The 144179-nt window shown below is 47.2% G+C and overlaps 1 protein-coding gene across 1 annotated transcript; it reads right to left on the bottom strand.

Moving 5' to 3' along the window:
• Positions 1-56609: 56609 nt before the first annotated feature.
• On the bottom strand, positions 56610-113731 carry LOC143766953 (uncharacterized). Its single transcript, XM_077254972.1, has 7 exons — positions 113577-113731; positions 84445-84594; positions 84136-84315; positions 83929-84052; positions 83748-83845; positions 83459-83549; positions 56610-58472 (listed from the first exon to the last, which is right to left on the bottom strand). The coding sequence occupies exons 2-7, from the start codon at positions 84520-84522 to the stop codon at positions 57274-57276; spliced, it is 1770 nt and encodes a 589-aa protein (XP_077111087.1). The 5' UTR covers positions 84523-84594; positions 113577-113731; the 3' UTR covers positions 56610-57273.
• Between the last annotated feature and the right edge of the window lie 30448 nt (positions 113732-144179).

The following is a 144179-nucleotide window of genomic DNA, read 5'->3' as shown; positions in this document are numbered from 1 at the left end:
TGTTTACTCCTTTACACTATATGGGCTGTGCTGTATTCCTGGAATATTCCATAGAGCACTTGCTGCACTTTATATCTCCTATTATTCCAGGAATGTAATGCACTGTTAGCGCTTTATTTTCTTACCATTTATACCCTTTGCTCTGTGTCCTCTCATTATAGAAGCTATACCATTTATACCCTTTGTTCTGTGTCCTCTCATTATAGAAGCTATTCAGTTATAAGTGCACAGTATCTATTGACCTTATAAACTGATATATCTACAATTCATTTACACATATCTATGTATGTATTTATCTTATACTCAAATACAGTTGTGCTCAAAAGTTTACATACCCCTGCGGAATGTTTGCTTTCTTGGCCTTTTGTTTTAGAGAATATAAATGATAACACCAAAACTTTTTCTACACTCCTGGTTAGTGGTTGGATGAAGTCATTTATTGTCACACTACTGTGTTTTCTCTTTTTAAGGCTGCCGTCACACTAGCAGTATTTGGTCAGTATTTTACATCAGTATTTGTAGCCAAAACCATGAGTGGAACAATTAGAGGAAAAGTATAATAAAAACATATGCTCCACTTTTGCATTTATCACCCACTCCTGGTTTTGGCTTACAAATACTGATGTAAAATACTGACCAAATACTATATAAAGAAAATGTATATACTTCCGCATATACAGGTACGCGCTGGGTGATACCAAAGATTAAAGATCACCCAGCGCGTACCTGTATATGTGGAAGTATATACATTTTCTTTATATAGTATTTTCTTACAGACTGTTTGTGGACGTCTGTTGGTGTCGCTGCTGGGAGTCTTACAGCTCAGTGACACTTAGCGCCACCATATTTTGAATTTTAATTTATTACTGACCAAATACTGCTAGTGTGACGGCAGCCTAAATCAAAATAACAACCAAAAACATCAATTGACCCTAATCAAAAGTTCACATACCCTGCTGATTTTGGCCTGATAACATGCACAGAGGTTGACACAAATGGGTTTGAATGGTGACTAAAGGTAACATCCTCACCTGTGACCTGTTTGCTTGTAATCAATGTGTGCATAAAAGCTGAGTATGTTTCTAGGATCCAGACAGACTCTTGCATCTTTCATCCAGCCGCTGACTTTTCTGGATTGTGAACCATGGAGAAAGCAAAAGAATTGTCAAAGGATTAACGGGAAAAGGTAGTTGAATTATATAAAACAGGAAAGGGATACAAAAAGATATCCAAGGAATTGATAATGCCAGTCAGCAGTGTTCACACTGTGATTAACAAATGGAAAATCAGGGGCTCTATAAAAACAAAGCCACAGTCAGGTCGATCAACAAAAATGTCATGCACAACTGCCAGGAAAATTGTTCGGAATGCAAAGACAAACCCACAAATAGCAGCAGCTGAAATACAGGACTCTGAAAACTAGTAGTGTGGCTGTTTCAAGATGCATAATAAGGAGGCACTTGGAGAAAAATGTGCTGCATGGTCGAGTCACCAGAAGAAAGTCATTACTGCCAAAGTATCTCACCTACAATACATGAAACAGCACAGAGATAAGCCTCAAAAATTCTGGAACTAGGCAATTTGGAGTGATGAGACCAAAATTGAACACAACCAAAAATGTTACATTTGGAGAGAGGTCAACAAGGCCTATGATGAAAGGAACATCATTCCTACAGTAAAGCATGGAGGTGGATCGCTAATGTTTTGTGGATGTGTGAGCTACAAAGGCACATGAAACTTGGTCAAAGTTGAAAGAAAGATGAATGCAGCACGTTATCAGCAAATACTGGAGGCAAATTTGCAATCATAAGCCCAGAAGCTGCGCATGGGACGTACTTGGATGCTCCGACACGACAACGATCCAAAACACAAGACCAAGTCGGCCTGTCATTGGCTACAGCAGAACAAAGTAAAGGTTCTGGAGTGGCCATCTCAGTCTCTCGACCTAAATATCATTGATATGTGCAAAAAGAAAAAAAAAGCATGAACCGCACATCCCAAAATCATACGTTGATCTAAAGCCGCTAGGCAAAAATTTCAATACTGAACATGAGGTTTTCAGTTTAACATTCTGATCAGACTGTATGAAGCCCACTGCCCCTTCACGGCAAACCTCGTAGTGGGTCCTAACGCCCTAATGGAGCGGAGCCGTGCGGCGACCACCGCCGCAGCGGCCATGCACCAGCAGGGCGGACGGCCTGTTGCCCCACAGCACCCATGCTGCGAGACTGAGCCCCCAAGACTCCAGACCGCGCCGCCCCACCAGCACAAAGCCACAGCAACAATGGCCGCCACACAGCACCAGGGGGCGTGGCCTAGCAGCATGTGAGGAGGACGTGTGCTTGCAGAGCTCCCACATATCCTAGTGAATTACTGCTGCTAAATCCCCACAGCACAGCCAGTAATTATCTGTGGAGAGGCCCTGGGGACTGGTGGAGGTCGTCGGGCCATCGAGGGAGCATTCCAGGCGTGCAACATGCCGAAAAAAGGTCAAAGGAGGATTACAGGAGAGATGGCCTCTGGCTCCCAAGATGGCGCTGCCGCTTAGGCACATGCTCTGGCAGATGCAGAGACTGATAGTGCAGCCAGAAACAGAGAAGTAGCAGCTCGTCTGCAGCGATTTGCCCGAGTGGAGGAATTGGAGAAGGAATCTCCCCAAGCAGCTGGAAAAGATCCGGACACAGGAGGAGAAGGTACAGAGCGGGGGATGAGTGAAGATGGGGAGGAGGAGACTGAAAGTGCTGGAGGGCAGAGGAACCAGGAGGCTCTGGCTAGCTGGGGAGAGCTGGTGGAACAAAATAAGAAGCAGCTCACAGCGCTGAAGCTGCAGATTCCTGCTGAGCCCACTATAAAGGACGTGCTGGTGGCTGTTATGCAGTGTGGATCAGCCATTACTAATGTGCTCACTCAGTTGGGCTTTTTACAGGAATCAATGCAAAATGTAAAACATGATCTCCACACAGTTAAGGACAGAACTGGGCAATTGGAAAAAAGAGTTGGTGTGGTTGAAAATACAGTTTCTGCGTCTGCGCAGCACAATAAGGAGATCACGAAAGATATTGCTGCGATTTGGAATAAAACGCATGATTTGGAGAACAGGTCCAGGCGCAATAATGTTTGCATTGTTGGTGTGCCAGAACGATGTGAGGGCAAGAATCCTACTACTTTTATTGAGACCTGGATAAAGGAGAAAGTTGGACCGGCCACTCTGACTCACTTGTACGCGGTGGAGCGCGCTCATAGAATTCCGGCCCGTCCCCTGTTGTGATCCTAATGGCAGAGGATCTCAGGGTCTTCAGCGAAGTCTGCAAACATAAAAACTAGCTCTTAGGGAGGTGGTAACTGAGCTGACCACATACCTGATCCTAGCCCACAACTAATAGCAGCCGGGGAACGTACCTACGTTGGTTCTAGACGTCTCGCGCCAGCCGGAGATCTAGCTAACCCTTTCAGAGAAAATACAGACCTCACTTGCCTCAAGAGAAAGGTACCCCAAAGTAGATACAGGCCCCCAACAAATAATAACGGTGAGGTAAGAGGAAAGGACAAACGTAAGTATGAACTAGATTCAGCAAAGAGAGGCCCACTAAATAATAGCAGAAATATAGAAAGCGGACTTATGTGGTCAGCGAAAAACCCTACAAAAATATCCACGCTGAACATCCAAGAACCCCCGCACCGACCAACGGTATGGGGGGAGAACACCAGCCCCCCTAGAGCTTCCAGCAAAATCAGGAATCACATTATGAACAAGCTGGACAAAAAACAGAATAATACAAATAAACAAAAACAAGAAAGCAGGACTTAGCTTATTGTTGCAAAAATCAGGACCAGTAGACAAGAGCAACCAGACAAGGACTGATTACATAGATGCCAGGCAATGGACTAAGACTCCAGGAAGTTTAAATAGGAACACCCAGAGTCTTAACGAACCAGGTGACGACCAACCTGGGGAAAGAGTATCCAAGAGCCATACCGCGAGTGACCACAAGAGGGAGCCAAAAAGTATAGTTCATAACAGTACCCCCCCTTTAAGGAGGGGTCACCGAACCCTCACTACGACCACCAGGGCGATCAGGATGGGCAGCGTGAAAGGCACGAACCAAATCGGCCGCATGAACATCAGAGGCGACCACCCAGGAATTATCCTCCTGACCATAGCCCTTCCATTTGACCAGATACTGAAGCCTCCGTCTAGAGAGACGAGAATCTAAGATCTTCTCCACCACATACTCCAACTCGCCCTCAACCAAGACCGGAGCAGGAGGGTCAACAGCAGGAACCACAGGCACAATGTACCGCCGCAACAAAGACCTATGGAACACATTGTGAATGGCAAACGACACAGGAAGATCCAAACGAAAAGACACCGGATTAAGGACCTCCAAAATTCTATAAGGACCAATAAAGCGAGGCTTAAACTTAGGAGAGGAAACCTTCAGAGGGACAAACCGAGAAGACAACCAAACCAAATCCCCAACACAAAGTCGGGGACCCACACCGCGGCGGCGGTTGGCAAAACGCTGAGCCTTCTCCTGTGACAACTTCAAGTTGTCCACCACATGATTCCAAGTCCGCTGCAACCTATCAACCACAGAATCCACCCCAGGACAGTCAGAAGGCTCAACATGACCCGAGGAGAAACGAGGATGAAAACCAGAGTTGCAGAAAAATGGCGAAACCAAAGTAGCGGAACTAGCCCGATTATTGAGGGCAAACTCAGCCAATGGCAAGAAGGTCACCCAATCATCCTGATCCGCAGAAACAAAACATCTCAAATAAGCCTCCAGCGTCTGATTAGTTCGCTCCGTTTGGCCATTAGTCTGAGGATGAAAGGCAGACGAGAACGACAGATCAATGCCCATCTTAGCACAAAAAGATCGCCAGAATCTGGACACAAACTGGGATCCTCTGTCAGACACGATATTCTCAGGAATGCCGTACAAACGAACCACATTCTGAAAAAACAAAGGAACCAGATCGGAAGAGGAAGGCAACTTAGGCAAGGGCACCAAATGGACCATCTTGGAAAAACGATCACACACCACCCAGATGACAGACATTCCCTGAGACACCGGAAGATCTGAAATGAAATCCATGGAAATGTGTGTCCAAGGCCTCTTCGGGACGGGCAAGGGCAAAAGCAACCCGCTGGCACGAGAACAGCAAGGCTTAGCCCGAGCACAAGTCCCACAGGACTGCACAAAAGAACGCACATCCCGTGACAAGGAAGGCCACCAAAAGGACCTAGCCACCAAATCTCTGGTACCAAAAATCCCAGGATGCCCTGCCAACACCGAGGAATGAACCTCGGAAATAACTCTGCTGGTCCATTTATCAGGAACAAACAGTCTATCAGGTGGACAAGAGTCAGGTCTACCAGCCTGAAATCTCTGCAACACACGTCGCAAATCAGGAGAAATGGCCGACAAAATCACTCCCTCTTTAAGAATACCAGCCGGCTCTGAGACTCCAGGAGAGTCAGGCACAAAGCTCCTAGAGAGAGCATCAGCCTTCACATTTTTCGAACCAGGCAGGTATGAGACCACAAAGTCAAAACGGGAGAAAAACAATGACCAACGAGCCTGTCTAGGATTCAGGCGTTTAGCAGACTCGAGATACATCAGATTTTTGTGATCAGTCAAGACCACCACACGATGCTTAGCTCCCTCGAGCCAATGACGCCACTCCTCAAATGCCCACTTCATGGCCAACAACTCCCGATTACCAACATCATAGTTCCGCTCAGCCGGCGAAAACTTCCTGGAAAAGAAAGCACATGGTTTCATCATAGAGCAACCAGAGCCTCTCTGCGACAAAACAGCTCCTGCACCGATCTCAGAAGCATCCACTTCAACCTGAAAGGGAAGTGAGACATCAGGCTGGCACAAAACAGGCGCCAAAGTAAACCGGCGCTTCAGCTCCCGGAAGGCCTCAATGGCCGCAGGAGCCCAATTAGCGACATCAGAACCTTTCTTGGTCATATCCGTCAGAGGTTTAACAACGCTAGAAAAGTTAGCAATAAAACGACGGTAGAAATTAGCAAAACCCAAAAACTTCTGAAGACTCTTAACAGACGTGGGTTGAGTCCAATCATGAATAGCTCGGACCTTGACTGGGTCCATCTCCACAGCAGAAGGGGAAAAAATAAAACCCAAAAAGGAAACCTTCTGCACTCCAAAGAGACACTTTGAGCCCTTCACAAACAAAGCATTATCACGCAAAACCTGAAACACCATCCTGACCTGCTTTACATGAGAATCCCAATCATCAGAAAAAACTAAAATGTCATCCAGATAAACAATCATAAATTTATCCAGATACTTCCGGAAGATGTCATGCATAAAGGATTGAAACACTGAAGGAGCATTAGAGAGCCCAAAAGGCATCACCAAGTACTCAAAATGACCTTTGGGCGTATTAAATGCAGTTTTCCATTCATCTCCCTGCCTAATGCGCACAAGGTTGTACGCACCACAAAGATCTATCTTGGTGAACCAACAGGCACCCTTAATGAGAGCAAACAAGTCCGACAATAGTGGCAAAGGGTATTGAAATTTAACCGTGATTTTATTCAGAAGCCGATAGTCTATACAAGGTCTCAAAGATCCGTCTTTCTTGGCCACAAAAAAGAATCCCGCACCAAGAGGGGAAGAGGATGGACGAATATGTCCTTTCTCCAAAGACTCCTTTATATAAGAACGCATCGCGGCATGCTCAGGTACCAACAGATTAAATAATCGTCCCTTAGGAAACTTACTACCAGGAATCAAATCTATAGCGCAGTTGGAGCGCCCCCACACCACCGCAGGGCCTAGGGGTACCCGGCACCGGGCCTCTGGGTCTCAGTCCTGGGGTTGTCACGGTGGCTAGACCCGGTCCGTGGCCCTGTCTGTCGGTGGGGGACGTCCGGTAGAATAAGTGGTGGTGTAGCGGTGCAGTTGTGGGGTGCAGGTCGCGGTAAATAACGAGGACACCAGGTTGCAGTCTCTTTACCTCTTTACTGGAGATCTCTGAGTCCTCAGTCCAGAATATGGTTCACCAGGCTGCGTAAGTCCGGCCGGTCCAATGGCACTTCCAAAGTTCACTTCACAGGTGGAAATCAGTGCCTTCCTTCTTAGCGCTATGTGTTGTAGTCCTTCCCTGCTGCGCTTACGGAAAGTACCCCACAACTGTTGTGTCTGTTTCTTAAGTTCCCTCACAACAACTCGATTAACTGATCTTCTGCTAATCCTCCGTCCCTCCCTGTTGTTACGGTTAGGACGGCACCCGTTTGACGGGTAGGCTCGGAGCTCTTCCGGGACCCTAGAGACGCCCCTCTCCACAAGTTGCCCCCCAAGACTTCATAGGTGATTAAGGTGAGACAGCCCGCCTGTGACTGACTGTCCTGCCGCTGTTTAGAGTATTGCTTGAAGCTGTCTATTGAAATACTCCCTCGGCGTTCCGGCCACCGGTAATGCGCCTCAGTAGGATGTTGCCCCCTTCTCACAGCATCACCCCTACTGGTATTCTCCTTTTGCTTCGATCTCGTTTCTCACTCAGCACAACACTCTTTTCTCTCTTCTAGTCCTTCCTTAGGGCACCGCCGCTTCTCAGTGCAGGCACGGTCCCGTTACTTTCTTTCCTGTAGCCAGGTCTCCATCAGGGTCCCAAACCTGACAGAGGCCCTACCGAATCCTACCCTGCAACACCCTCTGCCACAAGGTGTTGCCTGGTTCCTATCCAGTCAGCTTTCTCTCTAACTTCCTGCCTGACCCCCAGTTTTACCAGTATGTGAGGAGTGGCCTAATGAATAGAACCCTTAGCTCCCCCTGGAGGCCCGACTGTGAAATGTATTGGTGTCTGTGATACCTGGTCAGATGAACTCCTTCAGTGCCATCAGACGTACCATAGCTCCCCTTACCGGCTGAGCCATAGTACTGCAACGACCAGGACTCTGGGGCGCTGCACTCCCCCCTGGTTAAACACAGTACTCCGGGACTGGGAAGAAAACAACAATACAGGTTAGCAAAAAGACATACAATTTTTGTTGAGTGCAAATAACAATAAGTATACTTGAACAGAGCTTCCCTTTATGGGAGGTGAGGACACTTGAACGTTACAAAACATGGTTAAATAACATAGCAACATGCTATAAATAACTTTTCTTACCCAACCGGGTATTCTACTGAGTACAAATTCTGGAACAATAATTTAACTCTGCCTTTAAGGATGCATACTCTAAATCCATTAAAGACCTTCTTATACACATTATAAGGCTTAAGCAACTGTGCTACATTCTCCTTCTTTAAATCTGCAGGACCGCCTGTCCTAACGGCGCCAGTCCTACTGCCTCTCCTTTCTTACAGGACCGCTCCTTTCAGCCCGAGCCTTCTGTCTTTTCCTCAACTATACACAGTATAGAACATAACATTCTTTCAGTTTTAGAAGCACTGAGCCATCTACATATGGCTCCTAAGAGGACTCACTACCTAACCCCTACGGGTTCACTTTCTGTCCTCTACAACACATTATCAACTCTCTTTTACAATGAACTGGTTTTCTACGGAGGACTCAGGGTTTACCTTCTTATCCCCATTTTCTATCAACATTATCAACTGTTTCCGTTAGAACATTAACTTCTTTCTTAACTTTCTTGCTACCGACTATGCAGGACTCTGCGCCTACCCCTACGGGCCTACTGCATCTTCCTTCTAACTCCCATTCTTTCTTCTAAAGGACATCATCAACATTTCTTTGCCTTACATCCAACTAGTTCAATACTAATAACTTCAACATACAAGCATTATCATTTTCTTCTAAGCATTATCATTACATTACTGTTCTGAAACAGTATCACTCATAGATACACAGTTGAGCATCCCCTTTAAGAGAGGATCAAGTCTTTCTGAGGTAGTACGTCTTCTCAGACTACCAGTCCATACTCAGCAAAGGCTCCGGTGCGGTATCTTCGCAAAGAGTCTCTTTTCAAGTAAAACCAGTAGGAAACACCCTTAAGAAGGTGTAAACTATATACAAGGAGTTTGTATCATGCACTGTTCATGATTGCGGCAGTTTTTATAACATCGTAGAAAAAAATAGCAAAAAACAAACAAACAAAAAACAGTAGGGATCCCGGGTCAACAAAGGGATCCGTTGAAGAATTAACCCTGGACGGGTTTAGCAGCAAACAGTCACCAAACCGTTAAACAAAGGGAGAACTATTTACATTGTCAAAGCATTCATGCTTACTCATTTTTCAGTAATCCCCCACGAGGCGCCACCTGGCGGGTGAACCCCTGCAGTCCAGGCAGTTCAGGTTCCAAGTCCACTCCCGCTGCCAGGTACACCCCATGGGTTCGGGTCTGTTGCACAACCAGGTCGTGTGCGGTGATGAGGGTCTGTGTCCCCACCTCTCTCCGTGCTGGCACAGCAGGAACACCGGTTACTTGAGGAAGCGCCTCCTTGGCCACTACAGTGGCGGTGGTGGTGGCCAGACTGCAGGTCACGGTTTCCATTAGCGTACAGGTGGGGGTGACCAGGGTGGTCACAGACCGGTCACACGGTGGCACCTTGGCTACAGGGGCCGGCTTTTCCGGCACCTTGGGCGGGGGTTCCATTGGCCTCTTCTTGCGCACATTCAAAGCGAACCACCCCTTCTCCCCGAAATGCCTGGTGTAGATGACGCTGTCTCCCAGGTAGAGGTCTTGATCGGGGTGGCCCTCTCTGAGGTGCGACTTGACGTCCCGGCGGTTAACAAAGACCTCCGCGTATAGCCCCGGTTCTTTAATAAAGCCCCAGCCTCCTCGGAGCTTAAAGGTGGTGACGATGCCCTGCCTGCGCGGGGCCTGGTGAGCGGTGGGGTCCTTGCGGGCCCGATCCTTTACTGCCAGGTCCTTCTGATGGCTAGCCTCCATCCCAGCCTGGTACGCCTCGTCCTTCTCCTTCCACTGCTGTTCCAGCTGGGCCTGGTATGTCTCCCAGCTCAGGGCCCACACCATCTCCCCTTCCCGTGTCTTCACCCCGGGGAATCCCATGAGGTCAGGTCCGGGGTTCACCCAGCGGTATACCGTGCGCTCCGCACGGGCCTCGCATGACAGGGTGATTGGCGCGATCGGGGCCTTCATACGGTGTTCCATGCCCGTAGCTTCCTCCCAGGGCAACAGACGTTGGAGCTTATGAGTCCCATGGGAAGGGGGTGCTGCAACGGGGCCCACTAACACACCCTCCGCTGGCGGGGCAGGATCGGCGGACTCACCAACCGGTGCGTGTTCACTTTCTGCGACAGGTCCCGCTGGTTCTTCCGGTGAGGACTCCGATGTCCGGGAACTCTCTGCCAGCACCACCGGGTGTGGAGCCTGGACCCTCACATTCAGTTGGAGGAGCTGGTTAAATAAGTCCTCCATCTCGGCTCTCAGGAATCTGGTGTTGTCCACGGAGAACCGGCCGGCACGCTCATCCGGGTAGTCAGGGGAGACGTCCGCTTCCACCCCGCTTTCGGCCTCAGAGCTGTTGGCCATGGCGTCCTCCACGTGGGTCACTTCCTGGTCCTTTTCCCGCTCTCTCCTTCGTGGGCGGTTTCGTTTTCTCTGCCTCCGCCCCCCATTGAGGATGAGGAGGCGGATCTCTGCTGCTGACGGACACGTCCTCACTGCACAGAAATACTTAGACTGGGCGGCCATTGTCCTTCGCGCTCTCCAGCTTGTCTACGCCTACTCCACGCCCCTCTTCTTCTCCTGCTCCTCTCCTCAGCGCTGCAATGGCGGCGGTTTTGGCGGTTAACAGCACAGCACAGTCCATTCAATAAAGTACAGTCCAAGCACAACAAATCACAGTTCCAAGGCACACATGACCTGATTCTTCAGGCATAAGTAGACCCTGTTCGTGACGCCAAGTTGGAGCGCCCCCACACCGCCGCAGGGCCTAGGGGTACCCGGCACCGGGCCTCTGGGTCTCAGTCCTGGGGTTGTCACGGTGGCTAGACCCGGTCCGTGGCCCTGTCTGTCGGTGGGGGACGTCCGGTAGAATAAGTGGTGGTGTAGCGGTGCAGTTGTGGGGTGCAGGTCGCGGTAAATAACGAGGACACCAGGTTGCAGTCTCTTTACCTCTTTACTGGAGTTCTCTGAGTCCTCAGTCCAGAATATGGTTCACCAGGCTGCGTAAGTCCGGCCGGTCCAATGGCACTTCCAAAGTTCACTTCACAGGTGGAAATCAGTGCCTTCCTTCTTAGCGCTATGTGTTGTAGTCCTTCCCTGCTGCGCTTACGGAAAGTACCCCACAACTGTTGTGTCTGTTTCTTAAGTTCCCTCACAACAACTCGATTAACTGATCTTCTGCTAATCCTCCGTCCCTCCCTGTTGTTACGGTTAGGACGGCACCCGTTTGACGGGTAGGCTCGGAGCTCTTCCGGGACCCTAGAGACGCCCCTCTCCACAAGTTGCCCCCCAAGACTTCATAGGTGATTAAGGTGAGACAGCCCGCCTGTGACTGACTGTCCTGCCACTGTTTAGAGTATTGCTTGAAGCTGTCTATTGAAATACTCCCTCGGCGTTCCGGCCACCGGTAATGCGCCTCAGTAGGATGTTGCCCCCTTCTCACAGCATCACCCCTACTGGTATTCTCCTTTTGCTTCGATCTCGTTTCTCAGTCAGCACAACACATCTCTCTTCTGGTCCTTCCTTAGGGCACCGCCGCTTCTCAGTCCCGTTACTTTCTTTCCTGTAGCCAGGTCTCCATCAGGGTCCCAAACCTGACAGAGGCCCTACCGAATCCTCCCCTGCAACACCCTCTGCCACAAGGTGTTGCCTGGTTCCTATCCAGTCAGCTTTCTCTCTAACTTCCTGCCTGACCCCCAGTTTTACCAGTATGTGAGGAGTGGCCTAATGAATAGAACCCTTAGCTCCCCCTGGAGGCCCAACTGTGAAATGTATTGGTGTCTGTGATACCTGGTCAGATGAACTCCTTCAGTGCCAGACGTACCATAGCTCCCCTTAGCGGCTGAGCCATAGTACTGCAACGACCAGGACTCTGGGGCGCTGCACAGTCACAGTCCCTATGAGGAGGAAGAGCACTGGACCTGGACTCACTGAACACATCCTGATAGTCAAGCAAATACTCAGGAACTTCTGAAGGAGTGGAGGAAGCAATAGACACCGACGGGAAATCGCAATGAATTCCCTGACAACCCCAACTTGACACAGACATAGCCCTCCAATCCAGAACAGGATTATGAGCCTGTAACCATGGCAGACCCAAAACGACCAAATCATGCATCTTATGCAGAACAAGAAAACGAATCACCTCCCGATGTTCAGGAGTCATGCACATGGTCACTTGTGTCCAATACTGCGGTTTATTCTCCGCCAATGGCGTAGCATCAATTCCTCTAAGAGGAATAGGATTTTCTAAAGGCTCCAGGACAAAACCACAGCGCCTGGCAAACGACAAGTCCATAAGACTCAGGGCAGCGCCTGAATCCACAAACGCCATAACAGGGTAGGAAGACAATGAGCAAATTAAAGTCACAGACAAAATAAATTTAGGCTGCAAGTTACCAACGGCGACAGGACTAACAAACTTTGTTAGGCGTTTAGAGCATGCTGATATAACATGTGTAGAATCACCACAGTAAAAACACAACCCATTCTGACGTCTATGATTTTGCCTTTCAGTTCTAGTCTGAATTCTATCACATTGCATTAAATCAGGCGTCTGTTCAGACAACACCGCCAAAGGATTAGCGGATTTGCGCTCCCGCAAACGCCGATCAATCTGAATGGCCAGCGTCATAGAATCATTCAGACTTGTAGGAATGGGAAAGCCCACCATCACATTCTTAATGGTTTCAGAAAGGCCATTTCTGAAATTTGCGGCCAGAGCACACTCATTCCACTGAGTAAGCACGGACCATTTCCGAAATTTTTGGCAATACACTTCGGCTTCATCCTGGCCCTGAGAAATAGCCAGCAAAGCCTTCTCTGCCTGAATTTCAAGATTGGGCTCCTCATAAAGCAATCCGAGCGCCAGAAAAAACGCATCAATATTCGCCAATGATGGATCTCCTGGCGCCAATGAGAAAGCCCAATCCTGACGGTCGCCCCGCAAGAAGGAGATAACAATTTTAACTTGCTGAGCTGAGTCTCCAGACGAACGAGGTCTCAAAGATAGAAACAATTTACAATTATTCCTAAAATTCCTAAATTTAAATCGATCTCCAGAGAACAGCTCAGGAATAGGAATCTTAGGCTCTGACATAGGACTGCTAATAACAAAATCCTGAATGCCCTGCACACGAGCAGCAAGCTGATCCACACTAGTAATCAGAGTTTGCACATTCATGTCTGCAGCAGAGTTTCAAGCCATTCAGAGATAAAGGGGAAGGAAGAAAAAAAAAAAAACCTCAGAACTTCTTTTTCTTTTAATCCCACTTCTACAATGCATTAACTATTCAGTGGCCTGGCATACTGTTGTGATCCTAATGGCAGAGGATCTCAGGGTCTTCAGCGAAGTCTGCAAACATAAAAACTAGCTCTTAGGGAGGTGGTAACTGAGCTGACCACATACCTGATCCTAGCCCACAACTAATAGCAGCCGGGGAACGTACCTACGTTGGTTCTAGACGTTTCGCGCCAGCCGGATATCTAGCTAACCCTTTCAGAGAAAATACAGACCTCACTTGCCTCAAGAGAAAGGTACCCCAAAGTAGATACAGGCCCCCAACAAATAATAACGGTGAGGTAAGAGGAAAGGACAAACGTAAGTATGAACTAGATTCAGCAAAGAGAGGCCCACTAAATAATAGCAGAAATATAGAAAGCGGACTTATGTGGTCAGCGAAAAACCCTACAAAAATATCCACGCTGAACATCCAAGAACCCCCGCACCGACCAACGGTATGGGGGGAGAACACCAGCCCCCGTAGAGCTTCCAGCAAAATCAGGAATCACATTATGAACAAGCTGGACAAAAAACAGAATAATACAAATAAACAAAAACAAGAAAGCAGGACTTAGCTTATTGTTGCAAAAATCAGGACCAGTAGACAAGAGCAACCAGACAAGGACTGATTACATAGATGCCAGGCAATGGACTAAGACTCCAGGAAGTTTAAATAGGAACACCCAGAGTCTTAACTGTTATGATTCCCAATGGCAAGGGAACAGGGAAAAAACGGACTAGCTCTAGGAAGATGGTAACTAAGGTAACCGCGATGCTGAACCTACCACGCAACTAATAGTAGCCAGGGGGTGTTCCTACGTTGTTTCTAGACACCTCGCGCCAGCCGGAGATCTAACTACCCCTATCAGAGGAATACACAGACCTGGCTTGCCTCCAGGGAAACCCCAAAAGTCATAGTAGCCCCCCACATATAATGACAGTTAGGTAAGAGGAAAACACAAACGCAGTATGAATATAGATTCAGCACAATGAGGCCCTCTAACTAGATAGCAGAAAAATACAAAAGAGGACTTCACGGTTACCTAAAAACCCTAAGTAGCCATCCTGAAATTACCTTAGCTCCGTTATCAACTCATGACACCGGAGTGGCAATTTCAGCTCACTAGAGCTTCCAGCAGCACAAGAAACATAAATGCATACTGGACAAAAAACAAACGTTCAAATGCCAAAGATTCAACTTAGCTGAATTGCAGACTTGGAGCAGGTAGCAAGCAACAGGGGAGCTCTGGTAACATTGATTGCCGGCACGAGAATAACTGAGAAGCCAGCCTAAGTAGGAAACTCCCAATTGCCTGATGAAAACAGGTGCACTGGGAACCCAGCCACAAGTCAGCCAGTACCACAAGTAGCCACCAGAGGGAGCCCAAAAACAGAATTCACAACAGTACCCCCCCCTTAAGGAGGGGGCACCGAACCCTCATGAGAACCACCAGGGCGATCTGGATGCGCCCTATGAAAGGCGCGGACCAAATCAGAGGCATGAACATCAGAGGCAGTCACCCAAGAATTATCTTCCTGACCGTATCCCTTCCATTTAACCAAATATTGAAGTCTCCGTCTGGAAATGCGAGAGTCCAAAATCTTCTCCACAACATACTCCAACTCACCCTCCACCAGCACAGGAGCAGGAGGCTCAACAGAAGGAACAACCGGCACCTCATACCTCCGCAACAACGACCGATGGAAAACATTATGAATGGTGAAAGATGCTGGTAGGTCCAAACGAAAAGACACAGGATTAAGAATCTCCAAAATCTTATACGGACCTATAAACCGAGGTTTAAACTTAGGAGAAGAGACCTTCATAGGGACAAAACGAGAAGACAACCACACCAGGTCCCCAACACGGAGACGATGACCCTCACGACGATGACGATTAGCAAACTGCTGAGTCTTCTCCTGAGACAACTTCAAATTGTCCACCACATGACTCCAAATCTGGTGCAGTCTATCCACCACAGTGTCCACTCCAGGACAATCCGAAGATTCCACCTGGCCAGATGAAAAACGAGGGTGAAACCCTGAATTGCAAAAGAAAGGAGAAACCAGAGTAGCAGAACTGGCCCGATTATTGAGGGCAAACTCGGCCAACGGCAAAAAGGCGACCCAATCATCCTGATCAGCAGACACAAAACACCTTAGATAAGTCTCCAAGGTCTGATTAGTTCGCTCCGTCTGGCCATTAGTCTGAGGATGGAACGCAGACGAAAAAGACAAATCAATGCCCATCCTGGCACAGAACGCTCGCCAAAACCTAGACACAAATTGAGATCCCCTGTCAGAAACGATGTTTTCCGGGATACCATGTAAACGAACCACATTCTGAAAAAATAAGGGAACCAACTCCGATGAAGAAGGCAATTTGGGCAAGGGTACCAAATGAACCATCTTAGAAAAACGGTCACACACCACCCAAATGACGGACATCTTCTGAGACACCGGGAGATCCGAGATAAAGTCCATAGAGATGTGCGTCCACGGCCTCTTTGGAATAGGCAAGGACAACAACAATCCACTAGCCCGAGAACAGCAAGGCTTGGCCCGAGCACACACATCACAAGACTGCACGAAGGTACGCACATCTCGAGACAGGGAAGGCCACCAGAAGGACCTGGCCACCAAATCTCTGGTACCAAAAATTCCAGGGTGGCCTGCCAACACAGAAGAATGAACCTCTGAGATGACTCTACTGGCCCACTCATCTGGAACAAACAATCTCCCAGACGGACAACGATCAGGCCTATCAGTCTGAAACTCCTGCAACGCACGTCGCAAGTCTGGAGAGACAGCAGACAAAATCACTCCATCCTTAAGGATACCAGTAGGCTCGGAATCACCAGAGGAGTCAGGCTCAAAACTCCTAGAAAGAGCATCTGCCTTCACATTTTTCGAGCCCGGCAAGTACGAAACCACGAAATTAAACCGGGAGAAAAACAACGACCAGCGCGCCTGTCTGGGATTCAGACGCCTGGCAGACTCAAGGTAAATCAGGTTCTTGTGATCAGTCAAGACCACCACCTGATGTCTAGCACCCTCAAGCCAATGACGCCACTCCTCAAATGCCCACTTCATAGCCAAGAGCTCCCGATTACCGACATCATAATTTCGCTCAGCGGGCGAAAACTTTCGAGAGAAAAATGCACATGGTCTCATCACTGAGCAATCGGGACTTTTCTGTGACAAAACCGCCCCTGCTCCAATCTCGGAAGCATCTACCTCAACCTGAAAAGGGAGCGAAACATCAGGCTGGCGCAACACAGGGGCAGAAGCAAAGCGGCGCTTAAGCTCCCGAAAGGCCTCCACAGCCGCAGAGGACCAATTGGCAACATCAGCACCCTTCTTAGTCAAATCAGTCAAAGGTCTAGCAATACTTGAAAACCCAGTTATAAATCGACGATAGAAATTAGCAAAGCCCAAGAACTTCTGAAGACTCTTCAGGGAAGTAGGCTGCGTCCAATCACAAATGGCCCGAACCTTGACAGGATCCATCTCAACAGAAGAAGGGGAAAAAATATACCCCAAAAAGGAGATCTTCTGAACCCCAAAGATACACTTTGAACCCTTTACAAACAAAGAATTGGACCGCAAAACCTGAAAAACCTTCCTAACCTGTTGAACATGCGACTCCCAGTCATCCGAAAAAATCAAAATATCGTCCAGATACACAATCATAAATTTATCCAGGTATTTACGGAAAATATCATGCATAAAGGACTGAAAGACTGAAGGAGCATTAGAAAGGCCAAAAGGCATCACCAAATACTCAAAATGGCCCTCGGGCGTATTAAATGCAGTTTTTCACTCATCTCCCTGCTTAATCCGCACCAAATTATACGCACCCCGAAGATCAACCTTAGAGAACCACTTTGCCCCCTTAATACGAGCAAATAAATCAGTCAATAGTGGCAAAGGATACTGGTATTTGACTGTAATCTTATTCAACAGGCGATAATCAATGCAGGGCCTCAGGGAGCCATCCTTTTTACCCACGAAAAAAAAACCTGCTCCTAAAGGGGATGAGGATGGACGGATATGTCCCTTTTCCAAGGACTCCTTAATATACTCTCGCATAGCAGCATGCTCAGGCACAGATAGATTGAACAAGCGACCCTTGGGAAACTTGCTGCCAGGGATCAAGTCTATTGCACAATTACAATCCCTGTGGGGGGGAAGAGAACTAAATTTAGGCTCCTCAAAAACATCAGAGAAATCAGACAAAAATGCTGGAATTTCAGAAGGAGTAGATGAAGCAATAGAAACCAAAGATGCTCCCCCATGAGCCCCCCGACATCCCCAGCTTAATACAGACATAGTTTTCCAGTCAAGGACTGGATTATGAGTTTGCAACCATGGCAGTCCAAGCACTAAGACATCATGCAAGTTATGTAGCACAAGGAAACGAATCACCTCCCGATGGTCAGGAGTCATACACATAGTCACTTGTGTCCAGAATTGTGGCTTATTCCTAGCCAAAGGGGTGGAATCGATACCCTTCAGAGGGATAGGAACTTCCAATGGCTCTAGGCTAAACCCACATTGTCTGGCAAAGGACCAATCCATAAGACTCAAGGAAGCGCCAGAATCCACATAGGCATCCACAGTGATAGATGATAATGAACAGATCAAAGTTACAGACAAAATAAACTTAGACTGTAAGGTGCCAATTGCAAAAGACTTATCAACCTTTTTTGTGCGTTTAGAGCATGCTGATATAACATGAGCAGAATCACCACAGTAGAAGCACAACCCATTTTTACGCCTATAATTCTGCCGTTCACTTCTGGACAGAATTCTGTCACATTGCATAATCTCCGGTGCCTGCTCAGAAGACACCGCCAAATGGTGCACAGGTTTGCGCTCCCGCAAACGCCGATCAATCTGAATAGCCATAGTCATGGATTCATTCAGACCTGTGGGCGTAGGAAACCCCACCATGACATCTTTAACGGCGTCAGAGAGACCTTCTCTGAAATTCGCCGCCAGGGCGCACTCATTCCACTGAGTAAGCACAGACCATTTTCGAAATTTTTGACAATATATTTCAGCTTCATCATGCCCTTGAGAGAGGGCTATCAAGGCCTTTTCAGCCTGAATCTCCAAATTAGGTTCCTCATAGAGCAACCCCAGTGCCAGAAAAAACGCATCCACATTGAGCAACACAGGATCCCCTGGTGCCAATGCAAATGCCCAATTCTGGGGGTCACCCCGCAACAAGGAAATAACAATTTTAACCTGCTGAGCGGAGTCTCCAGCGGAGCGAGATCTCAGAGAAAGATACAATTTACAATTGTGCTTAAAATTCAAAAAGCAAGATCTATCTCCAGAAAAGAACTCAGGTATAGGGATCTTGGGTTCAGATATAGGAGCATGTATAACATAGTCTTGGATATTTTGCACCCTACAAGCAAGTGTATTCAGGTCCGAAGCCAAACCCTGGATATCCATCTCTCAGCAGCAGCTGAGCTCTGAGCCATTCAGGGGTTAAGAGGAGAGAAAAAAAAACAAAAAAACAGCAAATTGCAATTATGGCTAAGCAGAGTTTCAGAGCAGAAAAAAAAAAAACAGTGTCAGAAACTTCTTTTCCTTTCTCTCTTTCTTCAGCCAATACATTTAGGCCGGCAATACTGTTATGATTCCCAATGGCAAGGGAACAGGGAAAAAACAGACTAGCTCTAGGAAGATGGTAACTAAGGTAACCGCGATGCTGAACCTACCACGCAACTAATAGTAGCCAGGGGGTGTTCCTACGTTGTTTCTAGACACCTCGCGCCAGCCGGAGATCTAACTACCCCTATCAGAGGAATACACAGACCTGGCTTGCCTCCAGGGAAACCCCAAAAGTCATAGTAGCCCCCCACATATAATGACGGTTAGGTAAGAGGAAAACACAAACGCAGTATGAATATAGATTCAGCACAGTGAGGCCCTCTAACTAGATAGCAGAAAAATACAAAAGAGGACTTCACGGTTACCTAAAAACCCTAAGTAGCCATCCTGAAATTACCTTAGCTCCGTTATCAACTCATGACACCGGAGTGGCAATTTCAGCTCACTAGAGCTTCCAGCAGCACAAGAAACATAAATGCATACTGGACAAAAAACAAACGTTCAAATGCCAAAGATTCAACTTAGCTGAATTGCAGACTTGGAGCAGGTAGCAAGCAACAGGGGAGCTCTGGTAACATTGATTGCCGGCACGAGAATAACTGAGAAGCCAGCCTAAGTAGGAAACTCCCAATTGCCTGATGAAAACAGGTGCACTGGGAACCCAGCCACAAGTCAGCCAGTACCACAAGTAGCCACCAGTGGGAGCTCAAAAACAGAATTCACAACACTTAACGAACCAGGTGACGACCAACCTGGGGAAAGAGTATCCAAGAGCCATACCGCGAGTGACCACAAGAGGGAGCCAAAAAGTATAGTTCATAACAGTCCCCCTCCCCCCGGCCATCCACCAAGACCTATTTTGGCCAAAATACTTCACTACAGAGACAGAGACAACATTCTTCGGTTTTCAAGAGATCACCCTGAACTAACTATTGATGGTTCTAGAGTTTCATTTTATCCGGATTTTTCGCCGACAGTGCAGAAAATGAGAGCAAAATTTGTTGATATTAAAAAACGGCTGAGGGCTCTTGGCCTGAAATACTCAATGATGTTCCCGGCTAAATTGCTGTTATGACCCCAATGGCGAGGGTCTCAGAGGAAATGACAAACACAGAAATGAATCAGGTTTAGCACAGAGAGGCCCGCTTACTGATAGCAGAATAAAGAAAGGTAACTTATATGGTCAACAAAAACCCTATCAAAATCCACACTGGAAATTCAAGAACCCCCGAACCGTCTAACGGTCCGGGGGGAGAACACCAGCTCCCTAGAGCGTCCAGCAAAGGTCAGGATATAGATTTGGAACAAGCTGGACAAAAATACAAAACCAAAACAAATAGCAAAAAACAAAAGGCAGACTTAGCTGATATAACTGGAACCAGGATCAGTAGACAAGAGCACAGCAGACTAGCTCTGATAACTACGTTGCCAGGCATTGAACTGAAGGTCCAGGGAGCTTATATAGCAACACCCCTAACTAACGACCCAGGTGCGGATAAAAGGAATGACAGAAAAACCAGAGTCAAAAAACTAGTAACCACTAGAGGGAGCAAAAAGCAAATTCACAACAGTACCCCCCCCCTTAGTGAGGGGTCACCGAACCCTCACCACGACCACCAGGGCGATCAGGATGAGCGGCATGAAAGGCACGAACTAAATCGGCCGCATGAACATCAGAGGCGACCACCCAGGAATTATCCTCCTGACCATAGCCCTTCCACTTGACCAGGTACTGAAGCCTCCGCCTGGAGAGGCGAGAATCCAAGATCTTCTCCACCACGTACTCCAACTCGCCCTCAACCAACACCGGAGCAGGAGGCTCAGCAGAAGGAACTACAGGCACAATGTACCGCCGCAACAAGGACCTATGAAATACATTGTGAATAGCAAACGACACAGGAAGATCCAGACGAAAAGATACAGGATTAAGGATTTCCAATATCTTGTAAGGCCCAATAAAACGAGGTTTAAATTTGGGAGAGGAGACCTTCATAGGAACAAAGCGGGAAGAAAGCCATACCAAATCCCCAACGCGTAGTCGGGGACCCACACCGCGGCGGCGGTTGGCAAAGCGCTGAGCCTTCTCCTGTGACAACTTCAAGTTGTCCACCACATGATTCCAGATCTGCTGCAACCTATCCACCACAGAATCCACCCCAGGACAGTCAGAAGGCTCCACATGACCCGAAGAAAAGCGAGGATGGAAACCAGAGTTGCAGAAAAAAGGCGAAACCAAGGTGGCGGAACTAGCCCGATTATTAAGGGCAAACTCAGCCAACGGCAAGAATGTCACCCAATCGTCCTGATCAGCAGAGACAAAACACCTCAAATAAGCCTCCAAAGTCTGATTGGTTCGCTCCGTCTGTCCATTAGTCTGAGGATGGAAAGCAGACGAAAACGACAAATCAATGCCCATCCTACTACAAAAGGATCGCCAGAACCTGGAAACGAACTGGGATCCTCTGTCTGACACAATATTCTCAGGGATGCCGTGCAAACGAACCACGTTCTGGAAAAACACAGGAACCAGATCGGAAGAGGAAGGCAGCTTAGGCAAAGGAACCAAATGGACCATCTTGGAGAAGCGATCACATATCACCCAGATAACGGACATGCCCTGAGATAGCGGAAGATCAGAAATGAAATCCATGGAGATATGTGTCCAAGGTCTCTTCGGGACAGGCAAGGGCAAGAGCAAACCGCTGGCACGAGAACAGCAAGGCTTAGCTCGAGCACAAGTCCCACAGGACTGCACAAATGACCGCACATCTCTTGACAAGGAAGGCCACCAAAAGGACCTGGCCACCAGATCTCTGGTGCCAAAAATTCCCGGGTGACCTGCCAACACCGAGGAATGAACCTCGGAAATGACTCTGCTGGTCCACTTATCCGGGACAAACAGTCTGTCAGGTGGACAAGACTCAGGCCTATCAGCCTGAAATCTCTGCAACACACGTCGCAGATCCGGAGAAATAGCTGACAAGATAACTCCATCTTTAAGAATACCAACAGGATCAGCGACTCCAGGAGCATCAGGCACAAAGCTCCTAGAAAGAGCATCGGCCTTCACATTCTTTGAACCTGGTAAATACGAGACAACAAAATCAAAGCGGGAGAAAAACAATGACCAGCGGGCCTGTCTCGGATTAAGGCGTTTAGCAGACTCGAGATACATCAGATTTTTGTGATCAGTCAAGACCACCACACGATGCTTAGCACCCTCGAGCCAATGACGCCACTCCTCAAATGCCCATTTCATGGCCAACAACTCCCGATTGCCCACATCATAATTTCGCTCGGCAGGCGAAAACTTCCTAGAGAAAAAGGCACAAGGTTTCATAACAGAGCAACCAGGGCCTCTCTGCGACAAAACGGCCCCTGCCCCAATCTCCGAAGCATCCACCTCAACCTGAAAGGGAAGTGAGACGTCAGGCTGGCACAAAACAGGCGCCGAAGTAAACCGGCGTTTCAACTCCTGGAAAGCCTCCACGGCAGCAGGAGCCCAGTTAGCTACATCGGAGCCCTTCTTGGTCATATCCGTCAAAGGTTTCACAATGCTAGAAAAATTAGCAATAAAACGACGGTAGAAGTTAGCGAAGCCCAAGAACTTCTGAAGACTCTTAACTGACGAGGGCTGAGTCCAATCAAGAATAGCTCGGACCTTGACTGGGTCCATCTCCACAGCAGAAGGAGAAAAAATGAACCCCAAAAAGGGAACCTTCTGTACACCAAAGAGACACTTTGAGCCCTTGACAAACAAAGAATTTTCACGCAAAATTTTAAAGACCAACCTGACCTGCTCCACATGCGAATCCCAATTATCAGAAAAAACCAAAATATCATCCAGATAAACAATCAAAAATTTATCCAGATACTTCCGGAAAATGTCATGCATAAAGGACTGAAAAACTGAAGGCGCATTGGAGAGCCCAAAAGGCATCACCAAGTACTCAAAATGACCTTCGGGCGTATTGAATGCGGTTTTCCATTCATCACCTTGCTTAATGCGCACAAGGTTGTACGCACCACGAAGGTCTATCTTGGTGAACCACTTGGCACCCTTAATCCGGGCAAACAAGTCAGACAACAGCGGTAAAGGATACTGAAATTTGACAGTGATCTTATTTAAAAGCCGATAATCAATACAAGGTCTCAAAGATCCGTCCTTTTTTGCCACAAAAAAGAATCCCGCACCAAGAGGGGAAGAAGACGGACGAATATGTCCTTTCTCCAGAGACTCCTTGATATATGAACGCATAGCGGTATGTTCAGGTACCGACAGATTAAACAGTCTTCCCTTAGGAAATTTACTGCCTGGGATCAAATCTATCGCACAGTCACAGTCCCTATGAGGAGGCAGTGCACTGGACTCAGACTCACTGAAGACGTCCTGATAATCAGACAAATACTCCGGAACTTCCGAAGGCGTAGAAGAAGCAATAGACACCGGCAGGGAATCCCCATGAATACCACGACAGCCCCAACTTGAGACTGACATAGCCTTCCAGTCCAGGACTGGATTATGGGTCTGTAACCATGGCAGCCCTAAAACAACCAAATCATGCATTTTATGTAAAACCAGGAAACGTATCACCTCGCGGTGTTCAGGAGTCATGCACATGGTAACCTGTGTCCAATACTGCGGTTTATTTGCTGCCAATGGTGTAGCATCAATACCCCTAAGAGGAATAGGATTTTCTAATGGTTCAAGAGTAAAACCACAGCGCTTAGCAAATGAGAGATCCATGAGACTCAGGGCAGCACCTGAATCTACAAACGCCATGACAGGATAAGATGACAGTGAGCAAATCAAAGTTACAGACAGAATAAATTTAGGTTGCAAATTACCAACGGTGACAGGACTAACAACCTTAGCTATACGTTTAGAGCATGCTGAGATAACATGTGTAGAATCACCACAGTAGTAGCACAAGCCATTCCGGCGTCTATGAATTTTCCGCTCATTTCTAGTCAGGATTCTATCACATTGCACCGAATTAGGTGTCTGTTCAGACAACACCATGAGGGAATTTGCGGTTTTGCGCTCCCGCAACCGCCGGTCAATTTGAATAGCCAGTGCCATAGTATCATTCAGACCTGTGGGAATGGGAAAACCCACCATAACATTCTTAATGGCTTCAGAAAGGCCATTTCTAAAATTAGCGGCCAGTGCACACTCGTTCCAATGTGTCAGCACGGACCATTTCCGAAATTTTTGGCAATACACCTCTGCCTCGTCCTGGCCCTGAGACATAGCCAGCAAGGCCTTTTCTGCCTGAATCTCAAGATTGGGTTCCTCATAAAGTAAACCGAGCGCCAGAAAAAACGCATCAAGATCAGCCAATGCCGGATCTCCTGGCGCCAGCGAAAAAGCCCAATCCTGAGGGTCGCCCCGTAAGAACGAAATAACAATTTTTACTTGCTGAGCAGAATCTCCAGATGAACAGGGTCTCAGGGACAAAAACAATTTACAATTATTCACGAAATTCCTAAACTTAAACCTGTCTCCGGAAAACAGTTCAGGAATCGGTATTTTAGGTTCTAACCTAGGATTTCTGATAACATAGTCTTGTATGCCCTGCACACGAGTAGCCAGCTGGTCCACACTTGTAATCAAGGTCTGGACATTCATGTCTGCAGCAAGCATAGCCACTCTGAGGTAAAGGGGAAGAAGAAAAAAAAAAAAAAAAAAAAAACTCAGAATCTTCTTTCTTATAATCCCTCTTCTGCAATGCATTAAACATTTAATACTGGCCTGGCAAACTGTTATGACCCCAATGGCGAGGGTCTCAGAGGAAATGACAAACACAGAAATGAATCAGGTTTAGCACAGAGAGGCCCGCTTACTGATAGCAGAATAAAGAAAGGTAAGTTATATGGTCAACAAAAACCCTATCAAAATCCACACTGGAAATTCAAGAACCCCCGAACCGTCTAACGGTCCGGGGGGAGAACACCAGCTCCCTAGAGCGTCCAGCAAAGGTCAGGATATAGATTTGGAACAAGCTGGACAAAAATACAAAACCAAAACAAATAGCAAAAAACAAAAGGCAGACTTAGCTGATATAACTGGAACCAGGATCAGTAGACAAGAGCACAGCAGACTAGCTCTGATAACTACGTTGCCAGGCATTGAACTGAAGGTCCAGGGAGCTTATATAGCAACACCCCTAACTAACGACCCAGGTGCGGATAAAAGGAATGACAGAAAAACCAGAGTCAAAAAACTAGTAACCACTAGAGGGAGCAAAAAGCAAATTCACAACAATTGCGGGTCGAGGCTGGGAATAAATCTCATTTTTTTCTGGACGCTATGGAGGCAGCTGATTGGTTGGATCTGAATGAACAACATTTAAGAAGAGAGATGGAAGACCGCAGTGGGGAAAAGTGAACTTTTAGACATTTTAAGTTGTCTCTGTGCTCAGATGGCCGCATTGTGCTGTGGGGTGTTATCCTGTAAAATGTGGGGGGCGAGATGGGAACTAAAACGCCTGGTGTTGAGGGTTTTATCTATACCAGAGGGGAGAGTACGCTTCTTCTGTGGGATGAATCCAACACAATTTAAAGTTATGTTGGGATGGGTTGTTAGGAGGGTGGGAGGGAATGGGGGGGGGGGGTGTTAGGTCCTTTGATATGTGCACATATGTTAAAATAGGTTTGGCTAAGATTAACTGGATATTGTTTTGTATGACTGAAACTACTAGTTATGGGGGAAGTTAGGATTCTTAGTTGGAATGTTAGAGGGATGAAATCCCCAGTAAAAAGACAGGCGATTTTTTCTTTTATTGCGGATGATAAGCCAACGGTAATCTGTCTGCAGGAGACGCATCTTACCCGAGAGACACTCAATATTCTAGATAAGAGATGGATATTGGCGGGATATCACTCCACTTATTCCCAGTATTCCAGAGGGGTTAGTATACTAATTGGACGGGGTGCTCAGTTTTCATGTAATCAGGTGGTGGTGGACGAGGAGGGGCGGTTTGTTATTTTATGTTGTACCTTGTCTGCAGTTACAATGACACTCATATCTTTATATATTCCTCCGCCATATAGTAGTAAGATCATATATCAAATTCTTACTATTTTGAAAGGTTTTCCAGGGGTCCCATATTTAGTGGTGGGTGATTTCAATAACATTTTAGATGCCCATTGGGATAGAGGTAATCACGCACCTATAAAACCGGGAGGTAATTGCACACCATTTGGGGCGCTCCTGAGAGAACTAGCTTTAACTGATCTGTGGAGATGCAGGAATCCCGAGGTGTATCAGTATTCATGTTTTTCCCCTACTTTTACTTCTCTATCTCGTATCGATCTGGCCTTGGGGAATGGTCTCATGCTGGGGAAAATTAAAAATGTTGAATATTTGCCAAGGACAGTGTCGGACCATTCACCCCTGTCCATTGTGATCAAGGGGGATGACGTGGTGTCACGGGGTAGGCCTTTGGGGGGGCTTAAATCCATTTTGGTTGCAGCTACTGGATAAGACTGATATGTTCACCTCAGAATTACAGGAATTCCTTCAGTTTAATGAGAACTCAGCCTCTAGTCTGGTGGTGTGGGAGACTCTGAAGGCATACTTGCGTGGTATGTTTATTCGCGAGATTTCAAAGATTAAGTCTAGTTCAAGACAAAAATCTAAACTTGTACTTCAGGAGTTGGAGGCTGCAGAGCGGGCTTTCTCAATGCAGGTCACTCCTAACACACAGAGGAGACTTAGGGATGCTCAGTCACGAGTGACCAAAATGACTCTAGAGGTGGCCGCGCAGAAACGTATGTTCCAATCAACCCAATTCTTTGAAAGTGCAGAGAGTGTGGGGCACCTACTCTCGTTTATAACGTCAGCACAAAAAGGGTCCTCGTTCATACCTGGGCTCAGTGGTGGGGATGGGACACTTATTATGGATTCACCGGGAATTCTAAGGATTTTGAGGGCCTTTTACACTAACTTGTATTCGTCTCATTTTGGGGCTTCCACGGAAGAGCTTGCGGACTTTTTAGAAGCCGCCAGGCTCCCGCAACTTTCTGATGCGGATAGAGCTTTGATAGATGAACCTTTGGGTTTAGATGAGCTTGAAGAGGCTCTGAACACTATATCTAATAACAAATCACTGGGGGTGGATGGCATACCAGTGGAGGTCTATAAAAAATATAAGTCGGTTCTACTCCCAATATTATTGACTACACTTAATGATAGCCTCGGGCTTGGGGTCCTTCCGCCTTCTATACAGGAAGCTATTATTACTGTCTTACCAAAAAAAGATAGGGATCCTACCCTCCCGGCCTCGTATAGACCAATCTCCCTTCTGACAGTAGATGTTAAGCTATTAGCAAAGGTGTTGGCCATTCGTCTTTCAAAAGTCGTGGAATCTCTAATACACTCGGATCAGACGGGATTCATGCCTCATAAGTCAACGGCCCTAAATGTTAGAAGACTATATCTCAATATGCAAGTGGGGGCAGACAATGTGGGGAGGAGGGCAGTTCTGTCCCTTGATGCCGCTAAGGCGTTTGACAGCGTGGAATGGAAATACCTGTTTGCTACGCTTCAGTGCATGGGTTTTGGTCCAGGCTTTATTGGTTGGATTAAGCTTTTGTACTCAGAACCGTCAGCAAGAATACGAGCAAATGGACTGCTGTCTGAGTCCTTCAATCTGTATAGGGGTACGAGGCAAGGTTGTCTTCTGTCTCCGCTGCTTTTCGCCCTGGCGGTGGAGCCTTTGGCTTCAAGGATAAGACTTAGCCCAGAAATTGAAGGGTTTAGATACGGGACATTAGAGGAGAAAGTGGCTCTCTACGCCGATGACATTCTCCTGTTTTTGGCTAACTCTGACGAATCGCTCAATGGAGTAATGTCACTTTTTGCTGCGTTTGGGGCTATATCGGGTTTGGCCATAAATTGGGAAAAGTCTGCTATTTTACCATTAGACCCAACTGTGGTTAGAGCTCCACAGGTGCCAGTAGTGTCATGTTTTAAATACCTGGGTATTAATGTATCAAACAACATATTAGATTATGAACGCTTAAATCTTTCCCCACTTGTGGCTAGGATTAAACAGAAGATTAAGGCCTGGACTAAGTTACATTTGTCAATAGTTGGGAGAGTGAACCTGTTGAAAATGGTGATTATGCCTCAGCTTTTATATGTTCTTCATAACTCCCCATTTTGGCTTCCCCAAAATAGGTTCTTTAAAATTAATGCACTGTTTAGGGAACTTATATGGTTGAAAAAGGGTGCGAGAATTAAGTTAGAGCACTTACAAAGGAGTAAGGAAGAAGGAGGGTTGGCATTGCCTAACCCTTGGCTATATTTTTTATCTTCCCAGTGTCAACATCTGGCAAGTAGAGTGGAGGACACATCTGTGGAAATAGGGGGAGGTCGGGGGATTCTTCAGTTTCTCAGGGGTCGGGGTCCCCTATTGTCTAAGTTAGAGGCGAATAAATTTAAACCGTGGGTGTCTAAATTTCCGACGGTAATGCTTATGGTCAAAGTGTGGGGTAAAATTAAAAGTTTAAGGGGAATTACTGGGTTCACAAGGTATACCCCTATATGGGATAATCCATATCTGCCGCAATTGAGGACATTGAAGGGGTTTGCGCAATGGCGACGAGTGGGTATCTGGTGGCTCTCACAGCTGATAGATGGGGGTGTCTTTAAATCATTTGAGGACTTATGAAAGGAGTTCTCACTTCAGCATTCTATATTTTATCAGTATTTACAAGTAAGACACGCTTATACAATGCAGACTCAAATACACCCTATTATTATACATCATGATACGGTTATTAATAGGCTCGGTTTACAGGCATCTACAAGGGGACTAATTTCATTTGTGTACGGGGAGCTCCTCTCGAGGGTGCTATTAGGTCACCCGATGACTGCATTAGCGAAATGGGAACATCAAGTGGGGGGGATTTCGGTAGATCAATGGGAGTCAATAATGCAAATGATCCCTAAGTTGTCCCTCAGTGAGCCTAACCGTCTGTCTCAACTATATATCCTTTATAGGGTTTATAGGACTCCTAAGTGGCTGTTTGATTTAGGTCTAAGGCCAAATTCAAAATGTCCCAAGTGTACGCTCGATAATGCAGATATCCTACATATGTTCTGGACGTGTCCCTGTATACAAATATTCTGGATTATGGTTCTCAACTTAATATATATGGCCACAGAGCAGGATATTCCCAGAGATCCTATTGTCTGTGTGCTTGGACATGTTGAGGAGGCGGGAGGAGATGATCATTCACAAATAGCTGTTGCCAGAATGCTTTTTACTGCTAGAAAATTAATAGCATATCACTGGATCTCAGATAAAGTTCCCACGAGGAAAGAGTATGTAAATAAGCTAAACCTCATACTATGCAGAGAGAAGGCCATTTATCTTAAACGGGGTAGACCGGCAGTGTTCGAGAAAATTTGGGCAGGATGGTTGAATGTTCCAGGCTTACCGTCTGTAAGTTTATTCTCGTGATACCATGTTTATATCACCCTGAAAGTGATTTAGCTGTACTCCATGACTGGTGCCTTGGGATATCTGTCTTATCTATGTCTGTATTGTTCTTGTGATATATTTTATCATTGGACCAGGGTTGGGTAGGGGGGGAGTTGTTGGGAATGGGAAAAGATTGTGGGGTATTTTGGAAAAAATTATGTTATGTTCTGAAAACTTTAATAAAATATATCTGATTAAAAAAAAAAAGACAGCCCAGGAATAAATTTACATGAACTGGAGGCTTTATGCCAAGAAGAGTGGGCAGCTTTACCAACTGAGAAAGTAAAGAACGTCATCCACAACTACCACTAAAGACTTCAAGCTGTCATTGATACCAGAGGGGGCAATACATGGTATTAAGAAATGGGGTAATGTGAACTTTTCACCAGGGTCATTTGGATGTTTTGGGTTGTCATTATGATTAAACCCCTTCACAACCTTTACCGTACTAGTACTGCAGAGGTCGCTTCCCTCCCATTGATGTGGGCTCCGGCGGTGAGCCCACATCTTTCCTGGGACATGTCAGCTGTTTTGAACAGCTTACATGTTGCCGGAATAGAAGCGGGTGGAATCGCCATCCATAGCAAGTAATTCCATAGCATCATAGCAAGTAATTATACGGCGTAGAGGCGATCTGATCATCTCCTCTATATAGCAGAGCTGATCGGGCTATGGCAGCTTCTAGTCTCCCATGGATACTATTGAAGCATGCCAAAAGTAAAAAAAAGTTTTTAAAAGTATTAAAAAAATAGCAGTTTAAATCAAACATACACATATTTGGTATCGCCGAGTTCAGAATCACCCAATAAAAAAAAGGATTAACCTGATCGCCAAACAGCGTAGTGAGAAAAAAGTCAAAACGCCAGAATTACGTTTTTTTGATTGCAGTGACATTGCATTAAAATGCAATAAAATCAAAACATCGTATCTGCACCAAAATGGTATCAATAAAAACATCAGCTCGGCACGCAAAAAATAAGCTCTCAACCAACCTGAGATCATGAAAAATGGAGACACTGGAGGTCTCGGAAAATGGCACAATTTTTATTTTTTTTAGCAAACTTTGGATATTTTTTTTCACTACTTAAATAAAAAAAGAACCTAGACATGTCTGGTATCTATGAACTCGAAATGACGTGGAGAATCATAATGGCAGCTCAGTTTTAGCATTTGCTAAACATGGTAAAAAAAATCCAAAAAAAACATTGTAGAATTGCACTTCTTTTGCAATTTCACTGCACTTGGAATTTTTTCACCATTTTCTAGTTCACAACATGGTAAAACCAATGATGTCATTCAAAAGTACAACTCGTTCTGCAAAAAACAAGCCCTCACATGGCCGTATTAACGGAAAAATATAAAAGTTATGGCTCTGGGAAGAAGGGGAGCAAAAACTGAAACGCAAAAACAAAAAAGGGCAGGGTCTTGTAGGGGTTAAAAAGAGAAAACAATAGTTTATCAATAAATGGCTTCACCCATCCACTAACCATGAGTGGAGAAAAAGGTTTGGCGTTATCAATCATATTCTCTGAAAAAAAGCCAAGAAAGTAACAATTCTGCCGGGGTATGTAAACTTTCGAGCACAGCTGTATGGTGCACTTAATCTCATGTCAACCTTGATCGTGACACTCTCTTAGGATACATTTTACTCTACGATGGCACTTAGTGCGCATAGCCACTAGATGGAGAGACATTTGCCTGAATTTTTATATCTACACATGGTTTACCCAGATTATATTTTATTGCCTTAACTATATATTATTTATCATTATAAGCTGTGTGTTTGTCATTATTTGTATGTATACATAATTGATTACCACTTCGGTCTCTGTAAGAACAATTCCCTGTAATGCCTTTCCCACATAGACTCCCTCCCTTTGATCTGAGCTCCGGCGCTGAGCTCACATCTTTTCTGGCACATGTGCCCCTAACAGCCTCTGACAGCAGCATTTGACGTGCACTAACAGCTAGCGCTCCGGAAATCCTGCCCATCGGTGACCCCGTCACATGATCGTGGGTCACCGATGGGTTGGTATGACAATCAGAGGTCTCCAGCAGACCTTTGTGGCTGTCACTGCCGGATTGCTATGAGCGCCGCCCGGTGGACAGCGCTCATAGCAAGTGATCAAGTCTGCTACATACAGGCGCTCTGATCATCGCCTGTATGTAGCAGAGACAATCGGGTTATGACAGCTTATAGTCTTCCATGGAGACTATTGAAGTATGTCTGTGGAGACACGGGGGGAGGGTCGGCGGGTGTCCCGATCCGCTAGCCTAGCTGAAACTGCATGGACCAGGGATCGTCCCGCCACATGCCTGCTATCCTTTTAATATGGGCAAAACGCTACTCAGACAACACAGGGTGAGGGTAAAACAGTGCAGCAATGCTTTATTGAACCACAAAACAGGCATATAACACATAGAACAGTCCCAACAAAATACCCAAGATGGTGCACATTACAGAGTCTTGCCCTTTCGCTGACTCGCCTGGATAATGGCAGCTGTGACTTCAGATCTTCCAGGGTTGCTACCCCACATGTGGCACGCATACAGAGAGGAGGCAATGACAAGCGTAGGAAGATGCCAGACAATACAAGGCCAGTTGATCTGAAGATCACAACCTGGCTTCTTCAAATGTATCCATGGTTCAGCGATGGCGAATGGAGCAGATATGTATTCTTCCAACCGAGGCTGAAAACCCCTAGGTTGTTTCCTAAAGAATGATAGATCTGTGTCCCTCGTAATGGAGCCATGAAGTAAAATGGCTGCTGTCCTGTCTCTGGTCCTTTTGAGATCTATGGATGTCTTGGCAGAATCTCTCTGGCTGTTTCTCTCTCTGAGTCTCTTTATACAGAGGCATGTAACCTGTCTTTAGACTGAACAAGTGTCCCTCATTCACTTTTTACATAAAGGGTAAGAATAGAGATTAGATCAAGTAGCATTACTTGATTTAAACTATTTGCATAGTTTTTCCCTCTCTGCTTTAGAAGTCAACAAACTGGCTCAATAACACAATGCATAATTAGCATATCAGCAAATATCATTAGTGATCGAGGATAAGCGCACAGTAAAAGTCAATATTACCAACTTACGCAAACAAAAGTATGTTTTACTGACCAACCAGAAATCAACACTTAGGGTACCGTCTCACAGTGGCACTTTGATCGCTACGACGGTACGATCCGTGACGTTGCAGCGATATCCTAACGATATCGCTGTCTGACAGGCTACTGCGATCAGACACCCTGCTGAGAATCGTACGTCGTAGCAGATCGTTTGAAACTTTCTTTCGTCGCTTGATCACCCGCTGACATCGTTGGATCGGTGTGTGTGACACCGATCCAGCGATGTGTTCGCTTGTAACCAGGGTAAACATCGGGTTACTAAGCGCAGGGTCGCGCTTAGTAACCCGATGTTTACCCTGGTTACCAGCGTAAACGTTAAAAAAACAAACAGTACATACTTACATTCCGGTGTCTGTCCCCCGGCGTTCTGCTTCTCTGCACTGTGAGCGCCTGCTGGCCGGAAAGTGAAATTTTTTTCCCCTCATTTATTCATTCATGTATTTCAATAGGGAAATTTTCTCATAGAGTTATAATGGCCTGATTTCTGAGGCAATTTGAAATGTAACTGCCACCTGGGCTGATTAGCTCATTGATATGCGCAGTCAGACCCAGTTACTATGCCAAAGCCTACGAACTCTACATGACCCCACCAGGACAGTTTTGCCAGATAATATCAGCTCTTAAAGTGAAAGTGACAGCACAGCACAATTCCAAAGCACTATCTGTAGTCTTATTATAGCCCCGCCCACCAAAGCGGTCCCCGAGGGGCCCCGCCCACCAAAGCGGTCCCCGAGGGGCCCCGCCATCAAATCGGACCCCCCAGGGGCCCCGCCCACCAAATCGGACCCCCAGGGGTTCCGCCCACCAAATCGGACCCCCAGGGGCCCCGCCAACCAAATCGGACCCAGAGTAACCCCGCCCACCAAATCGGACCCAGAGTGAAGCCGCCCACCAAAACGGACCATGCGGTGCCCCGCCCACCAAATCGGACCATGCGGTGCCCCGCCCACCAAATTGGACCATGCGGTGCCCCGCCCACCAAATCGGACCATGCGGTGCCCCGCCCACCACATCGGTCCCAGAGTGACCCCCGCTCACCAAATCAGTCCCAGAGTTAGCCCCGCCCACCAAATCGGTCCCAGAGTGACCCCCGCCCACCAAATTGGTCCCCCGAGGGGCCACGCCCACTAAATCGGTCCCCCGAGGGGCCTCGACCACCAAATCGGTCCTCTGGGGGTCCGATTTAAATCGGACCCCCAGGGGCCCCGCCCACCAAATCGGACCCCCAGGGGCCCCGCCCACCAAATCAGACCCCCAGTGGCCCCGCCCACCAAATCGGACCCAGAGTAACCCCGCCCACCAAATCGGACCCAGAGTGAAGCCGCCAACCACATCGGTCCCAGAGTGAAGCCGCCCACCACATCGGTCCCAGAGTGACCCCGCCCACCACATCGGTCCCAGAGTGACCCCGCCCGCCACATCGGTCCCAGAGTGACCCCGCCCGCCACATCGGTCCCAGAGTGACCCCGCCCGCCACATCGGACCCCCGCCCACCAAATTGGACCCTGAGGTGCCCAGCCCACCAAATCCTCAACCCTGAGGGGCTACAACTAACAAACCAGCGCCTGAGGGGCACCCAAGTGTGAAAGTCTTGCAGGGGCAGCCCGGGCATCATTCCAAAGCACTATCTGTAGTTCCTTCAGGAAATACCCATCTAGTTATAATTATTGCCCCGCTCACCAAATCGGACCCAGAGTGGCGCCGCCCACCAAATCGGACCCAGAGTGGTGCCGCCCGCCAAATCGGACCCAGAGAGGCGCCGCCCGCCAAATCGGACCGAGTGGCTCCGCCCGCCAAATCGGACCCAGAGTGGCGCCGCCCGCCAAATCGGACCCAGAGTGGCGCCGCCCGCCAAATCGGACCCAGAGTGGCGCCGCCCGCCAAATCGGACCCAGAGTGGCGCCGCCCGCCAAATCGGACCCAGAGTGGCGCCGCCCGCCAAATCGGACCCAGTGTGGCGCCGCCCGCCAAATCGGACCCAGAGTGGCGCCGCCCGCCAAATCGGACCCAGAGTGGCGCCGCCCGCCAAATCGGACCCAGAGTGGCGCCGCCCGCCAAATCGGACCCAGAGTGGCGCCGCCCACCAAATCGGACCCAGAGTGGCGCCGCCCGCCAAATCGGACCCAGAGCGGCACCGCCCGCCAAATCGGACCCAGAGCGGCGCCGCCCGCCAAATCGGACCCAGAGTGGCCTCAACCCTGAGGGGCTACAACTACCAAACCAGCGCCTGAGGGGCACCCAAGTGTGAAAGTCTTGCAGGGGCAGCCCGGGCACCATTCCAAAGCACTATCTATAGTTCATTCAGGAAATACCCATCTATTTCTCTCTGTTATCAGCCATTCCCCTGTCCTGCTGTCAGTCTATTCTCCCTGTTATCAGCCATTCCCCGTCCTGCTGTCAGTCTATTCTCTCTGTTATCAGCCATTCCCCCATCCTGCTGTCAGTCTTTTTCTCTGTTATCAGCCATTCCCCTGTCCTGCTGTCAGTCTATTTCTCTGTTATCAGCCATTCCCCGTCCTGCTGTCAGTCTATTTCTCTCTGTTATCAGCCATTCCCCTGTCGTGCTGTCAGTCTATTCTCTCTGTTATCAGCCATTCCCTTGTCCTGCTGTCAGTCTATTCTCTGTTATCAGCCATTCCCTTATCCTGCTGTCAGTCAGAGTGACCCGGGCCACCAAATCGGACCCAGAGTGACCCGGGCCACCAAATCGGACCCAGAGTGACCCGGGCCACCAAATCGGACCCAGAGTGACCCGGGCCACCAAATCGGACCCAGAGTGACCCGGGCCACCAAATCGGACCCAGAGAGACCCGGGCCACTAAATCGGACCCAGAGTGACCCGGCCCACCAAATCGGACCCAGAGTGACCCGGCCCACCAAATCGGACCCAGAGTGACCCGGCCCACCAAATCGGACCCAGAGTGACCCGGCCCACCAAATCGGACTCAGAGTGACCCGGCCCACCAAATCGGACCCAGAGTGACCCGGCCCACCAAATCGGACCCAGAGTGACCCGGCCCACCAAATCGGACCCAGAGTGACCCGGCCCACCAAATCGGACCCAGAGTGACCCGGCCCACCAAATCGGACCCAGAGTGACCCGGCCCACCAAATCGGACCCAGAGTGACCCGGCCCACCAAATCGGACCCAGAGTGACCCGGCCCACCAAATCGGACCCAGAGTGACCCGGCCCACCAAATCGGACCCAGAGTGACCCGGGCCACCAAATCGGACCCAGAGTGACCCGGGCCACCAAATCTGACCCAGAGTGACCCGGGCCACCAAATCGGACCCAGAGTGACCCGGGCCACCAAATCGGACCCAGAGTGACCCGGGCCACCAAATCGGACCCAGAGTGACCCGGGCCACCAAATCGGACCCAGAGTGACCCGGCCCACCAAATCGGACCCAGAGTGACCCGGGCCACCAAATCGGACCCAGAGTGACCCGGGCCACCAAATCGGACCCAGAGTGACCCGGGCCACCAAATCGGACCCAGAGTGACCCGGGCCACCAAATCGGACCCAGAGTGACCCGGGCCACCAAATCGGACCCAGAGTGACCCGGCCCACCAAATCGGACCCAGAGTGACCCGGCCCACCAAATCGGACCCAGAGTGACCCGGGCCACCAAATCGGACCCAGAGTGACCCGGGCCACCAAATCGGACCCAGAGTGACCCGGGCCACCAAATCGGACCCAGAGTGACCCGGGCCACCAAATCGGACCCAGAGTGACCCGGGCCACCAAATCGGACCCAGAGTGACCCGGGCCACCAAATCGGACCCAGAGTGACCCGGGCCACCAAATCAGACCCAGAGTGACCCGGGCCACCAAATCGGACCCAGAGTGACCCGGCCCACCAAATTGGACCCAGAGTGACCCGGGCCACCAAATCGGACCCAGAGTGACCCGGGCCACTAAATCGGACCCAGAGTGACCCGGGCCACCAAATCGGACCCAGAGTGACCCGGGCCACCAAATCGGGCCCAGAGTGACCAGGGCCACCAAATCAGACCCAGAGTGGCGCCGCCCGCCAAATCGGACCCACAGTGGTGCCGCCCGCCAAATCGGACCCAGAGTGGCGCCGCCCGCCAAATCGGACCCAGAGTGGCGCTGCCCGCCAAATCGGACCCAGAGTGTCGCCGCCCACCAAATCGGACCCAGAGTGGCGCCGCCCGCCAAATCGGACCCAGAGTGGCTACAACTACCAAAACAGCGCCTGAGGGGCACCCAAGTGTGAAAGTCTTGCAGGGGTAGCCCGGGCACCATTCCAAAGCACTATCTGTAGTTCCTTCAGGAAATACCCATCTAGTTCTTATTATTATTCAGTTCGCACGTAATGCGGCCCGAACTGCTTCACTCACAGACTCCAGTGAGGTGTCATTTCGAAGCCAGCGTCCCCAAGAGGTGTGCTAAGTATTTTTCGTGTCGATCGGATTTGTAGTTTTGGCGCAATTTGCGTTTGAAAATGTTTTTTCCCCTCATTGTAATGCATTTCAATAGGGAAATTTTCCCATAGGTTATAATGGCCGGGTTTCTGAGGCAATTTGAAATGTACCTGCCACTTGCCACCTGGCTGATTAGCTCATTGATATGCGCAGTCAGGCCCAGTTACTATGCCAATGCCTGCGAACTGTACATGACCACACCAGCACAGTTTTGCCAGATAATATCAGCTCTTAAAGTGATAGCACAGCACAATTTCAAAGCACTATCTGTAGTCTTATTATAGTGCTTTGGAACAAAGCACTATATTGTAATCCGAACGTGGTTAACTTCTTATTCTTATTATTCAGTCCGCAATTAATGCGGCCCGAACCGTTGCACTCACAGACTCCAGTGAGGCGTCATTTCAAAGCCAGCATCCATGAGAGGTGTGGTAAGTATTTTTCGTGTCGATCGGATTTGTAGTTTTGGCGCTATTTGCGTTTGAAATTTTTTTCCCCTCATTTATTCATTCATGTATTTCAATAGGGAAATTTTCTCATAGAGTTATAATGGCCTGATTTCTGAGGCAATTTGAAATGTAACTGCCACCTGGGCTGATTAGCTCATTGATATGCGCAGTCAGACCCAGTTACTATGCCAAAGCCTACGAACTCTACATGACCCCACCAGGACAGTTTTGCCAGATAATATCAGCTCTTAAAGTGAAAGTGACAGCACAGCACAATTCCAAAGCACTATCTGTAGTCTTATTATGGCCCCGCCCACCAAAGCGGTCCCCGAGGGGCCCCGCCCACCAAAGCGGTCCCCGAGGGGCCCCGCCATCAAATCGGACCCCCCAGGGGCCCCGCCCACCAAATCGGACCCCCAGGGGTTCCGCCCACCAAATCGGACCCCCAGGGGCCCCGCCAACCAAATCGGACCCAGAGTAACCCCGCCCACCAAATCGGACCCAGAGTGAAGCCGCCCACCAAAACGGACCATGCGGTGCCCCGCCCACCAAATCGGACCATGCGGTGCCCCGCCCACCAAATCGGACCATGCGGTGCCCCGCCCACCAAATCGGACCATGCGGTGCCCCGCCCACCACATCGGTCCCAGAGTGACCCCCGCTCACCAAATCAGTCCCAGAGTGACCCCCGCCCACCAAATTGGTCCCCCGAGGGGCCACGCCCACTAAATTGGTCCCCCGAGGGGCCTCGACCACCAAATCGGTCCTCTGGGGGTCCGATTTAAATCGGACCCCCAGGGGCCCCGCCCACCAAATCGGACCCCCAGGGGCCCCGCCCACCAAATCAGACCCCCAGTGGCCCCGCCCACCAAATCGGACCCAGAGTAACCCCGCCCACCAAATCGGACCCAGAGTGAAGCCGCCAACCACATCGGTCCCAGAGTGAAGCCGCCCACCACATCGGTCCCAGAGTGACCCCGCCCGCCACATCGGTCCCAGAGTGACCCCGCCCGCCACATCGGTCCCAGAGTGACCCCGCCCGCCACATCGGTCCCAGAGTGACCCCGCCCGCCACATCGGACCCCCGCCCACCAAATTGGACCCTGAGGTGCCCAGCCCACCAAATCCTCAACCCTGAGGGGCTACAACTAACAAACCAGCGCCTGAGGGGCACCCAAGTGTGAAAGTCTTGCAGGGGCAGCCCGGGCATCATTCCAAAGCACTATCTGTAGTTCCTTCAGGAAATACCCATCTAGTTATAATTATTGCCCCGCTCACCAAATCGGACCCAGAGTGGCGCCGCCCGCCAAATCGGACCCAGAGTGGCGCCGCCCGCCAAATCGGATCCAGAGTGGCGCCACCCGCCAAATCGGACCCAGAGTGGCGCCGCCCGCCAAATCGGACCCAGAGCGGCACCGCCCGCCAAATCGGACCCAGAGCGGCGCCTCCCGCCAAATCGGACCCAGAGTGGCCTCAACCCTGAGGGGCTACAACTACCAAACCAGCACCTGAGGGGCACCCAAGTGTGAAAGTCTTGCAGGGGCAGCCCGGGCACCATTCCAAAGCACTATCTATAGTCCATTCAGGAAATACCCATCTATTTCTCTCTGTTATCAGCCATTCCCCTGTCCTGCTGTCAGTCTATTCTCCCTGTTATCAGCCATTCCCCGTCCTGCTGTCAGTCTATTCTCTCTGTTATCAGCCATTCCCCCATCCTGCTGTCAGTCTTTTTCTCTGTTATCAGCCATTCCCCTGTCCTGCTGTCAGTCTATTTCTCTGTTATCAGCCATTCCCCGTCCTGTCAGTCTATTTCTCTCTGTTATCAGCCATTCCCCTGTCGTGCTGTCAGTCTATTCTCTCTGTTATCAGCCATTCCCTTGTCCTGCTGTCAGTCTATTCTCTGTTATCAGCCATTCCCTTATCCTGCTGTCAGTCAGAGTGACCCGGGCCACCAAATCGGACCCAGAGTGACCCGGGCCACCAAATCGGACCCAGAGTGACCCGGGCCACCAAATCGGACCCAGAGTGACCCGGGCCACCAAATCGGACCCAGAGTGACCCGGGCTACCAAATCGGACCCAGAGAGACCCGGGCCACCAAATCGGACCCAGAGTGACCCGGGCCACTAAATCGGACCCAGAGTGACCCGGCCCACCAAATCGGACCCAGAGTGACCCGGCCCACCAAATCGGACCCAGAGTGACCCGGCCCACCAAATCGGACCCAGAGTGACCCGGCCCACCAAATCGGACTCAGAGTGACCCGGCCCACCAAATCGGACCCAGAGTGACCCGGCCCACCAAATCGGACCCAGAGTGACCCGGCCCACCAAATCGGACCCAGAGTGACCCGACCCACCAAATCGGACCCAGAGTGACCCGGCCCACCAAATCGGACCCAGAGTGACCCGGGCCACCAAATCGTACCCAGAGTGACCCGGGCCACCAAATCGGACCCAGAGTGACCCGGGCCACCAAATCGGACCCAGAGTGACCCGGGCCACCAAATCGGACCCAGAGTGACCCGGGCCACCAAATCGGACCCAGAGTGACCCGGGCCACCAAATCGGACCCAGAGTGACCCGGGCCACCAAATCGGACCCAGAGTGACCCGGGCCACCAAATCGGACCCAGAGTGACCCGGGCCACCAAATCGGACCCAGAGTGACCCGGGCCACCAAATCGGACCCAGAGTGACCCGGGCCACCAAATCGGACCCAGAGTGAGCCGGCCCACCAAATCGGACCCAGAGTGACCCGGGCCACCAAATCGGACCCAGAGTGACCCGGGCCACCAAATCGGACCCAGAGTGACCCGGGCCACCAAATCGGACCCAGAGTGACCCGGGCCACCAAATCGGACCCAGAGTGACCCGGGCCACCAAATCGGACCCAGAGTGACCCGGGCCACCAAATCGGACCCAGAGTGACCCGGCCCACCAAATCGGACCCAGAGTGACCCGGGCCACCAAATCGGACCCAGAGTGACCCGGGCCACCAAATCGGATCCAGAGTGACCCGGGCCACCAAATCGGACCCAGAGTGACCCGGGCCACCAAATCGGGCCCAGAGTGACCCGGGCCACCAAATCGGGCCCAGAGTGACCAGGGCCACCAAATCGGACCCAGAGTGGCGCCGCCCGCCAAATCGGGCCCAGAGTGACCAGGGCCACCAAATCGGACCCAGAGTGGCGCCGCCCGCCAAATCGGACCCAGAGTGGCGCCGCCCGCCAAATCAGACCCAGAGTGGCGCTGCCCACCAAATCGGACCCAGAGTGTCGCCGCCCACCAAATTGGACCCAGAGTGGCGCCGCCCGCCAAATCGGACCCAGAGTGGCTACAACTACCAAAACAGCAAATAATATAAGAAATCCCAAAATCATATTATTGGTCTGGGGCAACACACGTGTGTTGTCTACAACCAGACCCATCAATTAGCTCCAAATAGCATAGGAAAGAATATGAGAAACCGGAGCATGATTATATAGAAAAGATACTTTATTATAACAAAATCATTAATTAAAACTAGCAATAACATTTAGAGGTGTACAGTAAATACCATGATATACACATGGGGGGGCACCCACCTCTCTCAATGCTCCTATAACAGTTTCAAAGGGAAAACCCTTCCATATCATAAAACCAGGGCAAGTGGCTAATAGGTAATCAGATATTGGTTACAGGAATAGAGTATGTAATAAATAAGATCAAGTCCGCTTACCAGGATACTAAAAGAGGAGAGGATAGAGAGGTAGGGTCCCGCCAGAGTACCGGCTCCCGACACGTGTTTCGCGGCTACAGGACGCCGCTTTTTCAAGGAAGTGCAGTAATAAGTGAAAGGACCTGTTCTTATGCCAGATGGTCAGCGTCACATGTCCAGGTTTAACCAATGCCAGCGGCGCCGGCGGCGCATGCGTACGGCGGCGGGCGGGTCCGCCATGGGGGCAGGGCGCAGGGCCAAGCGCGCGCGCGCCGGGAGTGACCCGGAGCGCGCGCACAGGGCCGAAGTGCGCCCGCCCACATGGGGGAGCCGCCCACCAACCGGGCGATGCGCACGGCCACTAGCAAGGAGTAAAAGCTGGAAGTCCGGACAGACGGGTATAATATGTTAACTTGTATATATGGGAATAAGGAGAGCATAGATAGGCCGCAAGGCTGAGGGATCTATATAAAAGTCCGGTGGGAACCGTCCGGACACCGGCAGGGACACAAAAAAGAAAAGGAAAAGTTGTGCCAAAATGCACACAACAAGACATACAGAGGATGCACAAAAGTGCATGGACATAGTGCTCTGGTACAGAGACAACAACTAGATCAAATGTATAGCGTTAGTGCAAATATTAAATCATACTCTCATGATAACCAGATTATATATACATCCTAAAGGAGAGATAGAATAATAATTAGATGTCGTAGAGCCGATAATAAATGTTATACATTGTATATCCATTAGGTAACATAATTATGTCCATATCAAGCATCCAATGGATGGCACATATAATATGATGGTCTTTTGTTCCTATAGGTGTCCACATCCCACCACAGCAAGAAACTTCAAGGCGACGAATCCAGACCAACCAAGGAGACCAGCGGTCAAAGGCAAGGTCCACAGGTAAGAAAAATCATTAGTGCTACAAAAATAGAACAAAAATAAAAACAGTTAAAAAGCAGTTTAAAAACAAAGAACAATGGCGAGATAATGAAAGGACCCAGTTCAATCACATATTGTTAAAGGTATGGGGCAAAGCTCAGGGACTCATTGAGTCCTCTAGGAGTCACACAGTCCAAAAGGACAATCCATTTTGTCTCGACCTGCGCGAGACGTTTCTTATTATCGCCACCTCTCACGCCCAGGTGAAGCGCATCAATCCCCCGAACAGATAGTAATCTTGAATTGCAGTTATGGTGCAGCCAAAAGTGTCGGGGGAGTGTTTTTAATTCTGCCTCTGTGGGCACCGTCCTGGCCGCGTCAATGTCCCGCACATGCTCTCGTACCCGGATCCTAAGTTCCCGTGTGGTGAGACCCACGTATATCTTTGGACATGGACAGGTGGCATAATAGATAACGTTGGTTGACCCACACGAGATCCGATGTCGTATCTGGAAGGTTTTCAAACCATCACTAGATTTAAATTCAGAGCAGCGCAGGACATTGGCGCAGGCAAGACAGTGCCCACACGAGGTACATCCTGGGCGGGGACCAGCAGTGCCAAAGGGGTTGTTGGTTATAGGGACATAATGACTCCTGACTAACATATCACCGAGGTTCATACCCCTTCGTGGCGTCATAAGAGGGAAGTCACCCAGGGAAGCACGCAGGGAAGGCTCAGTCCCAAGCACAGACCAGTGTTTTTTGAGGATTGAACGCATGCTCTCCCACTCATGATTGAAGGTGGAGATGAATCGGATGTGATCACCTCCACCTTCTACGCGACGTCGAGGGGTGGAGTGTAGTAAATCGCTCCTCTGAGTTCTACGGGCACGGTCATAACCTGTTTTAATGGACCTGCGGCTATAGCCGCGATCTCTAAATCTCTGTTTTAGATCGTCCGACCGTGCCTCGAATTTCGTATCAGAGGAGCAAATTCGCCGCATCCTGAGGAACTGTCCGACCGGGACGGCCCTCACCGTGGCCGAATAGTGAGCAGAAGTGGCATGCAGCAAAGAATTAACTGCAGTGGGCTTTCTGAATACGTCCGTCTGGATGCGCCGGTCTAAATCAATCTCCAGGCGGACATCCAGGAAGTCCACGGCGGTCTCACTAGAAGTATATGTGAGCCGTATGTTTTGCCTGTTGTTATTTAGAGTGCCCATGAATTCCTCGAGCTGGTGGGCAGACCCCCCCCACAAAAAAAGAATGTCATCGATATAACGGTACCAGCACAGCACATGGGCAGCGGCGGGCGGGCCCCCGTCGCCAAAAATCTCCCCCTCCCAGGCGCCAAGGAAGAGGTTGGCATACGAGGGCGCGCACGCCGCGCCCATGGCCGTGCCGCGCCTCTGTAAGTAAAATCTGTCTTTGAAGACAAAAAAATTGTGGGTAAGGATGTACTCCACCAGCTCGAGGATCAGCTCACTCAGAGGACCGTCCAGGTCGGAGGCCCCCAGAAAGCGGCGAACAGCATTGAGACCATGAGAATGGTCAATGCACGTATATAACCCCTCGACGTCGGCAGTAACCAGAATTGTGCCATTGTCCACAAGGATGCCGTCGACCCTCGACAGGACGTCCGTAGTGTCTCTAATATACGACGGTAATGTTTCAACGAATGACTTAAGGTAAAAATCAACAAATTTGCATACCGGATCGCAAATCCCGTCAATTCCTGACACAATTGGACGTCCCGGGGGGTCAAGGGCATCCTTGTGGATCTTAGGTAGCAGATAAAATGTGGGGACCCGAGGTGACTTGACAATAAGTCCGTCAAGCACTTGTTTAGTAATGATATTAGCCCCTGCGTGCTTCCCTGGGTGACTTCCCTCTTATGACGCCACGAAGGGGTATGAACCTCGGTGATATGTTAGTCAGGAGTCATTATGTCCCTATAACCAACAACCCCTTTGGCACTGCTGGTCCCCGCCCAGGATGTACCTCGTGTGGGCACTGTCTTGCCTGCGCCAATGTCCTGCGCTGCTCTGAATTTAAATCTAGTGATGGTTTGAAAACCTTCCAGATACGACATCGGATCTCGTGTGGGTCAACCAACGTTATCTATTATGCCACCTGTCCATGTCCAAAGATATACGTGGGTCTCACCACACAGGAACTTAGGATCCGGGTACGAGAGCATGTGCGGGACATTGACGCGGCCAGGACGGTGCCCACAGAGGCAGAATTAAAAACACTCCCCCGACACTTTTGGCTGCACCATAACTGCAATTCAAGATTACTATCTGTTCGGGGGATTGATGCGCTTCACCTGGGCGTGAGAGGTGGCGATAATAAGAAACGTCTCGCGCAGATTGAGACAAAATGGATTGTCCTTTTGGACTGTGTGACTCCTAGAGGACTCAATGAGTCCCTGAGCTTTGCCCCATACCTTTAACAATATGTGATTGAACTGGGTCCTTTCATTATCTCGCCATTGTTCTTTGTTTTTAAACTGCTTTTTAACTGTTTTTATTTTTGTTCTATTTTTGTAGCACTAATGATTTTTCTTACCTGTGGACCTTGCCTTTGACCGCTGGTCTCCTTGGTTGGTCTGGATTCGTCGCCTTGAAGTTTCTTGCTGTGGTGGGATGTGGACACCTATAGGAACAAAAGACCATCATATTATATGTGCCATCCATTGGATGCTTGATATGGACATAATTATGTTACCTAATGGATATACAATGTATAACATTTATTATCGGCTCTACGACATCTAATTATTATTCTATCTCTCCTTTAGGATGTATATATAATCTGGTTATCATGAGAGTATGATTTAATATTTGCACTAACGCTATACATTTGATCTAGTTGTTGTCTCTGTACCAGAGCACTATGTCCATGCACTTTTGTGCATCCTCTGTATGTCTTGTTGTGTGCATTTTGGCACAACTTTTCCTTTTCTTTTTTGTGTCCCTGCCGGTGTCCGGACGGTTCCCACCGGACTTTTATATAGATCCCTCAGCCTTGCGGCCTATCTATGCTCTCCTTATTCCCATATATACAAGTTAACATATTATACCCGTCTGTCCGGACTTCCAGCTTTTACTCCTTGCTAGTGGCCGTGCGCATCGCCCGGTTGGTGGGCGGCTCCCCCATGTGGGCGGGCGCACTTCGGCCCTGTGCGCGCGCTCCGGGTCACTCCCGGCGCGCGCGCGCTTGGCCCTGCCCCCATGGCGGACCCGCCCGCCGCCGTACGCATGCGCCGCTGGCATTGGTTAAACCTGGACATGTGACGCTGACCAGCTGGCATAAGAACAGGTCCTTTCACTTATTACTGCACTTCCTTGAAAAAGCGGCGTCCTGTAGCCGCGAAACACGTGTCGGGAGCCGGTACTCTGGCGGGACCCTACCTCTCTATCCTCCTCTTTTAGTATCCTGGTAAGCGGACTTGATCTTATTTATTACATACTCTATTCCTGTAACCAATATCTGATTACCTATTAGCCACTTGCCCTGGTTTTATGATATGGAAGGGTTTTCCCTTTGAAACTGTTATAGGAGCATTGAGAGAGGTGGGTGCCCCCCCATGTGTATATCATGGTATTTACTGTACACCTCTAAATGTTATTGCTAGTTTTAATTAATGATTTTGTTATAATAAAGTATCTTTTCTATATAATCATGCTCCAACTACCAAAACAGCGCCTGAGGGGCACCCAAGTGTGAAAGTCTTGCAGGGGCAGCCCGGGCACCATTCCAAAGCACTATCTGTAGTTCCTTCAGGAAATACCCATCTAGTTCTTATTATTATTCAGTCCGCACGTAATGCGGCCCGAACCGCTTCACTCACAGACTCCAGTGAGGTGTCATTTCGAAGCCAGCGTCCCCAAGAGGTGTGCTAAGTGTTTTTCGTGTCGATCGGATTTGTAGTTTTGGCGCAATTTGCGTTTGAAAATGTTTTTTCCCCTCATTGTAATGCATTTCAATAGGGAAATTTTCCCATAGGTTATAATGGCCGGGTTTCTGAGGCAATTTGAAATGTACCTGCCACCTGGCTGATTAGCTCATTGATATGCGCAGTCACGCCCAGTTACTATGCCAACGCCTGCGAACTGTATATGACCACACCAGCAGTTTTGCCAGATAATATCAGCTCTTAAAGTGATAGCACAGCACAATTTCAAAGCACTATCTGTAGTGTTATTATAACTATTGCCCCGCTCACCAAATCGGACCCAGAGTGGCGCCGCCCGCCAAATCGGACCCAGAGTGGCGCCGCCCGCCAAATCGGACCCAGAGTGGCGCCACCCGCCAAATCGGACCCAGAGTGGCGCCACCCGCCAAATCGGACCCAGAGTGGCACCGCCCGCCAAATCGGACCCAGAGTGGCGCCGAACGCCAAATCGGACCCAGAGTGGCGCCGCCCGCCAAATCGGACCCAGAGTGGCGCCGCCCGCCAAATCGGACCCAGAGTGGCGCCGCCCGCCAAATCGGACCCAGAGTGGCGCCAAACGCCAAATCGGACCCAGAGTGGCGCCGGCCGCCAAATCGGACCCAGAGTGGCGCCGCCCGCCAAATCGGACCCAGAGTGGCGCCGAACGCCAAATCGGACCCAGAGTGGCGCCGCCCGCCAAATCGGACCCAGAGTGGCGCCGCCCGCCAAATCGGACCCAGAGTGGCGCCGCCCGCCAAATCGGACCCAGAGTGGCGCCGCCCGCCAAATCGGACCCAGAGTGGCGCCGCCCGCCAAATCGGACCCAGAGTGGCGCCGCCCGTCAAATCGGACACAGAGTGGCGCCGCCCGCCAAATCGGACCCAGAGTGGCGCCACCCGCCAAATCGGACCCAGAGTGGCACCGCCCGCCAAATCGGACCCAGAGTGGCGCCGAACGCCAAATCGGACCCAGAGTGGCGCCGCCTGCCAAATCGGACCCAGAGTGGCGCCGCCCGCCAAATCGGACCCAGAGTGGCGCCGCCCGCCAAATCGGACCCAGAGTGGCGCCGGCCGCCAAATCGGACCCAGAGTGGCGCCGGCCGCCAAATCGGACCCAGAGTGGCGCCGCCCGCCAAATCGGACCCAGAGTGGCGCCGAACGCCAAATCGGACCCAGAGTGGCGCCGCCCGCCAAATCGGACCCAGAGTGGCGCCGCCCGCCAAATCGGACCCAGAGTGGCGCCGCCCGCCAAATCGGACCCAGAGTGGCGCCGCCCGCCAAATCGGACCCAGAGTGGCGCCGCCCGCCAAATCGGACCCAGAGTGGCGCCGCCCGCCAAATCGGACCCAGAGTGGCGCCGCCCGCCAAATCGGACCCAGAGTGGCGCCGCCCGCCAAATCGGACCCAGAGTGGCGCCGCCCCCCAAATCGGACCCAGAGTGACCCCGCCCCCCAAATCGGACCCAGAGTGACCCCGCCCCCCAAATCGGACCCAGAGTGACCCCGCCCCCCAAATCGGACCCAGAGTGGCCTCAACCCTGAGGGGCTACAACTACCAAACCAGTGCCTGAGGGGCACCCAAGTGTGAAAGTCTTGCAGGGGCAGCCCGGGCACCATTCCAAAGCACTATCTGTAGTTCCTTCAGGAAATACCCATCTAGTTGATATTGCCGCGTTCAGAATCGCTCGATCGATCAATATAAAAAAAGAAGAAAAAAAAGAAATTACATTTTTTTGGTCGCCGTAACATTGCATTAAAATGCAACAACGGGCGATCGTAAATGGTATCATTAAAAACCTCAGCTCCGCACACAAAAAATAAACCTTCTCTCAACCTGAGATTATGAAAAATGGAGATGCAACAGGTATTGGAAAATGGCGCAATTCTTTTATACCTAATAAAGAGGAGTTATTTTTACTGATAAATGTTTGTTTTGGGTCATTTATTTTCTGTTGGTGTTTGGTTTATCCTATAAACCTCCCATATAATATTCTCACCTTGAACGCACATCGCGCACATCATGTTTTTATACAATTTGTCAATATTATATATAGGTTCTCCCTGTCTGAGTTATTTTTGAAGGTCAACAAAATACGATTTTCCTGTAATTCATTTCTCACCCTCTAGGTATAATAATGGCTTTTCCCTGTGTGGGATTTTGCTGTTTATAAAGGTTGACAACTAGTTGGACAAGCCCTTCTCATTCCTCATGTTTGGTCCTGTTAAAATAAAAGTCCTCATACAAACCTCCCATGGTAGCGCCGTTTCACTGGTGTTGGCGCTTGTGTTCTTGGGTCTTCTGAGGTTTTTACGTCATGTGATCCCTGTGCCCAATCGGCGCTGACGTCACTGTCCACACCTTTGGACAAATCAAGCATCATGAGGCAGAGAGCAGCCGCAGCCCTGGCTTCCTGTTCATGGTCAATACGTCCGAAGGAAGGAACAGTGAAGCTGCCACTGATCGGGTGCAGGGCTCGTGTGATGTAACCACCTCACATAAGCCCCGGGACAGTGAGTCTCCACACCGCTGAAGTGGAGCCGGCACGGTGTTTTTATTTTAATGAGGCCAAACATGAGGAATGAGTTCACTGAGAAAAAAAATAAATAAATAAATAAATAATAATAATAAAATATATATATATATATATATATATATATATATATGTATATATATCGTATTTTGGACTACAAGACGCACCTAGGTTTTAGAGGAGGAAGTTAGGGAAAAAAATGAAGCAAGAAATGTGGTCAACTCTGTTCTTAATATCCCCTATCCTGGTATATATGGTCCCCTCACCCCATCCTGATACACATGGCCCCCTCATCCCTATCCTAGCAGGAATGATCACCCTCATCCCTATTCTGGTTTGATTGGCCCCCACCCCCATCCTGATATGCATGCCTTATCAGAAAACATGTAGAGTAGCTGCAGAGACACCATCACGTGTTTCTCAACGCAAGCAATGAATAGCCAGGCCTTTCCCCGGGAAGGAACAACCACGGGAAGGGCAGCATCCGATAAAGGAAAACATCCAATAAAGGAAAACCACCTATGCCAAGCACGGTATCCATCCACAGACAGCTGTTTCGGGGTTTTTGCCCCTCATCAGTGTGGAGTAGGAAACTGGGTGGTTTTCCTTTATTGGATGTTTTCCTTTATTGGATGCTGCCCTTCCCGTGGTTGTTCCTTCCCGGGGAAAGGCCTGGCTATTCACTGCTTGCGTTGAGAAACACGTGATGCTGTCTCCGCAGCTACTCTACATGCATTTGCATATTGGGGCAGTGTTCTGGATCACTGCGTTGAGAAACACGTGATGGTGTCTCCGCGGTGCTGGATGTTTTGGCCTCCCCGAGGTCAATCATCTGTACCTTCACAGCCTTTTACTAGGCACTGCTCCTAATAGCCAGTTTCCTACTCCACACTGATGAGGGGCAAAAACCCCGAAACAGCTGTCTGTGGATGGATACCATGCTTGGCATAGGTGGTTTTCCTTTATTGGATGTTTTCCTTTATCCGATGCTGCCCTTCCCGTGGTTGTTCCTTCCCGGGGAAAGGCCTGGCTATTTATTGCTTGCGTTGAGAAACACGTGATTGTGTCTCCGCAGCTACTCTTCATGCATTTGCATATTGGGGCAGTGTTCTGGATCACTGCGTTGAGAAACACGTGATGGTGTCTCCGCGGTGTTGGACGTTTTGGTCTCCCCGAGGTCAATCATCTGTACCTTATCAGAAAACATTACACTTACTTACCCGGAGCTCCCTCGCAACGTCCTGCTCCGATGCCAGCAGCTGCTTTATGCTTGTAAGCAGCACATGGCAGGGACGTCACAAGCAGAGCACAGCTGCCAGAGTACTCGTCGGGACTGTGCACAGAGAGCGGTGTGTACTCATTGCTCTTCAGTAGGGCACAGTGTCAGCCTCCGGCTTCCTGCTGCTGCCGGCGGTCACATGTGCCGCTACTTAAGAGAAATGAATTTTCATTGGATTTATTCATCAGGAGACTATTTACTATTAAACTATATTCAAGAGGGATTAGACAAAGATAACTCTAAAATCATGTATCATGTTATCCGAAACAGTCAGAAAACCAGCCACATATTGGCAGACCCCAGACCTCACACTATATACTTTGTAAGTTTATACGCCACTCCAGTGTCAGGAATAGATAGTATGTGACAATACAGTATATACCGCTCAGGGAACACTTAACTTTCAGAGATAATCTCCATATTCATACTAAATAATGCCACAGATCTTCCAGACATTATGATTGCACACATCCCTAGTCTTTGTAACGATATTGCCCTCATTCCTTGACAGACCGCAGCATGGCCATTAGTTAGAAGCTGCTATTGATCTTTGGAGCAGGTAAGTTTTCCCTGAGTGGTACATATTGGGCCGTCTGAAATACGTACGCTACTTACCTGGTAGCAGTGTTTTTTCAGGAGCCCATGACAGCACAAACGAGAAAGGGAATCTGCCCTTCAGGGACAGGAAACCTACAGACATAAAAAGGGCGGTACCTCTCTCCCACGTCAGTTGGTTCCAGAGCATGAGAGGACCACCTTGGTTAGTAACACAGATGCAGTATACAATTATATACATTTTATTATACGAGTGAACACGAGGGAATATAAGGGTGCTGTCATGGGCTCCTGAAAAAACACTGCTACCAGGTAAGTAGCGTACGTATTTATTCAGTCGCCATGACAGCACAAACGAGAGACTTTCAGAGAAAATAGGAAAGATTAGGGGGGGATAACAGCCTCAAGTACCCTTCTCCCAAACGTAAGGTCTGAGGAACTACCCAGATCTAATCTGTAGTGTTTAAGAAAGGTAGATGGAGAAGACCATGTGGCCGCCTTACATATGTCTTCTATCGATACTTCTGATCTCTCCGCCCATGACGATGCTACGGCCCTTGTGGAGTGTGCTTTTATACCGTCTGGAACTTCGTTGCCACCTGCGGTATAAGCGAGAGAGATCGCCTCCCTGATCCATCTGGCTAAGGTGTTTTTAGATACTCTAAGACCCTTCCTCACTCCCTGATAAGCTACAAACAAGGAGTTATCTCTTTTCCAATCATTCGATACAGAAATATATTTAAGGAGGCATCTTCTCACATCTAAAGAATGAAATCTACGTTCCTTATCATTGGTAGGATTAGAGCAAAACGAAGGTAGGACTACCTCTTGTAATCTATGGAATTTCGAAGCCACCTTTGGAAGATAGAGGGGATCAGGCTTCATGATTACTCTATCCTCCCTAAACTGCATGTATGGTGGATGTCTGGAAAGTGCCTGCAGATCACGAACCCTTCTTGCAGATGTGAGTGCGACCAAAAGGGCCGTTTTGATAGAAAGGATTTTTACAGGGATAGTATCGATAGGCTCGAATGGGGCTTGCGTTAAGGCTGAGAGTACCAGATTTAGGTCCCATGGGACTAACTTTTGTTTTATGATTGGTCTGGACCTAGTCACTGCTTTGAAAAACCTAGAAATCCAGTGATTGCTGGCCAAGTTAAAATTGTATAGCGCCCCCAGAGCCGATACTTGAACTCTGAGAGTACTTGTGGCCAGGCCCATCTCTAGACCTTTCTGTAAAAATTCAAGAACCTGATTTATACATGGTTTTTGGTCTATCTGAGCCCCTGTACATGATATGAATTTTCTCCACACTCTAACATAAATGTTTGTTGTAGCGGGTTTTCTACTCTTAAGGAGTGTGTTTATTAGATCCTGAGAGAATCCCTTCCTGCTTAGTAATGACCTCTCAAACTCCACGCCGCTAGATGTAAGTTGGCTATTCGCGGATGGAGGATCGGGCCTTGGGAGAGCAGATCTGGCCATTCTGGAAGAATCCATGGTTGGCCGAGAGACATTTTCCTCAGCCACGGGAACCACGCTCTTTTGGGCCAAAAAGAGGCTATTAAGATTACCCGGGCTCTGTCCTCCTGAATTTTCCTCAGAACTAATGGAATTAGGTTTAGAGGAGGGAAGGCATAAGCGAGACTGAAGTGCCATGATATCAGAAAAGCGTCTACTGCATGTGAGTTGTCTTTTGGATTTAGGGAGCCGAACTGTTGTAATTTTTTGTTCTCCCTGCTGGCAAAAAGGTCTATTTCTGGACAACCCCACATCCGTATGATCTGCTCGAAGATAGCTGGATTCAGCGACCACTCTCCCTGTCTGAGCACGTTGCGGCTTAGATAGTCGGCTTTGGTATTGAGACTTCCTTTTAAATGAAGAGCCGTTAGGGAGAGAAGATTTTCTCGGGCCATCTGAAAAATATGATTTGCGACCTTCATTAATGAACTGGATCGCGTACCTCCTTGACGATTAATGTAGGCCACGGTTACCCGGTTGTCCGATAACAGCCTGACGTGCCGACCCTGTAGGGGTATAAGGAACTTATTTAAGGTGTGATCTACGGCCAATAGCTCTTTCAGATTGGAGGATGAGTCCTGTTCAGACTGAGACCATAGCCCCTGAACCCAATCCTCCCCTAAGTGAGCTCCCCATCCCTTAGGGCTGGCATCCGTAGTCAATACTCTAGATACAGGATTTATCCAAGGAACCCCCCTACGAAGATTTGATGCGTGTGTCCACCAAACAAGTGAGCGCGTAGACTCCGCCGAAAGTGAAAATTTACTATTGAGGTGAGCTCATAGATGACGGGAATTGTGTAAGACGTCCCATTGTAGTGTCCTGGTGTGGAATTGCGCCCAGAGAACCGCCGGGATACAAGATGTGAGAGAACCCAAGAGAGACATAGCATTTCTTACAGACACTAAGGGGTTGTCAATTGCCCTAGTGACTAGATGCTGAATCTTAGCTACTTTTGAGTCCGGCAGGCGACATTCCTGTCGACTAGAGTCTATCACAAACCCCAGAAACTCCTGAGATTTTAGAGGCTGTAGACGCGATTTTTTCAGGTTGACAATCCAGCCTAGCCTGTGCAATGCCCTCATCACCTTTTCTAGCTGGTCCCTGCAATGTGACTCTGAATGACCCACAATTAGTAGATCATCAAGGTATGGGACTATTAGTATGTCCTGTTCATGCAGGTGTGCCATAACTTCCACCATAATTTTTGTGAACACCCGGGGTGCGACCGCGACTCCGAAGGGAAGCGCCCGATATTGAAAATGCTCTACCGTGCCGGCAAGTGAAACCGCCACCCTAAGAAATCTTTGATGTTCTACATGTATTGGAACATGGTAGTAAGCATCTTTGAGGTCCAAGACGACCACAAAGCAATGGTTAAAGAGTAATTTTATTGCTGTTTTAACCGATTCCATCTTGAAGGATGGAACCATCAAGAAATTGTTCAGGTCTTTCAAATTAATAATAGTGCGATATGAGCCGTCTGGCTTTTTGATCAGGAAAAGAGGGGAATAGAACCCCCCTACCTTCCTCTCCTGTAGGGACTCTGATTAGAACCTTCTTCTGTTGAAGTTCTCGGACCTCTGACTCCAGCGCCAGCTGCTCTGTAGAGGAGGAACGAACAGGTGTCAACATAAACTTGTCCCGAGGAATATGATAAAAATCGAACCTTAGGCCTTTTTCCACAATGCTCAAAATCCATGGACTGTTCGTGATCTGTGCCCAGGCCGGGTAGAAGGCCAAAAGCCTACCCCCCACCTGGACCTCCCGTCATTGTGGTTTCTTAGAATCTCGTGAAGGATTGAAGATAAATCCTTTACCCCTTCTCCTGTTGCTGTTGTATCTAGCAGACTCCCTGTTAGAATCTCTATATGACCTTCTGCGGTTAGACCAAGCTCTATTGTAGTCCCGTCTGTGGAAGGGTCTTCCAAGAAAAGGGAAGCGTTTTTTATTATCTCCCGCTTTCTCTAAAAGCTCATCTAGGACCGGGCCGAATAAATGAGCTCCATCACAGGGAATGCTACACAGCTTAGTTCTGGCCTGTAAGTCCCCTGACCAACATTTAATCCATAGCGCTCTCCGGGCTGCGTTGGATAATGCTGAGGATCTGGCGGCTAACCTGACCGAGTCCGCTGATGCGTCCGAAAGGAAAGCTGCAGCATCTTGGATTATGGGCATAGAGGATAATATTTCAGTCCTTGGAACTTTATCCTTGAGCTGATCTTCAAGGTGACCTAACCACACCATTAGGGACCAAGCCGTACAGGTGGCTGTTATAGCTGGTCTCAAGGATCCAGCCGAAGTCTCCCAGGCCCCTTTGAGGAAGATATCGGCTTTCCTATCTAAGGGGTCCTTTAGGTTCCCCAAATCATCAAAGGGAAGAGATGTTTTCTTGCACACCTTGGCAACTGCTGCATCTAGTTTCGGGACCTTATCCCAAGAGGATGAAGCCTCCTCCCCGAAAGGATATCTCCTTTTAAATGCTGGCAGAAGTGACCCCTTTCTCTCGGGCTTCTTCCACTCTTTTGAGATCAATGTCTTAATTTTGTCCACCACTGGAAAGGCCCTTCGGGATTTCCGCTCAATACCTCTGAACATTACGTCTTGAATAGAGCACTCTGACTGGGTGTCCTCTATCCCCATTGTACTGTTGACTGCTTTAACCAGATGGTTAACCCTATCAAGGGACAAACAGGCTCGACCAGATTCCATTTCCTCAGAGGAGGAAGAAGACGGGAGGGACCCTGAGCTGAGCTCCCCTGAGTCCGAACCCACTTCTGATACAGGGGATGACTTCCCAATTTCCGTTATACGAGATCTAGACCTCACAGAACTTCGGACTTCTTGTCTGACCATCTTCCTTATTGTAGAGGTCAGATCAGGAGCCTCTTCCTCAAGCAATCGTTGAACACAGGATTTACACAATCTCTTTTCGTGCCCATCCGGAAGCGGCTGCGCACATTCGGCACATTGCCTATGTTTGGCCTTAGATACACACTTTCTCCCCTAATAAGGAGAGAGGGAATATAAGGGGAACAATGATCAATACCTAAACATTCACGTAGATCACTTACCCCGCCAGTAATGAGTGGTACCGTATTCGGGGGGTCCTTCGAAGCCGACAAACTTTTACGGCCTGAGGACTTTGATGATCGGGACTCTTTAGCTCCACCAGCACGACTATCATTAGCACGTCGCTGGGAGCTCCTCAAAGGCTTTTCTGCCTGAGGCTGCTCTAGTGGCTGCTGTTGCTCACTGCTCTGCGCTGTTCCTTCCGGCGACTCCATGATGGATAGACGGTCAGGAACACGCTGTAGCCCACGTGCACGCCTTAAAAACCCCCTAGGTACCGCCCCCAGCCGGGGCCAGCAGGGAATACTTCAGGTGTCCGCCGCCCGGACCTGCCGATTGGTTCCGGTCCGCCGCCCGAGCCGTGTCTCAGCGCCGGAGACCTCGAGGACCAACCCCCTTCAAAACGCCGGGCGCCGCCATTAGCCGGGCAGAAAGCGCCACCGCGCATGCCCGGCCGCGTCATCCACCCGCGCAGCCCGCCGCGTCATCCGGACACGCCCCTTCCGGTCGCGGCTGCGGCGCAGGGAGTAGACACGCCGGACAAGGATGGCCCCACTCCCCAGCCGATGTCGGCACCAGCGCAGGTGGTGGCAGACCCCAGGTTCCAGCAGACACGACCCTACGAGAACCTTATACTCACCAGGCGCGGACACCGCAGAAGCTAGCTCATCCACACCAGAGCCGCTTCCTCCTGCTGTCACCTACACGAACAGTCCCCCTGCCGTGTGGTGCCTCCATCCACCTGACCAGGCCGAGGTAGGGGACCCCCGCTACCTGTACCGGTCTGTCAGGAGTGGGACCTTCATTCTTCGACCTTCTTCATGAGGCCAGCCTGAAGAGGTTCCCCTGTCAGGGACAGGAAACCAAACTGACGTGGGAGAGAGGTACCGCCCTTTTTATGTCTGTAGGTTTCCTGTCCCTGAAGGGCGGATTCCCTCTCTCGTTTGTGCTGTCATGGCGACTGAATAAAACGGAGTTTATTCTAGGACAATTTGTCTGCACTACTAATTAACAGCTGTTACAATACCAAACTAGGGCAGTCCCTATAGGAGGAAAACAGAAGAATTATACTGTATTTGTCACATACGATCTATTCCTGACACTGGAGTGGCTTATAAACTTACGAAGTATATAGTTTGAGGTCTGGGATCTGCCAATATGTGGCTGGTTTTCTGACTGTTTCGGATAACATGATTTGATTTTATTTTGTCTAGTCTCACTTGAATATAGGTCAATATTAAATAGTCTCCTGATGAGTCGCCTTTGGTGAGGACGATGAAACTCGTAGAAATGAGAGGCTTGTAGAGTGAGTGTGTATACGTCACCTCATCCTATATACTGAACTGTGGGGTACGTGTTTTTTTCTATTAGTCACCTACTGAATAATCTTCAGGGGGTGAATTATGGGTATAGTTTTACATCTGGAATTAATAAAGTTTAGTTTCATCCTTTTGTCAGCAAACATGAGGAATGACAAGAGACAACCCATTTTGGAAGATTCAATTTTGGTTAAAACTATTCCAACATTATGAACATAAATAAGGCCTCTCCCCTATGTGACGTCTCTGATGTTTATTAACAGTTGATTTCCAAGTAAAATATTTCCCACATTAAGAAAATGTAAAAGGCTTCTCCTCTGTGTGACTGCTCTGATGTCTAACAAGAAGCACTTTCCATTTAAAACATTTCCCACATTCTGAACAGGAAAATGGTTTCTCCCCTGTGTGAGTTCTCTGGTGACTAACTAAATATGATTTCTGGATAAAACATTTCCCACATTCTGAACATTTATTTAATCAAATTATCTTTTATGTATTCTTATATGATGTTTAAATATATGTTAAACAGTGATTGAAAAGAACAAAGGAACAGAAATCAGAGTCGGATATCGAGATTTTCTATGTATGCAATAACATTGTCATTTCCAGAATAGAAATCATTCTTGTCACCAGTATAAGATCTGAGGGGACATTCCTCGACAATGTGCTGAATTGTTTGATGGTCAGCTCCACAGTCACAGGCAGGAGAGTCAGATTTTCCTCACTTATGCATAAGATCTGCACAGACACCAAAGTTTGTTCTGATACGATTCAAAGTGACCCAGGTTTTCCTTGGCAGATTGAAGCCTGGTGGTGGATTTTGAAAGTGAGGAAACGTTTGAGGCTCACCGTCTACTGCACTGACCCAAAGTTCACGCCATTTCTCTTCTAAATTGAAATCATGTTCATACAGGGTAATTGCGGTTCGGATGAGTGGATGTCTTGATTTCAGTCGCTGTATTTGAACATCTTGGATATTTTGATGTATTGGGACATTCTGAACAGGAAAAATGATTCTCCCCTGTGTGAGTTCTATGGTGCCTAACCAAATCTGATTTCTGGATAAAACATTTCCCACATTCTGAACAGGAAAAAGGCTTCTCCCCTGTGTGAGTTCTCCAGTGCTTAACAATTTGCCTTTTCTGGTTAAAACATTTTCCACATTCTGAACAGGAAAAAGGCTTCTCCTCTTTGTGAACTATCTGGTGACTAACAAGATTCCATTTCTGGTTAAAACATTTCCCACATTCTGAACAGGAAAAAGGCTTCTCCCCTGTGTGAGTTCTGTGGTGCCTAACCAAATCTGATTTATGGATAAAACATTTCCCACATTCTGAACAGGAAAAAGGCTTCTCCTCTTTGTGACTGCTCTGATGTCTAACAAGAAGCCGCTTTTTGTTAAAACATTTCCCACATTCTGAACAGGAAAAAGGCTTCTCCCCCGTGTGAGTTCTATGGTGATTAACCAAATCTACTTTCCATTTAAAACATTTCCCACATTCTGGACAGGAAAAAGGCTTCTGCCCTGTGTGAGTTCTCTGGTGACTAACAAGATGACATTTCTGGTTAAAACATTTCCCACATTCTGAACAGGCAAAAGGTTTTTCCCCTGTGTGGGTTCTTTGATGGCTATCAACATTTTTTTTCCATTTAAAACATTTTCCACATTCTGAACAGGAAAAAGGCTTCTCCCCTGTGTGAATTCTCTGGTGATTAACCAAATCTGATTTCCGGTTAAAACATTTCCCACATTCTGAACAGGAAAAAGGCTTCTCTCCTGTGTGAGTTCTATGGTGAATAACAAGATTCCCTTTCAGGCTAAAACATTTCCCACATTCTGAACAGGAAAATGACTTATTTGCTTTAGGAGCAGCTTGTTTTTTAATGCCTCTTTTGTGACTTTGATTTTCCTTAGTATTCAGTAATGAATCAGAAGATGGGACCTGTTTCATAGGATCAGATGACAGATCTTTGCTGTGAATGGATGATGATATATCTGGAGTAACAGCAATCAGTTCAGTTGTATCTTGTAGGATCTCAAGATCATCAGATTTAAAAACTGAAGAGGTCATCTGTCCCTCTGTACTCCTGGTACAGCCATCTGCTAAGAGAAAAATAAAATATCCTTGAATTTTATATTGTTGAACATTTCTACTTAAACTGTCAATAAAAATGGCAAGCTACAATCCCTGGCAAAAATTATGGAATCACCGGCCTTGGAGGATGTCCATTCAGTTGTTTAATTTTGTAGGAAAAAAACACAACTTTCTGGCTTTAAACAACAATAAAAGAAATCAAGAACAAAAAATGTGGTAGTCAGTATTGGTTACTTTTTTTTAACCAAGCATAGGTGAAAAATTATGGAATCACTCAATTCTCAGGAAAAAATTATGGAATCACCCTGTAAATTTTCATACCCCAAAATAACACCTGCATCAAATTAGATCTGCTCATTATTCTGCATCTAAAAAGGAGATCTGTTGCACCAAGTGGACTTAATAAAATTAATAAAATATAACAATAAAATTGTCCTTTTGGAATTTTGTTTTTAAAAATCTCACCACAATTATCAAAACTAGTACCTTATTAGAAGAATCCATTAAAGAAAAAATAATCCCAAAAGGAGAATTTTATTGTTATATTTTATTAATTTTATTAAATTTACATTTTAAAAAAACATTATTTAATAAATAATTGCAAATATACATGAATTTTATATAGAAGGGTGTTGGCCGATTCCATTCATCAGGAACAACTTCTCTCGTGGCGAGATGTATAGTGGAGGGAGCAGAATGGGGATTGTTTATACCACCAAACAAGTTCTTGTCCCGCCATTTTGCACACATTTTCTTTTTTCTTTTTATTTTTTCTTCCGTCCTGGACTCTGAAAAATGATTGAAACTGTATTAAATTGTTCATCAATTGTAATCATGATATCAACGATTCACAAACATGTTAAAAACAGCTTATTCTAATGTAATATGGCTTTTTTGAACTTTGACATTGTCTGTCACATGTCAGAAGATTGTTTGGCGCCGTTTTTTGAATTTTGTATGTATATAAGCGAGGCAACAGTACGATGTGCCATATCTTTGTGTGGAAACTTCCTGAAGAAGAAGCCATGAGCTTCGAAACGTGTTGAATAAACCACCCGAACACCTTACAACTATATCTGGATTCATTATTTGTCACAGCAGCGCAGATTTTATCCACATTCATCTATTATAACGTCTCTAAGAGGTCGCAGCGCCGACCTGTGGATCTGCAGCAGCTGACAAATTACACGCCTTTACTTTGCACCATCAGGTGAGCAGTTCTCTCATAATTCTTTAAGAGCAGTCCTGAGGATAAGACCCTATTTGCGCTTTTTTGTCTCCTATTCTTCTATACTACCAAGTGGACTGACATGAATCATGGCTCCAACAGGAGAGATGTCAACTGAAACAAAGGAGAGGATTATCAAACTCTGAGGGTAAATCATCACGCAATGTTGCAAAAGATGTTGGTTGTTCACAGTCAGATGTGTCTAAAATCTGGACCAAATGCAAACAACATGGGACGGTTGTTAAAGGCAAACATACTGGTAGACCAAGGAAAACATCAAAGAGTCAAGACCGGAAACTTCAAGCAATATGTCTCCAAAACAGGAAATGCACAACAAAACAAATGAGGAACGAATGGGAGGAAACTGGAGTCAACGTCTGTGACCGAACTGTAAGAGACCATTTAAAGGAAATGGGATTTACTGTACATACAGAAAAGATAAACGAAAGCCATCATTAACACTTAAACAGAAAAAACAAGGTTACAATGGGCTAAGGAAAAGCAATCGTGGACTGTGGATGACTGGATGAAAGTCATATTCAGTGATGAATCACAAATCTGCATTGGGCAAGGTGATGATGCTATAAATTTTGTTTGGTGCCGTTCCAATGAGATTTATAAAGATGACTGCCTGAAGAGAACATGCAAATTTCCAGAGTCATTGATGATATGGGGCTGCATGTCAGGTAAAGGCACTGGGGAGATGGCTGTCATTACACCTTCAATAAATGCACAAGTTTATGTTGATATTTTGGACACTTTTCTTATCCCATCAATTGAAAGGATGTTTGGGGATGATTAAATAATTTTTCAAGATGAAAATGCATCCTGCCATAGAGCAAAAACTGTGAAAACATTCCTTGAAAAAACAGACACATAAGGTCAATGGAATGGCCTGCAAATAGTCCAGATCTCAATCCAGTTGAAAATCTTTGGTGGAAGTTGAAGAAAATGGTCCATGACAAGGCTCCAACCTGCAAAGCTGATCTGGCCACAGCAATCAGAGAAAGTTGGAGCCACACTGATGAAGAGTCCTGTGTGACACTCATTAAGTCCATGCCTCAGAGACTGAAAGCTGTAATAAAAGCCAGAGGTGGTGCAACAAAATACTAGTTGTTAGAATCTGTTTTGTTTTTGACCATCCACCATCTTGTTGTGGTTTTCTGTCTGCTGTTTTTTTCCCCTAGTGCAGGGTTGCCTTAGGTCAGGTGATTATATCACCCTTTTTTACCCAGTACCTGCCTCCCATTCCTTGCTGGACAACAGTGTTAATCCGCTAGAGTTCTGGCTAGGTGCTTTGATAGCTTTCTGTGTTTGATATTGCGCAGTTCTGGGATCTCTGGTTCTGCTATCTTTAGTTTCTGTTTTCAGTTGGTTTCTGCAGCTGTCTCTGTGTTTTCTATTAGGAGGTGACCTGTTTTTATATCCAGCCCTTAGATCTTTCAGGGACCTCCTTCCCCCTATCTATAGGTCTTTACTGAGATTAACCTAGGATCTTCAGTGGGTCTATTCGCAAGGAATATGTCGCCCACTCAGTCTTAGGGCATCAGCCTAGTCTCAGTGCAGGGTCAGTTTTCACCTTTCTATCCTAGTTCTGTGTTGCAGTTCTGTAACACTGGTGATGTTTTGGAGTGTTTTTTTGTTTGTTTTTCATGATTCCATAATTTTTTCTTCAGAATTGAGTGATTCCATAATTTTTCCCCTATGCTTAGTTAAAAAGTAACCATAACTGACTACCACATTTTTTGTTCTTGATTTCTTTTAGTGTTTCTTAAAGCCAGAAAGTTGCCATTTGAAATGACTGTAGTTTTGTGCTATGTCTGTGATCTCCTTTTTTTTTCTACAAAATTAAACAACTGAATGAACATCCTCCAAGGCCAATGATTTCATAATTTTTGCCAGAGGTTGTATGTGAAAAACTTTAATTTATTTACCAAGACAATGACAGTTCACAGTCTAATAGAAAACCATGTTTGATGAACCAGTAGTGCGCGGTGTTCAACAGTTTGTTCATTCTGCCTCCCAAATATCGAATAAAAAGAAACCAATCAATGTTATGTAGGCGCAAAAAATACCAATTCTCATCTCACAAAAAACAAGTCCCCACTCAGGTCTATCATCTGTCAATGGAAAAACAGAGGATCCCACACAACTAGTGGCTCAAAGGCTGTTGAAAAGTAACAGCATTTCTTTAAACCAATCCAGCAAAATCCGCTCTCACTTCTGAGTCTTGCAGTGTGTTCAAACAACATTTAGGATCCTTGTATTTAGCAATATTATATTGAGAAGAATCCACTTAATCTGTGGTGTGTGTCTCCTGGAGCACAATCTGCGCACTATGTGCTTGGTAATAAAATAGGAAATGTGTAATTTTCACATCCACTTCGTGCTAATTTCTGGAAAGTGGCTGTGGAGTCAACATATTCACTCCTCCTACACACGTGGTCAAAATTGTTGATACCCCTCGTTTAACCCCTTTCTGTCATTGGACGTACTATTCCATCCATGTGGGGTGGGCCCTACTTCCCAAGGACGGAATAGTGAGTCCAGAGCGATCAGCCGCGCTCACGTGGGGAGTGCGGCCGGGTGTCAGCTGACTATCGCAGCTGACATCCGGCACTATGTGCCAGGAGCGGTCACGGACCGCCCCGACACAATAACCCCGGTACACTGCGATCAAATATGATCGCAGTGTTCCGGCGGTATAGGGAAGCATCGCAATGTGATCGCGTTGCTCTGAGGGTCTCTTAGTCTACGTTCACATTTGCGGTCAGCGCCGCAGCGTCGCCGCATGCATCATGCACCCCTATATTTAACATGGGGGCGCATGGACATGCGTCGCACTTGCGTTTTGCGCCGCATGCTTCACTGCGGCACACGCGTCCGGGCGCAGAGGACGCAGCAAGTTGCATTTTTGCTGCGTCCAAAATCAATGAAAAAAAGGACGCATGCGGCGCAAAACGTAGCGTTGTGCATGCGTTCACATTTGCGTTGTGCGTTGCGTCGCCGACGCTGCGGCGCACAACGCAAATGTGAACGTAGCCTTACCTCCTCCTCGCTGCAGCGGGCACAGATCCAAAATGGCCGCGGCATCCGGGTCCTGCAGGGAGGTGGCTTCACAGCGCCTGCTCAGTGAAGGCGCTGGTAAGCCTGGAGCTGTGCATGTCAGATCGCCGATCTGGCACAGTGCTGTGCAAACTGTCAGATCGGTGATCTTACACTATAACATGATGCCCCCCCGGGGCAATGTTATATTGTAAAAAAAAAAAATATGCACATGTGTAAGAAAAATAAAAAAAAAAAATCCCCCCCCCCAAAAAATATATATATATATATATACATTGTTCCTATAAATATATTTCTTTATCTAAATAAAAAAAAACTATAAAAGTACACATATTTAGTATCGCCAAGTCCGTAACGGCCCGACCTATAAAACTGCCCACTGGTTAACCCCTTCAGTGAACACCGTAAAAAAAAAAAAAAAACCAACGCTTTATTATCATACCGCCAAACAAAAAGTGGAATAACACGCGATTAAAAAGACGGATATAAATAACCATGGTACCGCTAAAAACGTCATCTTGTCCCGCAAAAAACGAGCTGCCAGACAGCATCATCAAAGAAAAAATAAAAAAGTTATATAGTCCTCAGAATAAAGCGATGCAAAAATAATAATTTTTTCTATAAAATAGTTTTTATCGTATAAAAGCGCCCAAACATAAAAAAATGATATAAAAGAGGTATTGCTGTAATCGTACTGACCCGAAGAATAAAACTGCTTTATCCATTTTACCAAACGTGGAACGGTATAAACGCCTCTCCCAAAAGAAATTCATGAATAGCTGGTTTTTGGTCATTCTGCCTCACAAAAATCGGAATAAAAAGCAATGAAAAAATGTCACATGCCCAAAAATGTTACCATTAAAAACATCAACTCGTCCCGCAAAAAACAAGACCTCACATGACTCTGTGGATCAAAATATAGAAAAATTATAGCTCTCAAAATGTGGTAACGCAAAAAATATTTTTTGCAATAAAAAGCGTCTTTCAGTGTGTGACGGCTGCCAATCATAAAAATTTGCTAAAAAAACAGCTATAAAAGTAAATCAAACCCCCCTTCATCACCCCCTTAGTTAGCGAAAAATTAAAAAAATGTATTTATTTCCATTTTCCCATTAGGGTTAGGGCTAGGGTTAGGGCTAGGGTTGCTGCTAGGGTTAAGGCTACAGATAGGGTTGGGGCTAAAGTTAGGGTTAGGGTTGGGGCTAAAGTTAGGGTATGTGCACACGTCCGGATTTCTTGCAGAAATTTCCTGAAGAAAACCGGAAATTTTCTGCAAGAAATCCGCATTTTTTTTTTTGCGTTTTTTTTCCGTTTTTTTCTAGCATTCTGCAAGCGTAATTAGCTTGCATAATGCTAGCATTTTCCAAGCGATCTGTAGCATCGCTTGGAAAACTGACTGACAGTTGGTCACACTTGTCAAACATAGCGTTTGAAAACCCTATGCAGCATCTATAGTAAAAGATAGAATGTTTATAAATAATAAAAAAATTAAAAAATGGTTATACTCACCTGCAGGCGTCTGTTCCTATAGATGCCGGTGTGGTTCAGGACCTTCCATGACGTCGCGGTCACGTGAGCGGTCACATGACCGGTCTCGACCAATCACAAGACCGCGACATCATCGCAGGTCCTTCACTGCACACCAGCTATAGAAACCGAAGCGGCAGCATGCAGCGGAGAGGCGGGAAGACATCGAAGGTGAGTATATGACTATTTTTTATTTTAATTCTTTTTTTTTGACCAATTATATGGTGCCCAGTCCATGGAGGAGAGTCTCCTCTCCTCCACCCTGGGTACCAACCGCACATAATCTGCTTACTTCCCGCATGGTGTGCACAGCCCCGTGCGGGAAGTAAGCAGATCAATGCACTCCTAGGTGTGCGGAATCCCCTGAAATTCCGCATTTTAATGAACATGTTGCTTTTTTTCCCGCGATGCGATTTTTTCGCGGAAAAAAAGGCTACATTTGCACAAAAAATGCGGAATACACTGAAAATAATGGGAGGCATATGTTAGCATTTTTTTCGCGTTTTTTCGCTATAAAAACGTGATAAAAACGCGAAAAAAACGCGAAAAATACTGAACGTGTGCACATGGCCTTAGGGTTAGGGTTTAGATTACATTTATGTTTGGGAATAGGGTTGGGATTAGGGTTAGGGGGTGTGTCAGGGTTAGGGGTGTGGTTAGGGTTACCGGGTTAGGGATGTGTTTGGATTAGGGTTTCAGTTATACTACGGGGGTTTCCATTGTTTAGGCACATCAGGGGCTCTCCAAACGCGACATGGCGTCCGATCTCAATTCCAGCCAATTCTGCGTTGAAAAAGTAAAACAGTGCTCCTTCCCTTCCGAGCTCTCCCGTGTGCCCAAACAGGGGTGTACCCCAACATATGGGGCATCAGCGTACTCAGGACACATTGTACAACAAGTTTTGGGGTCCAATTTCTCCTGTTACCCTTGGAAAAATACAAAACTGGGGGCTAAAAAATAATTTTTGTGGAAAAAAAAAGATTTTTTATTTTCACGGCTCTGCGTTGTAAACTGTAGTGAAACACTTGGGGGTTCAAAGTTCTCACAATACATCTAGATAAGTTCCTTGGGGGGTCTAGTTTCCAATATGGGGTCACTTGTGGGGGGTTTCTACTGTTTAGGTACATTAGGGGCTCTGCAAACGCAAAGTCACACCTGCAGACTAGGGTTGAGCGAAACGGATCGGTCATTTTCAAAAGTCGCCGACTTTTGGCAAAGTCGGGTTTCATGAAACCCGATCCGATTCCAGCGTGGGATCGGCCATGCGGTACACGATCTTCGCGCCAAAGTCGCGTTTCCCATGACGCTTTCAGCGCCATTTCTCAGCAATGAAGGAGGACGCAGAGTGTGGGCAGCGTGATGACATAGGTCCTGGTCCCCACCATCTTAGAGAAGGGCATGGCAGTGATTGGCTTGCTTTCTGCGGCGTCACAGGGGCTATAAAGGGGCGTGCATGCCGACCGCCATCTTACTGCTGCTGATGTGAGCGTAGGGAGAGGTTGCTGCCGCTTCATCAGAAGCAGGGATAGCATTAGGCAAGGTAAATTGACCCCACAACCGCTTGTGCTGTAGCGATTTCCACTTTCCAACACCACCTTTTCTTTTTGGGACAGTGGAGGCTCGATTTCTCTTCATCAGCTCTGTAGCTTATAAGGCTCCCTGATCGCTGCGTTGCTGTGTGTACGCCGCTGTGCAAACCAACTGCTTTTTTCAAAGCACAAATCCTGTTGCTCCTTCCTTTCTGCACAGCTATCTTGTTTGTTTGTCCACACTTTTGACTTGTGTGCAGCAGTCCTTTTTATTGCGGCCTGACATACTTTTCTGAGATTACTGTAGGGAGATAGTAATTGTAGTACAGTCCCTTTTTTTTTTTGGGTTATATCTCTTCAAGCCACTTTCTGCCACTAAAAATATACTCTAATACAGTGGCCCAGATTTATTCACAATTCTCCCAGAAAAAAAATAAAAGTGGGAGATTAAGATTGGCAAATCTGCATCAGTGCCAGTCCTGTGTGTGGCATCTGTCTTTCATTTTCTGCCACAGAAAACCTACTGTATAACAGTGGGCCTGATTAAATCACTTGTCTCACATACTGTATCCCCCCCAAAAAATAAAATAAAGGGAGAATAATCTTGCCAAACCTGTGCATCTGTGCGAGTGCTGTCTGTGGTATCCGTCAGTCATTTTGTGCCACAGGTACTATACCGTGATATAGTGGGCCTGATTCAATCCCTTGTCTCCCATATAAAAAAAAGAGGGACATTTCTATTGCCAGTGTGTGCATCTGTGTCAGTCCTGTCAGTGTCATATCTGCCAGCCTCTTTCTGCCAATCAAACAGTGTAGTGTAATACAGTGGGCCTGATTTTTCACTGCATTCTCCCACCCAAAAAAAGGGACATTTCTTTTGCCAGTGTGTGCATCTGCGTCATTCCGGCTAATGCCATATCTGCCAGCCTCTTTCTGCCAATCAAACTGTGTATTGTGTAATACAGTGGGCCTGATTTTTCCCTGCATTCTCCCACACATAAAGAGGGACATTTCTATTGCCAGTGTTTTTATCTGCGTCACTCCTGTTACTGCCAGTCTGCCATATCTGCCAGCCTCTTTTTGCCAATCAAACAGTGTAGTGTAATTTAGTGGGCCTGATTTTTCACTGCATTCTCCCACCCAAAAAAAGGGAGATTTAAATTCACAACAAGTTCACGTACACCTTGTACCTGGTTTTAAAGGACCACATAACGGTTGTTAGTTTGGTAACATTTTTCCAAGAATGAGGAAGTCTGGTGGAAGAGGTCGTGGCCATGGGCGTTCATTGCCAGCTGGTAATGATGGTAGTGGTGGTGGTCGTGGAGCATCAGGTGGTCGTGGGAAAAGCAATATAGCCCCTAAGTCTCGAGTTGTTGAGCCAGCGTCATCGTCTGGCTACACAAGGCCTCGAAGGCTCCCTTTTCTGGGAGTAGGAAAACCGCTTTTGAAGCCGGAGCAGGAGAAACAAGTATTGGTTTTCATTGCTGACTCTGCCTCTAGCTCTTTCGCCTCCTCCTCGGAAAGTGCCAAATGTCAGAGCAGTGCATCGTCAGTGGATGCTCCCGGTCAGGAACAAGTCGCTTCCTTGTGTCCTTCACCCAGAACAACAGTGAAGGATGTGTCAGGCGACACAACTTGTTACTCCATGGAGCTCTTTACACATACCGTGCCTGGGTTAGAAAGGGAAATTGTTAACAGGCCATGCCCATTACAAGATGAATCGGACATGGAGTGCACAGATGCACAGCCAGATTATTATGCTGTTCCTTTGACTCAGATCAGAACATTGCCCTCGCATTGTACTGATACAGAATCTGACCCCGATGAGACTATGGAGCCCCGTCATGAACGCTATAGCACCGGCTTACACGGTGACCCAGAGGAAGGTGCACAGGACATAGAAGAGGAGGTCATAGATGACCCAGTTGTTGACCCCGATTGGCAGCCATTGGAGGAACAGGGTGCAGGCGGCAGTAGCTCTGAAGCGGAGGAGGAGGAGCCGCAGCAGTCATCAACATCGCAACAGGTTCCATCTGGCAGGCCCGTATCTGGCCAAAAACATGTGGCAAAACCAAAACCAGTTGTAGGACAGCGTGGCCATCAGGTTAAAGTAGCTCAGTGTGCAATGCCTGAAAAGGTATCCGATAGGAAGAGAGCAGTCTGGAATTTTTTTAACCAAGATCCCAATGATCAGCGCAAAGTCATCTGTAAGAAATGCTCAAGGACCTTCAGCAGAGGTCAGAATGTTAAAAATGTAAATACAAGTTGCATGCATAGACATTTAACCACCATGCACTTGCAAGCCTGGACAAACTACCAAACGTCCCTTAACGTTGTAGCACCCTCTCACAATGAAGCTAGTCAGCAACGCGACATCCCTTCCCTCACTGTAAGCCCACCGTTTACCACACCACCTGCAGGTAATGTGAAGGTTTCGTCGCAATGACAAAGCAGTCATCATGGAATCACCAGGTTCGTGGTAGCAAAAACTGTATGTAGGGCAACAGCAAGAATACCATCACCAACCTTCTCTCAGTCACCCACGTCCACCGGCACCCCCGCTAGTTCCACCCTATGCAGCTCTCCAGTCCAGCTCACCCTACATGAGACTCTCGTTAGGAAAAGGAAGTACTCATCCTCGCATCCGCGTACACAGGGTTTGAACGCCCACATTGCTAGACTAATCTCGTTAGAGATGATGCCCTACCTGTTAGTTGAAAGCGAAGCTTTCAAAGCCCTGATGGACTATGCTGTACTACGCTACGAGCTACCCAGTCGACACTTTTTTTCCAGAAAAGCCATCCCAGCCCTCCACCAGCATGTAAAAGACCGCATTGTCCATGCGCTCAGGCAATCTGTCAGTAGAAAGGTGCACCTGACAACAGATGCATGGAGCAGTAGGCATGGCCAGGGGCGTTACGTCTCCATCACGGCACACTGGGTTAATGTGGTGGATGCAGGGTCCACAGGGGACAGTAATATTGGGACAGTTCTGCCTAGCCCACGGTCTAGGAAACAGTTGGCTGTAGGCGTTCGTCACCCCTCCTCCTCCTCGTCCTCCAGCAGAAGCGAGAGCTCGTCCACAGAACGCAGTCGCACGACCACTCCATCCACAGTTGCCACTGTAGCACACGAGGTGTCCGATTATGGAACAGCTAGTAGCAAGCGTCAGCAGGCTGTATTGGCAATGAAGTGTTTGGGCGACAACAGACACACCGCGGAAGTTCTGTCCGAGTTCTTGCAGCAAGAAACTCAGTCATGGCTGGGCACTGTACATCTTGAGGCAGGCCAGGTAGTGAGTGATAACGGAAGGAATTTTATGGCTGTCATAGCCCTTTCACAACTGTAACACATTCCTTGCCTGGCTCACACCTTGAACCTGGTGGTGCAGTGCTTCCTGAAAAGTTATCCGGGGTTACCTGACCTGCTGCTGAAAATGCGCAGACTTTGCTCTCACATCCGCCGTTCGCCCGTACACTCCAGCCGTATGCAGAACCATCAGCGGTCTTTGAACCTTCCCCAGCATCGCCTAATCATCAACGTTGCAACAAGGTGGAACTCCACACTGCACATGCTTCATAGACTGTGCGAACAGAGGCGTGCTGTTATGTATTTGTGGGAGGATACACATACACGGGCAGGCAGATGGATGGCAGACATGGAGTTGTCAGCTGTGCAGTGGTCGAAGCTCCAAGACCTGTGTCAAGTCCTTCAGTGTTTTGAGGAATGCACACGGCTGGTTAGTGCAGACAACGCCATAATAAGCATGAGCATCCCCCTAATGCGTCTGCTGATGCAAAGTTTGACGCACATAAAGGAACAGGCGTCTGCAGCCGAGGACGAGGGAAGTCTTGATGACAGTCAGCCATTGTCTGCTCATGGAAGTCTACAGGACGAGGTGGCGGGCGAAGAGTAGGAGGAGGACGAGGAGGATGATGGGGATGAGTATTTTTGGGATGAGGAAGCTTCTCAGGGGGCAATAGAAACTGCTGGCGGTGCAAGGCCGGGTTCAAGGTTTTTGAGGGAGACAAGTGACGTTGATTTGCCAGAAAGTGCTCCTCAACCCAGCATATGCACTGAGTTGACAACTGGAACATTGGCCCACATGGCGGATTATGCCTTGCGTATCCTCAAAAGGGACCCACGCATTATATAAATGATGACCGATGACGATTACTGGTTGGCCTGCCTCCTTGATCCTCGCTATAAAGGCAAATTGCAAAATATCATGCCACATGAGAACCTCGAACAGATATTGGCAACCAAACAAGCTACTCTTGTAGACCGTTTGATTCAGGCATTCCCAGCACACAGCGCCGGTGATGGTTCTCACACGAGCTGCAGGGGGCAACAGGGCAGAGGTGTTAGAGGTGCACAGATCAGAAGTGGCGTAGGACAGAGGGGTTTTCTGACCAGGTTGTGGAATGATTTCGCAATGACCGCAGACAGGACAGGTACAGCAGCATCCATTCAAAGTGACAGGAGACATTTGTCCAGTATGGTTACTAACTATTTTTCCTCCATTACCGATGTTCTCCCTCAACCGTCATTCCCATTTGATTACTGGGCCTCCAAAATAGACACCTGGCCTGAATTGGCCAAATATGCATTGCAGGAGCTTGCTTGCCCGGCAGCTAGTGTGCTATCAGAAAGAGTATTCAGTGCTGCTGGTTCAATCCTGACCGAAAAAAGGACTCGTCTGGCTACCCAAAATGTTGATGATCTAACCTTCATTAAAATGAACCACTCATGGATTTCAAATTATTTTGCCCCACCTTTCCCGGCTGACACCTAGCTTTCCTGTGAAAAGGTCTTGCTTTGGGACTGGTGTTACTGTTCCAATCTCTTAATTTGCAGCTGCTGTTTGTCCAGCATACGACATGTTTACACCTCCCTAAATGGCCTAACTCCCCCCGCGGGGCCGTGGTCTCGCCACTTGTCGCAAGCACCCGTCAGAGTGCCGTTTGTCTGAAGAGGTGGGTGTGCCCACTTTTGGTCGACAGCACTGGCACTGGGTCCCTCATAGTACAATGAAGTGTCTCTGGCGGTGGTGGCGCGCACCCAATGTCAGACACACCATTGTAACATGAGGGGCCCTGGGCTTGTACCGCCGGCCAGGAGAGAGTGTCCCCCCCCTAAGGTCAAACAGTGCTCTACCACTGGCAAAATTATCTGTCGCTGCTCCACCACTGTTTAGTCTATGCGCTGAAATCCTTCAATGCCTGGCACAGACAATAACAATTTGTTGACATGTATGATGCTAGTTAAAATAGTCAGGGGCCCTGTCCTACATTTACACCAGTAAATACTTTGAGCCCAATTACAATGTCTGAAAGTCAGCATAGAAGCACACCCCTGTACCCTTTTTTTTTGTTTTGTTTTTTTTTTGGGATACATTAACATCAATTTAGGATTTGGGACTCGGAGTACTTACTGTGTCAGACACTCCTTCCAATTGTCCTCTGCTGACCACACCAATGCTGCCTGTGTACCCGTGCCACCTAATGGAAGCTGCATAGAGCCTATTTTATTATTTTAGGCCTAGGAAGTCTGCGGTCCCTCATTCCAATTGTCCTCCGCTGACCACACCAATGCTGCCTGTGTACCCCTGCCACCTAATGGAAGCTGCAAAGAGCCTATTTTATTATTTTAGGCCTAGGAAGTCTGTCTGCGGTCCCTCCTTCCAATTGTCCTCCGCTGACCACACCAATGCTGCCTGTGTACCCCTGCCACCTAATGGAAGCTGCATAGAGCCTATTTTATTATTTTAGGCCTAGGAAGTCTGTCTGCGGTCCCTCCTTCCAATTGTCCTCCACTGACCACACCAATGCTGCCTGTGTACCCCTGACACCTAATGGAAGCTGCATAGAGCCTATTTTATTATTTTAGGCCTAAGAAGTCTGTCTGCGGTCCCTCCTTCCAATTGTCCTCCGCTGACAACACCAATGCTGCCTGTGTACCCCTGTAACCAATTTAAAACTGCATAGAGCCTATTTTATTATTTTAGGCCTAGGAAGTCTGTCTGCGGTCCCTCCTTCCAATTGTCCTCCACTGACCACACCAATGCTGCCTGTGTACCTCTGCCACCTAAAGGAAGCTGCATAGAGCCTATTTTAGTATTTTGGGCCTAGGAAGTCTGTCTGCGGTCCCTCCAATTGTCCTCCGCTGACCACACCAATGCTGCCTGAGTACCCCTGCCACCTAATGGAAGCTGCATAGAGCCTATTTTAGTATTTTGGGCCTAGGAAGTCTGTCTGCGGTCCCTCCTTCCAATTGTCCTCCGCAGAGCACACCAATGCTGCCTGTGTACCCCTGCCACCTAATGGAAGCTGCATAGAGCCTATTTTATTATTTTGGGCCTAGGAAGTCTGTCTGCGGTCCCTCCTTCCAATTGTCCTCCACTGACCACGCCAATGCTGCCTGTGTACCCCTGTAACTAATTTAAAAATGCATAGAGCCAACTTTTTAAGTTAACACATACTACCTTTGTCTGTCTGCGGCGCCACTCAATCACGCTGTCCTCCACTGAAAAAGCTGAACGTCAACCTTCAGGCTCTCATTAAGTAGTTGTTTATATAAGACAGCAGTTGCCCTACTACTTTGGTTGGGGCCTAGTAACGGTGTCTGCCGCTCCTTGGTGTTCTCCTCCTCCTTGGTGTTCTCCTCCAGGCTTCCTTGTCTGAGCTTCAACCTTCAGGCTCTCATTGAGTATTTTTTAATGTCACACTGCAGTTGCCCTACTACTTTGGTTGGGGCCTAGTAACGGTGTCTGCCGCTCCTTGAAGTTCTCCTCCTCCTTGGTGTTCTGCTCCAGGTTTCCTTGTCTGAGCTTCAACCTTCAGGCTCTCATTGAGTATTTTTTAATGTCACACTGCAGTTCCCCTACTACTTTGGTTGGGGCCTAGTAACGGTGTCTGTCGCTCCTTGGTGTTCTCCTCCAGGTTTCCTTGTCTGAGCTTCAATCTTCAGGCTCTCATTGAGTATTTTTTAATGTCACACTACAGTTGCCCTACTACTTTGGTTGGGGCCTAGTAACGGTGTCTGCCGCTCCTTGGTGTTCTCCTCCTCCTTGGTGTTCTCCTCCAGGTTTCCTTGTCTGAGCTTCAACCTTCAGGCTCTCATTAAGTATTTTTTAATGTCACACTGCAGTTGCCCTACTACTTTGGTTGGGGCCTAGTAACGGTGTCTGCCGCTCCTTGGTGTTCTCCTCCAGGTTTCCTTGTCTGAGCTTCAACCTTCAGGCTCTCATTGAGTATTTTTTAATGTCACACTGCAGTTGCCCTACTACTTTGGTTGGGGCCTAGTAACGGTGTCTGCCGCTCCTTGGTGTTCTCCTCCTCCTTGGTGTTCTCCTCCAGGTTTCCTTGTCTGAGCTTCAACCTTCAGGCTCTCATTAAGTATTTTTTAATGTCACACTGCAGTTGCCCTACTACTTTGGTTGGGGCCTAGTAACGGTGTCTGCCGCTCCTTGGTGTTCTCCTCCAGGTTTCCTTGTCTGAGCTTCAACCTTCAGGCTCTCATTAAGTATTTTTTAATGTCACAATGCAGTTGCCCTACTACTTTGGTTGAGGCCTAGTAACGGTGTCTGACGCTCCTTGGTGTTCTCCTCCACTGAACAAAGCAGTGCCGCCTGTTTACTCCCGTTACCAATTTTGAACTTCATTTGGCCCACTTTATTACTTGGGCCTACTAACTGTGTCAGCCCCTCATTACAGTTGTCCTCCACTGAACAAAGCAATGCCCCCTGGTTAGTCCTGTTACCAATTTTGAACTGCATTTAGCCTACTTTATTATTTGGCCGTATATCTGTGTTTCCTCCTCATCCTGCCCATTGCCCAGCCACTGCTAGATGAGTCTGCTGGTACATTGACCCAGACCACTACATTCCCCTTGCACTATACACAGCCAGAATCTGACCCTGCTGAAAGTAAGGTTCCCCTTCCTGCATGCTATACCACCTTACACAGGGACAAAGAGGAAGGGCATACTCATTGGCGACGTCACTGGCACAGGGCCCCTCATAGTACGCAAAAGTGTCGCTGCCGGTGGGAGGCGCCCCCGCCATGCAAACACACCGCTGTACTTTGAGGGGCCCTGTGGCAGTGCCAATGCCAACGAGTGGGCCCCCCCTGCTTGCTCAGGATCACAGCACTTGCAAACTTGACATACATACCTCTCACTGCTCCACCGCCGTGACATAGTCCACGTTTCCAGGGCCCACTAAAAACTTGAACCAGCCCTACCCCCCACAACTTTAGCCAAATGACCCCCAATTTCCAATGCCTAACTATTATTATAAAGTAAATTAAGATTGACAAGCTTCAGTAACAAGAATGGATGTTTTTGCCATTAAAATGGGCATTGTAGGTGTTTTCCTGGCCTCCACTCACTGCCGACTATGCTTCCCCATTGACTTGCATTGGGTTTCATGTTTCGGTCGATCCCTGACTTTTCACGATAATCGGCCGACTTCACTCGACTCGACTTTTGACAAAGTCGGGTTTCGCAAAACCCGACTCGACCCCAAAAAAGTAAAAGTCGCTCAACCCTACTGCAGACCAATCCATCTAAGTCTGCACTCTAAATGACGCTCCTTTCCTTCCGAGCTCTGCCATGCGCTCAAACGGTGGTTCCCCCCCCACATATGGGGTATCAGCATACTCAGGACAAATTGGACAACAACTTTTGGGGTCCAATTTCAACTGTTACCCTTGGAAAAAATACAAAACTGGGGGCTAAAAAATAATTTTTGTGGAAAAAAAGAATTTTTATTTTCATGGCTCTGCGTTATAAACTGTAGTGAAACACTTGGGGGTTCAAAGCTCTCACAACACATCTAGATGAGTTCCTTAGGGGTCTAGTTTCCAAAATGGTGTCACTTGTGGGGGGTTTCAATGTTTAGGCACATCAGTGGCTCTACAAGCGCAACATGGCGTCCCATCTCAATTCCTGTCAATTTTGCATTGAAAAGTCAAACGGCGCTCCTTCCCTTCTGAGCTCTCCCATGCGCCCAAACAGTGGTTTACCCCCACATATGGGATATCAGCGTACTCAGGACAAATTGTACAACAACTTTTGGGGTCCAATGTCTTCTCTTACGGTCATGTCAGACACTGTTCAGACCAGGTCATCTGACAGACAGCGGTAATTCCGCGTTTGACCACTGTTTGCTCATTGGCGTCAGCTAGTTTTCTTCTGGCTGCTCCGGGGTTAATTTATCTGATCCTCGGATTGGAAGAGCTGGGCCAAGCCTGTTATGATCCGGTGACCTTGGAGCCGCATGAGACTTTCTCTGGAGTAGGTGGAACCTGTACTGACCGCAAACCCTAAACTGACACCGCAACTAGAAGTAGCCATGGGGTGTACCTAACACATCCTAGACACAGCCGGAGGACTAAATACCCCTATAGATGGAAATGGGAATTCTATCTTGCCTCAGAGCAGAACCCCAAAGGATAGGCAGCCCCCCACAAATATTGACTGTGAGTATTAGAGGAAAGACACACGCAGGCAGAAAACAGGATTTAGCAAAAGAGGCCACGCTAGCTAAATAGGAAAGGATAGGACAGAATACTAAGCGGTCAGTATTAAAACCCTAAAAATATCCACAGCAGATAATACAAAATTCCACCATCTAACTAAAGATATGGAATGTATATCTGCATCTCCTGAGAATCCAACTTGACTGAAAAAATCCAAACACAGTCTAAGCTGTACAAGAAAAAACAATGAATAGCACTGAATTGTAAAGCACACCGCATGTGTGCTGCAGAAACAAAAACCAGTCACTTATCTTTGCTGATTTGGAAGCAGAGCAGGAGGAACCAGACAGAGATGCAAAACCTCCAAGAACTATGGACAACTGGCAAGGGCTAATGAATCCTGCACACCTAAATACCCCAGTCAGAGCTGCAATCAGCAGGGACACCTGCCCAGGATTGCAACCCAGGGACAACTGTATTACCACCAACAACCACCGAAGGGAACCCAAGAGCAGAATTCACAACACATGCCCATTTCCTTTAAATGGTTCTCCAGATCTTTGGGCGTCGCCGATTATAGCTTCTGTCTTCCTTAGTTATCTCGGTCCGGAGTGGAGAGCTGGTTGTTGGAGAATCGTTGCTGGTGGTGTATTTTCCTTTGTCTTATTTACTCCTTCCTATATTTGTATTTATTTTGCCCTGCACATTTATAGTGTATTCCTGATTGACTGCGGCGTGGTGTATATTTTCCTTTATCCTTGTTTGTTATTACTGTGGGTATTGGTCTATTGCATTCACTGGGTGGTGGGCGGTGGTGTTCAGTCTAGGGCTGAATCAGGAGTCAGGGTGAGGGTGGAGGCCTGGACATGCACACCTTCAGTGTAAACTTCAGGTAGAGGGTCAGACAGGGTTTCCCGAGTCTGAGGGAAATTGCAGGGGCCCGGGTTATTAGCTCTCGCCCTCCTTGTCTCCCCGTGACATTATAATCAGCCTAACAACAAAAAAAAAGAAAGGGGTTCCTTTTTTTTTTCTCCTCTGTGTTTTGTCATGGATCCCATGACTTCCATAACCTGCCAGTTGGAGGCGCTGTCCCTACAGGTCACTGAGTTGAGGGGAGCAGTGCAGCAACAGGGACTAGCAGTATCTAATATACAGGCTGGCGCGACAGGAGGAGTTAATGAGCCCAAGTTTCCTTTGCCTGAAAAATTTGCTGGGGAACGCAGTAAATTTGTTTCTTTTCGTGAAGCTTGCAAACTGTATTTCCGTATGCGCCCGATCTCCTCTGGTAATGAGGCTCAACGTGTGGGCCTGGTGTTGTCATTATTAAGCGGGGATCCCCAAGCATAGGCATTTTCGTTGCCGTCGGATTCAGCTGCATTTAACTCAGTGGAGAGTTTCTTTTCTGCTCTAGGACACATTTACGACGATCCAGACAGAATGGCTCTAGCAGAATCTAAGTTACGCACTATTTGCCAGGGGGAGCGTGTTGCAGAAGACTACTGTTCTGATTTTCACCGCTGGGCGGTTGACACTCAGTGGAATGAGCCAGCATTGCGGAGTCACTTTATTCATGGAGTTTCTAATAGGGTTAAAAAAGCCCTTTTGATGTATGAGACTCCGGCTTCACTAGATTCCGCTATGAGTCTTGTGGTCCGCATTGATCGCCGTTTGCGTCAGGGGAATCATGAGACGCCGCCTGTGGGTGAAGGTTTAGGTTCACGTGTGGTTGCTGCAGGTGAGCCCATGGAATCTATGCAAATCGCAGGGGTGTCACATGTTAAGAATCGTACCCCTGTACTCAGGAAGCAGGGAGCCTGTTTTTTCTGCGGTAAAACTGGTCATTTTATTAATATCTGTCCTCTGCTGTTAAAGAAAAACGCAACGGCGGAAAACTTCTGAGATCAGAGGGTGTGGAGGAGTCCAATCTGAGCTTATGTATATCCTCCATGATGATTTCTCAGTGCATGCTCCCTGCCAAAGTTGTTGTCGCTGGCAGAGAGATACCAATCACCATTTTTGTGGATAGTGGTTCCGCCACAAATCTCATTGATGAGGAGTTTGCGCGCACTGCTGGTTTTAAGATTGAAAAACTACCTCATCCTATCCGTGTGGTCACCATCAATTCTGCTCCTCTTCCACAGGGGGAGATTACTGAATTCGTGGCTGAGGTTAAACTCCACATTGGGGTTCTTCATTTCGAGCAGGTCACATGTAAGGTGCTCAGGACTCTTCCGGCACAATTGGTTCTGAGTTTTCCATGGTTGTCTACACACAACCCGGTGATTGACTGGAAAACTCAGGACATAATCCAGTGGAGTGATTTCTGTCAGGAGAATTGCCTGGCCACATGTGTGTCCGCTGTGACTTCATGCGTTCCTGAGTCACTTCAGGATTATGCGGATGTGTTCTCTGAGAAGGGTTGTTCAGAGTTGCCGCCACACCACTCCTATGACTGTTCTATCAGGTTTAAACCAGGGGCCAAGTTGCCTAAAGCAAGGATGTTCAACATCTCCGGTCCGGAGAGACAAGCGCTCAAGGGTTACATTTCTGAAAGTTTGAGCAAAGGGCACATCAGGCCGTCATCCTCGCCGGTGGCAGCAGGGTTCTTCTTCGTGAAGAAGAAAGATGGCGAATTACGCCCGTGCTTGGATTTCAGGGAGTTGAACCAGGTTACGGTTCATGATCCATACCCTATGCCACTGATACCTGACTTGTTCAACCAGGTGGCAGGTGCTAAGTGGTTTACCAAGCTTGACCTCAGGGGGGCGTACAACCTCATAAGAGTCCGTCAAGGTGATGAGTGGAAGACGGCTTTTAATACCCCTGAGGGTCATTTTGAAAATTTGGTGATGCCTTTTGGGTTAACTAACGCACCTGCAGTGTTCCAACATTTCATCAATGATGTGTTCTCGCATGTTTTGGGGAAATTCGTTATCGTGTACCTAGATGACATCCTCATATACTCTTGCGACCGTGATGCTCATTTAGATCATGTCAGGCAGGTGTTACAGCTTCTCAGAGAGAATAAGCTGTATGCTAAACTTGAGAAATGTGTATTTTTTGCTCAAGAGTTGCCGTTCTTGGGTTATATTGTGTCTGCTTCTGGTTTTAAAATGGACGCCGCTAAGGTGCAAGCGGTGCTGCATTGGGAACGTCCTGATAACCTGAAAGCACTTCAGCGGTTCCTTGGGTTTTCTAACTACTATAGGAAATTTATCAAGGATTTCTCTATCATTGCTAAACCGCTAACTGACATGACTAAAAAGGGTACCAATTTCTCCGTTTGGCCTGAGGCTGCTGTTCGCGCATTTGAATTTTTCAAGAACAGTTTTGTTTCAGCCCCCATTCTTGTGCAGCCAGACGTATCTAAACCCTTTGTCGTGGAAGTCGATGCGTCTGAGGTTAGTACCGCCGCCACACCATCTCAAGGCTCATCCTTGAGTGGTTTGCGTCCGTGCGCCTATTTCTCAAAAAAACTGTCGTCCGCTGAACGTAACTACGATATCGGCAACAGGGAGTTGTTGGCTATTAAGTTGGCCTTTGAGGAATGGCGACACTTCTTGGAGGGGTCGGTACATCAGGTCACTGTTATTACCGACCATAAGAATCTGCTGTATTTGGAGTCTGCCAAGCGTCTGTCTCCCAGGCAGGCTCGCTGGGCATTGTTTTTCACGCGGTTCAACTTTGTTGTCACTTACAGACCAGGGTCTAAAAGCACTAAGGCGGATGCTCTGTCCAGGTGTTTTCCGGGGGGAGAACCTCGGGAGGATCCAGTACCCATCCTCCAAAAGGGTGTTGTGGTTTCGGCTCTCACTACCGAGGTTGAGGCTGAGTTTGCCGAGGCTCAGGAGGAGGTACCATCTGAGCTTCCCATCAACAAAACATTTGTACCGCTTCATCTCCGCCTAAAGGTGTTGGCGGAGCATCATGACACTGTCCTGGCTGGCCACCCAGGGGTTAGAGGTACTTTGGAGTTGGTGTCACGTCGGTTTTGGTGGCCCAAAGTCCGACAGGACGTGGTCTCATATGTGTCAGCTTGCACCACGTGCGCTAGGGCGACGACGCCCCGCTCCCGTCCTGTTGGCACACTACTTCCTCTGGAGGTACCTAGTAAGCCATGGACGGAAATCTCCATGGATTTCATCACTGATTTGCCTCCCTCAGCTGGGAACACGGTCATTTTGGTGATTTGGGATCGGTTTTCAAAGATGTCGCACTTTGTGTCTTTGCCTTCTTTACCTAACGCAAAGACTCTTGCTCAGGCGTTTGTGCAGGAGGTGGTCAGGCTTCATGGAGTTCCGTCTGACATCGTGTCAGATAGGGGTACTCAGTTTGTAGCAAAATTTTGGAAAGCATTTTGCTCACGGCTGGGGATCAAGTTGTCTCATTCGTCTGCGTTTCATCCCCAGTTGAATGGTCAGACCGAGCGTATGAACCAAAATTTGGAGCAGTATTTGCGCTGCTTTGTCTCTGCTAACCAGGAGGAGTGGTCTACCTTTCTTCCTTTGGCTGAGTTTGCCATCAATAATCACCGCCAGGAGTCGTCTGGGGAGTCTCCGTTTTTTTGTGTTTACGGGCTACATCCTCAGTTTTGTACGTTGAGTCAGAGAGGCTCTTCCGGCGTTCCGGAGGAGGACCAGTTAGGAGCACAATTGTCATCAGTCTGGAGGAGAGTGAAACAGCGCCTGTTGAGTGTGGGTGCTAGGTACAAACGTGTGGCTGACATTAGGCGTGTGCCAGGTCCGGACCTGAGTGTGGATGACTGGGTGTGGTTATCCACAAAAAACATAAGACTCAAGACACCATCCCTTAAATTGGGTCCTCGGTTTATTGGTCCATTTAGGGTCACCGCCGTCATTAACCCAGTAGCGTACCGATTGGAGCTCCCTACGGTGTATAAAATACACAACGTGTTCCACAAGTCTCTTCTTAAGAAGGTGGTGGGTTCTGTGGACGCGGCGCCTATGCCACCTCCAGTCTTGGTGGATGGTAACCTAGAATTTGAAGTCTCCAGGGTGGTTGACTCTCGTGTGGTGCACCGCACTTTACAATATTTGGTACACTGGCGTGGTTATGGGCCTGAAGAGAGGCCCTGGGTACCAGCCTCGGACATTCATGCGGATCGGCTGGTCAGGTGTTTTCATCGTCGCCATCCGGACAAGCCGGGTCCTGTAGGCCGTGAGGGCCCTGGGGTCCCTCGTAGAAGGCGGGGTACTGTCATGTCAGACACTGTTCAGACCAGGTCGTCTGACAGACAGCGGTAATTCCGCGTTTGACCACTGTTTGCTCATTGGCGTCGGCTAGTTTTCTTCTGGCTGCTCCGGGGTTAATTTATCTGATCCTCGGATTGGAAGCTGGGCCATGCCCATTTGCTTTAAATGGTTCTCCAGATCGGTTCTCCAGATCTTTGGGCGTCGCCGATTATAGCTTCTGTCTTCCTTAGTTATCTCGGTCCGGAGTGGAGAGCTGGTTGTTGGAGAATCGTTGCTGGTGGTGTATTTTCCTTTGTCTTATTTACTCCTTCCTATATTTGTATTTATTTTGCCCTGCACATTTATAGTGTATTCCTGATCCTTTATCCTTGTTTGTTATAACGGTGGGTATTGGTCTATTGCATTCACTGGGTTGTGGGCGGTGGTATTCAGTCTAGGGCTGAATCAGGAGTCAGGGTGAGGGTGGAGGCCTGAACATGCACACCTTCAGTGTAAACTTCAGGTAGAAGGTCAGACAGGGTTTCCCTAGTCTGAGGGAAATTGCAGGGGCCCGGGTTATTAGCTCTCGCCCTCCTTGTCTCCCCGTGACACTTACCCTTGGGAAAATAAAAATTTTGGGGCGAAAAGATCATTTTTGTGAAAAAATATGATTTTTTATTTTTACAGCTCCGCATTATAAACTTCTGTGAATCACTTAATGGGTCAAAGTGCTCACCACACATCTAGATAAGTTCCTTAGGGGGTCTAGTTTCCAAAATGGTGTCATTTGTGGGGGGTTTCAATGTTTAGGCACATCAGGGGCTCTCCAAACGCAACATGGCGTCCCATCTCAATTCCTGTCAATTTTGCATTGAAAAGTCAAATGGTGCTCCTTCACTTCCGAGCTCTGCCATGCGCCCAAACAGTGGTTTACCCCCACATATGGGGTATCGGCGTACTCAGGACAAATTGTTCAACAACTTTTGTGGTCCATTTTCTCCTGTTACCCTTGGTAAAATAAAACAAATTGGAGCTGAAGTTAATTTTTTGTGAAAAAAGATAAATGTTCATTTTTATTTAAACATTCCAAAAATTGCTGTGAAACACCTGAAGGGTTAATAAACTTCTTGAATGTGGTTTTGAGCATCTTGAGGGGTGCAGTTTTTAGAATGGTGTCACACTTGGATATTTTCTATCATATAGACCCCTCAAAGTGACTTCAAATGTGATGTGGTCCCTAAACAAAAATGGTGTTGTAAAAATGAGAAATTGCTGGTCAACTTTTAACTCTTATAACTCCCTAACAAAAAAAAATTTGGGTTCCAAAATTGTGCTGATGTAAAGTAGACATGTGGGAAATGTTACCTATTAAGTATTTTGTGTGACATATCTCTGTGATTTAATTGCATAAAAATTCAAAGTTGTAAAATTGCGAAATTTTGAAAAATTTTCACCAAATTTCCATTTTTTTCACAAATAAACGCAGGTAATATTAAAGAAATTTTACCACTATCATGAAGTACAATATGTCACGAGAAAACAATGTCAGAATCACTGGGATCCGTTGAAGAGTTCCAGAGTTATAACCTCATAAAGGGACAGTGGTCAGAATTGTAAAAATTGGCCCGGTCATTAACGTGCAAACCACCCTTGGGGGTAAAGGGGTTAATGACAGAAAAACCCACAATGGTCACAGAATTAACTTGAATCTGACAAAAGTAATAAATCAAAAATCTATGAAAATGAACAAATGAAAGTCAGACATTGCTTTTCAACCAGGCTTCCATAGAATAAAAAAAAAATAAAACTCAAGAAATGGGCCTGGACAGAAATGATGGTACCCTTAACTTAACATCTTCATGACCGTCAACAGTAGATAACTGTTTATCTACCATCTGTCTACGGTCGGCAGTTTTGGGCTCACTGGGACCTCCACATACCTTATAACGATGGGATTCTGGCGCACAACGCTTCTTGTGACCCCGATCTCATTGAGACCTGATTGGTTCAGGTCCTGATGATGTCAACGTCACACCAGCCAATGAGACAAATCACTAGGAAAGTTTGTTGTAGCAACGAACTTCCCTGGGCGAGCTGCCTCATAAAAACCCTATTTCTCCTCAGATCTCTTGTCAGTGAGAGATTAGAGGAGAAACAGTGTTACAAGTGCTGGCAGGTTAGGGTTAGTGTTATAGTTGTTATAGTTAGGGTTAGTGTTGGGGCTAAAGCTGGGTTACTATTAGGCTAAAGTTAGGGTTAGAGTTTATTCTAAAGTTAGGGTTAGGCTTAAGAATTAGGCTTCTCTCAATTGTCTCCCCAATAATTTGGTCACGTCAATCACGTCACGTTAGAGTTTTCTATTTCCGGAAAAAACAAACAATAAAATGGCCCTTCAGTATTATAGTGCATAGGAGGCTTATGCACTTTTATGTTCTGACAGTGAAGAAAGTGCAGTGTCAGATGGCGATGTGGGTCTCAAGGGCTTTAGTAGCAGCGACAGACATAGCTACGAAATGAGCAGTGATTCTGGTCCATCTTCACACACAAGGATCAGTACAACAAGAAGGACAAATAGCGAGAAATGTCTCCAACTCAGGGAACAATGCCCAGTACTAGCGCTGTCCCTAGTCCTCGTGAATTGGTGCACACCAATGTCCAAGGGGCTTTGCCTCTTGATGTAGCATTTCCCAGATGGGGGGCTTCGGATTCGGCTGCTCCATTCATCCCTAATTTTAATGCCATTCCTGGTATAAATGTGGAGGTGGAAAATTTTGGACCAATTATTTTTTTAAATTTATTTCTGACAGATAGAGCATAGTGTCCTACAAACAAATATAAATGCATCCCAATTCACCAGCCAGAATCCATGGTAATCATGGTAATACGGCCGGACTACACAACCGATAAAGCAGCCACAGCCGGTGATGAGAAGAATCTGTGACCTCTCTGCATTTAGTGGTTACTACTCACCTGGGCAGTCATATGTAGGAATCTCCTCTTTACACCGCTCATCACCCCTCACATATGTCTCTGTAGTATTAATATGGGTCAGATCTTCACCCTGAAACAAATAGTGTAAAAGTCACCGACAGATGGAGAAGTCCCATCTATGATCAGCTCTAATCCTGCCATCTCCACCGTTCTCATTACACAAGTATAAAACATATAATACTGGTAGATAAAACAAGACTGAGCACAAGACCTTCACCGGCGTCTACACATCATAGGGGAGATCTCCTGACACCTTCTCTCCATCTACCTGATGATCCTGAGGAGCATTGGGATCTTCTTGGTTACAGTCCTGTGGAAGAAGAGGACGGGGACATCTCTCTGGTGTTGTCCTCTTACTGGATAGATCTGGAGGAAACACATACAGGGAGTGAATTCATTCTTTACATACAGGTAATTATAGGCCATGTGTATTTAGTCCTGTCTATTACCTGGAGATGTGAGGGGCTGGGGAACCTCCATTATGACGTTCTTGTACAGATCTCTGTGTCCTTCTAAATACTCCCACTCCTCCATGGAGAAATAGACAGCGACATCCTGACACCTTATAGGAACCTGACACATACAATGATACCGTCATCCCCCCGATCCCTTCATAGTGTTACTGTATAATGTCCCAGCATTCCCAGCCGTGTCACCTCTCCAGTCAGCAGCTCAATCATCTTGTAGATGAGTTCTAGGATCTTCTGGTCATTGATGTCCTCATGGATCAGGGTGTGAGGTGGAGGCCCCATGATTGGGCTCCGGGGTCTTCCCCATCCCTCAGACACAGGGTCCTGACCGCGATCACTAGAGGTCTTCTTCACCACTGTGTAATCCTGGTTATGGAGAGACACATTAATAAATCTCACTACAGACATTTCCAGAGTCCTCACCTCTCCAGTTCTGTCCATCTGTTATTCCCATAGATAAGAATGATGTAATGTGACGTCATCAGAATCTCTCACCTCTCCAGTAAGCCGGAAGAGGATCTCTAGGGTGAGGTGTAATATCCTCTCCGCCATCTTGTCTCTGTCCATATCCATCTGTGATGGGTAAATCAGGAAAATTCTCTTTTGTAGAAGATCTTCACTGAGAGGATCCGATATTGTAGAGACCTGAATGAGAAGATGAGCCGATGTAACATCATAAGAATCCTGTGTAATAATACAATTACTGGAGATAATAAGGGAAACATATGAGGAGATTTATTATTTTACAGTATTTAGTTTCCTTCTTTACATCTACTAATAAATCCTATATATTTAGGCCACAGACAACAAGCAGTTTCCTCCTCGGAGTCGGCAGCTGAATACGTTTCTCATAGACTCATCTTCCATAACGCTAATTCTCGTCTCATTTACCGACCCTGGAATCGGCATTAGCAATACTGCAGGAGATATTCATTACACGCGACATGAGAAATAACTACTTCATGATGAGGACGACATCTTCATCTTCTACTACGGCTCTAGAGACATATTTGGCCAGAGTCGGTCACTGACTCCATCACCACCGGCCGTCTATATGAAGGTTTCCCGTCTTCCCCGCACTGTAATCTTCTATCACGTTAGACCTCAGATGTGACAGAGTTTGGCTGAATGCCCCCCGCCCCCAAGTACTGGATAGTATGGGGCGGCCTAGTTATTACGGTACTTACATGCCTAATAATGGTGTCTGGGCTGCAATGTATGAAGGTCTATTAGGCCGGGCCAGAGGCAGCGTCCAATAAGTTACCTTTTACCGCCCCCATACACATTAGACTAAAGGTCCATGAAATCACTGATTTCGGGGGTTTGGGCGACTATATAATGTATTTGGGGCCTCCCGACAGATGATGTCAGGGCAGAGAAGGATCTGACATCCTGAATTTCAGAGGATAATACGTTTGTTCCTCCTGTAGATAATCCTCCGCTAGAGGAGTCTGGAGGCAACTCTCTCAGGCTACTTTCACACTAGCGTCGGTACAGGGCCGTCGCGCTGCGTCGGCCCGACGTACTGATGCATACTCTGAGAAAAATGCCCGATGTGGGCAGCGGAGCAGTCTTTAGACGCTTCCGCTGCCTCATTGTAAGGTCCGGGGAGGCGGGGGCGGAGTTTCGGCCGCACATGCACGGTCGAAAATGACGGCCTCGACGCACCAAAAAACGTTACATGCAACGTTTTTTGGTGCCGACGGTCTGACGCAACCGTCGCACGACGGTTGCGACGTGTGGCAATGCGTCGCTAATGTTAGTCTATGGGGAAAAAACACATCCTGCAGACAACTTTGCAGGATGCGTTTTTTCCCCTGAACGACGCATTGTGACGTATTGCAAACGACGCTAGTGTGAAAGAGGCCTCATACAGACCGCAGGAAAGCTGGAATATTTGTGTGTATGGGGGAGTCGGGAGAGATGGCCGTCTGCCAAATGACCGTTCAGCCAACTCTTATCTCATGTGTATGGGGCCGTTAGTATTACACTGACAGCAGTGATGATACACGGCACTACAGTAGTACAGGGCATCACCGGAGCCATCAGAGGCTTGTATGTTGTGTGGTCGCACTGATCAGAGGGGTTTAACAAAGGGTTAAAGCGAAAAACATCATAGTTTCAGCAACAAGAAATATCCGTCACTATATGGAAAGCAGAGTCACTGCACAATGTTAGTTACGTCTCGTCCATAACTACTTTATTATACTCTATTATCCTGTACACAGTGGAGGAGATAGAAACCACAGGTCCGACAGCAACAGCTGGAATTGGGCCCTCTATCTATTATCTATCTATCTATATAAAGCTGAGTGTATGTATGTATGCATGTATGCATGTATGTGTCAAGCCACACACATTCCACATAGCAACCAATCACTGAGCATCTTTCATTTCACCAGAGCTGTTTAAAAGAAGATGAGCTGTGATTGGTTGCTAGTGCAGCGCCCCAGAGTCCTGGTCATTGCAGTAATGTCATTCTTCCACCAGGGGGAGTGATATTATGTCTGATTGATGGCACTAAAGGAGTTCACCCTACCAGGTATCACAAACCATTCACTACACTTCACACTCCAGGCCACCAGGGGGAGCCTTGCTCCTATCTAGTAGGGCAATCCTTACAGAAGGGTAAAACTGGTGGGCTGGATAGAAAGTTAGAGAGAAGCTGTCTGGGCTTTGCCCAGGCAATACCTGTCAGGCAGACAGGGGGAAAGGAGGAACATCTGAGCTGCAGACAGAGGGTCCCTGTCAGGGGTGGGATCCTGCAGAGGCCTAGCGAGACGGAAAGCTACGGAGCTTCGCCTGCCCCACGTGCGGCAGTATCCTAAGGAAGGACACGAAGAGAACTGTATTGTAGAGAGTGAGAAACGAAGTCACAGCACAAGGAGAAAACACCGGGAGGAGTCCTTCCCTGAGACAGGCAGCCTCCTTCTGAGGCGCGTAGCCGTTGGTCGGAACACCAAGGGAGTAATAGGCTCTACACATTACTTCAAACTACGGCAGGACAGTCAATTCCAAGTTGGCTGCCCGACCTTAATACCTAAGAAGACAAGGTGGCAACTTGTGGGGGTCGGGGCGTCTCTAGGGTCCCTATAAACAAGCCAAGCCATCAGTCATACGGGTTTGTCCTATCCATACCATCTGGGGGACAGAGAGGAAGAAATAACATCTAGAACAACTATAAGAGTTGTGAGGACCTTACCGAGAAGCTCAGCAGGGAGGTACTACAACACACAGGCGCTAGTAGGAAGGCTACTGATTTCTACCTGGATAAGGGGACTCTGGATTTGGCTTCGGACCGGCCGGACTCTGCCTGCCCTGTGATCTGTACCCTGGACTGTGGACGCTGATGTCTTCAGTAAAGGTAAAGAGACTGCAACCTTGTGTCCTCATTATTCCCTGCGCCTTACATCATCCACCATCACTGTCTACACATCTGGGAAGCCCTGGGGACACACTTCACCTGTAGGAAGGTATACCATCTAGCTGCCACTCCATCACCCCAGCGGACCCCTAAGCAGCGTCAGTCGCCCTGACCGAATACCACAGGTGGCGCCACGAACATTATTCCTATACAAATTATCCTAAATATTCTCCCTTATATTGGACGCCCCTCAAAGGGCCACGGACCGGGTCGGGCCACCGTAAAACCCCCCTGAGAATCAAAGGACCCGGTGTAACAGGCCAGATTAACCCCCTGGCCAGAATATACCCGGGGTTAAAGTGGCCTAGGCCAGATTATATCCCGGGTATATTCTAGCCTAGCCCAAACTATACCCCAAATTGGACTAGTCCAGTTTATACCCCTCCAGGTCAGAATATACCCCAGCTACTGTAGATCAGATTTTTCAGGCTTTTGAGAACCATTGAGTGACATTCTTAATAACGGGGCCCCAGGCAGCACCCAGGGCCCCAGGCAGCACACAGGGGCCCCAGGAAGCCCACACGGCTCCAGGCAGCGCACGAGGCCCCAGGCAGCAAACAGGGGCCCCAGGCAGTGCACAGGGCTCCAGGCAGTGCAATGGGGCCCAAGGCAGCGCACTAGGGACCTAGGCAATGTACAGGGCCCCAGGCAGTGCACAGGGCCCCAGAGAGAACACAGGGCCCCATGCAGCGCACGGGGCCCCAGGCAGCACACGGGGCCCCAGGCAGCACACGGGGCCCCAGGCAGCACACGGGGCCCCAGGCAGCACACGGGGGCCCAGGCAGAGCACAGGGGCCCAGGCAGAGCACAGGGGCCCAGGCAGAGCACAGGGGCCCAGGCAGAGCACAGGGGCCCCAGGCAGCACACGGGGCCCCAGGCAGCACATGGGGCCCCAGGCAGGGCCCAGGCAGCACAGGGGTCCCAGGCAGCACATGGGGCCCCAGGCAGCACACGGGGCAGAGACAGCGAATGGGACCCCAGGCAGCACACAGGGCACCAGGCAGCACACAGGGGTTCCTGGCAGCACACGAGGCCCCAGGCAGCACACGGAGTGGCAGAGACAGTGCACAAGGGAGGGGGAAGAGACAGCATGCAAGGGGGGAAGAGACAGTGAAAGGGGACCCAGGCAGCACACAGGGGCCCCAGGCAGCACACGGGGCCCCAGGCAGCACACGGGGCCCCAGGCAGCACACGGGGCACCAGACAGTACGGTGGCCCAGACAGCGCACAGGGGACCCAGGCAGCACACAGGGGACCCAGGCAGCAGTATTCCCCCTGAGGAAGGCACTCTGCCGAAATGCGCATAGGGGTTGCGGCGTCTCCACACATGTGCTGGTAAGATTCATTCATACTTATTTATGCTGACCACATTGATTGATTTAGTTGTACATTTGGGTTTTATGTACCTGGGTAGCTAGGACATGGCTGGTGTTTTTTTTTTTTTTTCCCCTCTAAGTCTTTACACTATGCACCTTTATTCTTACCCATGGTCCAGTATCCATTTCCATCATTGTTTACATATTTAGGATTTTTTGGTTCCTAACACTGGGGTATATATTTATACTTATTTATATTTAGCTCTGGTAACTATTTTATACTAACCCTTTGTGTACGATCCCTTTTTTCCTATTCATCCCATTGTGGTCTTGCTATGTGTTTATTTATTTATTTTTGTTAATATCTTGCCCTCCTGTTGGTGACGCCTTTTGTTGCTATTTTTGGCTCACTAAGCACTATTGGCTACAATATTTTACTGACTTTTTATATGTACTAATAAAGTTTTCTATCATTGTTCTTGCACACGTGCCTTTTTGTATGTTTAAATATCTGCTTTCACGTTGAACCTGTTTCCCATTAGTACTAATTTAGATACCACTATAGCACCTTCTGATTAGTGTACTTGACTATAGTATTATAATCCGAGGTATCTTTTTGCTGGAAATATCAATATGATGTGAGGGGTCCCAGGCAGCACACGAGGCCCCAGGCAGCGCACAGGGCCCCAGGCAGCGCACAGGGGGGAAGAGACAGCGCACAAGGGAGGGGGAAGAGACAGCATGCAAGGGGGGAAGAGACAGTGAAAGGGGACCCAGGCAGCACACAGGGCCCCAGGCAGCGCACAGGGCCCCAGGCAGCGCACAGGGGGGAAGAGACAGCGCACAAGGGAGGGGGAAGTGACAGTGTGCAAGGGGGGAAGAGACAGCACGCAGGGCCCCTGTGAGCCATCTCTGCCCCCTGTGCGCTGTCTGGGATCCCAAGTGCGCTGTTTGGGACCCCCTGTGTGATGTCTGTGGCCCCGTTCTTGAGTATATTAAAGATTAAAGCATATTAAAGATCAAATTTTTCACACTTATGAGAACCATTGAGTGATGTACTCAAGAACAAGGCCCCAGACATCGCACAGGGGCCCCAGACATCGCACACCGCACAGGGGCCCTAGACATCTTAGGCTAGTTTCACATTTGCACACGGCTGTGTCCGCTCTTAGTGAAGCCCCGCCCACTGCCGTGCCCGCCAGTTAAGCTCCGCCCAGGTACGCATGCGGATGCATGTGGCCTGCGTACCCTATCCTTATCATCTTGCGGATGTCTGCGTTTGCGTCCGCATGCGTTGTTTAGACGATTCAGTGAATGCAAGAAAATCAAACTTGTTGCCTTCGCCGCGGGTTGCAGCACCTTAAAAAAGAACGTGGGCGGAGCTTAACCGGCGGGGCGCAGCAGTGGTCAAGGCTTCACTGAGAGCGTACGCATGCGCACGGCTGTACGCAAATGTGAAACTAGCCTTACAGGATTGAGTGATATACTCAAGAGCAGGGCCCCAGACATCGCAAAGGGGGTCCCAGACAGCGTACAGTGGGTCCCAGACAGCGCACAGGGGACATGCGCTCTATCTATTTCCCCCCTTGTGCGCTCTCTCTTACCCCCTTGCTCACTGTCTCTGCCCCCTGTGCACTATCTGGGACCCCCTGTGGGCTGCCTGGGGCTCCTGTGATCTGCCTGGGGCCCTGTGTTCTGCCAGGGGCCCCGTGTGCTGCCTGGGGCCCCTGTGCGCTGCCTGTTGCCCCTCTGCGCTGCCTGGGGCCCCTGTGCTCTTCCTGGGGCCCCTCTGTGCTGCCTGAGGCCCCTGTGTGCTGCCTGGAGCCCTATGCGCTGCCTGGGGCCCCGTACGCTGTTTGGGGCCCCGTGCAGTTCCTGTGGCCCCTGTGCTCTTCCTGGGGCCCCTCTGTGCTGCCTGTTGCCCTGTGCGCAGCTTGGGGTCCTGTGCACTGCCTGGGGCACCATGCGCTGTTTGGGGCTCCGTGTGCTGCCTGGGGACCCTGTGTGCTGCCTGGGGCCCAGTACGCTGTTTGGGGCCCTGTGCACTTCCTTTGGCCCCTGTGCTCTTCCTGGGGCCCCTCTGTGCTGCCTGTTGCCCTGTGCGCTGCCTGGGGCCCCTGTGAACTGCCGGGGGCTCCTGTGTGCTGCCAGGGGCCCCTGTGTGCTGCCTGCCGCCCTGTGTTCTGCCAGGGGCCCCGTGTGCTGCCTGAGGCCCCTGTGCGCTGCCTGGGGCCCTGTGAGCTGCCTGGGGCCCTGTGAGCTGCCTGGGGCCCCTGTGGGTTGCCTGGGGCCCTGTGCACTGCCTGGGGAGCCTTTTTGCTGCCTGGGGCCCTGTGCGCTGCCTGGGGCCCCGTTTGCTGCCTGGGGCAAAAAGAAAAAAGAGCAAGCAATTATCCCTAACAGGCTCAAGTAAAACTGGCTGTTTCCCATGTTTAAACTGTGTGAACTGCACCTATATGGTGAAAGGAGCAACGTTTGAACATCCGCAAACAGGGAAAACATATGGCATTAAACACTATCTAACATGCAAGTAGTAAAAGATATTGGAACCACTGCGCTACCCAAGGAAAAAACACCAAGGAAAATTACTTACTTAATAGGGAGTCAGTTTGTGAATATAGGAGCCACCTGTTCCTTTAGAAGGGAGGTTGAACCTGGTTGTGGTATATTGCTAGAAGGGACAGCGTAGAGTCAGTGAATTAGGTATGGACAAGATAGTACAAATGGGTAATACAGGATATTATATGTACACACTTACTTGATGTGTGAGGCTAATTGTGCGCTACACTGTGAGATGTTCCTTTGTGGATTCAGATAATGGTTCTTCCACAGGTTTGAGTGTTATTTCTGGAGAGAAATAGTATATAGCATATTATAGAACATGGGTCCCCTAACCAACCTCAACCTTATAGTAGTATGGATATTGATTAGAACCACTTACTGTTCATAAAAGACTAGGACGGCTGCACCTGAAGTGCTTGCTTGCCGCAGTCTGATGAGTTGATGCTAATGAGGAGAGGGATAGGGTGGAGATGTGAACTATCTGTTATATTAAGAACAGACTGTTCTAAGCTTGTAGACCAACTAGAAATGCAAATTGAACTGTCCGTTCACTCACCATATGATTGCTTGAGGTCAGCGCTTGTGAGTCTTGTTTGTAGCGCAAGTGCCCGCCGGCAATTGGTGGTGCAGGGTGATACCAGGGAGTTATCCTGAAGGGACGCGTCTTGGCGAGAGCGCAGGAGTGCGGGAGAACACCAGCGTCTCGCGTGCCCCGGCCCGGAGTTCATTTTAAAACATAATTATTTTTTATATGAAAAACAGTATTATCTGCAAACTCACGGGACCGCTATGGGTACGCGGTTCGCGCCTAGTTTCGCAAACCTGTATGTAGGAAAGTGGGAGCTAGAGTTCATCTATAAGAACGGTCATCTTCAAAAAGGCCTCCAAATTTGGCATCGTTTTATAGATGACATCCTCTTTATATGGAATGGTTCACTAACAGATCTACAAAGGTTTATTTCCAGCCTCAATTGCAATAACTACGGCCTAGAGTTTACACCTACTATTAGTTATACCAGCGTTAATTTTTTGGACCTAACTATTTGTGCAGAACAGAACAAATTAATCACTAAGGGCTTCCATAAACAAGTAGACTCGAACAGCTACATTCATATTAGTAGTTGTCACCTGCCAGTTTGGCTTTCAAATATACCAAAGAGCCAATTTATGAGAATCAGACGAAACTGCACGGAAATTGAGGATTATCGTAGGGAAAGTGACTACTTGGTAGCTCAATTTGAGGAAAAGGGGTATGATATATCCACTCTAAATAAAACAAGATCAGAAGTAGAAACCATGCCAAGGAACTCTCTAATTCACAAAATTACAACTACCTGTAATCCCCCTACTATACAAGAACAAATAGGGCAAGTCCCAATAATAACGCAATTCCATTCAGGCCATAGGCGTTTCATAAACATCATTCATAAACATTGGCCTATTCTGAAGGGGGATAAATGTATTGGCAATCTGTTACCTACAAAACCTAAGTTTGTCTACACCAAAGCACAAAACTTGGGACTCTTACTTGCACCAACTACAAAATCTGTAATTCCTACCAAAAATCCTAATAACAAAAAACAGGCACTTTTATTTGAACCCAAAGCGAAACTACAAGGTTTCATACCATGTGGAAAATGTACATGCTGTAGACGAGTCTCAAATAAAAAAGAGATCCGCACCAGCTTCAAGGACGCCAACGAAATATATGAATATCCCATTTATGACCATATTACTTGTCAAACCACAGGGGTTATTTATATACTAAAATGCCCGTGTGGAAAGATTTATGTAGGCCGCACAAAAAGAAGGTTGATGGATAGAATTAACGAACATTTTAACAATATCAGCAAGGGGTTCATAGGACATCCATTATCCCGTCATTTTTCGGAACAACATAATCACTCCATCCGTGGAACATTTTTTGGGGGCATTCAAGTGGTCCCACATAACTCTCGAGGGGGGGATTATATTAAAGCTATGTCTCGGGTGGAGTCCAGGTGGATATTCACCTTAGATAGTTTGGCCCCGACGGGCTTAAATCAGGAAATAGAACTATATGCTTTTTAGTATGACCCCAATCAAACCCCCCCCCCTCCCTTCTCCTTTCCCCCCTCTTTCCCCCCCCCCCCTACCCCATTACACACATTAGCGCAATTATGTAAGTAGGTGATGTGGTTGGAGATTAATACTATTATATATTTTAACTATTTATCTATTTAATTCCGGCTAATCCTTTTAGGTTTTAAGTAATAATTTTATAGGATGGCCAGGTGTGACATTTGACTAGTTCCACCTTTTCGCACATATTATTCTCACATTCTTTTATATATTTTTGGTTTGCTTTTACCACGTTATCCAATTTTAATTAAAAATTAAAAATTAATTTTAATGATTCATGTGTGCTTCACATATAGCAGTTTTTAATTTATAAATTAATAAAAGTCTTTTTAGCATTTAGGCCAATAATTAGTGATATGTATAGGAGCATTTAGTGGTTATGATTACACAGAGCTCTAGGTTCCTTCTTATGACACTATTCCATAGCTCTGGATCGACAGCAATAGATAATAGTCTACTATCCGGCAATTGTAACTTAAACCATCAGGCTAATTGATGATCTAGGATTACTTAATGAAAGCAATCAGCTTTAATTATGGTGCCAACCATCAATCAGGGGCTCCAGGAGCGCTCAATTGGCAATCAGGCGATTATATAAGGACGGATCTCTGCAGTGGAGACATAGCCCTGACGAAGAGGGAAGTTAACCCTCGAAACGCGTAGGCAGCTTGTCTCCACCACGCTCCCGTCCTTACTCTTTGTGTGACGTCACATCAGCCCCGCCCCCAATCCTTCACCGCGTTCTCAGCGCTGCTTCCAGCCGGGGCACGCGAGACGCTGGTGTTCTCCCGCACTCCTGCGCTCTCGCCAAGACGCGTCCCTTCAGGATAACTCCTGGTATCACCCTGCACCACCAATTGCCGGCGGGCACTTGCGCTACAAACAAGACTCACAAGCGCTGACCTCAAGCAATCATATGGTGAGTGAATGGACAGTTCAATTTGCATTTCTAGTTGGTCTACAAGCTTAGAACAGTCTGTTCTTAATATAACAGATAGTTCACATCTCCACCCTATCCCTCTCCTCATTAGCATCAACTCATCAGACTGCGGCAAGCAAGCACTTCAGGTGCAGCCGTCCTAGTCTTTTATGAACAGTAAGTGGTTCTAATCAATATCCATACTACTATAAGGTTGAGGTTGGTTAGGGGACCCATGTTCTATAATATGCTATATACTATTTCTCTCCAGAAATAACTCTCAAACCTGTGGAAGAACCATTATCTGAATCCACAAAGGAACATCTCACAGTGTAGCGCACAATTAGCCTCACACATCAAGTAAGTGTGTACATATAATATCCTGTATTACCCATTTGTACTATCTTGTCCATACCTAATTCACTGACTCTACGCTGTCCCTTCTAGCAATATACCACAACCAGGTTCAACCTCCCATCTAAAGGAACAGGTGGCTCCTATATTCACAAACTGACTCCCTATTAAGTAAGTAATTTTCCTTGGTGTTTTTTCCTTGGGTAGCGCAGTGGTTCTAATATCTTTTACTACTTGGTTGCTTTTTCTAACAGGGTCGGCGCAGAACCTGTTGTAACCACCTGCAGCTCCCACAGCACTCTTATCTATCCTTTCAGGTGACTGGGCGCCAGTGTACATATTCTTTATTAACTATCTAACATGCAGCTCGGATTTTGTTGTGTAACTCTTGATGTGTCCTTGCAAGTTGTGGTACGTCGGGGAAACGACGTGCGAGTTCAAAGTACGAATGAACCAACATTGATACTCCATCAGGAAAAAGAGGACCGATCTCCCGGTTCCCAAACATTTTGTGGAATGTAATCATTCATAATAATTGATAGGGTACCTGTAGATAGGAGGGGGGTGACAGAGAGCTGGTCCTCCGGAAAAGGGAACTCATGTGGATTTATAAACTGAACACTCTCAGGCCCATGGGCCTTAATGTAGACTTCAAATTACATACAGTTATATAAGATAGCGTTCCTGCATCGGAATTGTGTAGTTAGAAGTTTGGTATTTTTTATATTTGGGAATACTTTGTTTTTACTAGTATGTTCCTAATTTTATCTTGTATATTTTTTGTCCAGGTACTGTTGCTGTCAAATGTAACGGAAGATCCTAACTGGAGAGACATTCGACATGGAGGAACAAAATTAATTCTAGTAATAATTATATTATGCCATCATAATTACTTGTAATCAAAATACATATTTGATCTAGTTATATATATAAACATTTTTTCTGACAATATGTTGTATCATGCACGTGGATGGTGGGAGGCCAATTAATAAATCATTTAAAAATATTTCTTTGCTTTATATATTTTTTTCTGCTTTTTTCTATTATTATTGACAGTGTGGCCATAAAGGGCTAGGTGCAATCTGCTCACTGGTGAATCTTAGTAAATTAAAGCACATTTGTTCATACTAGCCAGGACTATGGTGCTACTGCTATGCAGAGGTCATGAATGGAGGCGCCTGGCCCGGAGGGGTGAGGGGCACCCTGTAGACACTGTATGAGTGCCAGGTGAGGGTCTGAATCAAGACACTCTCTGGTAGCTCAATGTAGGATTAGGCACAGTTTACATTAGTCTATATGGCATAGAAGCAGTTGAGCTGTCTTGGTGAACTTTACGGCCATGTGCACACGTTCAGGATTTTTTGCGTTTTTTTCGCGTTTTTTCGCTATAAAAACGTGATAAAAACGCGAAAAAAACGCTTACATATGCCTCCTATTATTTACAGGGTATTCCGCATTTTTTGTGCAAATGTTGCGATTTTTTTCCGTGAAAAAATCGCATCGCGGAAAAAAAGCAACATGTTCATTAAAAATGCGGAATTGCGGGGATTCCGCACACCTAGGAGTGCATTGATCTGCTTACTTCCCGCACGGGGCTGTGCACACCATGCGGGAAGTAAGCAGATTATGTGCGGTTGGTACCCAGGGTGGAGGAGAGGAGACTGTCCTCCACGGACTGGGCACCATATAATTGGTCAAAAAAAAAAAATAGTCCTATACTCACCCTCTGATGGCCCCCGAAGTGTTCCCGCCTCTCCGGTGCATGCTCTCTCTTCGGTTCCTATAGATGGTGTGGTTCAGGACCTGTGATGATGTCGCTGTCTTGTGATTGGTCGCGTGACCGCTCATGTGACTCACGCGACCAACCACAAGCCGCGACGTCATCACAGGTCCTGAACCACACCGGCATCTATAGGAACGGACGCCGCTGAGGAGATCGGCTGGGTGAGTATAACCATTTTTTATTTTTTATAAACATTCTATCTTTTACTAATGATGCTGCATAAGCTGCATCTATAGTAACAAGTTGGTCACACTTGTCAAACAGTATGTTTGACAAGAGTGACCAACTTGTCAGTTTTCCAAGCGATGCTACAAATCGCTTGGAAAACTTTAGCATTCTGCAAGCTAATTACGCTTGCAGAATGCTAAAAAAAACGCGAAAAAAACGGGGAAAAAACGCTAAAATAAAAATGCGGATTTCTTGCAGAAAATTTCCGGTTTTCTTCAGGAAATTTCTGCAAGAAATCCGGACGTGTGCACATACCCTAAGGTGGTAAACTGATAACACCATGTGTTTTATAAATAAATATTGATTTTTTTTGTATACATAGATTGCCACTAGTAGCCTATTTGATAAGATGCCACAATTGTAATGGTGCCCTTATCAGTACTTTTATGCCACTAATAAAATGGCGTCTGGTGGTACCATATTAGCTACATTGTGGCCATAGCAATGCTGTGCAGGTCATTTTATGATCTTTAGTAATATCGCAACTATTGGCGCTACGGCGCATGCGCAGGATGCCATGAAGGCATCTGATCCCATTACCAAGATGGAGACTTTGAGCGCTACTGCGCAGGCGCGAGGCGCCATCTGGAAATCAGCGGTTCTCATTGGCCTCATACCTAGCACGTGACTATGATTCAACGGACCCGTTGAAGCACCAGACAGGTGCGAAACGATCGTCGTTCAGCTACCGCATAAACCAATGTGTACACCCCCGTGCCGTGTTATAATGGACTGAATAAAGTGACCTGCATAAGAAGGTTGGTGAGTGCAGCCGTTTTTCTTCTCATCGTATATATTCACTTGGTTTCCTTGGCTACGGCACCCGACACCCAGCAGGACAGCAACATTCCATTAACTCACAGGCTCGCACACATACAGGATCTGTGGTGCGGGTCGCTGACTTCCTTATCTGCATACAATTAGTACAGTGTTTGCAGCTTACTGTACATGTATTTAATTAAAGATTATTTTTCTGAAAAAAAATGGGGTGGGCTCCCGCATAATTTTCGCAACCAGAAGAGGGAAAACGATGGCAGGGGGCTGATGTTTATAGCCTGGGAAGGAGCTTCCCAGGCTGTTAATATCAGCTCACACCTGTATATTTAGCTTTTAGTGGCTATTAAAATGGGGGACCCCCAAAAAAGTGATGTATGGTCCCCCTATATTTAATAAACAGCATTGGCTATGCAGACAGCTGCATATTGATATTAATAGCCTAGGAAGGGGCCATGGATACTGCTCCCCAGGCTAAAAGCATCAGCTCTCAGCCGCCACAGAAAAGGCACAGCTTTAAGATGCACCAAGTATGGCGCATAGCCAGTCTCTTCCCACCTGCCCTTTAGCGGTGGCAAGTGGGGTAATAGTTGGGGGGGTTGGTGTAACCATCTCAATTGGGTTCAGGTCTGGTGACTGTGAAGGCCAGGTCATCTGGCGTAGCACCCCATCACTCTCCTTCTTGGTCAAATAGCCCTTACTGTTGTGAATTTGGATTCTGGGCTCCCCCGGTGGCTACTGGTGGAATTGAACTTGTGACATCATCTTCCCTGTTCACCTGTTCTGATTAGATCTGGGTGTCGCTATATAACCTGGCTTCTCTGTTAGATGCTTGCCGGTCAACAATGTTATCAGAAGCCTCTCTGTGCTTGTTCCTGCTCCCAGACATCTACTAGATAAGTTGGACATTCGTCCATGTTTTGTTTTTGTATTTTGGTTCCAGTTCACAGCTGCAGTTTCGTTACTGTGTCTGGAAAGCTCTTGTTGATCAGGAATTGCCACTCTGGTATTATGAGTTAATGCCAGAGTCCTAAAGTAATTTCTGGATGTGTTTTGTTAGGGTTTTCTACTGACCATGAAAGTATGCTTTCTGTCTTCTGCTATCTAGAAAGCGGACCTCAAATTTGCTAAAACTATTTTCCTGCTGCGTTTGTTGTTTCATCTCATATCACCGCCAATATATGTGGGGGGCTTCTGTCTCCTTTTGGGCATTTCTCTAGAGGTGAGTCAGGTCTTATATTTCCCTCTGCTAGCATTATTTAGTTCTCCGGCCGGCGCTGGGCATATAGGGATAAAAAGTAGGACATGCTACCTGGCTACTTCTAGATGATGCGGTAGGTTTAGTTCATGGTCAGTACAGTTACATCTTCCAAGAGCTTGTTCCTATAGAGGCTTATGCTAGTTCTCTGGCCATGGAGATCATGACAGTTTGACCGGCCCACTAAAGGGTTAAAATCCTTGGCTGAGAAAGGAGAGAAATAAGAAGTCTGCTGAGAGTTTTTTTTTTTTTTTTTTCCTCTGTGCTCTTAATTGGATCACTTGCCAGTCTGTCTATGCTGCAGTCTTTCTTTTTTTTCTCTCTCCTTATAATCTTTGAATGGCTTTGTGTTCACCTGTTAATAATGGATCTTCAGAGTGTAACTGCAGGTTTGAATAATCTCACCACGAAAGTACAAAATTTGCAAGATTTTATTATTCATGCTCCGGTATCTGAGCCGAGAATTCCTTTGCCGGAATTCTTCTCAGGGAATAGATCTAGCTTTCAGAATTTTAGAAATAATTGTAAGCTATTTTTGTCCCTGAAATCTCGTTCTGCTGGAGACTCTGCACAGCAGGTTGGGATTGTGATTTCCTTGCTCCGCGGCGACCCTCAAGACTGGGCTTTTGCATTGGCACCAGGGGATCCTGCGTTGCGCAATGTGGATGCGTTTTTTTTGGCCTTGGGCTTGCTGTATGAGGAACCTCATTTGGAACTTCAGGCAGAAAAAACTTTGATGTCCCTATCGCAGGGGCAAGATGAAGCTGAAATTTACTGCCAAAGATTCCGTAAATGGTCTGTGCTTACTCAGTGGAATGAGTGTGCCTTGGCGGCTACTTTCAGAGAGGGTCTCTCTGATGCCATTAAGGATGTTATGGTGGGGTTCCCTGTGCCTGCAGGTCTGAATGAGTCCATGACAATGGCCATTCAGATCGATAGGCGTCTGCGGGAGCGCAAACCTGTGCACCATCTGGCGGTATCCACTGAGAAGACGCCAGAAAGCATGCAGTGTGATAGAATTCTGTCCAGAAGCGAGCGGCAGAATTTTAGACGGAAAAATGGGTTGTGTTTCTATTGTGGGGATTCTACTCATGTTATATCAGCGTGCTCTAAGCGTACTAAAAAGCTTGATAAATCCGTTTCCATTGGCACTTTACAGTCTAAATTTATTTTGTCTGTGACCCTGATTTGCTCTTTGTCATCTATTACTACTGACGCCTATATCGACTCTGGCGCCGCTTTGAGTCTTATGGATTGGTCCTTTGCCAATCGTTGTGGGTATGATTTAGAGCCTTTGGAAACTCTTTTTCCTCTGAAGGGGATTGACTCCACCCCATTGGCTAATAATAAACCACAATACTGGACACAAGTGACTATGTGTATTAATCCGGATCACCAGGAGACTATTCGTTTTCTAGTGCTGTATAATCTACATGAGGATTTGGTGCTGGGATTGCCATGGCTGCAGTCTCACAACCCAGTCCTTGACTGGAGAGCTATGTCTGTGTTGAGCTGGGGATGTAAGGGGACTCATGGGGACGTACCTTTGGTGTCCATTTCATCATCTATTCCCTCTGAAATCCCTGAGTTCCTGTCTGATTATCGTGACGTCTTTGAAGAACCCAAGCTGGGTTCACTACCTCCGCACCGTGAGTGTGATTGTGCTATAGATTTAATTCCGGGTAGTAAATACCCAAAGGGTCGTTTATTTAATCTGTCTGTGCCTGAACATACTGCTATGCGAGAATATATAAAGGAGTCCTTGGAAAAGGGACATATTCGTCCATCGTCATCTCCCTTAGGAGCCGGTTTTTTCTTTGTGTCAAAAAAAGACGGCTCTTTGAGACCATGTATTGATTATCGGCTTTTGAATAAAATCACGGTTAAATATCAATACCCATTGCCGTTGCTGACTGATTTGTTTGCTCGCATAAAGGGGGCCAAGTGGTTCTCTAAGATTGATCTCCGTGGGGCGTATAATTTGGTGCGGATCAGGCAGGGGGATGAGTGGAAAACCGCATTTAATACGCCCGAGGGCCACTTTGAGTATTTGGTGATGCCTTTTGGTCTTTCTAATGCCCCTTCAGTCTTCCAGTCCTTTATGCATGATATTTTCCGCGATTTTTTGGATAAATTTATGATAGTGTATCTGGATGATATTCTGATTTTTTCGGATGACTGGGACTCTCATGTCCGGCAAGTTAAGAGGGTTTTTCAGGTTTTGCGGTCTAATTCTCTGTGTGTCAAGGGTTCTAAGTGCGTTTTTGGGGTTCAGAGAATTTCCTTTTTGGGATATATTTTTTCTCCCTCTTCCATTGAGATGGATCCTGTCAAGGTTCAAGCTATTTGTGATTGGACGCAGCCCTCTTCTCTTAAAAGTCTTCAGAAATTTTTGGGCTTTGCCAACTTTTATCGTCGATTTATTTCTGGTTTTTCGGATGTCGTTAAGCCATTGACCGATTTGACTAGACAGGGTGCTGATGTTGCTAATTGGTCCCCTGATGCTGTGGAGGCCTTTCAGGAGCTTAAGCGCCGTTTTTCTTCTGCCCCTGTGTTGCGTCAGCCTGATGTGACTCTTCCTTTTCAGGTTGAGGTCGACGCTTCTGAGATCGGAGCTGGGGCAGTGTTGTCGCAGAAAAGTTCTGACTGCGCCGTGATGAGGCCTTGTGCCTTCTTTTCCCGTAAATTTTCGCCCGCTGAGCGGAATTATGATGTTGGGAATCGGGAGCTTTTGGCCATGAAGTGGGCGTTTGAGGAGTGGCGCCATTGGCTCGAGGGGGCCAGACATCAGGTGGTGGTATTGACTGACCACAAAAATTTGATTTATCTTGAGACCGCCAGGCGCCTGAATCCTAGACAGGCGCGCTGGTCATTATTTTTTTCTCGGTTTAATTTTGTGGTATCGTACCTACCAGGTTCTAAGAATGTTAAGGCGGATGCCCTTTCTAGGAGTTTTGAGCCTGATTCACCTGGCAACTCTGACCCCACAGGTATTCTTAAGGAGGGAGTTATCTTGTCAGCTGTTTCTCCAGACCTGCGGCGGGCCTTGCAGGAGTTTCAGGCGGATAGACCGGATCGTTGTCCGCCTGATAGGCTGTTTGTTCCTGATGATTGGACCAGTAAAGTCATCTCTGAGGTGCATTCTTCTGCGTTGGCAGGTCATCCTGGAATTTTTGGTACCAGGGATTTGGTGGCAAGATCCTTCTGGTGGCCTTCCCTGTCACGAGATGTGCGAGGCTTTGTGCAGTCTTGTGACGTTTGTGCTCGGGCCAAGCCTTGTTGTTCTCGGGCTAGTGGATTATTGTTGCCCTTGCCTATTCCTAAGAGGCCTTGGACACACATTTCGATGGATTTTATTTCAGATCTGCCTGTTTCTCAGAAGATGTCTGTCATCTGGGTGGTGTGTGACCGTTTTTCTAAGATGGTTCATTTGGTTCCCCTGCCCAAATTGCCTTCTTCTTCCGAGTTGGTGCCCCTGTTTTTTCAAAATGTTGTTCGTTTGCATGGTATTCCTGAGAATATCGTTTCTGACAGAGGAACCCAATTTGTGTCTAGATTTTGGCGGGCATTTTGTGCTAGGATGGGCATAGATTTGTCTTTTTCGTCTGCTTTTCACCCTCAGACTAATGGCCAGACCGAGCGGACTAATCAGACCCTGGAGACATATCTGAGGTGTTTTGTGTCTGCTGACCAGGATGATTGGGTTGCTTTTTTGCCATTGGCGGAGTTCGCCCTCAATAATCGGGCCAGCTCTGCCACCTTGGTTTCCCCGTTTTTCTGTAATTCGGGGTTCCATCCTCGATTTTCCTCCGGTCAGATGGAATCCTCGGATTGTCCTGGAGTGGATGCGGTGGTGGAGAGATTGCATCATATCTGGGGGCAGGTGATGGACAATTTAAAGTTGTCCCAGGAGAAGACTCAGCTTTTTGCCAACCGTCACCGTCGTGTTGGTCCTCGGCTTTGTGTTGGAGATTTGGTGTGGTTGTCTTCTCGTTTTGTCCCTATGAGGGTCTCATCTCCTAAGTTTAAGCCTCGGTTCATCGGTCCGTATAAAATATTGGAGATTCTTAACCCTGTTTCCTTCCGTTTGGACCTCCCTGCATCCTTTTCTATTCATAACGTTTTTCATCGGTCGTTATTGCGCAGGTATGAGGCACCGGTTGTGCCTTCCGTTGAGCCTCCTGCTCCGGTGTTGGTTGAGGGTGAGTTGGAGTACGTTGTGGAAAAAATCCTAGACTCCCGTGTTTCCAGACGGAGACTCCAGTATCTGGTCAAGTGGAAGGGATACGGCCAGGAGGATAATTCTTGGGTCACTGCATCTGATGTTCATGCCTCTGATCTGGTTCGTGCCTTTCATAGGGCCCATCCTGATCGCCCTGGTGGTTCTGGTGAGGGTTCGGTGCCCCCTCCTTGAGGGGGGGGTACTGTTGTGAATTTGGATTCTGGGCTCCCCCGGTGGCTACTGGTGGAATTGAACTTGTGACATCATCTTCCCTGTTCACCTGTTCTGATTAGATCTGGGTGTCGCTATATAACCTGGCTTCTCTGTTAGATGCTTGCCGGTCAACAATGTTATCAGAAGCCTCTCTGTGCTTGTTCCTGCTCCCAGACATCTACTAGATAAGTTGGACATTCGTCCATGTTTTGTTTTTGTATTTTGGTTCCAGTTCACAGCTGCAGTTTCGTTACTGTGTCTGGAAAGCTCTTGTTGATCAGGAATTGCCACTCTGGTATTATGAGTTAATGCCAGAGTCCTAAAGTAATTTCTGGATGTGTTTTGTTAGGGTTTTCTACTGACCATGAAAGTATGCTTTCTGTCTTCTGCTATCTAGAAAGCGGACCTCAAATTTGCTAAAACTATTTTCCTGCTGCGTTTGTTGTTTCATCTCATATCACCGCCAATATATGTGGGGGGCTTCTGTCTCCTTTTGGGCATTTCTCTAGAGGTGAGTCAGGTCTTATATTTCCCTCTGCTAGCATTATTTAGTTCTCCGGCCGGCGCTGGGCATATAGGGATAAAAAGTAGGACATGCTACCTGGCTACTTCTAGATGATGCGGTAGGTTTAGTTCATGGTCAGTACAGTTACATCTTCCAAGAGCTTGTTCCTATAGAGGCTTATGCTAGTTCTCTGGCCATGGAGATCATGACACCTTACACAGCCTGGAGGTGTGTTTGCGGTCATTGTCCTGTTGAAAAATAAATGATGGTCCAACTAAACGCAAACCGGATGGAATAGCATGCCGATGCAAGATGCTGTGGTAGCCATGCTGGTTCAGTATGCCTTCAATTTTTAATAAATCCCCAACAGTGTCACCAGCAAAGCCCCCCACACCATCACACCTCCTCCATGCTTCACGGTGGGAACCAGGCATGTAGAGTCTATCTGTTCACCTTTTCTGCATCGCACAAAGACACGGTGGTTGAAACCAAAGATCTTAAAGGGAACCTGTCACCCCGTTTTTTCCGTATGAGATAAAAATACTGTTAAATAGTGCCTGAGCTGTGCATTGCAATAGTGTATTTTGTGGACCCCGATTCCCCACCTATGCTGCCGAAATACGTTACCAAAGTAGTCGTTTTCGCCTGTCAATCAGGCTGGTCTGGTCAAAAGGGCGTGGTGTCTTCCCCCAGATCTTGCTTAGTTTTCCGTTGGTGGCGTAGTGGTGTGCGCATGCCCAAGGTCCCGAATCCGCTGCACAGGGGAGTGGAAAGAGCGCGATGTGCACTATTTCATTGGTGATCGGTGGGCGCGGCCATCTTCCTTTGGCCGCGCATGCGCAGAAGCGGCGCTCTGCTGGCCGCGGCTTCAGGAAAATGGCCGCGGGATGCCGCGCGTGCGCAGATGGAGATCGCGGCGGCCATTTTCCTGAAGCAGAGCAGAGCAGAGTGTGGTATTGACCTGGTCTCTAATCTCAGCTGCTGTTAACCTGCGATTTCTGAGGCTGGTTACTCAGATAAACTTATCCTCAGAAGCAGAGGTGACTCTTGGTCTTCCTTTCCTGGGACGGTCCTCATGTGAGCCAGTTTCTTTGTAGCGCTTGATGGTTTTTGCCACTGCACTTGAGGACACTTTCAAAGTTTGCCCAATTTTTCGGACTGACCGACCTTCATTTCTTAAAGTAATGATGGCCACTCGTTTTTATTTACTTAGAATTTGTATTATGGCAAGAAAAAAGTAGCTAACAGCCTATTCAGTAGGACCATCAGCTGTGTATCCACCAGACTTCTGCACAACACAACTGATGGTCCCAACCCCATTTATAAGGCAAGAAATCCCACTTATTAAACCTGACAGGGCACACCTGTGAATTGAAAACCACTCCCGGTGACTACCTCTTGAAGCGCATCAAGAGAATGCCAAGAGTGTGCAAAGCAGTCATCAAAGCAAAAGGTGGCTACTTTGCAGAACCTAGAATATAAGACATAGTTCTGATGCCTTCAGTGTGAATGTACGATTTTCATAGTCATGAAAACAGAAAAATATTTAAATGAGAAGGTGTGTCCAAACTTTTGATCTGTACTGTGTATATATACACACACACATACATATACACTGTGTCGCTGACATCTATAAAAAAAGAAAAAAATCTTCCTCCTCACCCCTAATGGGGGTGGTCTTTGTTGTCCTTTCTCATTCTCGGGTTCTGTACCAGAGACCTGGGAGTTTGAGGGTTCTTGCGCAGGATCTTAGTTGTTCCTAGCATTGCGCTTTTCTGGACAGAGAGCTCAGATGTTGCTCCTGGGATCTGTTGTAGCCATTCTTCCCACTTAGGGGTCACTGCTCCAAGTGCTCCTATCACCACTGGAATCACTGTTGCCTTCACCTTCCATATCTTCTCCAGTTCTCCTTTGAGGCCTTGGTATTTCTCCATCTTCTCATATTCCTTCTCTCTGATGATGCTGTCACTTGGCACTGCCACATCTATTATCACTGCTGTCTTCTGATCCTTGTCTACTATCACAAAGTCTGGTTGGTTAGCCAACACCTGCTTATCCGTCTGGATCTTGAAGTCCCACAGGATTTTAGCCCTTTCATTCTCCACCACTTTTTCTGAGGTCTCCCACCTGGACTTAGGGGGAATTAACCCATATGCTGTGCAGATGTTCCCGTATACAATTCCCACTACTTGGCTGTGGCGTTCAGTATACGCTGTTCCTGCTTTCATTTTGCGTCCTGCCACTATGAGTTAGATGGTTTCTGAGGTTTCTTTGCATAGACCGCACCTTGGGTCTTGTGTGGTAGATTCCAGCTTCTATGGATCAGGTACTTAGTGCTTGCTCTTGTGCCGCTATGATTAGTGCCTCTGTGCTGTCTCAGAGTCCAGCTTTCTCCAGCCATTGGTAGGATTTCTCCATGTCAGTCACCTCCATTATCTGTTGATGGTACATTCCATGCAGCGGCTTGTCTTGCCATGGCGGTTCATGTTTCTGTTCTTCCTTCCAGATCTGTTGTTGTTGCCTTAGGCTTTCTATCAGCATCTCATATTTTGGTGCCATTTTTCTGATATTTTCCTGGATACTCTTTGTTTCATCCGTGATGGTGGCCTGGATGCTTATCAAGTCTCGACCACCCTCCTTTCTGTTGGTATACAATCTTTGGGTGTTAGACTTAGGGTGGAGACCGCCATGCATTGTGAGGAGCTTTCGTGTTTTCACATCTGCAGCTTCCATCTCTTCTTTTGGCCAGCACACTATGCCAGCAGGGTATCTGATAACTGGCAGGGCATATGTATTGATGGCGCAGATTTTATTCTTCCCAGTGAGCTGACTCTTCAGGACCTGTCTTACCCTTTGATGGTATTTGGATGTTACTGCTTTCCTTGCCTCCTCATCATGGTTACCGTATCCCTGTGGGATGCCAAGGTACTTGTAGCATGTCTGTACATCTGCTATGTGCACTGCTAGTAATTCCACTCCATCAGTCTTGACTACCTTGCCTCTCTTTATAACCAACCGGCCGCACTTCTCCAGTATGAAGGACATCCCGATGTCTTCACTGTAGATCCTTGTCAAGTGGATCAGTAATTGATGTCTCGTTTTTCACATACAGCTTGATGTCATCCATGTAGAAGAGATGGCTGAGGTGCTTCCACTCTTGAACTTGTATCCATAGCCAGACTCTGTAATTATTTGACTGAAGGGGTTCAAGCCTATGCAGACCAGCAATGGGGACAGTGTACCTTGGTATATGCCGCATTTCATGGTCTCTTGTGCTAGTTGTCTTGAGTTGACTTCCAATGTTGTTCTCCATAGCCCCATTGAGTTTCTGAGGAAGGTTCTTAATTTCCTGTTGACATTGTACAGAGCCAAGCATTCACAGATCCATGTGTGTGGCATTGAGTCATAGGCTTTCCTGTAGTCAATCCAGGCTGTGCTGAGATTGGTCTGTCTGGATCTTGAGTCTTCAGCGACTGCTCTATCTACTAGGAGCTGGTGCTTAGAGCTTCTGGTGTCAGTCCCAATGCCTTTCTGAGCTGGATTCATGTACTGGTTCATATGGTTCTGTAGCTTGGTGGCTATGGTGCCTGACAGGAGTTTCCATGTTGTTGTAAGGCAGGTTATTGGGCGGTAGTTGGATGGAAATGTTCCTTTGTGAGGATCCTTCATGATCAGCACTGTTCTTCCTTGTGTTAGCCAAGCTGAGTGGTGGCCTGCTTCTAGCAGTTGGTTCATCTACTTTGCCATGCGATCATTTACCGAGGCAAATTTCTTAAGCCAGTAGGTAAGGATCATGTCTGGGCCAGGTGCTGTCCAGCTCTTCAAGTTCTTGACCCGCTGTTGGATATCTGCTTCTGTAATGGTGACTGGTTCTTGCTCTAGGTGGTTGCTGTGTTTCATTCTCAAATATTGCAGCCACATTGCACTGGTGTTGTGTTTTTTCCACTATGGATGGTTCTTTGGAGAACAGGACATTTATCTTCTTGGCCTCAGCTTCTCTAATGTATCTCCCTAGTCTTGCAGTGAGTGCTATGATCCTTTCTTTAGCAGTCTCTCCTTTTGGGGTCAGGCCTTTGTACCGTATATACTCGAGTATAAGCCGAGATTTTCAGCCCAAATTTTTGGGCTGAAAGTGCCCCCTCGGCTTATACTCGAGTCACGGTCGGCGGTGGGGTCGGCGGGTGAGGGGGAGCTGATGCATACTCACCTAGTCCCGGCGCTCCTGTCGCTCCCCCTGCCTGTCACACGGTCTCCGGGTGCCGCAGCCTCTTCCCCTGAGCGGTCACGTGGGACCGCTCATTAGAGAAATGAATATGGACTCCACTCCCATAGGGGCGGAGCCGCCTATTCATTTCTCTAATGAAGCGGTGCCGGTGACCGCTGATAGAGGAAGAGGCTGCGGCACCGAAGACCAGCTGTCCGGGGGAAGGAGCGGCACGCCGGGAGCAGGTAAGTATCGCATATTCACCTGTCCTCGTTCCACACGCCGGGCGCTGTCTCCATCTTCCCGGCGTCTCTCTCTCTCCTCACTGACTGTGCAGGTCAGAGGGCGTGATGACGCATATAGTGTGCGCGCCGCCCTCTGCCTGATCAGTCAGTGCAGGGAGACGCCGGGAAGATGGCGCCGAGGAGCTGCAAGAGAGGTGAGTATGTGTTTTATTATTTTTATTGCAGCAGCAGCACAGCTATGGGGCAATAATGGACGGTGCAGAGCACTATATGGCAGAGCTATGGGGCAATGGTGCAGAGCACTATATGGCACAGCTATGGGGCAATAATGGTGCAGAGCACTGTATGGCACAGCTATGGGGCAACGGTGCAGAGCACTCTATGGCACAGCTATGGGGCAATAATGATGCAGAGCACTGTATGGCACAGCTATGGGGCAATGGTGCAGAGCACTATATGGCACAGCTATGGGGCAGTAATGGTGCAGAGCACTGTATGGCACAGCCATGGGGCAATAATGGTGCAGAGCACTATATGGCACAGCTATGGGGCAATGGTGCAGAGCACTATATGGCACAGCTATGGGGCAGTAATGGTGCAGAGCAGTATATGGCACAGCTATGGGCAATAATGGACGGTGCAGAGCACTATATGGCACAGCTATGGGGCAGTAATGGTGCAGAGCACTATATGGCACAGCTATGGGGCAGTAATGGTGCAGAGCACTATATGGCACAGCTATGGGGCAATAATGGTGCAGAGCACTGTATGGCACAGCTATGGGGCAATAATGGACGGTGCAGAGCACTATATGGCACAGCTATGGGGCAATAATGGTGCAGAGCACTATATGGCACAGCTATGGGGCAATAATGGTGCAGAGCACTGTATGGCACAGCTATGGGGCAATAATGGTGCAGAGCACTGTATGGCACAGCTATGGGGCAATAATGGTGCAGAGCACTGTATGGCACAGCTATGGGGCAATAATGGACGGTGCAGAGCACTATATGGCACAGCTATGGGGCAATAATGGTGCAGAGCACTGTATGGCACAGCTATGGGGCAATAATGGACGGTGCGGAGCACTATATGGCACAGCTATGGGGCAATGGTGCAGAGCACTGTATGGCACAGCTATGGGACAATAATGGTGCAGAGCACTATATGGCACAGCTATGGGGCAATAATGAACGGTGCAGAGCACTATATGGCACAGCTATGGGGCAATAATGGTGCAGAGCACTATATGGCACAGCTATGGGGCCATAATGAACAGTATGGAGCATCTATTTTTATTTTTGAAATTCACCGGTAGCTGCTGCATTTTCCACCCTAGGCTTATACTCGAGTCAATAAGTTTTCCCAGTTTTTTGTGGCAAAATTAGGGGGGTCGGCTTATACTCGGGTCGGCTTATACTCGAGTATATACGGTACTTGTCCAGCTTGGTCTTATTCTTGATCTTTACACACTTCTGTATTTCTGATAGTTGGCTGACTTCCCTTCGTGGCACTTTGATCTTTGTCTACAGTCTTCTTTTCCAAGGGGAGCACGTACTTCTCTTATTCTTGCTGGTTGTATAGCCAAGCATTTCCATGATTGCTGAGGCAGTAGCATAGATCAGGTTATTAGTTTGAATTATGGTGGTAGTAGGTACTGATGCAAGTGCTTGATCCATCTCAAGTTGTGATAATAGCTTTCTCTTTATGATATTGAAATGTTGGTTGACTAGTGGTTTCTCAGTTAGTGGACATGCAGGTCTTGTATCCACCCAGAGTTTCCTCATACGTTTCATATATCCTCTCCCATTTGGACTGCTGTTATAGTAGCATTTCATCAGATCCAGGTTCTCTTGCTTTGTCCATGTATGGTTTGGTCCAGTAGCCCATGTATCATCAGATTGTCCTGGTTCCTCGACATCTGACGTGGACCTTGTTAATCCAGGTGACATCTGAGTTGGCATGACTCTCTTTGCTCGTGACACTCATGTTTATTGAGGTAGGCACCATGGTGTTATGGACCACTACTGGATTTGAACCCCAGTCTCCCACATTGGTGGCTGTGATTTTACTAAACGCAGCACATGTATTGCCGGCTTCTATTATGTCTTTTACCGAATGTTACCGACTTTTTCTGATCTTATGAAAAATGCTCGTGTTACCGATCATGAATCCGAATGTATCATATTCGTGTCGAATTTATGTTTAGTGATCGTTTTCCGAACATATTCGCTCATCTCTAATTATGGCCACCACAACCTGCTACACAAAATAATAACCCCCACTCAGTATGGAGGCATTTACAGTCCACCACAACCCCAGTATAATGGCCCCTACCAGCCACACATTCAGTATGAGAGTCCAAACAGCTCTTCTCTTAATATGATGCCCCCACAATTCCGGATATAAAACCACACACTACTCAGCCAACCCGGTTCCTGAGGAGCGCTGCTCTGGTCTGTGCGGCGTGAGTACTGAGGCTCCGTACTACAGGTGTGATGTAGTGACGTCATTGTGCCTGCAGTGCACGGAGTCTCAGACTCAGAAGTGAAGGCTGAATGGTGGATCAGGAGCTTTCCACTCCCTGATTCACTAATCTATTCAGCGGTATCACCGTCATGGGAATGTGGATATCGCTGAAATTGTGATGATGGGAAGGAGAGGGTGACCAATACCACACCGCACCGAGCCCTGTCACTTCATAGGCATCACAGCAACCGAGTGGGCTACCTTTATGGATGATACACTCCTGCCTATCCAACCATCGTATGGGAAATATCTCATAGATCCTGGGTTCATTAGTATCTGCACCAAGAATGAAGCTAAGTGAGTATTTATTAATTGTCGGTGGACGGAGGTAGTCAGTGAGGTGGATGGTACCATATTGTGCATGTAGGGGCAGTACTGTGGGAACATTATATAGTGGAGGGATGGCAGTACTGTGGGGATATTATACTGTGTGTGAGGGGGTATGGCGGTACTATGAGAAAATTATACTGTGTGTGGGGGTATGGCGGTACTATGAGAACATTATACTGTGTGTGGGGGTATGGCGGTACTATGAGAACATTATACTGTGTGGGGGGTATGGCGGTACTATGAGAACATTATACTGTGTGTGGGGGTATGGCGGTACTATGAGAACATTATACTGTGTGTGGGGGTATGGCGGTACTATGAGAACATTATACTGTGTGTGGGGGTATGGCGGTACTATGAGAACATTATACTGTGTGGGGGTATGGCGGTACTGTAAGAACATTATACTGTGTGAGGGTATGGCGGTACTATGAGAACATTATACTGTGTGTGGGGGTATGGCGGTACTATGAGAACATTATACTGTGTGTGGGGGTATGGCGGTACTATGAGAACATTATACTGTGTGGGGGTATGGCGGTACTGTAAGAACATTATACTGTGGGGGGGTATGGCGGTACTATGAAAACAATATACTGTGTGGGGGTATGGCGGTACTGTGAAAATACCTTTTTTACGAGAGATGCCAGCACTGTAGGAACATTATACTGTGTCTGGGGGTATGGCGGTACTGTAGGAACATTATACTGTGTGTGGGGGTATGGCGGTACTATGAGAACATTATACTGTGTGGGGGGTATGGCGGTACTATGAAAACAATATACTGTGTGGGGGTATGGCGGTACTGTGAAAATACCTTTTTTACGAGAGATGCCAGCACTGTAGGAACATTATACTGTGTGTGGGGGTATGGCGGTACTGTAGGAACATTATACTGTGTGTGGGGGTATGGCGGTACTATGAGAACATTATACTGTGTGGGGGGTATGGCGGTACTGTGAGAACATTATACTGTGTGGGGGTATGGCGGTACTATGATTACATTATACTGTGTGTTGGGGTATGTTGGTACTATGAGAACATTACACTGTGTGTGGCGGTATGGCGGTACTATGAGAACATTATACTGTGTGTGGGGGTATGGCAGTAGTGTGAAAATACCTTTTTTACGAGAGATGCCAGTACTATGGGAACATTACACTGTGTGGGGGGGTATGGCGGTACTATGAGAACATTATACTGTGTGTGGGGGTATGGTGGTACTATGAGAACATTATACTGTGTGTGGGGGTATGGCGGCACTATGAGAACATTATACTGTGGGGGGGTATGGTGGTACTATGGGAACATTACACTGTGTGGGGGGGTATGGTGGTACTATGAGAACATTATACTGTGTGTGGGGGTATGGCGGTACTATGAGAACATTATACTGTGTGTGGGGGTATGGCAGTAGTGTGAAAATACCTTTTTTACGAGAGATGCCAGTACTATGGGAACATTACACTGTGTGGGGGGGTATGGCGGTACTATGAGAACATTATACTGTGTGTGGGGGTATGGTGGTACTATGAGAACATTATACTGTGTGTGGGGGTATGGCGGCACTATGAGAACATTATACTGTGGGGGGGTATGGTGGTACTATGGGAACATTACACTGTGTGGGGGGGTATGGTGGTACTATGAGAACATTATACTGTGTGTGGGGGTATGGTGGTACTATGAGAACATTATACTGTGTGTGGGGGTATGGCGGTACTATGAGAACATTATACTGTGTGGGGGTATGGCGGTACTATGAGAACATTATACTGTGTGGGGGTATGGTGGTACTGTGAGAACATTATACTGTGTGTGGGGGTATGGTGGTACTATGAGAACATTATACTGTGTGTGGGGGTATGGCGGTACTATGAGAACATTATACTGTGTGGGGGTATGGCGGTACTATGAGAACATTATACTGTGTGGGGGTATGGTGGTACTGTGAGAACATTATACTGTGTGTGGGGGTATGGTGGTACTATGAGAACATTATACTGTGTGTGGGGGTATGGCGGTACTATGAGAACATTATACTGTGTGTGGGGGTATGGTGGTACTATGAGAACATTATACTGTGTGAGCGCCATCATATATATTACATAAGGAGTGTAATAAGGAGAGACATAATAAAGCCTCCTCAGGGCTGTGCTGCATTTGTACAGACTGCTATCTGCCGTCCAGACGGGACCATGTGACACCAATGGGGAGAGGGAGGGTTTCCGGAGGGAAGAGTCTAGAGGGTGCACCTGGTCAGGAGACCTTGATGGCGCAGTTACTGATATTATAAAGGCCGGAGCCCCAAAGGCAGAACAGATTTGGCGCCAACAAAGGAAAGGGGTGCGGGGAAGACTCTGAGGTACCAGCTCCTGGTAAAGTGCCCGAGGCAGCTGGGTGTGGGGCAGAACCTGCTTACAGGGCATAATGGGGGCATTACACTGTGTGGGGCCAAGAAAGGGGCCCTGTACTAGGAGAACACTCCGCTCCTCACTTCCTGTCCTCCATAGTTGGCTCGTATGTATCTATTACAGGAAACAGAACAACAACGTTATGGTTCTTATAAAGAGTCTCCTCCGTGCAGAAGGGGTTAATGTCCCCGGCTGCGCTCAGTACTGGGGAATCTCCAGCACATACCTCCACCTGCAGAGCCGCACTCCACAGATAGGTAAATGCTAGAGTGTATGGGCTCCTTCCAGGTGTGACGTCATTTCCGGGGGGCGTGTCATATCGGGAGGGGGCGTGTTCTCCAAGGCGGCAAAGGAAAGCAGCATGACAGCTTGTGGACGCCATGGAGGTCAGTGGTTTCAGGGTGAAAAATGCTACTTGCCGATCGCTATTCGCTATTGGGGGGAGGCCCTGTGGTGGTCGACCTACTTGTCTGTGTGGGGAGTGACCCGTGGTGGGATTTTGGGGGGTGTTGCTGGCTATTGTGGGGGACCCCCAGGGCAGTTTCTAGCCCAAAAATGACACAGGGCGAGAGTAGGAAATTTCTCCCCCCCCCCCCCCCCCCCGGCACCGAAAATAATAAACATTATTTTTGTGGGCTTGAGTAATAAATAGAGAGCAGGCTTGTATCTTCCCTTTTTTTAATAAATTATAATTTGCCTTTAACTTATATAGAACTTGGGGAAAAGGGACAAGTATGCTAATTATTAACGGTGAGAACAAAGTTGTAGGTAAATAATATCTATTAATTATTTTGGAAACAGATCCTAAAAATTGTAGGTTGCAGATTTATGAGAAACTGACTCTTCTAGATTTAGCCGCTGCAAAAGCATTAATAGCTTCCGAATAATTCAGCTTTTCTGCCAGTTCATTTTCTAATTCCAGGTCACATTTACTAATCTCTTCTAAAAGGAGATTGGCGAGACTTTCCCCAGATGTATCAGTAGCAGGACGATAGCCAATAAAATGTTCCTTTATTGCTACGTGATCATCATCTATATCAACAAATCTTAAGGTGTATGACAACTGTTCAGTGTGACCTGCATCTTGTGTGCAGTCCAACATTATTGAAAAATACTTAGATCTTTTGGCTTTTTCTAGAATACATTTCTTCACCTGAGAGGCCATCAAGCAGATAATTTCATTTTGAATTAAATTTCCACAGTAATGTGTATGGATTTCCTGGGAAGTAATTCGTTTTAAATGATCTCTCATTACTGGTTCAAATTTTCCAAGAAGCTCTATAAGCCCAAGGAAATGTCCATTATTTGGTGTAAACAATGTATTTGACGATCCTCGAAAAGCTAAATTATTGGTTGCCAGGTATACAGTTACTGCCATAACTCTTTCCAACACTTCTCGCCTGGGTGAGGATGCCACCAGACTGCCAAAGATGAGGTAAGTCAGCTGGGCCCCCTCCCGGGTTTCATGCTGTGGGGCATGCCAAATCAGCATGCCCCAAGGGTGGTTGGGGGGGGGGCAGGTGTGGGGGTCCCCATCCAAAAAAAAAGGCTAGCCCAACCCATCCCATCCCTCAGACCCCCTCACCTGTTCAGTGTGTCAGTGCCCTCTGCCCTCTGAGTCTGAGCGCGCTCAGACTGCTAAATGGGGCTGCTGGGAAGGGAAGGACTAATCCATAGGCAGGGGGTGGGCATTTTTGCTATACTGCTACCACTGTCAGACTAGACTGCAGCCTGTCCTGTCCAGCATTGAAATTGGCAACAGCCAGGCAGCCTAGTCTGACAGTGATAGTGTGTGTGCTTAGCTCTTTGATCACTGTCTCAGGGAGCGCCCGTGCTCAGCCGAGAGCGCGGCGCCCCTGCTATCAGTGTGGGAGTGGCCGAGCTGCCTCATCCTGGCTGTTCATTCTCGCTGTTCATCCAGCGCGGAGCGGAGGTGAGTCATACCTCCCAACTTTTGAAGATGGGAAAGAGGGACAAAGTTTGCGGCGCGCTTTGCGCGCCGCGGCAAATTTTAGGCCACGCCTCTGACCACACCCATTCATAATTAGTCACACCCATATCCACATCCCAACCACACCCATTTAGCACTGCCGATCACACTGTTTCATATACAATAATTATAAACAAAAAAATATGGCCACACAGTGCCCCATACTGTATAATGGCCACACATGATGCTCCATACTGTATAATGAACACACATGACGCTCCATACTGTATAATGGCCACACATGATGCTCCATACTGTATAATGAACACACATGATGCTCCATACTGTATGACCGCACATGATGCTCCATACTGTATAATGACCGCACATGATGCTCCATACTGTATAATGAACACACATGATGCTCCATACTGTATGACCGCACATGATGCTCCATACTGTATAATGGCCACACATGATGCTCCATACTGTATAATGAACACACATGATGCTCCATACTGTATGACCGCACATGATGCTCCATACTGTATAATGACCGCACATGATGCTCCATACTGTATAATGACCCCACATGATGCTCCATACTGTATAATGGCCGCACATGATGCTCCATACTGTATAATGAACACATGATGCTCCATACTGTATGACCGCAAATGATGCTCCATACTGTATAATGACCGCACATGATGCTCCAGACTGTATAATGACCGCACATGATGCTCCATACTGTATAATGACCCCACATGATGCTCCATACTGTATAATGACCGCACATGATGCTCCATACTGTATAATGACCGCACATGATGCTCCATACTGTATGACCGCAAATGATGCTCCATACTGTATAATGACCGCACATGATGCTCCAGACTGTATAATGACCGCACATGATGCTCCAGACTGTATAATGACCGCACATGATGCTCCAGACTGTATAATGACCGCACATGATGCTCCAGACTGTATAATGACCGCACATGATGCTCCAGACTGTATAATGACCGCACATGATGCTCCAGACTGTATAATGACCGCACATGATGCTCCATACTGTATAATGGCCGCACATGATGCTCCATACTGTATAATGGCCACACATGATGCTCCATACTGTATAATGGCCGCACATGATGCTCCATACTGTATAATGGCCACACATGATGCTCCATACTGTATAATGACCGCACATGATGCTCCATACTGTATAATGACCGCACATGATGCTCCATACTGTACAATGACCGCACATGATGCTCCATATTGTATAATGACCGCACATGATGCTCCATACTGTATAATGACCGCACATGATGCTCCATACTGTATAATGGCCACACATAATGCTCCATACTGTATAATGACCGCACATGATGCTCCATACTGTATAATGACCGCACATGATGCTCCATATTGTATAATGACCACACATGATGCTCCATACTGTATAATGACATACAGGCACGCAGCTCACACACAGGCACGCAGCTCACACGCACGCAGCTCACAAACACATGCAGCTTTGACACAAATGCATCACACACGCAGCCATCACACACACACGCAGCCATCACACACACACACACGCAGCCATCACACACACACACACGCAGCCATCACACACACACACGCAGCCATCACACACACACACACACGCAGCCATCACACACACATGCAGCCATCACACACACACGCAGACATCACACACGCAGCCATCACACACACACACACACGCAGCCATCACACACACACGCAGCCATCACACACACACGCAGCCATCACACACACGCAGCCATCACACACACGCAGCCATCACACACACACAGCCATCACACACACACAGCCATCACACACACACAGCCATCACACACACACAGCCATCACACACACGCAGCCATCACACACACACAGCCATCACACACACACGCAGCCATCACACACACGCAGCCATCACACACACGCAGCCATCACACACACGCAGCCATCACACACACGCAGCCATCACACACACACACGCAGCCATCACACACACACGCAGCCATCACACACACAGCCATCACACACACACACGCAGCCATCACACACACACACACACGCGCAGCCATCACACATGCAGCCATCACACACACACGCAGCCATCACACACACACACGCAGCCATCACACACACACACGCAGCCATCACACACACACGCAGCCATCACACACACACACGCAGCCATCACACACACACACACGCAGCCATCACACACACACACACGCAGCCATCACACACACACAGCCATCACACACACACACGCAGCCATCACACACACGCAGCCATCACACACACACACACGCAGCCATCACACACACACAGCCATCACACACACACACCCAGCCATCACACACACACACACGCAGCCATCACACACATCACACACACACAATCTCCTCTGTGATGCAGGGGCGGCTGATGTCCATGTGCAGCTCTCTGCTGAAGTCTTCAGTCTCCTGCTCACAGCTCTGCACTATCCCGGCACCTCCCCCGTCTCTCCTTCTCTGCCGGGATAGCAGCTAAGAGCAGAAGCCGGAGCTCCGTGCACACACAGCCAGAGGTAGTGAATCGCTGACCTTTCTTCTTGATTGCTGCAGGCTCTCTCCTTCAGCGTGGCAGCGCCGCACAGGGGGCGGGAGGGGGGGGGGGTGTTGCGCGGGCGGTCAGGAGGCAGCTTTTATATAAAAAAAAAAAAAAACAGGCTCTCTCTACGTCCCGGAAGTGGGCGGGGCTTCACCGGCGGCCGCAAATTCGGGATTTTAAATGCCCGAAGCGGGACAGCGGGACCCCGGTGCCAAAGCGGGACTGTCCCGCTGAAATCGGGACGGTTGGGAGGTATGGGTGAGTGGCGGCGCCGAGGTGGCCGCAACCATTATGTGCGGTGCGGGGGGGGGGGGCGCGGCGACGCGAGGCGATGATCTGACCGCTCAGCTGTCAGATTTGCAGCTGAGTTCGGGCAGGGCGCGCCCGCGCTCAGCACTGAGCGCGGCATCCGCGCCCCTGACAGCCCTTAAACAGCAGCAGCAGCGGGCAGGGGACCACCGGGGCCCGAGGCCTCTCCTGCGCCCCCCGGCCCCACGGCGCCCCGTGTGGCCGCCCTGCCCGCCCTGTTGAAGAAACGGCCCTGGGGACCCCTGCAGTAGGATTTTTGGGGGTCTCTGCTGCTGGCTATTGTGGGGGACCCCTGCGGTGGGATTTTGGGGGGCTCCGCTGCTGCTGGCTATTGTGGGGGACCCCTGTGGTGGGATTTTGGGAGGCTCCGCTGCTGCTGGGTATTGTGGGGGACCCCTGCGGTGGGATTTTGGGGGGCTCTGCTGCTGCTGGCTATTGTGGGGGATCCCTGCGGTGGGATTTTGGGGGGCTCCGCTGCTGCTGGCTATTGTGGGGGACCCCTGTGGTGGGATTTTGGGGGGCTCCGCTGCTTCTGGCTATTGTGGGGGACCGCTGCGGTGGGATTTTGGGGGGCTCCGCTGCTTCTGGCTATTGTGGGGGATCCCTGCGGTGGGATTTTGGGGGGCTCCGCTGCTTCTGGCTATTGTGGGGGATCCCTGCGGTGGGATTTTGGGGGGCTCCGCTGCTGCTGGCTATTGTGGGGGACCCCTGCGGTGGGATTTTGGGGGGCTCCGCTGCTGCTGGCTATTGTGGGGGACCCCTGCGGTGGGATTTTGGTGGGCTCCGCTGCTGCTGGCTATTGTGGGGGATCCCTGCGGTGGGATTTGGGGGGGCTCCGCTGCTGCTGGCTATTGTGGGGGACCCCTGCGGTGGGATTTGGGGGGGCTCCGCTGCTGCTGGCTATCGTGGGGGACCCCTGCGGTGGGATTTTGGGGGGCTCGGCTGCTGCTGGCTTTTGTGGGGGACCCCTGTGGTGGGATTTTGGTGGGCTCCGCTGCTTCTGGCTATTGTGGGGGACCCCTGTGGTGGGATTTTGGGGGGCTCCGCTGCTGCTGGCTATTGTGGGGGACCCCTGTGGTGGGATTTTGGTGGGCTCCACTGCTGCTGGCTATTGTGGGGGATCCCTGCGGTGGGATTTTGGGGGGCTCCGCTGCTTCTGGCTATTGTGGGGGACCCCTGTGGTTGGATTTTTTTGGGGGCGCTGCTGCTGGCTATTGTGGGGGACCCCTGCAGTAGGATTTTGGAGGGCTCCGCTGCTGCTGGCTATTGTGGGGGACCCCTGTGGTGGGATTTTGGTGGGCTCCGCTGCTGCTGGCTATTGTGGGGGATCCCTGCGGTGGGATTTGGGGGGGCTCCGCTGCTGCTGGCTATTGTGGGCGACCCCTGCTGTGGGATTTTGGGGGGCTCCGCTGCTGCTAGCTATTGTGGGGGACCCCTGTGGTGGGATTTTGGTGGGCTCCGCTGCTGCTGGCTATTGTCGGGGATCCCTGCGGTGGGATTTTGGGGGGCTCTGCTGCTGCTGGCTATTGTGGGGGACCGCTACGGTGTGGTTTTGGTGGGCTCCGCTGCTGCTGGCTGTTGTGGGGGACCGCTGCGGTGTGGTTTTGGGGGGCTCCGCTGCTGCTGGCTATTGTGGGGGACCGCTGCGGTGTGGTTTTGGTGGGCTCTGCTGCTGCTGGCTATTGTGGGGGACCCCAGTGGTGGGATTTTGGTGGGCTCCGCTGCTGCTGGCTATTGTGGGGGACCCCTGTGGTGGGATTTTGGGGGGACCTGCTGCTGCTGGCTAATGTGGGATTTTGTGGGGGGGGGGACTGCTGCTGGCTGTTGTGGTGGACTTCTGTGGTAGGCGACCTGCTTGTGTGAGGGGGGCTGCAGGCTATTGGGGGACCCCTGACCTGCTTGTGGGGGGGCGACCTGCTGCTGGCATTTGGGGGGACCCCTGTGGTGTGATTTAGGGGTGACCTGCTGCTTATGGGGTGACTTGTTTGGGGTGGGAGACCTGCTGCTGGCTATTGGGGTGACTCCTATGGTGGGACCCCTGTGGTGTGATTTGGGGGCGACCTGCGTGCGGGGGACCCCTTTTAGTGAGGGTGACCTGCTTATGGTTGGGTTTTGGGAGGCGACCTGCTTGTTGCGGGACCCCTTTTAGTGAGGGCGACCTGCTCGTGGAGGGGTGACCTGCTGATGGCTATTGATGGGCCCCTGTGGTGGGGTTTGGGGGTGACCTGCTGGCTATTGAGGGGGACCCCTGTGGTGGGGTTTGGAGGTGACTTGCTGCTTACGGGGTGGACCCCTTTTAGTGGGGGCGACCTGCTGCTGGCTATTGGGGAGACCCTGGTGGTGGGGTTTGAGGGCGACATGCTTGTGGTCGGGTTTTGGGAGGGCGTGACCTGCTGTCTATTGGGGGGGACCCTTGTGGTGGATGTGGGGGGAGACCTGCTGCAAGCTATTGGGGGACCCCTGTGGTGGGATGTGGGGGTGACCTGCTTGTTGTGGGATGTGGGGAGGCGACCTGCATGTGAGGGGTGACCTGCTGCAGGCTATTTGGGGGACCCCTGTGGTGAGATTTGAGGGCGACCTGCTTGTGGGGAGGCGACCTGCTTGTCGTTGAATGTGGGGAGGCGACCTGCTTGTCGTTGAATGTGGGGAGGCGACCTGCTTGTCGCGGAATGTGGGGAGGCGACCTGCTTGTCGCGGAATGTGGGGAGGCGACCTGCTTGTCGCGGAATGTGGGGAGGCGACCTGCTTGTCGCGGAATGTGGGGAGGCGACCTGCTTGTCGCGGAATGTGGGGAGGCGACCTGCTTGTCGCGGAATGTGGGGAGGCGACCTGCTTGTCGTTGAATGTGGGGAGGCGACCTGCTTGTCGTTGAATGTGGGGAGGCGACCTGCTTGTCGTTGAATGTGGGGAGGCGACCTGCTTGTCGTTGAATGTGGGGAGGCGACCTGCTTGTCGTTGAATGTGGGGAGGCGACCTGCTTGTCGTTGAATGTGGGGAGGCGACCTGCTTGTCGTTGAATGTGGGGAGGCGACCTGCTTGTCGTTGAATGTGGGGAGGCGACCTGCTTGTCGTTGAATGTGGGGAGGCGACCTGCTTGTCGTTGAATGTGGGGAGGCGACCTGCTTGTCGTTGAATGTGGGGAGGCGACCTGCTTGTCGTTGAATGTGGGGAGGCGACCTGCTTGTCGTTGAATGTGGGGAGGCGACCTGCTTGTCGTTGAATGTGGGGAGGCGACCTGCTTGTCGTTGAATGTGGGGAGGCGACCTGCTTGTCGTTGAATGTGGGGAGGCGACCTGCTTGTCGTTGGATGTGGGGAGGCGACCTGCTTGTCGTTGGATGTGGGGAGGCGACCTGCTTGTCGTTGAATGTGGGGAGGCTACCTGCTTGTCGTGGAATGTGGGGAGGCGACCTGCTTGTCGTGGAATGTGGGGAGGCGACCTGCTGCTGGCTATTGGGGGGATCCCGTGGTTGGATTTGGGGACGACCTGCTGCTTACAGATGGAACCCTTTTGTTGGGGGGTGACCTGCTGCTTACTGGGGGATCCCTTTTATTGGGGGGCGACCTGCTTATGGGTTGGGTTTGGGGGGGCTGAAGAGGGTTTAAGCTGGGTGGGGGGTGGACATCGAAGGGGGTGTGTGCTGGGTGGGGGGGTCCACGTCCGATGGGTGTTGGACGTCCAATGGGGGTTTGTGGGGGTTGGACGTCCGATGGGGGTTTGTGGGGGTTGGACGTCCGATGGGGGTTGGACGTCCGATGGGGGTTTGTGGGGGTTGGACGTCCGATGAGAGTTTAAGCTGGGGTGGCGTTCGATTGGAGGGGGTGTCTGATGGGATTTATGGTTGGGGCAGGGGGCGTCATATTTGGATTTACGCTTGAGGGGAGGGAATGTCTGGTGGGCTTTGGATTTATCCTGTGGGGTCCGCTGGTTAATGTGAGGTGGATGTTTCTGACTGGGGGAGCGAGGTTATGCTGTGTGGCCCGCTGGTTAATGTGAGGTGGAGGTTTCTGACTGGGGGAGCGAGGTTATGCTGTGTGGCCATCTGGTTGATGTGGGGGGGGGCTAATGCTTCATTGGGGTACACAAAAAAAAATATGAGTGTATGCTGCTTATGCTATGCAAAAAAAAAAATTAGGTATTTCCCTGTAGAGGAGGCCACACCACCAACTGGCACGAAGCTAATCCTTTTTAGCTTAATGTCAGTAGGAGGCAGACATGGGTCTGGACCACCCAGCCCAGTTTCTGATTTAGGTTTTGGGGGGTTTTTTTATTAACGATTTTCCTTTTTCTTTTTCTTTTTTTTTTTTTTTTTCCAGATACGGCTTTTGAGGGCGACAGTGGAATTGTCACTCTAATCTCCCACCTAGAATTGTCACTACCGTATCATCTGTGGTCTACGAGGCAAGGCCCTAACACATCAAGAGTGTTTGTGGTTCCCCAGAGGACGGTCCATGCCACGAATCCCCCTACCCTCTGGCCCCCCCAGAGCCAGATAGAGTAGGGAGGGAAGACGAATCCGTTATGTGCCAGCCGCCGAAAGGTCTGCGTCCAGGTTATTCCATGCCCATCTTCATCATCGGTCTGTGAAGAATGATGTGTGATCTTCAGGACACATATATCCTACCAGGCAGTGAGGGGGCTACTTTAAAAAAAAAAAAAAATGGAAAGGACAGGACAAGTATGTCCTAGTTTGCCCCTGAGCAATATGGACGTCTCCTGGGGAAACCTTCCTATTCATGCAGCCTCCATGTTTTCCAGAGGCTCCTGTGACCCTGCTCTTAAAATATCCAGGCTTCGGTCAAGGCCTTCTCTGGTGGCCGGTCCACACCGCCAGTGCCCTGAACAATCATGCACGCCAACTTTCTAGTGTGTCCTACTCTGCACCTATCAGTTTAAGAGTACTTCGCTTCTGCAACAGAGGACTAAAGTCTGCCTCCCAAGAGATCTGCTGTTCAATTTTGGTTGTTTTGGAAATGTTCTGTCCAAAAAACCGACGGGACAACTCTCCGACCCGCCAGGAAAAGACGAGACCTTCCTTTAGGCCAACCCCCTCCTGGCATCCATGAACCCACCAGCACTGGTCTGCTAGGCCTGGATCTAGCAGACTCTCTTCGACATGATGGGGCGTTCCCACCTTGGATGTTTCTCAGGGTCGGCTGCCGTGTCCTTCACAATTCAAGGCCGGTATTACGATCTGTGGTCTGGGACACCGAAACCTCAGACATCGGAGGCAGGCCTGGGGGGAACAGAGCCAAATACCAAACCGACAGTCCAGCCCACAGGCACCAACAGCATATTACAGTTTTACAATACTTTAGAAATGCATAAAATGAAACAAGCAAAGGCATAAAGTTATTCACTGCAAAAAAATGCAGTTTTATAAAATTGGAAATGTTTCTATATCTAATGGTAAAATGATATTTATCCAGTATTTCTATAAGTAAAAGTCTGAGATTTCTGTGGGAAATGGTCATTTGTTCCTCTTAAACCAGTTCTGAATGTAAATAAAACATTGCTCTGAAGTCTCCACATTGTATTTTCGCCTTTCATTTCATGCGTAGGGCAGGACAAGCCCATGATGTATCTGTGTAACACATGGTAGGTGCTATAATAACAGCCGTAGGCTGGTTTCACACCAGCGTTCGTCAGGGCTGCGGATGGCAGCCTTCTTCCTCCGTTAAGGCTACTTTCACACTAACGTCGCTTGCTGTACGTCTCAATGCATCGTTTTGGAGAAAAAACGCATCCTGCAAAGTTGCCTGCATGATTCGTTTTTTCTCCATAGACTTTCATTAGCAACACATAGGGACGGATTGCCACACGTCGCATACGTCATGCGACAGATGCGTCGTGTTTTGGCGGACCGTCGGCACAAAAAAAGTTCCATGTATGGTTTTTTTGTGCGTCGAGTCCACCATTTTCGACCACGCATGCGTGGCCGAAACTCCGCCCCCTCCTCCCCGGAACTCACAATGGGCCACAGATGCGTTGTAAAACTGCCTCCGCTGCCCACGTTGTTCTACATAAAACACACTGTCCGTCGGGCCGACAGTTTGCGACGGCTCGTACCGACGGACTAGTGTGAAAGTAGCCTAAGCCCTGCTCACTGCCACAACTCTTCATTCAGTTCCACCTACGTCTGCATGCGTCCTGCATACCCTATCTTTAATATTGGGTATGCAGGCCAAGCGGATGCCTCCGCATGCGTTGTTTTAACGCTGCGCCGACTGCAATAAAATGCAACATGTTGCGTTCGACGCAGTTCAGCGCATCTTCAAAATGAGGCATGCCTGCGTACCCAATGTTAGATAGGGGACGCCTGCAGACTTAGGCGGAGCTGAAGGAAGAGGCGCAGCAGTGGGCGGGGCTTAATGGAGGAAGAATGCTGCCGAACGCTGGTGTGAAACCTGCCTGAGACAGGTAAACCACCTTTGAAACAATGTTCACATGTACAAGCTCTTAGCCCCTTTGTGGCGGGGCCAATTTTTTAAAATCTGACCAGTGTCACTTTATATAGTAATAACTCTGGAATGCTTCAACATCCCATTGATTTTGAGATTTTTTTTTTTTTCGTGTCATATTAGACTTTATGATAATGGTACACTTGAGTTTATATGTTTTGCTTTATTTTGTAAAAAATCAGAAATTTTACAAATTCTTAAAAATATAAATTTTGAATGATTTTCCCTTTAAGGCCGGAGTCACACTAGAGAGGAATACGGACGAGTGCTATGCGAGAAAAAAATCGCATAGCACTCGAACCAATGTTAATCTCCCATCACTTTTTTTTCACGGCCGTATATGTGCGAGTGAAATTGCAGTATGCTGTGATTTGCACCGTATATCAGCCGAGACTCGCCAATGAAAGTCTATTTGTGCAAGAAAAACTCGCACCACACGGGCCATCAGTGTCACTTGCGAGAAATACGCAACGGTGTCCTTTGAAAGGCCGACAATTCAGGTGCAGTGTACAGTAAAATCACACTGACAGGTTACAATAGAATAGATATATACACACAGTATAGGTGTATATAAAATCTAAAGAGATACACTACAGACCAAAAGTTTGGACACACCTTCTCATTTAAAGATTTTTCTGTATTTTCATGACTGAAAATTGTACATTCACACTGAAGGCATCAAAACTATGAATTAACACATGTGGAATTATTAAGTGTGAAACAACTGAAATTATGTCTTATATTCTAGGTTCTTCAAAGTAGCCACCTTTTTCTTTGATGACTGCTTTGCACACTCTTGGCATTCTCTTTATGAGCTGCAAGAGGTAGTCACTTGGAATGATTTTCACTTCACAGGTGTGCCCTGTCAGGTTTAATAAGTGGGATTTCTTGCCTTATAAATGGGTTTGGGACCATCAGTTGTGTTGTGCAGAAGTCTGGTGGATACACAGCTGATAGTCCTACTGAATAGACTGTTAGAATTTGTATTATGGCAAGAAAAAAGCAGCTAAGTAAAGAAAAACGAGTGGCCATCATTACTTTAAGAAATGAAGGTCAGTCAGTCCGAAAAATTGGGAAAACTTTGAAAGTGTCCCCAAGTGCAGTGGCAAAAACCACCAAGCGCTACTAAGAAACTGGCTCACATGAGGACCGCCCCAGGAAAGGAAGACCAAGAGTCACCTCTGTTTCTGAGGATAAGTTTATCCGAGTCACCATCCTCAGAAATCGCAGGTTAACAGCAGCTCAGATTAGAGACCAGGTCAATGCCACACAGAGTTCTAGCAGCAGACACATCTCTACAACAACTGTTAGGGCTTGTTTCCATTTGCGAGAAACACATCCGTATCTCGCATGTGGAAACCAAGCTCTGGAGCCGGCACTCAGGAGTGGAGCTGTGCAGCTCCATGTGTTCCTATGCGGCCGCACGCTCCGCTCTGGAGTGCAGGTGCTACAGCTTGGTTTCCACATGCGAGATACGGACGTGTTTCTCGCAAATGGAAACAAGCCCTTAAGAGGAGACTTTGTGCAGCAGGCCTTCATGGTAAAATAGCTGCTAGGAAACCACTGCTAAGGACAGGCAACAAGCAGAAGAGACTTGTTTGGGCTAAATAACACAAGGAATGGACATTAGACCAGTGGAAACCTGTGCTTTGGTCAGATGAGTCCAAATTTGAGATCTTTGGTTCCAACCACCGTGTCTTTGTACACAGAAAAGGTGAACGGATGGACTCTAAATGCCTGGTTTCCACCATGAAGCATGGAGGAGGAGGTGTGATGGTGTGGGGGGCTTTGCTGGTGACACTGTTGGGGATTTATTCAAAACTGAACCAGCATGGCTACCACAGCATCTTGCAGCGGCATGCTATTCCATCCGGTTTGCATTTAGTTGGACCATCATTTATTTTTCAACAGGACAATGACCCCAAACACACCTCCAGGCTGTGTAAGGGCTATTTGACCAAGAAGGAGAGTGATGGGGTGCTACGCCAGATGACCTGGCCTCCACAGTCACCAGACCTGAACCCAATCGAGATGGTTTGGGGTGAGCTGGACCGCAGAGTGAAGGCAAAAGGGCCAACAAGTGCTAAGCATCTCTGGGAACTCCTTCAAGATTGTTGGAAGACCATTCCCAGTGACTACCTCTTGAAGCTCATCAAGAGAATGCCAAGAGTGTGCAAAGCAGTCATCAAAGCAAAACGTGGCTACTTTGAAAAACCTAGAATATAAGACATATTTTCAGTTGCCTTACACTTTTATTAAGTATATAATTCCACATAGTTTTGATGCCTTCAGTGTGAATGTACAGTTTTCATAGTCATGAAAATACAGAAAAATCTTTAAATGAGGTGTGTCTAAACATTTGGTCTGTACTGTCTGTGTGTATGTATGTGTATGTGTGTATATATATATATATATATATATATATATATATACCGTATTTTCCGGCGTACAAGACGACTTTTTAACCCCTGAAAATCTTCTTAAAAGTCGGGGGTCGTCTTGTACGCCGGGAATCGCCTTGTACGCCGGGTGTATATGGTGGGTGGGGGGGGGAGTGATCCTGATGACGACGAGGGGGCGTCTCACAGAAAAGTGAGTATCCCCCATTACCTTATCATAGCGCTGCAGCGTGGGGTCTCTGTGCTGGGAGCGGCGGCGGCTGCTGTGCTGTGGCGGCTCCTCTTCTGCAGTGTGGGGCGGTGGCGGCGGCGGCGTATCTTCATGCAGTCGGGGCTCCTCCGGCATCTCAGCCTGGAAGCCCCGCCGGCAACTCCATCGGTACAATGCGCTGGCCTCCGGGAAAATGGCCGCTGCTTAGATTCAGATCTCGTTGAGATCTGAATCTGAGCATGCGCAGCCCCCAGCGGCCGGGCCACCGCATCGCACCTATTGAGCTGCCTCCGGGAAAATGGCCACTGCTCAGATTCAGATCTCGTCTCCCGAGATCTCGGGACGAGATCTGAATCTGAGCAGCGGCCATTTTCCCGGAGGCCACCTGACCGCATTGTACCCATGGAGTTGCCGGCGGGGCTTCCAGTCTTTGAGATGCCGGAGGAGCCCCGACTGTATGAAGATACGCCGCCGCCACCGCCCCACAGCACCAGAGGCCCCACACTGCAGAAGAGGAGCCGCCACAGCACAGCACAGCACAGCACAGCAGCCGCCGCTCCCAGCACAGAGACCCCACGCTGCAGCGCTATGATAAGGTAATGGGGGATACTCACTTTCCTGTGAGACGCCCCCTCGTCCTCATCAGGATCACTCCCCCCCCCCCCAAAAGGCACATATTCACCGGCCCTATAAGACGACATACGGCGTATAAGAAGACCCCCGACTTTTAAGAAGATTTTATTTTTTAACTGGTAAAGTTGGGGGGTCGTCTTATACGCCCAGTCGTCTTATACGCCGGAAAATACGGTATATATATATATATATTATAATATATCACACGGACAGCGGAATAGCTGATAGTTAATTTGTCGGCTTCTGTTAAATCATTGCAGAGGCTGACAGGATAGGAGACATGGTTTACATACAGTAAACCATTGCAGAACAGTTAGACTTATATAGGTCAGTGACTAATACGGTTAGTAGTGTGTGTGTGTGTGTGTGTGTGTGTGTGTAAAATTTGGGGCCTGTATGTATTTAATAATGTTTTCACTGAAAAAACTGGCGTGGGCTCCCGCACAATTTTCTGTGCCACAGAGTGAAAGCCAGTGACTGAGGACAGATATTATAGCCTAGAGAGGGACCATGGTTATTGCCACCCCAGAAAAGGTGCATCTGTAAGATGCGCCAATTCTGGCACTCAGCCTCTGTCTTTTCACTGCCCTGTAGCGGTGGCATATGGGGTAATAAGGGGTTAATGTCACCTTTGTTTTGTAAGGTGACATTAGGCCAGCTTAGTAATGGAGAGATGTCTGATAGATGCCTCTCCATTACTAACCTGTGGGCTTGATGTTACTTGACAATAAAAAGGTGACATCAACCGCACAACTATGAACCCCTCTGCTACAGGGCAAGTGGGAAGAGCGAGGCTAAGTGCCAGAATTGGCACATCTATAAGATGCACCATTTCTGCGACGGCTGAGAGCTGATGGTTTTTAGCCTGTGGGGCTGCCAATATCCATGGCCTCTTCACAGGCTATAAATATCAGCCTACAGCTGTCTGCCTAGCATTTGCTGGTTGGATTTTATGTCAATATTTTGTGTCCCCCTGTAAAATAGCCAGTAAAGGCTAAGCAAACAGCTGTGAGCTGATATTAATAGCCTGGGAACCTTTATGGTTATTGGCTCCTTTCCAGAATAGTAACATCAGCTGTCAGCTTTCCCACTGCTGGTTATGAAAATTATGCAGGAGCCCATGCAGGTTTTATTTTTTGAAAAATAAACATATTGCATTTCACGCAGGTTTCTTAGTTGTTTTTTTTTACAGCATATGTAGGTTAATTATGTTAATGCTCCTACATGGGTGTGTGTGTGTCTTTAGTTAATATTAATGAGGGTATCTCGTGAAGAGATTGAATAAGGAAATGCATCAAATTCCTTTATTTATTTATTTATTTTTAATATATCTTTATTTAGCGCTCACGATTTACAGAAACGCATCAAATCCGCATAAAAAAGTACAGAATTTCCACTGCGTTTTCTGCTAAGAGACGCACTAACCATGCAGACATTTCCTCAAGCAAATCTGCAACGTGCGCACATAGCCTTAACCATTATGCGTCCATATTCATTAATGAGCAGAACCACGTGACCGCTGAACACAGGAAGAGCAGCCCGGAGACCATCGGACATGCAGGGACTGTGCCAGGAGCAGGTGAGTATGTGACAGCCGCCGCTTCCCCGCCGACAATGACTCGAGAATAAGCCGAGAGGGTCTCTTTCTGCCCCAAAAAATTTTGGCTTATACGCGAGTATATACGGTACAGCACTCTAGAAGGGTGTGTATAAGGGCTATATAGGTGCTGGTGGTACTATATATGGGGAAAACCTGGTGACAGGTTCCCTTTAAGAAACCTATGGAACTAGGTAAAAATTAGCATTTTTTTGGATGGTGAAAAACTTGTAATTTAGATATTGATGGTGGCTGAACTGCAGGTGGTCTGTGTCGCTTCATAAGTTTAAGGCCGGGGTCACACTAGCGTAGAATACGGACGAGCGCTATGTGAGAAAGCATCGCATGGCACTCGGACCAGTGTTAATCTATGGGGCAGATCACATCTGTGATTATTTTTTCATGCCAAATCAGCATACGAGAACAATCGCAGCATATATACCTGACAGGGGCCCATACATTCTGATATCATCTGTAATATATATACCTGACAGGAGCCCATACATTCTGATATCATCACTAATATATACCTGACGGGGCCCATACATTCTGATATCATCACTAATATATATACCTGACGGGGGCCCATACATTCTGATATCATCACTAATATATACCTGACAGGGGCCCATACATTCTGATATCATCACTAATATATACCTGACAGGGGCCCATACATTCTGATACCATCACTAATATATACCTGACGGGGCCCATACATTCTGATATCATCACTAATATATATACCTGACGGGGGCCCATACATTCTGATATCATCACTAATATACACCTGACAGGAGCCCGTACATTCTGATATCATCACTAATATATACCTGACAGGAGCCCATACATTCTGATATCATCACTAATATATACCTGACAGGGGCCCATACATTCTGATATCACTAATATATACCTGACAGAGGCCCATACATTCTGATATCATCAGTAATATATACCTGACAGGGGCCCATACATTCTGATATCATCACTAATATATACCTGACAGGGGCCCATACATTCTGATACCATCACTAATATATACCTGACAGGAGCCCATACATTCTGATATCATCACTAATATATACCTGACAGGGGCCCATACATTCTGATATCATCACTAATATATACCTGACAGGGGCCCATACATTCTGATATCATCACTAATATATACCTGACAGGAGCCCATACATTCTGATATCATCACTAATATATACCTGACAGGGGCCCATACATTCTGATACCATCACTAATATATACCTGACGGGGCCCATACATTCTGATATCATCACTAATATATATACCTGACGGGGGCCCATACATTCTGATATCATCACTAATATACACCTGACAGGAGCCCGTACATTCTGATATCATCACTAATATATACCTGACAGGGGCCCATACATTCTGATACCATCACTAATATATATACCTGACGGGGCCCATACATTCTGATATCATCACTAATATATACCTGACAGGGGCCCATACATTCTGATACCATCACTAATATATACCTGACGGGGCCCATACATTCTGATATCATCACTAATATATATACCTGACGGGGGCCCATACATTCTGATATCATCACTAATATATACCTGACGGGGCCCATACATTCTGATATCATCACTAATATATATACCTGACAGGGGCCCATACATTCTGATATCATCACTAATATATACCTGACAGGAGCCCATACATTCTGATATCATCACTAATATATATACCTGACAGAGGCCCATACATTCTGATATCATCACTAATATATATACCTGACAGAGGCCCATACATTCTGATATCATCACTAATATATATACCTGACGGGGGCCCATACATTCTGATATCATCACTAATATATACCTGACAGGAGCCCATACATTCTGATACCATCACTAATATATACCTGACAGGGGCCCATACATTCTGATATCATCACTAATATATACCTGACAGGAGCCCATACATTCTGATACCATCACTAATATATACCTGACAGGGGCCCATACATTCTGATATCATCACTAATATATACCTGACAGGAGCCCATACATTCTGATATCATCACTAATATATACCTGACAGGAGCCCATACATTCTGATACCATCACTAATATATACCTGACAGGGGCCCATACATTCTGATATCATCACTAATATATACCTGACAGGAGCCCATACATTCTGATATCACTAATATATACCTGACAGGGGCCCATACATTCTGATATCATCACTAATATATACCTGACAGGGGCCCATACATTCTGATATCATTACTAATATATACCTGACAGGAGCCCATACATTCTGATATCATCACTAATATATACCTGACAGGGGCCCATACATTCTGATATCATCACTAATATATACCTGACAGGAGCCCATACATTCTGATATCATCACTAATATATACCTGACAGAGGCCCATACATTCTGATACCATCACTAATATATACCTGACAGGGGCCCATACATTCTGATATCATTACTAATATATACCTGACAGGAGCCCGTACATTCTGATATTATCAGTAATATATACCTGACAGGGGCCCATACATTCTGATATCATCAGTAATATATACCTGACAGGAGCCCGTACATTCTGATACCATCACTAATATATACCTGACAGGAGCCCATACATTCTGATATCATCACTAATATATACCTGACAGGAGCCCATACATTCTGATATCATCACTAATATATACCTGACAGGAGCCGTACATTCTGATATCATCACTAATATATATACCTGACAGGAGCCCATACATTCTGATATCACTAATATATACCTGACAGGGGCCCATACATTCTGATATCATCACTAATATATACCTGACAGGAGCCCATACATTCTGATATCATCACTAATATATACCTGACAGGGGCCCGTACATTCTGATATCATCACTAATATATACCTGACAGGAGCCCATACATTCTGATATCACTAATATATACCTGACAGGGGCCCATACATTCTGATATCATCACTAATATATATACCTGACAGGAGCCCATACATTCTGATATCACTAATATATACCTGACAGGGGCCCATACATTCTGATATCATCACTAATATATACCTGACAGGGGCTCATACATTCTGATATCACTAATATATACCTGACAGGAGCCCATACATTCTGATATCATCACTAATATATACCTGACAGGGGCCCATACATTCTGATATCATCACTAATATATACCTGACAGGGGCCCATACATTCTGATATCATCACTAATATATACCTGACAGGAGCCGTACATTCTGATATCATCACTAATATATATACCTGACAGGAGCCCATACATTCTGATATCATCAGTAATATATACCTGACAGGGGCCCATACATTCTGATATCAGTAATATATACCTGACAGGAGCCCATACATTCTGATACATCACTAATATATATACCTGACAGGGGCCCATACATTCTGATATCATCACTAATATATACCTGACAGGGGCCCATACATTCTGATATCATCACTAATATATACCTGACAGGGGCCCGTACATTCTGATATCATCACTAATATATACCTGACAGGGGCCCATACATTCTGATATCATCACTAATATATACCTGACAGGAGCCCGTACAGTCTATATCTACAGTAATATATACCTGACAGGAGCCCGTACAGTCTATATCTACAATAATATATGCCTGACAGGAGCCCATACAGTCTATATCTACAATAATATATACCTGACAGGAGCCCGTACAGTCTGTATCTACAATAATATATACCTGACAGGAGCCCATACAGTCTGTATCTACAGTAATATATACCTGACAGGAGCCCGTACAGTCTATATCTACAGTAATATATACCTGACAGGAGCCCGTACAATCTATATCTACAATAATATATACCTGACAGGAGCTCGTACAGTCTATATCTACAATAATATATACCTGACAGGAGCCCGTACAGTCTGTATCTACAATAATATATACCTGACAGGAGCCTGTACAGTCTATATCTACAATAATATATACCTGACAGGAGCCCGTACAGTCTGTATCTACAATAATATATACCTGACAGGAGTCTGTACATTCTATATCTACAATAATATATACCTGACAGGAGCCCGTACAGTCTGTATCTACAATAATATATACCTGACAGGAGCCCGTACAGTCTATATCTACAATAATATATACCTGACAGGGGCCCGTACCGTCTGTATCTACAATAATATATACCTGACAGGAGCCTGTACAGTCTGTATCTACAATAATATATACCTGACAGGAGTCCGTACAGTCTGTATCTACAATAATATATACCTGACAGGAGCCCGTACAGTCTATATCTACAATAATATATACCTGACAGGAGCCCGTACAGTCTGTATCTACAATAATATATACCTGACAGGAGCCTGTACAGTCTGTATCTACAATAATATATACCTGACAGGAGCCCGTACAGTCTATATCTACAATAATATATACCTGACAGGAGCCCGTACAGTCTATATCTACAATAATATATACCTGACAGGAGCCTGTACAGTCTATATCTACAATAATATATACCTGACAGGAGCCCGTACAGTCTGTATCTACAATAATATATACCTGACAGGGGCCCGTACAGTCTATATCTACAATAATATATACCTGACAGGAGCCCGTACAGTCTGTATCTACAATAATATATACCTGACAGGAGCCTGTACAGTCTGTATCTACAATAATATATACCTGACAGGAGCCCGTACAGTCTATATCTACAATAATATATACCTGACAGGAGCCCATACAGTCTGTATCTACAATAATATATACCTGACAGGAGCCCATACAGTCTGTATCTACAATAATATATACCTGACAGGAGCCCGTACAGTCTGTATCTACAATAATATATACCTGACAGGAGCCCGTACAGTCTATATCTACAATAATATATACCTGACAGGAGCCCATACAGTCTATATCTACAATAATATATATCTGACAGGAGCACGTACAGTCTATATCTACAATAATATATACCTGACAGGAGCCTGTACAGTCTATATCTACAATAATATATACCTGACAGGGGCCCATACAGTCTATATCTACAATAATATATACCTGACAGGAGCCCATACAGTCTGTATCTACAATAATATATACCTGACAGGAGCCTGTACAGTCTATATCTACAATAATATATACCTGACAGGAGCCCATACAGTCTGTATCTACAATAATATATACCTGACAGGAGCCTGTACAGTCTGTATCTACAATAATATATACCTGACAGGAGCCCGTACAGTCTATATCTACAATAATATATACCTGACAGGAGCCCATACAGTCTATATCTACAATAATATATACCTGACAGGAGCCCGTACAGTCTGTATCTACAATAATATATACCTGACAGGAGCCTGTACAGTCTATATCTACAATAATATATACCTGACAGGAGTCCGTACAGTCTATATCTACAATAATATATACCTGACAGGAGCCCGTACAGTCTGTATCTACAATAATATATATCTGACAGGAGCCCGTACAGTCTATATCTACAATAATATATACCTGACAGGAGCCTGTACAGTCTGTATCTACAATAATATATACCTGACAGGAGCCCGTACAGTCTATATCTACAATAATATATACCTGACAGGAGCCCGTACAGTCTATATCTACAATAATATATACCTGACAGGAGCCCGTACAGTCTGTATCTACAATAATATATACCTGACAGGAGCCTGTACAGTCTATATCTACAATAATATATACCTGACAGGGGCCCATACAGTCTATATCTACAATAATATATACCTGACAGGAGCCCGTACAGTCTGTATCTACAATAATATATACCTGACAGGAGCCTGTACAGTCTATATCTACAATAATATATACCTGACAGGAGCCCGTACAGTCTGTATCTACAATTATATATACCTGACAGGAGTCCGTACAGTCTATATCTACAATAATATATACCTGACAGGAGCACGTACAGTCTGTATCTACAATAATATATACCTGACAGGAGCCCGTACAGTCTGTATCTACAATAATATATACCTGACAGGAGCCCGTACAGTCTGTATCTACAATAATATATACCTGACAGGAGCCCGTACAGTCTATATCTACAATAATATATACCTGACAGGGGCCCGTACAGTCTGTATCTACAATAATATATACCTGACAGGGGCCCGTACAGTCTGTATCTACAATAATATATATCTGACAGGAGCCTGTACAGTCTATATCTACAATAATATATACCTGACAGGAGCCCGTACAGTCTGTATCTACAATAATATATACCTGACAGGAGTCTGTACAGTCTGTATGTACAATAATATATACCTGACAGGAGTCTGTACAGTCTGTATCTACAATAATATATACCTGACAGGAGCCCGTACAGTCTATATATACAATAATATATACCTGACAGGAGCCCGTACAGTCTGTATCTACAATAATATATACCTGACAGGAGCCTGTACAGTCTGTATCTACAATAATATATACCTGACAGGAGCCTGTACAGTCTATATCTACAATAATATATACCTGACAGGAGCCTGTACAGTCTGTATCTACAATAATATATACCTGACAGGGGCCCGTACAGTCTGTATCTACAATAATATATACCTGACAGGAGCCTGTACAGTCTGTATCTACAATAATATATACCTGACAAGAGCCTGTACAGTCTATATCTACAATAATATATACCTGACAGGAGCCCATACAGTCTATATCTACAATAATATATACCTGACAGGAGCCTGTACAGTCTATATCTACAATAATATATACCTGACAGGAGCCCGTACAGTCTATATCTACAATAATATATACCTGACAGGAGCCCGTACAGTCTATATCTACAATAATATATACCTGACAGGGGCCCGTACAGTCTATATCTACAATAATATATACCTGACAGGAGCCCGTACAGTCTGTATCTACAATAATATATACCTGACAGGAGCCCGTACAGTCTATATCTACAATAATATATACCTGACAGGGGCCCGTACAGTCTATATCTACAATAATATATACCTGACAGGAGCCCGTACAGTCTGTATCTACAATAATATATACCTGACAGGAGCCCGTACAGTCTATATCTACAATAATATATACCTGACAGGAGCCCGTACAGTCTGTATCTACAATAATATATACCTGACAGGAGCCCGTACAGTCTATATCTACAATAATATATACCTGACAGGAGCCCGTACAGTCTATATCTACAATAATATATACCTGACAGGGGCCCGTACAGTCTATATCTACAATAATATATACCTGACAGGAGCCCGTACAGTCTGTATCTACAATAATATATACCTGACAGGAGCCCGTACAGTCTATATCTACAATAATATATACCTGACAGGAGCCCGTACAGTCTGTATCTACAATAATATATACCTGACAGGAGCCCGTACAGTCTATATCTACAATAATATATACCTGACAGGAGCCTGTACAGTCTATATCTACAATAATATATACCTGACAGGAGCCCATACAGTCTATATCTACAATAATATATACCTGACAGGAGCCTGTACAGTCTATATCTACAATAATATATACCTGACAGGAGCCCGTACAGTCTATATCTACAATAATATATACCTGACAGGAGCCCGTACAGTCTATATCTACAATAATATATACCTGACAGGGGCCCGTACAGTCTATATCTACAATAATATATACCTGACAGGAGCCCGTACAGTCTGTATCTACAATAATATATACCTGACAGGAGCCCGTACAGTCTATATCTACAATAATATATACCTGACAGGGGCCCGTACAGTCTATATCTACAATAATATATACCTGACAGGAGCCCGTACAGTCTGTATCTACAATAATATATACCTGACAGGAGCCCGTACAGTCTATATCTACAATAATATATACCTGACAGGAGCCCGTACAGTCTGTATCTACAATAATATATACCTGACAGGAGCCCGTACAGTCTATATCTACAATAATATATACCTGACAGGAGCCCGTACAGTCTATATCTACAATAATATATACCTGACAGGAGCCCGTACAGTCTGTATCTACAATAATATATACCTGACAGGAGCCCATACAGTCTGTATCTACAATAATATATACCTGACAGGAGCCTGTACAGTCTATATCTACAATAATATATACCTGACAGGAGCCCGTACAGTCTGTATCTACAATAATATATACCTGACAGGAGCCCGTACAGTCTATATCTACAATAATATATACCTGACAGGAGCCCGTACAGTCTATATCTACAATAATATATACCTGACAGGAGCCTGTACAGTCTATATCTACAATAATATATACCTGACAGGAGCCCGTACAGTCTGTATCTACAATAATATATACCTGACAGGAGCCTGTACAGTCTATATCTACAATAATATATACCTGACAGGAGCCCATACAGTCTGTATCTACAATAATATATACCTGACAGGAGCCCGTACAGTCTGTATCTACAATAATATATACCTGACAGGGGCCCATACAGTCTATATCTACAATAATATATACCTGACAGGAGCCCGTACAGTCTATATCTACAATAATATATACCTGACAGGGGCCCGTACAGTCTATATCTACAATAATATATACCTGACAGGAGCCTGTACAGTCTATATCTACAATAATATATACCTGACAGGAGCCCGTACAGTCTATATCTACAATAATATATATCTGACAGGGGCCCGTACAGTCTATATCTACAATAATATATACCTGACAGGAGCCTGTACAGTCTATATCTACAATAATATATACCTGACAGGAGCCCGTACAGTCTATATCTACAATAATATATATCTGACAGGAGTCCGTACAGTCTATATCTACAATAATATATACCTGACAGGAGCCCATACAGTCTGTATCTACAATAATATATATCTGACAGGAGCCCGTACAGTCTATATCTACAATAATATATACCTGACAGGAGCCTGTACAGTCTATATCTACAATAATATATACCTGACAGGAGCCCGTACAGTCTATATCTACAATAATATATACCTGACAGGAGCCCGTACAGTCTGTATCTACAATAATATATACCTGACAGGGGCCCGTACAGTCTGTATCTACAATAATATATACCTGACAGGAGCCCGTACAGTCTGTATCTACAATAATATATACCTGACAGGAGCCCGTACAGTCTATATCTACAATAATATATACCTGACAGGGGCCTGTACAGTCTATATCTACAATAATATATACCTGACAGGAGCCCGTACAGTCTGTATATACAATAATATATACCTGACAGGAGCCCGTACAGTCTGTATCTACAATAATATATATCTGACAGGAGCCCGTACAGTCTGTATCTACAATAATATATACCTGACAGGAGCCTGTACAGTCTGTATCTACAATAATATATACCTGACAGGAGCATGTACAGTCTATATCTACAATAATATATACCTGACAGGAGCCCATACAGTCTGTATCTACAATAATATATACCTGACAGGAGCCTGTACAGTCTGTATCTACAATAATATATACCTGACAGGAGCCTGTACAGTCTATATCTACAATAATATATACCTGACAGGAGTCCGTACAGTCTGTATCTACAATAATATATACCTGACAGGAGCCCGTACAGTCTGTATCTACAATAATATATACCTGACAGGAGTCCGTACAGTCTATATCTACAATAATATATACCTGACAGGAGCCTGTACAGTCTGTATCTACAATAATATATATCTGACAGGAGCCCGTACAGTCTATATCTACAATAATATATACCTGACAGGAGCCTGTACAGTCTATATCTACACTAATATATACCTGACAGGAGCCTGTACAGTCTGTATCTACAATAATATATACCTGACAGGAGCCCATACAATCTATATCTACAATAATATATACCTGACAGGAGCCTGTACAGTCTATATCTACAATAATATATACCTGACAGGAGCCTGTACAGTCTATATCTACAATAATATATACCTGACAGGAGCCCGTACAGTCTATATCTACAATAATATATACCTGACAGGAGCCTGTACAGTCTATATCTACAATAATATATACCTGACAGGAGCCTGTACAGTCTATATCTACAATAATATATACCTGACAGGAGCCCGTACAGTCTATATCTACAATAATATATACCTGACAGGAGCTCGTACAGTCTATATCTACAATAATATATACCTGACAGGAGCCCGTACAGTCTGTATCTACAATAATATATACCTGACAGGAGCCCGTACAGTCTGTATCTACAATAATATATACCTGACAGGAGCCCATACAGTCTATATCTACAGTAATATATACCTGACAGGGGCCCATACAGTCTATATCTACAATAATATATACCTGACAGGAGCCCGTACAGTCTGTATCTACAATAATATATAGCTGACAGGAGCCCGTACGGTCTGTATCTACAATAATATATACCTGACAGGAGCCTGTACAGTCTGTATCTACAATAATATATACCTGACAGGAGCCCGTACAGTCTGTATCTACAATAATATATACCTGACAGGAGTCCGTACAGTCTATATCTACAATAATATATACCTGACAGGAGCCTGTACAGTCTATATCTACAATAATATATACCTGACAGGAGTCCGTACAGTCTGTATCTACAATAATATATATCTGACAGGAGCCCGTACAGTCTGTATCTACAATAATATATACCTGACAGGAGCCCGTACAGTCTATATCTACAATAATATATACCTGACAGGAGCCCGTACAGTCTATATCTACAATAATATATACCTGACAGGAGCCTGTACAGTCTATATCTACAATAATATATACCTGACAGGAGCCCGTACAGTCTATATCTACAATAATATATACCTGACAGGAGCCTGTACAGTCTGTATCTACAATAATATATACCTGACAGGAGCCCGTACAGTCTGTATCTACAATAATATATACCTGACAGGAGCCCGTACAGTCTGTATCTACAATAATATATACCTGACAGGAGCCCGTACAGTCTGTATCTACAATAATATATACCTGACAGGGGCCCATACAGTCTATATCTACAATAATATATACCTGACAGGAGCCCGTACAGTCTGTATCTACAATAATATATACCTGACAGGAGCCCGTACAGTCTGTATCTACAATAATATATACCTGACAGGAGCCCGTACAGTCTATATCTACAATAATATATACCTGACAGGAGCCCGTACAGTCTGTATCTACAATAATATATACCTGACAGGAGTCCGTACAGTCTGTATCTACAATAATATATACCTGACAGGAGCCTGTACAGTCTATATCTACAATAATATATACCTGACAGGAGCCCGTACAGTCTGTATCTACAATAATATATACCTGACAGGAGCACGTACAGTCTGTATCTACAATAATATATACCTGACAGGAGCCCGTACAGTCTATATCTACAATAATATATATCTGACAGGAGCCCGCACAGTCTATATCTACAATAATATATACCTGACAGGAGCCTGTACAGTCTGTATCTACAATAATATATACCTGACAGGAGCCCGTACAGTCTATATCTACAATAATATATACCTGACAGGAGCCCGTACAGTCTATATCTACAATAATATATACCTGTCAGGAGCCCGTACAGTCTGTATCTACAATAATATATACCTGACAGGAGCCCGTACAGTCTGTATCTACAATAATATATACCTGACAGGAGCCCGTACAGTCTATATCTACAATAATATATACCTGACAGGAGCCCGTACAGTCTATATCTACAATAATATATACCTGACAGGAGCCCGTACAGTCTATATCTACAATAATATATACCTGACAGGAGCCCGTACAGTCTGTATATACAATAATATATACCTGACAGGAGCCCGTACAGTCTGTATCTACAATAATATATACCTGACAGGAGCCCGTACAGTCTGTATCTACAATAATATATACCTGACAGGAGCCCGTACAGTCTGTATCTACAATAATATATACCTGACAGGAGCCCGTACAGTCTATATCTACAATAATATATACCTGACAGGAGCCCGTACAGTCTGTATCTACAATAATATATACCTGACAGGAGCCTGTACAGTCTATATCTACAATAATATATACCTGACAGGAGCCCGTACAGTCTATATCTACAATAATATATACCTGACAGGGGCCCGTACAGTCTATATCTACAATAATATATACCTGACAGGAGCCCGTACAGTCTATATCTACAATAATATATACCTGACAGGAGTCCGTACAGTCTGTATCTACAATAATATATACCTGACAGGAGCCCGTACAGTCTATATCTACAATAATATATACCTGACAGGATCCCATACAGTCTATATCTACAATAATATATACCTGACAGGAGCCCGTACATGGCCTCATAGAACCCATTCATACAATAAAAACACAAAACGCTTTAATTGTGGATAAAAATGGCCATGTAGTTTATTTAGGGTTACATAAATTAATTAATCACCAATAAATAAACTCCATAAATTATAAAACCAAAGTACCAAACTTTTCCAATAAACCAATCCACCCAGACATGGGTGATTTTCCCACAATTAAACTACACGACAGTAAAATTACAAGAATTCAGGGGAGGGAGGGTGGGGTCTTCTTTATCTTCTTCCGCTGACAGAATGACCAGATACCACAAAACAAATGTGTATATATTCAAAAAAAGAGCGGCAAAGCTGCTTACAGCCAATAGAAAACCGTTTCAATAGCTGCCAAACATACCAGAAAAAACTGGATAAAACCAGTGTCACACTTTCAGAGATGACTGACCTGACCTTTATTTGACCTTTCTTCTGACAGAAAGTCATATTAAATGACAGGGTCCATGAGGCCATGAGACCCCCGCTATATTTCTTTCAGGTTTACGCGGGGGGGCTAACATGGCCTCATAGAACCCATTCATACAATAAAAACACAAAACGCTTTAATTGTGGATAAAAATGGCCGTGTAGTTTATTTAGGGTTACATAAATTAATTAATCACCAATAAATAAACTCCATAAATTATAAAACCAAAGTACCAAACTTTTCCAATAAACCAATCCACCCAGACATGGGTGATTTTCCCACAAGGCCATGACTCAGCGAGACATGGCCCCCCCCAAACCACACAGCCATTTTTCAATGATAGTTTGTAAGTCCAAATTAAAAATATCAAGGCCAATATCAGATAAATGAACCAAATCAGGCCTATAAAGGCCCAGTAAAAAACCCTCCAAATCCAAATGCCGGAATGAAAACCCTGAAATTAAAAGAAAAAATTTTTCCATGGATTTATTGACCCTTCTCCGGATTTTATCTAAAAAAGAAAATTAATTGTTGTGCCACAAAAGTCTGGGAATAATCTTGAAAAAACAAAGTTTGAATCAGGCAGAATTTGTTTAAGATAAATAAAATCGGATCGCATGGCCGATAATAAAGTCAAGAGTCCTGATTTTTCCAAGATCATTCCCAGCTACATGAAATATAATTAAATCAGGGGAAGGAAATTTAATTAGCCATTTCTTCACTTCAGCAACCAGGCAATGCCATTTCAAGCCGCGAACTCCATGCCACCAGACCTGAATATCAGAAGGATTAAAGGATAAATATTTAGTATAAGATCGTTGGCTGGCCCTCTTCCTGGCCCAGAAGATAAGAGTGTCCGACTATCCAAATGACTAGCGGACCTGAAAGAAAAACAATAATTAATAGTCATAAAGATCATGTCGTACATATAATTTGAACCTTTTGGAGTTCCATCTTCCCAATTCCTTTATCCCTGAATCAGAAAGCCCGGCCCTAGAGGCCTCCGTAGCTGCTCCGATTCTAAACGAATGAGATGTGATTTTAAGGTGTTTTTTACCCAAAAAGCTTAAACATTTCTTTAGGACAAAATTAAATTGAAAGACCGTAACCGGAGAAAAATCACTATGAATGAATAATGGGCCCTGTCCCATAGGTCTGACCTTAATCCAATTTGCCATGTTATCAACAGGGCAAATGATTGAGACATGGATTGCTTTAATGTTCAACCTAGATCCCCTGCCTAATTGATCTGTCTTTAATTTTATTATAAATAAAATTAAAAAACGACTCATGAATCTGGACATCCAAAATCATGAGTCCCGAAGGCTCCGATTTCTTAACAGAAACCACCTCACCAACGCGAAGTGCTCCAAAAAAGGACAGAGAAAAAATAGAGCTAAATAATAAGGCTTCCTCAAAACTTACATAAACGTGGATGAGACAGGAGCACAATTCTTTCAATAAAGACAGGGAAATAGGTGGTCTCGAGTCAGGTATAAAATTGGTTTTCCAAAAGCCTTTTAAAAACTGCTTACTGGGAAAAGATTAGTTAAAGCAATACTGCCAGAAAGTTTAAGGAAAAATGAAACTCCTGCTAGGCATTTCGCTATTGCCGAGTAAGACAAACCGTTTTCTACTATCGATTCAGCAAACTTTAGTGCTGCTACCGGATTAGAAACTGTTGGGTCAAAATAATGTAGGTTGCAAAAA

Source organism: Ranitomeya variabilis, chromosome 4, assembly GCF_051348905.1.
Source record: "Ranitomeya variabilis isolate aRanVar5 chromosome 4, aRanVar5.hap1, whole genome shotgun sequence".
NCBI lineage: Eukaryota > Metazoa > Chordata > Amphibia > Anura > Dendrobatidae > Ranitomeya > Ranitomeya variabilis.
This window is presented reverse-complemented; position numbering and strand designations above follow the sequence as displayed.

Excerpts from the sequence above, each read along its gene's own strand:
- LOC143766953 (XM_077254972.1), bottom strand. The coding sequence starts at position 84,522 with ATGGATATGGACAGAGACAAGATGGCGGAGAGGATATTACACCTCACC. Across the intron at positions 83,846-83,928 it reads CCAGCCCCTCACATCTCCAG|ATCTATCCAGTAAGAGGACA; the intron begins GTAATAGACAGG and ends TGTTTCCTCCAG. Across the intron at positions 58,473-83,458 it reads TCCTACATATGACTGCCCAG|CAGATGGCTGTACCAGGAGT; the intron begins GTGAGTAGTAAC and ends TTTTTCTCTTAG.